Source organism: Salmo trutta, chromosome 36 (assembly GCF_901001165.1).
Source record: "Salmo trutta chromosome 36, fSalTru1.1, whole genome shotgun sequence".
NCBI classification, from domain to species: domain Eukaryota; kingdom Metazoa; phylum Chordata; class Actinopteri; order Salmoniformes; family Salmonidae; genus Salmo; species Salmo trutta.
Genome location: NC_042992.1, coordinates 37,653,105 through 37,770,252, shown reverse-complemented (window position 1 = coordinate 37,770,252; position 117,148 = coordinate 37,653,105). Strand labels below are relative to the sequence as shown.

At 42.9% G+C, this 117,148-nt stretch overlaps 1 protein-coding gene across 1 annotated transcript; it reads left to right on the top strand.

Annotated features, from left to right (window-relative positions):
* The first annotated feature begins 24,167 nt into the window (after window positions 1-24,167).
* LOC115176036 (dolichyl-diphosphooligosaccharide--protein glycosyltransferase subunit STT3B) lies at window positions 24,168-116,857 on the top strand. Its single transcript, XM_029735768.1, has 16 exons — window positions 24,168-24,687; window positions 70,617-70,725; window positions 77,360-77,647; window positions 90,658-90,723; window positions 95,841-95,940; window positions 99,227-99,325; window positions 102,931-103,077; window positions 106,795-106,843; window positions 107,130-107,284; window positions 108,003-108,214; window positions 110,637-110,824; window positions 112,710-112,881; window positions 113,232-113,405; window positions 113,874-113,987; window positions 114,533-114,739; window positions 114,977-116,857. Exons 1-16 carry the CDS (start codon window positions 24,428-24,430, stop codon window positions 115,049-115,051), a joined length of 2,415 nt encoding a protein of 804 aa, XP_029591628.1. The 5' UTR covers window positions 24,168-24,427; the 3' UTR covers window positions 115,052-116,857.
* The last annotated feature ends 291 nt before the right edge of the window (window positions 116,858-117,148 follow it).

Sequence of the window (117,148 nt, the reverse complement as noted above, 5' to 3'; positions counted from 1 at the left end):
ATATTCATTCAAACTGCATTACAGTAATATGTTAGTTCATTTCACTGCCACTCTGAAGTGGAGTTCTATTTCCTCTCGTCAGAGTTTCCAATGCTGTCACTGGTTTAGTAGACTGGAACACAAGGCTCACTTAGTTTGGCTCAACCTTTAGGTCATATCAGGACATGTTTTGGAGGCTGTATGCTGGTACTTGAATATTGCCAAATCACATTTCAACAGCAGTAAACATGAAAAACAGGTGACCTCCAATTCATGATTTATCCCCTGCCTGTTTAAACTACATTGCCTTTCACTTAATATAAAATGACATGTCTGCACCTCTGTAGAACCACACTGTGAATGTGTGACAGACAGTTCCTTATCCTCACCCACGACTCCTTGGTGTTTGTGAGCTGTTTGTTAGGTTAGAGCAGGTTTAGAGCACTGAAACCTTCCTAGCGTTGACAGACCTTTGACCTTTGATCCCATTCCCAGCCGATAGACTCCGTCAGACAGTGCAGGTCTGTCTCTGCCTGGGCCTCCGCAGCAACTGCCCTGGTTTAACCTAACCTATGTCTGCTGTTCCCCGCGTCCCCTAGCAACGCGGTTGAAAACAAGCTCCCCTGCCAAGACACGAATCGCCAACAAGGAGCTCGCTGCCCGGACTCCGCTACAAATCATCTCTAATTGGGGAATGCACGTGAATTATCTGCTGTAGCACCAACGAAGAGGCGGCGGGTGGGGTTTGTTCGCAGCCGCCGCCTTGCTAAATTCAAGGTTAGAAGCCTCTGCTCTCAAGCTATCAATTAGACATTGGCAAGTGAGAACTAGCTTTGAAGTGCAGTCATATTATATTTAAGCTATATAAATGGAGGCCAGGCTAAATTCTCCCTCCAAAATACATTTACATACAGGCTGAGTAAAAGGCCTACTGAAAAATGTATGGAGCTGGGAAATGAACTGACTGGGCACACACTGGTTGAGTCAACGTTGTATCCACTTCATTTCAACGACAAAACATTGAACCAATGTGGAATAGACGTTGAATTGACGTCTGTGCTCATTGGGAATGCAGTTTGAGGGTCTCAGAAGAGCATTTCTATTCCTAGACCCTCTGTTTATTGGGTGTGTTTCTGTGAATGCTATATAGCACCTCTGGCACTGTCACAGTGTGGGCTAAACTACAGACATTACAAATTGGAGTCTGGACTAAGCCTGAGGCTATACACAGATGACAAATGATGAACTGTTTTTCATTACGAATGGGCCAGATGGTTCCCAAACGTAAGTTTAGCATGCATTTTTCAATATCAAAATAATGTACGCTATGCTAAATATGCTGAGGCACTGAGGCAGGTGAACACAATCCTCTCTGGTGCTTAAAAATACAGTCTGAGCCACTAAGAGACTAAAGAGGATGTTTTTCCCACTGACAAAAACATTTGTTTATCTTACCAAAGAGAAAAAAAGGAACCTCTTTGATTTAGTGCCAGGTCCAAATAAGCTTTTACCCTTTACCTCATGAGCCACAGAGTATTGGCATGGATCCCCAGAACAATTCTGTTCGGCTGCGGAGAAAAACAGCCATAACATCTGGAATGGTACACTCCCTCACTGTCTGGTTCTGGGCAAGTTGCTAAGCATCTCCTTCGGACAGTGTGCATCCCAAATAGCATCATATTCCCTATATAGTGCACTACTGTTGACCAGAGCTCTTTGGGATGCCGACTATTTCTGAAGTAAATCCTCTCACCCGTGTGTGTTGGTTGGTCCATCAACATGAAGACTTCTTTGAGTCAGTGAAACCTGTTGCGTGTGTCTGCCTTGTTACTGACTACATCTCAAAGTTGGCATGCTGCCCTGAGAATAGGATCTATTGATGATACTATGTTGATTGATGCTTTATGGGAAACTGTCTTAACTTTACTGCAGCAAAGCTGTTTGATGCCGTTTTTTTTATAGGGCTTTGTATTCTTTTTAGTATGGAACTGGCTGACAGACTAAATAAGAGTTACAGTTAAGGAGATGCTTGGACTTAAATAGCTTGCACTTAATTATGAATGGATGAACGAATGAATGAATGAACGAATGAATGAACACTTCATTGGCCCATAGGGACATTTGAATGCCTGTGTTGTTGCCAGACACATTTCCCTATGGGACAATAAAGTATTAATTCATTCATTCACTTGTTCATTTATCAAAAATGAAGTGCAAGCTATTTATGTCCAAGCTTCCCCTTAACCGTAACCATAACCCTTATTTAGTCCATCAGCCAGTTCCATACTTAAAGAATGCAAAAAGTGTCCGTGAAGAGTGAAATAAAGTGCTGAACAAAATTGAGTGTTCTCTTTTTGTTTTGCACTTTACACTGGCAAAAAAAAGTTTCATTCATATTTTATCATTTCGGCCTCCTTGGTTTGTTTGCAAGTAACTGTTGTTGAACCCTATAACTTACCTATCTATATCTATCTATTTCTCATGTTAACTAATGTAAAATAAACACATGCGAGGTAATACAAATGTGTGTGTGTATATATATATATATATATATATATTTTTTTTTTTATATACTATGTCAATCTATATTCTTTTGCTAAATAGTCTGAATAGCTGCCAGTAAGGCAGGCAAGCAGTTTTGAGTTATAAGTAACAAAACCATAGAGATCCTATTAAATTATTCTAATAACTAATTCTATGAACAAAAAAATACCTTTTCAATAGCGTGACGTCATATGCCAAAATGAATGACTCAAAAATACATGAGTATTTTTTTTCAAGAAACACATGTGCCGGAATGAGGAATGCTGAAATAATACGGCATAAACCATTGATACATGCAAGGGGCATTGTTTTGACATATCAGACCAGCTTTATTTAGCTCCCGGGACCTTGTTTTGAGAGCGTTCACAAACTTTGCTGTCTGTAGTCTGGCCAGCAGACAAAAGCAATGGTCATTTTAGGCTAAATAGGCCTACAGCTAGTCGATCTGTATCAGGGTAATATTGGGTTGACGAAATGGATGACCCACGAACGCGCAAATAGTTCTGTGCGCCAGTGTGTGCCACAAACCTAACCAAACTATAAAAGATAGCAACCCGAGCAATGAAGGAAAACATTTGGATGCGATGATTCAGCAAGAATTTGAATACTCTTTGCACCCTACGCTTTATCATATGAATATTACTTTATGTGTCACTTTATCAATCAGCATCACACATTTTTCTGCACCACATTCACGAAACATGTTGAAGTAGCTCAAAGCCTTCACTGACTGAGGGATTTCATAGTGAGAATAATGAAACATTTAAATGTGCTTATATATAATTCAATAATCGATGCAGGACATTAATCAATGCAATATTCATAGCAAATATGATTATTTCATTATGTTGAAATTTGATTGAGGATATTCTTCTTGTAAGGTGTATTTCACCCAGTAGAGGGCACAGTTGTCCTATTAGGCGTTCCCAAATAACTAAAGCATCAGCAGATGATGTCAGAGATGTTGTTTAAACACAGTAGTACATGCCTCATTAATTGGCAGAAAAATGAAATAACTGCATCCTGTTTGTATAGGGCATTGTGTGCATTTTCATGACTTGCATATGTCTCATGAATTAGTATTAACCCTAGGGGCTGTGGTAGAGAGAAATGAAAGACGTTTCCAATTCTAAATGTCTTATTCATAGCCACTGACCAACCAAACAAACACTGGAGTCATTCTGTGTCCTGGTGAGTCATAATTGGAATGGCACCCTTTGGCACTTACTGAGGTGTACACACACACACGCACACGCGCACGCACACACACACACGCACACGCACACGCACACACGCACACACACACACACACACACACACACACACACACACACACACACACACACACACACACACACACACACACACACACACACACACACACAGACACACACACACACACACATACATCACACACACAGAGAGAGACATTGTTTTTTTTTGGTATTACATCACCATGCAATTCCACTTACCCTTTAACATTGCTGCCGGGCACAGTATAATATTTCACATAAACGCGTGATAACTCTTTGCATAAGAGTTGCTGAAGTACGAAACCCATCACTCTATACTCCCAGCCCTCCAATCACAGTGTTCACTAACCCGATTAACCCTTTGAGTGGGTGGCAAGAGAGGGCATGGAAACAAACACTCGGCCAAAACACAATTTCTTCACATTTCTGCTGATGTAATGCCAAGCACAGCAGGAAACAAGCTGAGGCCAAATCTGCTATCATCCAGACAGGGGGTTACCATGGCAACCCATTGTACATCATCTGTCATAGCAAGCTGATGTACTGTATGTGTTGGTGAGAGTAACAAACAACCGCAGTGAAGCTCGAACAAGAGTGGGGAGGACAAGGTACACAAATAATTATAGCACAGCACAACTGAATATCAACTCAGCTTTCAGCTGCTCAGTCAATAAAACGAGTGAGACTGATATTTTATATATTTTACCTTTATTTTATCAGGTAGTCCTGCTGAGACTAAGGTCTATTTTATAGATGAGCCCTGAATAACATACATTACAGAAAATACACACATCAAAATAGAAATACAGGGAGGGAAAAAAGTATTTGATCCCCTGCTGATTTCGTACGTTTGCCCACTGACAAAGAAATGATCAGTCTATAATTTTAATGGTAGGTTTATTTGAACAGTGAGAGACAGAATAACAACAAAAAAATCCAGAAAAACGCATGTCAAAAATGTTATAAATTGATTTGCATTTTAATGAGGGAAATAAGTACTTGACCCCCTCTCAATCAGAAAGATTTCTGGCTCCCAGGTGTCTTTTATACAGGTAACGAGCAGAGATTAGGAGCACACTCTTAAAGGGAGTGCTCCTAATCTCAGTTTGTTACCTGTATAAAAGACACCTGTCCACGGAAGCAATCAATCAATCAGATTCCAAACTCTCCACCATGGCCAAGACCAAAGAGCTCTCCAAGGATGTCAGAGACAAGATTGTAGACCTACACAAGGCTGGAATGGGCTACAAGACCATTGCCAAGCAGCTTGGTGAGAAGGTGACAACAGTTGGTGCGATTAGCCGCAAATGGAAGAAACACAAAAGAACTGTCAATCTCCCTCGGCCTGGGGCTCCATGCAAGATCTCACCTCGTGGAGTTGCAATGATGATGAGAACGGTGAGGAATCAGCACAGAACTACACGGGAGGATCTTGTCAATAATCTCAAGGCAGTTGGGACCATAGTCACCAAGAAAACAATTGGTAACACACTACGCCGTGAAGGACTGAAATCCTGCAGCGCCCGCAAGGTTCGCCTGCTCAAGAAAGCACATACATGCCCGTCTGAAGTTTGCCAATGAACATCTGAATGATTCAGAGGACAACTGGGTGAAAGTCTTGTGGTCAGATTAGACCAAAATGGAACTCTTTGGCATCAACTCGCCGTGTTTGGAGGAGGAGGAATGCTGCTTATGACCCCAAGAACACCATCCCAACCGTCAAACATGGAGGTGGAAACATTATGCTTTGGGGGTGTTTTTCTGCTAAGGGGACAGGACAACTTCACTGCATCAAAGGGACGATGGACGGGGCCATGTACCGTCAAATCTTAGGTGAGAACCTCCTTCCCTCAGCCAGGTCATTGAAAATGGGTCATGGATGGGTATTCCAGCATGACAATGACCCAAAACACACGGCCAAGGCAACAAAGGAGTGGCTCAAGAAGAAGCACATTAAGGTGCTGGAGTGGCCTAGCCAGTCTTCAGCCCTTAATCCCATAGAGAACCTGTGGAGGGAGCTGAAGGTTCGAGTTGCCAAACGTCAGCCTCGAAACCTTAATGACTTGGAGAAGATCTGCAAAGAGGAGTGGGACAAAATCCCTCCTGAGATGTGTGCAAACCTGGTGGCCAACTACAAGAAACGTCTGACCTCTGTGATTGCCAACAAGTGTTTTACCACCAAGTACTAGGCCATGTTTTGCAGAGGGGTCAAATACTTATTTCCCTCATTAAAATGCAAATCATTTTATAACATTTTTGACATGCCTTTTTCTGGATTTTTTTGTTGTTATTCTGTCTCTCACTGTTCAAATAAACCTACCATTAAAATTATAGACTCATCATTTCTTTGTCAGTGGGCAAACGTACAAAATCAGCAGGGGATCAAATACTTTTTTCCCTCACTTTATAAAATGCAAGCAGAAACAAACACCTTCATCAGTAATAAAGTCCTCAATTAGCTTTCTGAATTTCCCTAAAGGCACCAAAACAACACATTTAAGAGCATGTTGAAGATTGTCCCACAAATAAGGTGCAAGAAAAGTAAAAGCGAATTTATCTAACTCAGGAGAGACCAAAGGAATTTCCAGAGTTAGCCATCCCTGAGACCGGGTGTGGTAACACGTATGTTTAGTAAAGATGTTAGGTACTTTTTTGTAAAAGGGCTGTATAAATGAAAACATAGCAATGTATCAACCTCCATGACATCAAAGAGGGCCAACCAACTTCCTGGTAGAGAATGCAGTGATGAGTACTAAAATTGACACCCGTTATCAAGCACGGTGCGCTATGATACACTGCATCTAACGGCTTTAATGAAGTGGCAGCTACGTTCATATAGAAGCTGTCGCCATAGTCTAGGACCGATAGGAACGTCGACCGAATCATCTGCTTTCTACTTTTTAGCAAGTGGCAGGACCTGTTTTCTAAAGAAGAAGCCCATTTTTAGTCAAACTTAACCAACCCATCATCTAAGATTTATAAAAGACAGCTTTTCATCTATCCAGATGCCCAGATATTTGGACACCATCCAAAGTATACAGTGCTTTCGGAAAGTATTCAGACCCCTTGACTTTTTCCACATTTTGTTGCGTTACAGCCATACCATAAAATGGATTAAATCGTGGTTTTTTTCACTCATCAATCTACACACAATATCCCATAATGACATAGCAAAAACGGGTTTTTAGAAATGTTTGCAAATTTATGAAAAGCAAAAAACTTTAATATCACATTTACATAAATATTCAGACCCTTTACTCAGTACTTTGTTGAAACACCTTTGGCAGCGATGACAGCCTCAAGTCTTCTTGGGTATGACGCTACAAGCTTGGCACACCTGTATTTGGGGAGTTTCTCCTATTCTTCTCTGCAAATCCTCTGAAGCTCTGTCAGGTTGGATGGGGAGCATCGCTGCACAGCTATTTTCAGGTCTCTCTAGAGATGTTAGATCGAGTTCAAGTCCGGGATCTGGCTGGGCCACTCAAGGACACTCAGAGACTTGTCCCGAAGCCACTCCTGCGTTGTCTTGGCTATGTGCTTAGGGTCATTGTCCTGTTGGAAGGTGAACTGTCGCCCCAGTCTGAGGTCCTGAGTGCTCTGGAGCAGGTTTTCATCAAAGATCTCTCTGCACCTTCCTCCGTTCATCTTTCCCTCGATCCTGACCAGTCTCCCAGTCCCTGCCACTGAATAACATACCCACAGTATGATGCTGCCACTACCATGATTCACCGTAGGGATGGTGCCAGGTTTCCTCCAAATGGGATGCTTGGCATTCAGGCCAAAGAGTTCAATCTTGGTTTCATCAGACGAGAGAATCTTGTTTCTCATTGTCTGAGAGTCCTTTAGGTGCCTTTTGGGAAACTCCAAGCGGGCTGTCATGTGCCCTTCACTGAGAAGTGGCTTCCTTCTGGCCACTCTACCATAAAGGCCTGATTGGTGGATTGCTGCAGAGATGGTTGTCCTTCTGGAAGGTTCTCCCATCTCCACAGAAGAACTCTGGAGCTCTATCAGAGTGACCATCAGGTTCTTGGTCACCTCCCTGACCAAGGCCCTTCTCCACAGATTGCTCAGTTTGGCAGGGTGGCCAGCTCTAGGAAGAGTCTTGGTGGTTCCAAACTGGAGGCCACTGTGTTCTTGGGGACTGTCAATGCTGCAGAAATGTTTTGGTACCATTCCTTTTGTAAATAAGGTATTTAGTTTTTTTTATTAGCAATGAATTTGCTAACATTTCTAAAAACCTGTTTTCGCTTTGTCATTACTGGGTATTGCATGTAGATTGATGAGGAACTTATTTTATTTTCTAAATTGTAGAATAATGCTGTAACGTAACAAAATGTGGAAAAAGGGAAGGGTTCTGAATACTTTCCGAATGCACTGTATATGCTTAAATCATCAGAGTTATTTTTATGTGCTCTCGAGAACAACATATACTTAGTTTTACTTGCATTCAATACTCATTTCAGGTCAATAAAGTTTTTCTGTAATACAATTAAGGCAGACTGTAGTTCAGATAGAGCCTGGTCAACCCTGGAGGCATTAGCACACAACAGTATTATCGGCATACAACTGCAAGATACAATTTGTCACAGACAAGTCGATATTGTTCATGTAAACAGTAAAATGTACAGGACGAATCGACCCCTGCGGGACACCTTTCGTAATATCCAGGGAACCTGATTTCACACCACCAGTAGATACACATTGAGTTTTATCTGTCAAGTAATTTTTAAAGTAGTTACATGCAGCCTGGTCTAGGCCAATTGAGTTAGCAGTGAGTGATCAACACTATCAAAATAATTTGACAGGTCAATGAAGAAGGCAGCACAATGTTGCCTTTTATCCATGCAGTTAAACACATAATTTACAACTAGCAGCAGAGATAGTGCTATGACCTGGTATAAAACCCGACTGATGTACAGTACATATCAAAAGTTTAGACACCATCTTATTCACGGGTTTTTCTTTATTTTTACTATTTTCTACATTGTATAATAATAGTGAAGACATCAAAACTATGAAATAAAACATATGGAATCATGTAGTAACCAAAAAAGTGTTAACCATGTAACGTTCGGCGTCAGGTAACGAGGAAGCGGACCAAAACGCAGCTGGGAGCGAACACATGTTTATTCTTTTACACCGAAATAAACACGTACACAAAAATCAAGAAAATACCGAAACGTTAGCTGCTCAAAATCAAAGAGACAACAACCCACAAACATCATGGGGGGAAAAGGAACTTAAATATGATTCCCCAATCAGAGGCAACTAGCGACAGCTGTCTCTGATTGGGAATCGACAGAACCCAACATAGAAATACGCCCCAAAGCAAGGCTATACCAAAAGATAGAAAATAAACTATAGAAATGCCACACCCTGACCAAAATAGAAGAGTTCACCTGGTCAGGGCGTGACAGTACCCCCCCTCCAACGGTGCGTACTCCCGGCGCACCAACCTAAAGTCTATTAGGGGGGGGACCCGGGTGGGCGCCTCACCCTCGGTGGAGGCTCTGGCCCCGGGCGTGTTTCTCCCCCTGCCTCCACCCTAGCCCTACCCCTCTGGCCCGGACTGGACCACGGTGGAGCGGCATGCTCAGGCTCCGGAGCGGAGCCGCCGACCGGAACAGGACAGGTCACCGGTGGAATGGACACAGGCCGTGCCGGACTGTGGACACGCGCCGTGGGCCTGGTGCGGGGAACAGGGACGGGCCGGACAGGACCGGGGACACGCACCACCAACCTGGTGCGGGGAGCAGGGACGGGCCGGACTGGCCTGGGGACACGCACCACCAACCTGGTGCGGGGAGCAGGGACGGGCCGGACTGGACTGGGGACACGCACCACCGGCTTGGTGCGGGGAGCCGGGATGGGCAGGACAGGACTGTGGACACGCACCACTAACCTGGTGCGGGGAGCAGGAATGGGCCGGACAGGACTGGGGACACGCACCATTAACCTGGTGCGGGGAACAGGGACGGGCCGGACAGGACCGGGGACACGCACCACCAACCTGGTGCGGGGAGCAGGGACGGGCCGGACTGGCCTGGGGACACGCACCACCAACCTGGTGCGGGGAGCAGGGACGGGCCGGACTGGACTGGGGACACGCACCACCGGCTTGGTGCGGGGAGCCGGGATGGGCCGGACAGGACTGTGGACACGCACCACTAACCTGGTGCGGGGAGCAGGAATGGGCCGGACAGGACTGGGGACACGCACCATTAACCTGGTGCGGGGAACAGGGACGGGCCGGACAGGACCGGGGACACGCACCACCAACCTGGTGCGGGGAGCAGGGACGGGCCGGACTGGCCTGGGGACACGCACCACCAACCTGGTGCGGGGAGCAGGGACGGGCCGGACTGGACTGGGGACACGCACCACCGGCTTGGTGCGGGGAGCCGGGATGGGCCGGACAGGACTGTGGACACGCACCACTAACCTGGTGCGGGGAGCAGGAATGGGCCGGACAGGACTGGGGACACGCACCATTAACCTGGTGCGGGGAGCAGGGACGGGCCGGACTGGACTGGGGACACGCACCACTGGCTTGGTGCGGGGAGCAGGGACGGGCCGGACTGGACTGGGGACACGCACCACTGGCTTGGTGCGGGGAGCAGGGATGGGCCGGACTGGACTGGGGACACGCACCACTGGCTTGGTGCGGGGAGCAGGAATGGGCCGGACAGGACTGGGGACATGCACCACTAACCTGGTGCGGGGAGCAGGGACGGGCCGGACTGGACTGGGGACGTCTGGCAGCTCGGGACAGTCTGGGCAGTCTGGCCACTCCGACAGTTCAGGGCAGTCTGGCCACTCCGGCAGTTCAGCACAGTCTGGCCACTCCGGCAGTTCAGCGCAGTCTGGCCACTCCGGCAGTTCAGCGCAGTCTGGCCACTCCGGCAGTTCAGCGCAGTCTGGCCACTCCGGCAGTTCAGCGCAGTCTGGCCACTCCGGCAGTTCAGCGCAGTCTGACCACTCCGGCGACTGTTGACTGGCGGGCAGCTCCGACGACTGTTGACTGGCGGGCAGCTCCGACGACTGTTGACTGGCGGGCAGCTCCGACGACTGTTGACTGGCGGGCAGCTCCGACGACTGTTGACTGGCGGGCAGCTCCGGTGACTGTTGACTGGCGGGCAGCTCCTGCCCCGTCAAACAGCCCTTGTGCCCCCCCTAAAAAATTATTGGGGATGCCTCTCGGTCTCCCTAAACTCTTCCATCGCCCTGGAAATGCTCCTCCTTAACTCGGCCCATGTCCATCCTTCCTCTTCGTTCCTCTGCTGCTTGGTCCTGGTTTGGTGGGTTGTTCTGTAACGTTCGGCGTCAGGTAACGAGGAAGCGGACCAAAACGCAGCTGGGAGCGAACACATGTTTATTCTTTTACACCGAAATAAACACGTACACAAAAATCAAGAAAATACCGAAACGTTAGCTGCTCAAAATCAAAGAGACAACAACCCACAAACATCGTGGGGGGAAAAGGAACTTAAATATGATTCCCCAATCAGAGGCAACTAGCGACAGCTGTCTCTGATTGGGAATCGACAGAACCCAACATAGAAATACGCCCCAAAGCAAGGCTATACCAAAACATAGAAAATAAACTATAGAAATGCCACACCCTGACCAAAATAGAAGAGTTCACCTGGTCAGGGCGTGACAAACCAAATCAAAATATATCTTATATTTGAGATTCTTCAAAGTAGCCACCCTTTGCCTTGATGACAGCTTTGCACACTCTTGGCATTCTCTCAACTAGCTTCACCTGGAATGCTTTTCCAACAGTCTTGAAGAAGTTCCCACATATGCTGAGCACTTGTTGGCTGCTTTTCCTTCACTCTGCAGTCCAACTCATCCCAAATCATCGCAATTGGGTTGAGGTCAGGTGATTATGGAGGCCAGGTCATCTGATGCAGCACTCCATCACTATCCTCATTGGTCAAATAGCCCTTACAAAACCTGGAGGTGTTTTGGGTCATTGTCCTATTGAAAAATAAATGATAGTCTCACTGCAAACCAGATGGGATAGCGTATCGCTGCAGAATGCTGTGGTAGCCATGCTGGTTAAGTGTGCCTTGAATTCTAAGTAAATCACACACAGTGTCACCAGCAAAGTGCCCCACACCATAACACCTCCTCCTCCATACTTCACGGTGGGAACCACACATGCAGAGATTATCCGTTCACCTACTGTGCATCTCACAAAGACCCGGAGGTTGGAATCATCAGACCAAAGGACAGATTTCCACCGGTCTAATGTCCATTGCTCGTGTTTCTTGGCCCAAGCAAGTCTCTTCTTATTATTGGTGTCCTTTAGTAGTGGTTTCTTTGCAACAATTCGACCATGAAGGCCTGATTCATGCAGTCTCCTTTGAACAGTTGATGTTGAGATGTGTCTGTTACTTGAACTCTGTGAAGCATTTATTTGGGCTGCAATTTCTGAGGCTGGTAACTCTAATGAACTTATCCTCTATGGCAGAGGTAATTCTGGGTCTTTCTTTCCTGTGACGGTTCTTGTGAGAGCCAGTTTCACCATAGCGCTTGATGGTTTTTGCGACTGCACTTGATATTCCACTATTTAACTTTTTACAAGGCACACCTGTTAATTGAAATGCATTCCAGGTGACTACCTCATGAAGCTGGTTGAGAGAATGCCAAGATTGGGCAAAGCTGTCATCAAGGAAAAGGGTGGCTACTTTGAAGAATTTCAAATATAAAATATATATTTTGATTTATTTAACCCTTTTACTACATGATTCCAGATGTATTATTTCATAGTTTTGATGTCTTCCCTATTATTATACAATGTAGACGGATACTCTACATTTAGAATACATTTAAAAGATAATCAAGATCTTAGCTGAGAATTAATCACTCTAATATTTTAACTAGGCAGGAAAGTTTAGAAATAAGGTGATCATTAATAATATGTTTATCTCCCCATAGCTATAGGATCATATGATGTTTAGTTGATGCTCTTCTCTAGGCATTGCCTCAGGCTTGTGCTGCTGTAGCAGTACACAGTAAGTTAAGTAGAAAAGCTCCAAATCGTAAGTTAGTTGATTTGCCATTTGGGTAAGACTCCCAGTCAGCCCGAACCCAGGAGAAACAGAGATGCTAAATAGATGATTCTACAGCATTAAGAGCCATAAGCCCAGTTCTTCGTTTCAGACATGTCTCTTTGTTTGAATGGGGTCAGAGGATGGAGGGACGAAGGAGAAGAAGAGAGAGAGTGCCGCCCCCACTTCCTCTGTCTGTGTGGATTATCAAGTTAATGTGGCTTGTCCAGTCACTTAGACTTGAATAGAGGAAGGACTTACCAAGAACACAGTCGTTGGATCATTAATTAAATGCACCCATGGTCTACAAGCAGGTGACACAGCAGCACTGCTGTGAGTGAATGGTATCATGTTATCACTCTCGGCCACTGCGTTCTCGTGTCACAGACGCATATTCACTGGTGAATTCACTGCCTAGCAGCCAGCCTTGTTGGCAGACAGCCTAACCCCCCCCCCCCCCCCGCCCTTCTTTCCATCTCTCCCGCCCTCATTTTCTCCATGAGGCCGGCTCAGTTTAACTTCATTTCAGAGATGTGAATGGTGCACTGTGAGACGACGGAGCTAGGGCAACGGGGGAAGAAATGATTAGACACAGCAAGGCCATTGTGGCACGGTCTGGGCCAAGGGCTGCTCGGTATTGAGTCTCAGTTGCTGCATGGCTTTTTGATAACCCTTTTTTTTTTTTTTTTTTACAGACCGGGCCTGCAGGTTATTCTGACTACAAATCGTTAGAAGACTGTTTTAATAGAAACCTGGAAGAGGAGTGGTCGTTTTCAAGAATGTATGGTGAATTTGAACCTTGAATTAACCTCTACAATCCTACATTTTGTATCGTTATGGGAAAGCACGACACATTCTTTCACCGTCAGCGAAGGAAAGGCAGAGGAAAGGTAGAGGAAAAGTAGGCTGAAGGGTTCATTCATGTATTGTGTCTTTGCTATGTTTGATTCTCTTTGACCTCTAGAATGGCCTGAAGGGGCCCCCTTGTGGCCACTTAAATATTATGCGTTCCTAATACAGGTGACGACCCCAATACAATACACTTGCACACAAATTGCTTATTGCTTTCTGGCTCCTGCAGTTATCTTTGTTTCATTACGGTCAATACACCTTCACTAACAACCTTGCTTCCACCTCTTGCTAACAATCTGGTTTGTGATATCCTACTGATTAAATGTCTGAGGTCAATTACATGTTAGCTGACAATGCTATCATTCATTCACATTCTTTTTCTATATCAGTGACATTGACTTTAGGGTGAAATTTGACCTTAACGTCCCCATGCAGTCTTTGTAATTTCATTTGTTATCATCACTATATGTCTAATAAATCACTGTATGTGTTAAATTAATGAGAATAACTATACAATCATTTATATCCCTGAGCCTCCTTTGGCCGTTGAAATGCTCATTCTGATCTTGTGGGCATTAGGAAACAAATGTGAATATATTTACAGTACCAGTCAAAAGTTTGGACACACCTACTCATTCAAGGGTTTTTCTTTATTTTTTACTGTTTTCTACATTGTAGAACAATAGTGAAGAAATGAAAACTGTTAAATAACACATATGGAACCATGCAGTAACCAAAAAAGTGTTAAACAAATCGAAATATATTTTATATTTGAGATTCTTCAAAGTGGCCACCCTTTGCCTTGATGACAGCTTTGCACACTCTTGGCATTCTCTCAACCATCTTTATGAAGAATGCTTTTCCAACAGTCTTGAAGGAGTTCCCACACATGCTGAGCACTTGTTGGCTGCTTTTCCTTCCAACTCATCTTAACCATCTCAATTGGGTTGAGATCGGGTGACTGTGGAGGCCAGGTCATCTGATGCAGCACCATCACTCTCCTTATTGGTCAAATAGCCCTTACACAGCCTGGAAGTGTGTTTGGGGTCATTGTCCTGTTGAAAAACAAATGATAGTCCCACTAAGTGCAAACCAGATGGGATGGCGTATCGCTGCAGAATTCTGTGGTAGCCATGCTGGTTCAGTGTGCCTTGAATTCTAAATAAATCAAGGACAGTGTCACCAGCAAAGCACCCCCACACCATCACACCTCCTCCTCCATGCTTCATGGTGGGAACCACACATGCAGAGATAATCCGTTCACCTACTGTGCGTCTCACAAAGACACGGCGGTTGGAACCAAAAATCTAAAATTCGGACTCATCAGACCAAAGGACAGATTTCCACCAGTCTAATGTCCATTGCTCGTGTTTCTTGGCCCAAGCAAGTCTCTTCTTCTTATTGGTGTCCTTTAGTAGTGTTTTTTCCCCAGCAATTAGACCATGAAGGCCTGATTCACGCAGTCTCCTTTGAATAGTTGATGTTGACATGTGTCTGTTACTTGAACTCTGTGAAGCATTTATATGGGCTGCAATCTGAGGTGCAGTTGACTCTAATGAAATTATCCTCTGCAGCAGAGGTAACTCTGGGTCTTCCTTTCCTGTGGCGGTCCTCATGAGAGCCAGTTTCATCATAGCGCTTGATGATTTTTGTGCACTTGAAGAAACTTTCAAAGTTCTTAAAATGTTCTGTATTGACAGACCTTCATGTCTTAAAGAAATGATGGACTGTCATTTATCTTTGCTTATTTGAGCTGTTCTTACCGTAATATGGATTTGGTATTTTACCAAATAGGGCTATATTCTGTATACCACCCATACCTTGTCACAACATAACTTATTGCCTGAAACACATTAAATTTACTTTTGACAAGGCACACCTGTTAATTTAAATCCTTTAAAGGTGACTACCTCATGAAGCTGGTTGAGAGAATGCCAAGAGTGTGCAGAGTTGTCATCAAGGCAAAAAGTGGCTACTTTGAAGAATCTCAAATATAAATTATATTTTGATTTGTTTATCACTTTTTTGGTTACTACATGATTCCATATGTGTTATTTTATAGTTTTGATGTCTTCAGTATTATTTGACAATGTAGAAAATAGTAAAAATAAAGATTTGACTGGTACATACACAGCCCTGATTGGCTGATAGGATGGTCTAGAGACCACCCCCTTACACAAATGAACAGTTATCGGTCTATTATAATCAGATCACATTGTTACATCATGATGTGGGCCAAAGGTTCCATCCCTATCAGACCTCAGGATAAGACCCAGATACAGACAGTTCGAAAGTCATAAACGTTTATTACAAAAACAGGGGGAAGGCAAATGACAGGTCAAGGGCAGGTAGAGGTCAGTAATCCAGAGCAGAGTTCAAAAGGTACAGAGCGGCAGGTAGGCTCAAGGTCAGGGCAGACAGAGGTCAGTAATCCAGGGCAGTGTCACAAGGTACAGAACGGCAGGCAGAATGGTCAAAACCGGGAAAACTAGAAAACAGGGACTAGAGAGAAAAACAGGAGTACGGGAAAAACGCTAGTAGGCTTGACGAGACAAGACCAACTGGCAACAGACAAACAGAAAACACAGGTATAAACGCACAGGGGATAATGGCGAAAATGGGCGACACCTGGAGGGGGGTGGACACAAGCACCAGACTGGTGAAACAGATCAGGGCGTGACAATCCCAACTGAACAGGTTGAAATTCCAGATATTTTTTCAAACAGCTCTTACACAAAAAGGACATTATCAGAATTTTGACATTTCGAACTAGGTTTCCATCCAATTGGAGACTTAGAAATCTGCAGAAAGAAATATGCGCATTTTCCCACCAGTGGTGTGTTTCCACCAAACTGACTTGTTGCAGATAAAAATCTGAGTGCACACAAAATGTACTTTTTCGCTTAAGTTTTCATGTACCGAATAGAAATCTAAAGTTCAATGTGTTTCCATCGCATTTTAAACTCTAGTTTTGTCCCAAAACCTTTGGCGTTAAATAGCAAATGTGCCTACTCTGGTCTTGATACATGCGCTACAGCCAACAGCTTGCAGATACAGTGCAGGTAGGCTGTGCAGGTAGGATAGTCTACATGATGAGATTATTATGGATAAGAGCGAGAATATTTGTATTTGTCAAACGGCAGTCAAGCATCAACCATCAATCATCAGAAGACCCTCGTTATTTATTGGAAAGGAGCATCAAGATCACTGTGCACTTTCACCACCCTGTGAAGTTCATCATAACTTATTTCAGCTGTTGCCTAGTAAACTGCATGGTTTCCCAAGTCGTAGTGGGAGGACCACACACTATGTCATCGACTCCAAGTTTACTTCGATATGATGGTGGTTATATCAATATTTGCTCATAAAGACGTTTCCACCGCCATTTCTCAGGTAATTAATTTTACAGACACAAAAAGTTCCCACTATGTCGAACGAACGAATGATCTGTAGGCATTTATAAAATTGTACCAAAACTTCCTGTTTCCATCACAGCTGTCATGATTTTTTTTATGTGGTATGACTTTACTCGCATAAAGCCTGTGGATGGAAACTTGGTTAGAGTGTGGAAATATCATGAAAAACAGGATAATCATGTTTTAATTGCACTGCCCCTTTAAAACTGACATGTAACCTGTTTGGATATTTTGTCATCATGATTGATGTAATTCAGTGGAGCAGTCTTCTGCTCTTCTTGTATAGAATATTGCTGCCAGAATATTGATGTCTAGTTTTGGGGGTGTCACCCAAGTAACCCCCCATAAATCTGTTGTTTTTCAAATTAAATGGCAAGCGTTGGAAGCTCAAGAATGTCAGAGCGAGGCTATTCGTCAGCTGGGGCAGCTTGGAAATTGGGAGGCACACTTGTTTTCAACATCTGAATCATATTTTGTCTGTGGAATGATGTCAGGCGAAGTTCAACTGTTTTTCACATGTAACATTTCTCATTCCTGAATTGCAGGCCATCAACCTCAGGAGGCATCATGGGAAGCAGCTAGGTCCTACAGACCTTTTAGAATAGGAAGGCTTTTTGTTAATAGCCGTGCTCTCTAGTGTCCTTGTTCTTTGAAGCGTCAGCTGTGTTTTTGTGTCAGTTGCGCAGACTAGCTGTGTCATTATTATTATAATTTGAAATGCAGTTACATGCTTGATCTTGACCAGAACAAATTGTTTAAAGTACATTACAATTTAAAAGTAAAGCTTCTCAGATCTTTTCAGACCTCAAAAGTGGTCTTTTGGAACCCTTTTTTCTAAGAGCGTATAGTCCTCCTAACTAACACAACCCATTTTGGGGATGATTGATATGATATTGCAAGTATGTCTTGGCATGTCGGGCAAGCCAGAGTCCGTAGTCTCACATTGTCTGCCTACTACTATGCAAAGTGCTGTAAATCTGTCCAAGTGAGACTATAGTCAATGTGACTCACTCTCAGACATACACACTTTCAGAGTAAATTTCCCCGCTTACGGTTGAGTGAATGAATGAAAGCTGCCAACCAGGGTTAAGTCGGTTGATACCCACATATTAACACCAGAGCTTCTTTGGCTTCCTGCCCCCTTTAACACCACTTTGCATAACCAAAGGCTATTTGTGTTAAAAGGAAATGAACAATGCTTTGGTGAAATTGAATTAGTATTATGTTGCCATAGAAACATGATTTAATTTGGGCAGGTTTAATAGAGCAATTATGCAGGTGCCTTTAATAACGCTTGTATTTATTTTTAACCTGTTCCTACCTTTGTAATACATGAGTAGAACCCAACTGTAGGTTGACTATGTGAGCGTGTTGAAAAGGACACAACAATGGCTTCCATTTTTTTTTGTGTCTGTCTCTATTTTATGCATTTTTACCTTGTAGAGTACTATAGGCTTTCCAGGTCTGTTTTCTGTTTTTTTATTTGTTTGCTTGATAAAATATGGTGTCTTTGGTCAGAATAAATAGAGACACTATTACAATTGCACCTTGTAGGCCTATTTTCCACTCGTGATTGCGATGCACAGCTGCGTATGCTGTGGCGTTCCAGAGGTTGCAGCACTGTTAGAATAGGGAGAGCTCAATAGAGTCAATGCGTGCAGGCTCTGGAGCAACGCATGCTGCTAAGCCCATTATATTGTTAAAAGTCCCTGCTTTCATACATAAACACATTGAAATAGTTTCTAACTCTATTTGGTAAATTGTTGAGCTTGTATAATAAGGGAAAGAAGCTGTTAAAAAGATTCTTAAGAACAGACTAAACATCTGGCTATGTTATAAACCAATGAGGACAAAACATCCTGCCTCTGTGTTTTTACATGCAAGTGATGTTAGTTCAATTATTATCCTTTTTATATTATAATTTGGTAAGTTGCTTGCCCTGGCTTTTAGGTAGCTTCTTTAGGTTATTGTGCAAGGCAAGTGGTTAATGCTGGAACTTGATGCGTTTGCTTTTCTGAATCCTCTTGATTTCCAACGAGTATAACAGATTGTGCCACCAGATAACACTCTGCACTACAATTCACACGCCATCTGCATGAAACTGGAGGCACCGTTAAAAAGCACATTGCAAAATACATATTTGTCAGAACTGTGGCAATGAGGGAGGTCATCCGCGACTTGCCCCAGCTTACATAACGAGAAGAAGCACAATTTTGAGTGATTTGAGATGATCGGAGGCCTACTGTGTGAAACCCCGACAAATTGCTTGAGCCGATCGATAGATGTATAGAATGGGACTTCTACGCCAAAGCTCTCAGACAGACTATGTCTGTTTGAAATACCCATTAATTTGGATGGTATTGTGGTACCACCAGCAGGCCTCTTTATCTTCTCAACCTCAGAGCAGATACTGCTTATCCCTTATAAGCCAACAGACAGAGGATCATGTCTATAAATGTAAATCTTTGTGCTTTGCTTGAGAACCAAGAGCAAAGGGGGCCTTTTTGCCCCCTTTTTTGCCTATTTGTGTACACTTGTGAGCCATGACAAGTAAGTTATGAACCTCAGATTGTTTACTCAATTTTAAGCCCCCAAACCCGCCATTTTGAACGAGAATGGCTTACCAAGAAAAGCTTCCAAAAGGAAGATGAAGAGTGAAGGCCCAGCTGAACTCCCGTCATCTTGAATCTTCGTATGCTAGGCCTTGGTTGAGTAAGCACCTGTCGACTGTCTTAAATATTCTCTCTTGCGGCATGCCTCTTTAAAGAACTAATGAAAGCCAGTAAATAAGAAACAATGAAAGACAGAGAGGAACAAACATACACCCAAGGCTCTCTCTCAGGAGACAGAAGCAAGCGAATCTGCCCTGTCCAGCATCTGGACCCAAAGCAGCTTGTTTTCATCTGTGCTGTGACAATGGATGCCATTGAAACTATCTTCACAGCATTGTATTTTTCATAGATTTTATGGAGGCTAATGTTACTGTTGTGGAATATGCAGGCATTTGTGATGAACGAGAGACACTTTGTCTAGCTGAATTCGACCCTTTGGCTCTGAGCTGCAATAATAGCACACTTATGCAGTGGTTTGTCTGTATTACGGAGCTAATCCGATTCTGGTCTACCTGCAAGGCATCACACTATCACTCTTTCTTTAATACTGTTCTCTTAGTCTATTATTCTTTATCCTGTCTCAGCCTATACGATCTTGCTGCTTTGTTCATTCCTTGAATTCCCCTCTTAAATCTGTGCCTTGTCTTTTCCTCCACCCTTCATCTGCTTCTCTTTATCCCCCCTCTTATCGCTCTCTATCCAGGCTCGCCGTTAAGCTGGCCCAAGCTTCAGTTACCCATCAATGTTCTACAATTAATATTCTTCCCCATTTTCTATGTGACCCAATGGTCACTTGTTCCGTACACTGACTGTGGAAGTTGATAGCCTCGTATGTGTCCATGGTGCTGGTGTTGTTATAAGGTATAACCCAACGGCACCAACGGGCTATCAACTTCTGCAGTCAGTAGCTTATACCACACTGAGGCAACACAGACGTTGCATTGCAGGGAAGTGAGTTGAATACAATTATTGTTAGATAGGCTATCTATTGAATTATGTTCATATCATATTCTTCTTTATATCTATTAATATTCAATGTTTCTCAAGATCACTGTTTTAAAAAATTATGTTCAATGGCCTTGTATTTCATAGAAAAGCCTACATCATTATTGTTCAAGGGGAAAATGCTGTGAAGAGATATTTTCAAGGGCAAGGACTGTGTATTTTCACTTGAATTATGAACCTAATATAAACATAGCAGCCAAGTATGCAACAAATACTCTATTCCAGCAACGTGTCAAGTTATACCTTTTTTAAATGTATTTATATCAGTTGAATACAAAGTGGTATGCATTATAGTAATAAGTACTGTTATAATACCCACATTAGTTTTCCCTCCAGGGATGTAAACTACCCATTGTTTCATGGAAAATATTGTGATGAATGTGTTTGATATTGCACAATATTATATCCAATATTATAGCCTTTAAATCAACCAATCATTAAATCTATTGATCTTCAATCAATCATATCACACTCGATTAAAAAAACTCACCCATTTTCTCTGTTGATGCCTCCTTATGTAAAAAGCGTAGAATAAAAGCTGTCAACTGTACTATCCAGAGAGCTACACTGCATTCAGAAAGTATTCAGATTTTTCCACGTTTTGTTACGTTACAGCCTTATTTTAAAATTGATTAAATACGTTTTGTTCCTCATCAATCTACACACAATACCCCATAACAGGTTTTTATAAATTTTGCAAATTTATAAAAATTAAAAACAGAAATACCTCATTTACATAAGTATTCAGACCCTTTGTATGAGACTCGAAATTGAGCTCAGGTGCATCCTGTTTCCATTGATCATCCTTGAGACGTGATTTGGAAAGGCACCTGTCTATATAAGGTCCCACAGTAGACAGTGCATGTCAGAGCAAAAACCAAGCTATGAGGTCGAAGGAATTGTCTGTAGAGCTCCGAGACAGGATTGTGTGGAGGCACAGATCTAGTGAACTGTACCAAAACATTTCTGCAGTATTGAAGGTCCCCAAGAACACAGTGGCCTCCGTCATTCTATAATGGAGAAGTTTGGAACCACCAAGACTCTTCCTAGAGCTGGCCGCCCAGCAAAACTGAGCAATCTGGGGAGAAGGGCCTTGGTCAGGGAGGTGACCAAGAACCTGATGGTCACTCTGATAGAGCTCCAGAGTTCTTCTGTGGAGATGGGAGAGCCTACCAGAAGGACAACCATCTCTGCAGCACTCCACCGATCAGGCCTTTATGGTAGAGCGGCCAGACGGAAGCGACTCCTCAGTAAAAGGCACATGACAGCCCGCTTGAGTTTGCCAAAAGGCACCTAAAGGACTCTCAGACCATTGGAAACAAGATTCTCTCGTCTGATGAAACCAAGATTGAACTCTTTGGCCTGAATGCCAAGCATCTCGTCTGGAGGAAACCTGGCACCATCCATACGGTGAAGCATGATGGTGGCAGTATCATGCGGCAGGGACTGGGAGGGATCAAGGGAAAGATGAACAGAGCAAAGTACAGAGAGATCCTTGATGAAAACCTGCTCCAAAGCACTCAGCATCTCAGACTAGGTCGAAGGTTCCCCTTCCAACAGGACAACGAGAATGCCCCTCTCCCCACCGATGTGATTACTACTTCTGAGGGTTTAGAGCTTGAGGCTCATACAAGTACTTGGGAGTATGGCTAGACAGTACACTGTCCTTCACTGAGCACATATCAAAGCTACAGGCTAAAGTTAAATCTAGACTTGGCTTCTTCTATCATAGTCGCTCCTCTTTCTCCCCATCTGCCAAATTAGCCCTGATTCAGATGACCATCCTACACATGCTAGATTACGGAGATGTAATTTATAGATTGGAAGGTAAGGGTGCTCTCGAGCAGCTAGATGGACATTACCATTCGGCCATCAGATTTGCCATCAATGCTCCTTATAGGACACATCAGTGCACTCTATACTCCTCTGTAAACTGGTCATCTCTGTATACCTGTCGCAAGACCCACTGGTTGTTGCTTATTTATAAAACCCTCTTAGGCCTCACTCTCCCCCTATCTGAGATATCTACTGCAGCCCTCATCCTCCACACACAAAACCCCTTCTGCCAGTCACATTCTGTTAAAGGTCCCCAAAGCACACACATCCCTGGCTCGCTCGTCTTTTCAATTCGCTTCAGCTAGTGACTAGAATGTGCTGCAAAAAACACTCAAACTGGACAATTTTATCTCCATCTCTTCATTCAAAGACTCAATCATGGAAACTCTTACTGACAGTTGTGGCTGCTTCGCTTGATGTATTCTTGTTTCTACCTTTTTGCCCTTTGCTGTTGTCTGTGCCCAATAATGTTTGTACCATGTTGTGCTGCTGCCATGTGGTGCTGCTACCATGTTGTTGTCATGTTGTGTTGCTAGCATGCTGTGTTGTTATGTGTTGCTGCCATGCTTTGTTGTTGTCTTAGGTCTCTCTTTATGTAGTGTTGTGGTGTCTCTCTTGTCGTGATGTGTGTTTTGTCCTATATTTTCTATTTTTAATCCCAGCCCCCGTCCACACAGGAGGCCTTTTGCCTTTTGGTAGGCCATCATTGTAAATAAGAATTTGGTCTTAACTGACTTGCCTAGTTAAATAAATAAAATGACAAAGCAGGAGTGGCTTCGGGACAAGTCTCTGAACGTCCTTGAGTGGCCCAGCTGGAGCCCGGACTTGAACCCAATCGAACATCTTTGGGGAGACCTGGAAATAGCTGTGCAGCAACGCTCCCCATCCAACCTGACAGAGCTTGAGAGGATCTGCAGAGAGGAAATCAAGAAGCTCCCCAAATACAGGTGTGCCAAGCTTGTAGCGTCATACCCAAAAAGACTCAAGGTTGTAATTGCTGGGTCTGAATACTTATGTAAATGTGATATTTCAGTTTATTAATTTTAATATATTTGCAAAAATGTCTAAAAACCTGTTTTTGCTTTGTCATTATGGTGTGTAGATTGATGAGGAAAAAAAACTATTCAATCAATTTTAGAATAAGGCTGGAACGTAACAAAACTTGGAAAAAGTCAAGGGGTCTGAATACTTTCCGAATGCACTGTATTCCTAAGTTACACAATGATGTATAGTGTACTTTTGTCTTTGCTGGGGGACAGATAGTGATGAGAACACATGGCCAGTGACTTGAAATCACTGGCCACTTTAATAATGGAACACAAGTCACTTTAATAATTTTTACATATTATGCATTACTCATCTCATATGTATATACTGTGTTCTATTCTATCGTATTTTAGTCTATGCCGCTCTGACTTTAGATTTGTATGTATTGTGTGTATTGTGAAATTGAAACCATTTCCACGGTTTTCAACGTTCTTGTGTAGGTTCTGATATTCCATTGGTAATCAAATCGGTCTGTCATCATCGTACTTGCGCGGGATTGGTTTTGAATATCCAACCGCTCAGCGGTCTTTGGCTCCGCCTTGTTGTACCTGTCGTTCTGTGAGAGGCTGTCGAGATTTTCTACTGTCCCGCCCATTCCCTCCCATCTGATTACGTTTCACAAGAGCGTGTGCGATGTAATGGTGGTTGTCACTGACGAATGTGAATAAAAAGCCGGTGGACACAGTGAAGATAAGGAGATAAAACCACGTCAAAAAAAATAAAAAATAGCGGGAATAGCGGGAGATAGTGGGAGATAGTGGAGCGTGGCAGGAGGGTGCTCACTACTCTTTCAAACGCGACCGACGCCGCAAACCACGCAGAATATGGCGGAGCAGCACACAGCCACGGACGGCAAGCACAAAGCGTCTCCGAATGCCGGGGGATCGCTGCATGGTAACAGCCGACCCAACGCCGTGGGTGGAGGAGGGGGCAAAGGAGGCCTCTCTGGCGGACTGGCACAGCCAGCGGGGTGGCAGTCCTTACTCTCGTTTACTATTCTTTTTCTGGCCTGGTTGGCAGGCTTCAGTTCTAGACTTTTTGCAGTGATCCGGTTCGAGAGCATCATCCACGAGTTCGATCCATGGTAAGTAACGTTAGCTAATTAGCGAACTACAGTATTAGCTAGCGAGCCAAAGCTAACGTTTGTTGCGTTAGTCAATAGGATTGCTGGCCAGAAGCGGAGTCATGTTTGCTGCTGTTCTAGATGGGTTGGTGCCTAGCTTCATTGACTGTATGGTAATATCTCGTGATCTGTCTCCCTGACCGCATAATGCAGTTTTTGTAGCCAACTTTCATGGCGCACAACTTCCCGGTTGCAAAACTTTCCCTGCATTCCCCGGACGGTTTTTGAAAAATGATGAGCTGGCTAATAGCGAACTAGCTGACGTTTATATAGGTAGCACAGGACAACCTGCAAATCAACAATTTTCTCAGTATTGTGAATAGGCTGACAGATTGTTAGCCAGCTAAATTAGCTAGGCAAGCAATGTCCTGAAGTCAGAACACCTTGGACATTTCCTCGTGAGGAATAGGCCTAGAACTTTTATATTTCTTGTCACTCATTTACTTTATTCACTCGTCAAAGTTGGGTATCCTAGTCAAAGTCGAGGTTATCGTGGCTCCAAGAGGACAGTCAGTGCCACTTCTCACTTTGGGTACAACATTGCCAACTATGTTGATCTGCGTCTCAGGTTTTAGAGTTTTATTTATAGCCTCAAAAACATCCGACGGTTGTGGTAATTATCGATACTTTAGCATAGACATGCAAGTACAGCTCTTTACAATTTTATTGGCCTCCTAACATGAATATATGGCCACTGGCCAGCTTGAATATGTGGGCACTGCCAATTTATAATACAAATCAAGTTAACGTGACACTTTATGACAGCAAGATTAAAACCCGGAAGCCAGGGGGTGTCTCCCCTCGGTTTATTCTTGGCATCTCTACACACTGTACTCGGGATTATTCTGCTATTGTCTATCTGTCCAAACGGCTGCCTGCCCTGCCATTCATTTATTTATTTATTTATTTTTTGATCAGCATTGCAGTGTCCCATTCTCAAATCACAGCTGATTGTGCTTTTATTTCATGTGGGCTATTAGCCAACACTCAAGACTGTTGTTACTGTAGTGGCACCATTAAGTATTGGTTAGTAGTGTACATGATTGCACAAGGTGCCATAATGCCCCTACTGAAGTGAAACATCTGAATGAAAGCTTTACCTTAGATAAAGTGCATGTTACTCTGCCTAGGCAGTGTTAGTGTGCATTCCTCTTTTAAAGGGATTTTGGCAATGAGCCCTGTATCTACTTCCCCAGAGTCAGATACACTTGTGGATACCATTTTTGTCTGTGTCCAGTATGAAGGAAGTTGGAGGTAGTTTTGCAAGCCAATGCTAGCTAATGTTAGGACAATGACTTGGAGCCTATGGGTATTTGCCTGCATGCTATGTTAACAAGCAAGGATAATTGGTAGACCCTGGGCTAATGTTGCACTTTTCACACAACTACCATTATTCCTCTCCCACACTAAGTACCAGGCTTTGCCTAGACCTATGTGTGTTGTCTGTATAAAGTACCTTCAAGTAGAGCTCCAGAGGACTTCCTCAGCAAAATTGCAAGGAGACTCAATGCAGAATTGTGGTAAGCCCCAAATGACACCCAAGGGTGCCATTTGCGACAGAATTGCATTGTTTTGGCATATGTCTGATATGCTGCCTAACGGACGACCTTGGGTGGTCACATGGTTCCCCAGCCTCTCTATAAGGTAAATGGTTAGCTAGCAGTGTGGTTTACTAGGTAACCTGAGGACGGTTAACCCATCTATCAAGCTCTTCCGGATGCGTCTTATTTGAAGCCGCAGATTTTTGTAACGCTCTTGCTATTCTGAGAGGGTTCATTCAGAGCTTTCCTCAAGTCAATTCTCTTTCATGACATCAAGTTTGTGTTGAGCCTAGTTATGTGTTCTCTTTTAGCATCCAAATGCTTGTGATCAATTAAATCAAGAACATTTTACTCGACAGTGAGAACGGAATGCGAGGTTGGATTTATCAGCAGTATGCCAAGCTAATATTGAACTATGCAAACATTGTTTGTGATGGAATAGTGAGTGGCATGACAATGTTATCTTCAGCCCTGCTCTCTAAGACCCAGTTATAATATAGTATAGTCAATTCTATTTGCCTTATCTGGGCCATAGGCTACCTGTTTCAAACACCAGGCTACGTCAATCAGTGTCATGTTTCGTCTAGAAGCTTGTGTCAAATGTTTTTATTGATTGCACCTGCCAAAGCATCCCTTGGATCATTTAAACCAGTACAGCTCATCTCATTTGTCAAGATGCTGCATTGACTGACTGAGGGAATTGCAAGCGCGTCATTGAGCTTACTGAAACTCAAACCACAAGGTTGGAAGTGCAAGCGATGGCCTACACACCCTTTTTGGGGAAATGACACCTCTTGCCTCCCACATTTCTCTCACTTTGTCCAACATTTGCCAGGCTTCTGATGGAGCCGTTCAATATCACTCACAGGGTTGATTTCCTCCCAACTCTGCGGTAACATCTCTGATTCTATTCAGACAGTGCACATGTAGGGAACTTGGAATCAGTCTATCCTCCTGTTATCCCACCCCTGGGGATTCAGAAAACAGGGCCTATTCTGTCAGAGGAGCAATGAGAAGGAAGAGTTTCCATCAGAGATAATGAGCTGGATGTTCAGGAAAGGTTTAAGCGCTGGGTTTCATCTGTGGCCAAACACGCACACCAACAAACCCACCTCGATGGTGCCATAGGTTCGTCTCCTCGCCAAGGCTGGAGCTTGGAGCCTGAGCCCTAGATTCACGCTCGCTGTGCATCTCAATCACCTTTTGATCTTGCAAACTGCCGCTTTGCTCAAGGTGAGGGGGGGGGGGGGAGAGAAAGAAAGAGAGCCTGGTGGATTCTTTGCCAGGCAACCATGTCCATCTCTCTGCGATCTGAGACTTAAGTTGATTCGGCTAACCCTTTATTGATCGGTAAAACAATAGGCGGCAATCTCTCTTCTGCCAGGACAGATGAGCCCAGGTTATACGGGTGACTCACTCGGGCCTTAGGCCACTGCTATACCCTTTCATTGTCCTCCAGAATGAAGATCTCATAGGTGGATTAAACTGAAGCAATGCTTGCTGAACTCTCTAGCTTCTCATGTTGGTGTATAGGCCAGCTGCAGTGAGAGCGGCAGAAGTCATCAGGGATAATTGGTATTACAAAGAGTAGCCTTTAGATCACCCTTCTATCTACCTTTCTCTTTGAAATATGCAATAAAGGCCATCAACAATGCTACTTTTCTATTCAGATGTCTTCTAAATCACTCCTTCGAAGGTGTTTAGTTATACCCTATTGCATCATCATTCATAAATAAAGATGCATCCCAATGCTCATGTATTTCTTATATGACATAGCCTAACGCACAAGGTTTTCTTTATACAAATGTATCATGCACATTTAATGGCCTCTGAGCTGTCTACGAGAACCTGTTTTCAAGGTCCCCTTCGGCAGCAGACAGTATGCCAAATGGAGTTGTTTCGTCAAGCTATTTGATCTCATTATTGGCTTAGTCATCAATGTCCCCCCCCCCCCCCCCCCCCATCGAACATGTATCTTGAACATGTATCAAAGCAAATCGCTTGAAGCAGGGCGAGTGCAACTCACTGAACAGTTACTCTAATGCGTTATCTGGTAAGGATCTAATTCTAATAGATGTCCCCTAATAGAGGCTTGGCTGAAGAGTATCCCAAAACCAACGTTTATTCCCTGCAGCATCTCCGCCGCAGCCATCTGTCCAACAGACACTGAAATATGCAGTGCCCGATTAACTGCAGTGGGTGGCAAACTTTGTAAAAACAAATTTTCGGAGTCCCTATAATGCATTGTTTGGAGCACAGGGCAGAAGGCTTGATTTGATGCCCAGCAATGAATTTGGGCCTACCAGAGCTGTGGCTCTTCAGTTGCGTTTAGCCTACATCCATCAAATGAGGCCAGAATTGCATGTACCTCAAGAAATGGGTAATTAACCAAAACGAACAAAAGCGTCATTTAAACAATACTCTGGATAGTGAGTACTCATGTTGAAAGAATCTTTACCGCTTCAGAATCCTTCGTGTTCTTCGCATTGGATCAATCTACCCACCCTGTTGGAAGTGACGCATCGAATAAAAATCACAGATTTATCCTGATGATCATTGAATTGACATGTAAAAAGGAACCTTGTGTTGGGCTTGTATCGACACTCCTGTAGATGAAGACAGGCAGCTTTGTGAGATCACTGTGTTTCTTTGAAGCACATTTTTCAATGCCAAAGATGCTGTTCTGGCTTCCGTTAGACTCCAGTCCCAGGCATAACCACATTCATATCACACCCAATCCAGAGGTAATGACCAAATACACCACTTTATTCTCCTATTGTCTTCAATCATGACCCTTGATGCTAAGCTCATGATGAACTTCCATTTCCCATGTGCCCAGGGGGCAGGGGTGGTGGGTGAGGAGTTATGGCTGACGTGTGCGGTTGTGGCCGCACGCGTAGGAGCTGAGCTGGCAGGAAGGAGCTTAGAGCTCAGGGGAGCCATCGGGGAACACAAAATGCTCTGCTGGCATATAAACAATTGTTTGTTTTGGGGTTATTCCATTCACATATACACTGCGGAATCTGGCAACCCACTACAAAGCACATGCATTCCCGTTTTGTTGATTTCTACCTCAACTTCTGTCTCATTGAGTAAGCCTCTTGCTGTTTTTATTTTTACTGAACCAGTGCAACGGGATAAAACATATCGCTTGCGAAACATGTATGGTAGTATTCTGCCAAGAAATCCCCAGGCTTGTTTTTCTTTTACATCTTCTCCCTCTGACTACACACACTTGCTGGACTTTTAACTGCCATTTTAAACGGCTCACAATTGCTGTGCTCCCCCGTCAGTTTTTTTTCTCCCGCGCTCTCTCTGTATAGTCTTCCTACCCACAGGTGACGTAATTGAGTAACAGTGTAGCTGACGGTTGTGGTTGAAGACCATAATGAAAATGTTAAATTGCTTCCAAAACCATTTTAAATAGGCCTACAGTCATTTTCAGATTTGTATTTTTATGTAGATACACTTTACCTAATAGCTGGAGTGTTTGCTAATGATTAGGCTGGGTTTCTGTACAGCACTTTGTGACATCTGCTGATGTAAAAATGGCTTTATAAATACATTTGATTATAAGCAATTGTTTTGCTAACTTTGTCTATTTAAATGTTCTACATCTGTCCTTTTTTGATGCTTGAGCAGCTCATTGCTAGATGCGCGGGGTGCTTCAGCAAAACAATCTATACAATGCACGTTTTCATTGCTTGCTTAAAAAAAACTATCTTTAAAGGTTGGATGTGTCTGACTTCATTAATTATTCAACAGCAGTCGACCAAGGTTCTGGCTCTGAGGCCTACGTTCTAATGTTGTGTCAAATGGACAATGGGCCAATCCTCTCCAACCTGGCATGGTATCATTTTGATATGGAATCTCTTCTGATTAGTCTATAAATTAAGATCAGGTCCTGGCCGATATGCCGCCCTGGGTGAGATCCTCTCAGAATGATTGCTTAGTTTTGGTAGTGTGAGGGCACGCCTGGCTTGTCAATGTTATGCTTCAACTTTCGCCTCCACCTCGCTTTGGCCTTACATCCCAGTGAAGAGAAACTGCAAGAATCTAGGGCATGAATGATGGTCAGAATCTAAGGGACCTAATCTGCTGATGTACAAAAAAAAGTCCCTCGTTGCCAGGTGATACGATTTCATTCTCACGTTGCTCCCTGAGAGGATGGTTAGTATTCGCGCAGTGCTGAAAAATTAACCTAGCAGTGGATTTGACAGCCACAACAGCTTCAAAATAAAAGTGTCAACTGCGTTTGCGGTTATCCGGGATATTGCCCCTCTCTCTGGGGATGGACTTGATGGGCGGAGGCCGGATTGTGCTAGAAGTTCTGACAGCCATCGGTCGGTGGGGGCAGAAGGGCACCTTCACTCACTGACAAAAGTCAGCAGTTTCGCTGTGGGAGAGCGCGCCTTCATGGAGCGAGGGGGAAGGAAGCAGAGAGAAAAAAAGTAGTCTACAGCCATTCAACCAGGCTGGAGGAGGTAGTGGAGGGGTCAAAGAAAATCAATTGTCCAAAAAACTAATTGGCATATCTTTTTAATTTGTACTTTTTTCCTCCATTGGGCAGGGAATCTAGTGGGAGTTATTTTCCAAAGTTATAAGATTAATATTGAATTTCTTGCAAGGCCGATGGGGTTGCCTAGTTGGAGTAGAACTGCTTTTAATAAGATCAACTCTTTAATCTATTTTGGCTGAGAAGTTAAAATAGCTGAGCGCTTAAGTGTGTTTTGTTTCCGTCTTTCATCTATTTCCATATTAGCCTACAACTATTCTGTAACTTCTTACAAACTTGCTAGTGGAAGGCCTTAGACTGCTGTTTGAGTTTTAAGGTAGCGTAACTGCAAGTAATCGAAGGACTGAATGCAAGGATTATTGTGAAGATTAGCCCATGGTTTCTCTTCGAAATACCGACGGTGTGATTTTCAATACCGTTTTGGGGGCGGGGTTAAAAAAACGGCACTGCTTATAACTATAAAAAATCTAAGATGTGTCAAATGATATCCAGCTCAGGGCTATAGCTTTGCATTTGGTTTGCTAACTTGCTAGCTTAGTGGCTAGATGTCAAGCTTCTTGGTTACAGCAAAGACATTCTAGCCTAAGTACCAGTATCTTTAGCTATCATTCCACTCCTTGTCATTGCAAAGTGATTGGCCTTCCTGCCATCTTCAAATATGAACATTTCTATCATTAATGAGCTTGAGGAGTTGATCCTGGTTTGATAGCTGTGAGGGTTATCTTTCAATCACAAAGATTATGCAAATATTGCTAAGCAACCATTTATTTTTTTTGTTTGTCCAGACTAAACCAGTCTGTCAAAAGTTACCAAGTTACATCTAAATACTGCAATTCCATCCACAACATCTTTTGCTTTGATTTTAAGCCTCAGAATAAAACTTGCCATGCTAACAGCTAAATGTTTTTTGGCTTTGTTCTAATTCTATTTGAGGCTTTGCGTGTCAAACATTGAAGTCTAACTATATAGCTAGGTGTCATCTAAAATAACCCTAATTTATAAGACAGTTATTATTTGAATAATGGTGGTTGGACCCATCTATGTGAAGCTAGCCACAATAGTGGAATTTGCGGTTAGCCTTCAATATAAGTGTGGCAATTCTACTATTTGCATCAGTCAATTACATACTTTTATTTTGAAGGCAACCGCAAATTCCACTACTGTGCCTAATCCTTATTGTGGCTAGCTTCACAACCCAGTCCGATCGATCCTCACTGGCCAGATAACGCTAGCTGGCTGTTTATAACGTTAGCTTTGGGCAACAGGGTTAAGTAGCTAGCTAGCCATTTATTTTCATGAACTGAAGTTAAATTTCACTAGGCAAACAAGTGGTAACCTAGCTGATACTTTCTCACAAGGATTCCTAAATCATTGCTAAGAATAATGAAAATGACTGCAGTTTCTACTGGTCATTGTTTTCAGGCTGGTTGTATTGGTGCTAGCTAGGTATCAAGCTAAAGCTAGCTACCCCAGAAGTTGCAGTCGAACAAGTGATGCTTTATTACCAACGCGGTATTGTAAACGCATCGTTCGTGTCCGGGGTTTGCTTGTTTGCAGAATTTGTTTGTATAGCATTGACAGTGCTACTATATCTTTTGACACGCAGAGACCCAAACGGTGTTCCGTAGTATGTATGTCGTGAAGCTAATACCAGTGACGCTATTACTGTGTAACTCCGGTAGGGCAACATCTCAAAAAATGGCGCACTTGGTAGTGTGTACAGTTGCTCGACCAGTCGGCGAAAGCCAACATCACTCACGACAGAACGGTTGCTTGTCAAGGGCAATGAAGTCCATTATCTTGGCTTTAATGGATTTTGCCTTTTGAATTGTCTCGCTGAAATTTTCTTACCCTTTCAAATGACTGCTTGACTTTTGACTGCTCGATCCACACAGCAGACATTGTGTGGGCTAGGTTAGGAATGCTGTGTTGCACGTTTAGCGCAAAATTTTACGTGGCGTCATTACATCATGTACCTACATTTTATATAGGTATGCACAGTATCTTTGACCTCAGTTTTTAACATCAGCGTTAACCTAGGCATTTTTATCTAATGTCGGCCGATACCGATATATTGTGCATCCCTAGTTATCTGTCATCCTTTGAATCACCAGGTCCATTGTGCCTGGATCCGCAATGATGTTAGCTTTGCTAACGTTAGTTAGCTCCTCCTGAACATCTACAGGGGTGGTGGTTTTGGTCGAGTTCTTAGTAGTTCTGCTGTTGGAAATTTGAGAAATAGCCGTCCAGACTCGTTGTAGGGTAACTTATTTGAGCAAATTCTACCACTTTATCAAGCAAGAAAATGAATATAAATAGAAATTAACGAATGCCACGGGAGCTCGCTGAAAGTTCTCTACAGCGCCATTTTGTCCCACCTCCACTTTTTTTTTGTTACAGTTCTATTATTCAGTGCATTTGGAAAGTATACAGACCCCTTCCCCTTTTCCACATTTTATGCTACAGCCTTATTGTAAGATGGATTCAATTATTTTTCCTCATCAATCTATACACAATACTCTATAATGATGAAGTGAAAACAGGTTTTTAGAAATTCTAGCAAATTTCAGAAAAATTTAAGAGCTTTTTTATTTACGTACAGTATTCAGACTCTTTGCTATGAGACCAGAAATTGAGCTCTGACGCATCCTGTTTCCATTGATCAGCCTTGATGTTTCTACCACTTGATTGGAGTCCACCTGTGGCAAATTCAATTGTTTGGACATGATTTGGAAAGGCACAAACCTGTCTATATAAGGTCCCAGCTAGTAGTGTCGCACCCAAGAAAACTTGGCTGTAATCACTGCCAAAGGTGCTTCGATAAAGTACTGACTAAAGGGTCTGAGTACTTATTTAATACATTTGCATAACATTTATTTTTCTTGTCATTCTGGGGTATTGTGTGTAGATTGAGGGGGAGGGCGGGCAATTCCATCTATTTTAGAATAAGGCTGTAACATAACAATGGGGAAGAAGTCAAGGGGTCTGAATACGTTCCAAATGCACTGTTTCTTTGAAATAGCGTCCCTCGTGTGCACTTCTAGTAATACCATATACCCTGGTATGGTACAGAAATGGTATGACCGTATGAAAATCTGGATTCCGCCCTAGTGACTGGTGGATTTTTCTAGCAGATTTAGCTCACTGATTCTCTCGGGTTGTTGGTAGGCCCTTTGGCTGGTTCCGTGACAAGCTGATTGGCCAGCTGGCTGCTTGGCATATCTGGTCCTGCCGCCCGAGGTACGGCAGAGGCAGGGAGATTTTTTTATGGGGGCTGATGTACTGTGTTCTCTGGAGATGGGTACCGTCTCAGTTTCTGCTGTCTGTATGCACACAGTATCCTCTTGGCACGGCTATAGAGGCGCCTTGCCCATTTTAGCTCTGCCACTGCCTCGTGTTCAGTCCTACTGCCGCTACTGTTCAAGTAGTGTGTTCAAGTAGTGTGTTCAAGTAGTGTGTTCCGGTTCATTCCCAAATGCATTGAAAAGAGATGGCTTCATTGCAACCCACGACGTTATAGAATGTCGCTCTCAGGTCACGTCTTTGTTTCAGGTTGACAAAACATTGACACACTCAAGGACATGGTTACCCAGGATGGTCATCAGCCCTCATAGGACATCCAGCTGGAAGGAAAGGTGGAGGGCAGTGGGTAAAGGATGATGGGGATGGGAACAGGAGGTGGGAGTGTGCTTCACATTCGCCTTCCAGACTTCAGAGGTGAAAGGAAATGGGAGTCCGAGCAAAACAATTATCGCTAGCAACGAATTAACAATGAAGACGAGCCCCTCAAATCCATAAGGGGCGATTTAATATCCAATTTGAATGTTTTGTTTGATTTTAATAGCCTTCCCTCAATGATCACTTTTTTTTAATGCTGTTCAATACATTTTACAATAGGTTAGTTCAGACTGCTGTATAAAATGTATTTCTCCTTTTTGATTTTCACCAGCTGCTTTCTTGGTGTTTGCAATTGTGTAGGTTTAATCAGTGCCCTGAACTGCCATATTTTTCTCTTCTCATCCTGTCCTTTGAAAAGTAAACGGAAAGTAAATGTTGTGTAATGTGACTTGCTCCTAATGACTGTCAGTGCCACAGATCTTCTATAGCAGTGGTTCCCAAACATTTTGTTGTTGTTGTCCTGTACCCCTTCAAATGTTCAACCTCCATTTGTGTACCCCCTCTAGCACCAGGGTCAGCGTGCTCTAAATGTTTGTTTTTTTGACGTCATTGTAAGCCTGCAACACACACACACACACACACACACTAGACAATACATTTATTAAACATAAGATTGAGTGAGTTTGTCACAACCCGGCTCGTGGGAAGTGACGGCTCTTATAGGACCAGGGCACAAATAATAATAATCAATCATTTTGCTATTTATTTAACCATCTTACATATAAAATCTTATTTGTTCATCAAAAAATGGTGAGTAACTCACCACAGGTTAATAAGAAGGTTGTGCTTGAAAGGATGCACATAACTGCAATGTTGTATTGGAGAGTCTTCGTCTTAAATCTTTTTCCACAGTCTGTGCCTGGTATTTAGTTTTCATGCTCGTGAGGACTGAGAATCCACGCAATTTGCCAAGGCAGGATATTCTGAGCGCAGCCCAATCCAGAAATTTGGCAGTGGCTTCTGATTTAAATTAACTTTTCACAGAACCGCTTGTTGCAATTTGGATGAGGTTCTCTTGTTCAGATATCGGTAAGTGGACTGGAGGCCAGGCATGAAAGGGATAACGAATCTAGCTGTTTGTTATCCGTTTCAGGAAAGTACCTGCGTAGTTGCGCACCCAACTCACTCAGGTGCTTCGCTATATCACATTTGACGTTGTCCGTAAGCTTGAGTTCATTTGCACACAAATCAAACAATGATGGAAAGACCTGTGTATTGTCCTTGTTAATGCAGACATATTAGCTGTAATCTTAGATTCAGGTGAGGGGGAAAAAAACATCATCCAGATAGGCCAGTCGTGTGAGAAACTCGTCATCATGAAAGCGGTCAGACAAGTGAAAATGATGGTCAGTAAAAACTTTAAGCTCGTCTCTCAATTCCCAAAAATGTGTCAATACTTTGCCCCTTGATAACCAGCGCACTTCTGTATGTTGTAAAAGCGTTACATGGTCGCTGCCCATATCATTGCATAGTGCAGAAAATACACGACAGTTCAGGAACCTTGTTTTATCAAAGTTAACCATTTTCACTGTAGTGTCCAAAACGTCTTTCAAGCTGTCAGGCATTTCCTTGGCAGCAAGAGCCTCTCGATGGATGTTGCAGTGTACCCAAGTGGCGTCGGGAGCAACCGCTCGAGTTACCACTCCACTATGTCTCCCTGTCATGACTTTTGCGCCATCAGTACAGATACCAACACATCTTGACCACAAGTCCATTTGATGTCACAAAGCTGTCCAGTACTTTTAAAAATATCCTCTCCTGTTGTCCAGGTTTCCAGTGGTTTGCAGAAGAGGATGTCTTCCTTAATTAACCTCCCCTAAACATAATATATGCATGCATGCATACATACATGCATGCATACATACATACATACATACATACATACATACATACATACATACATACATACATACATACATACATACATACATACATACATACAGTTGAAGTTTACATACACTTAGGTTGGCGTCATTAAAACTCATTTTTCAACCACAAACTATGGATTTGGCAAGTCGGTTAGGACATCTACTTTGTGCATGACACAAGTAATTTTTCCAACAATTGATTACAGACAGATTATTTCACTGTATCACAATTCCAGTGTGTCAGAAGTTTACATACACTAAGTTGACTGTGCCTTTAAACAGCTTGGAAAATTCCAGAAAATTATGTCATGGCTTTAGAAGCTTCTGATAGGCAAATTGGCATCATTTGAGTCAATTGGAGGTGTACCTGTGGATATATTTCAAGGCTTACCTTCAAACTCAGTGCCTCCTTGCTTGACATGGGAAAATCAAAAGAAATCAGCCAAGACCTCAGCCAGCTGTCAGTGTCCATGCTAGTTGGGCTAACAACAGATGTATAATTACTGATGCTAGCATTGGATGTGCTTGTGGAAGCAGAACTTGTGTAGTACTGCTGGTAGTTGGTGTAGTACTGCTGGTAGTAGGTGTCTCTGAATGCGGGCCTTTTTAAAAACCATTTATCAGTTTTCGAGCAAACGGAATGGGCAGGAGCTACTTTTGGCTACAAATACCAACATGAGCAGCAGCTACGTTTGGCTACATACGGACCATTAGTGGAATTCCCGCGAGAGAGTAACAGTTAATGTGATTGGATGTTAATTATTTGACTAGGCTATCTGTATTTGACATTAGTGTTATTTCACTGAACACTAGATGGTTTTATTGTTGGCACTGAAATGAGGCTACTCAGGCGAGGGAGGGGGGGCATACGGCATTGAGCATACCCCCTGGGGTACGCGCAAATATGGCCACAAATCAGCAAGTTCTAGCTTTGAGCTTTCAATAAACATATTTGTTCTATTTTTCTCTGTTTATTTATCATAATTAGTTTCACCATGCTGAAATCTCTTTGATTTTTAAACAGTTCTATCTTTCAGACGGTCTTAGTTTTGATATCTCCTTTACAAGCAGAAACGCCTACATAATGTCCATTTTTATTTTGCCCCTTTCTCCGCAGCCTCAAATAGATTTTCTGAAATGAATAAATAAAATGAATGTTCAGCCAGTTCAATTTCATTTGTCTTTGAGATGTGAATTTATTTGCTTTCCAAATGCTAATCAAGTTTCATAATCCTCCGTGTCTGCAATGATCCCTCTACGGTTTCTATCCTAACCATAGGATGGACTGACCCTTTGGGTTGGCAGCTTGTGTGTGTGTGTGGTTTCAAGCCAAGCGAGCCTCCATCTTTAGTGTGAGTGAAGTGAGTTTGTTAAGACTGAAACGTATGCGTCTTTTGAAACAGTTTTCACACAAATTTAGGTTACTCACAATAACAAACATTTTTTATGTTCCTTTAACTCCGCCTTCTAGTGAGTTTATACACTGTCATCGCCTACCATTCTGATAGATTGGAGATGGTCAGAAATGTGGTTGTAACGTTAATCATTTAGTTGTTATTCCGTTGGTTACCTTGAGGCAGATGCTCCAGAGGCAGTGGCTTTAACTCTGCCTTCTAGTGAGTTTATACACTGTCATCGCCTACCATTCTGATAGATTTGAGATGGTCAGAAATGTGGTTGTAACGTTAATCATTTAGTTGTTATTCCGTTGGTTACCTTGAGGCAGATGCTCCAGAGGCAGTGGCCCACACATTGAATATGCCACTTTTTTTTTTAACATTTGAATGACCTCATTACCGAGCGCAAAGTTGCTTGCATGTTTCTCACCAAAACATGGCTGTCATCAGACTGTAACGCCACTCCTACTGATGTTGCTTTATCTTTTTTTTTTACGATCTTGTTGCCCATAGCAGTGTTTCATGATAATGCGTTCAGTATTACCTATCTTACCTCTGAAGTTACTACAGGTTTTATTGAGTGTATGAACAATACTCCACCACTTCTGCCTTCCTCTTGTGTTGATTTTGTTCACTTTAATACCAAATTAAGGGCAACCACTGATGCCGTAGTTGAGCCCCTTGGCTTTGTGAAGAAACGAATACATTTAAAGGGAAATTGCAGAAAGGCAGAGCGGAAGTAGAGAAAGTCAGTTGCAGGTCCATTATGATATTCAGAGAGCAAGCTGGCAGACCGTGTATTCAGACCCTTTGACTTTTTCCAGATTTTGTCACATTACAGCCTTATTCTAAAATGGATTAAATTGTTTTTCCCTCAATCTACACGCAATATCCCATAATGACAAAGCAAAAACAGTTTTTTTACACGTAAAAAAAAAATCAAATACCTTATTTACATAAGTATTCAGATCCTTTGCTATGAGACTTGAAATTGAGCTCGCATCCTGCTTCCATTGATCATCCTTGATGTTTCTATAACTTGATTGGAAGCCATTGGTGAACTGCAAAACATATAGAATGTTGCAGCATGGGTACTGACCGAAACCAGATGGAGAACACACATTACACTGGTTTTAATGTTTTTGCACTGGCTGGCTGTTTTTTTTAGAATTCATTTTAAGTCTTCTATTGGTATTTAAATCAATCCACAGTTGTGCTTCCCAATACATGTCAGACATGCTTTTAATTATGTACCCAGTAGGTCCCTCAGGTCCTCTGGCACTGGCCTTTTAACTGTCCCAAAGCCTAGGATGGAGAGGCAACATTTTAGTTATGCCCCCAGCCTCTGGAATAGCCTGCCAGAGAACCTGAGGGGGGGTCCGACACTGTGGTCGGACCCCCCCCTTTAAAAGCGATCGTAAAACATATTTTTAGCTATGCTTTTCCTTTAGGGTGTTTGTTTTCTTCTTTTTTTTTCTTACGTTTAAGTATTTCAGCTTTTATTTTCATTCATTTTATTTTTCCTGTAAAGCACATCGAACTCAATCAAATATGCTTCCCAAAAATTGTTTTATTTCGATTGGGGTTTCCTGCAATTATCAAAGAGCCACCAGGTAGCCTGATTTCAGATGTGTCCATGTAAACAGGATTATTAGTGAAATCGTTCTTCTTGCAAAGCATGTAAACATTTTAATCTGTTATATTATTCTGACTATCCACAATCGCATGTAACCGTATTCACTGTCGTAAGAATCTATTCCCCACTGACAAAGGACTTGAGTGCTGCAAAAGTGTTATTTTGTTAAGCTAATCAACACAGGACGTTTGTATTTAACTCAGCCAAAACGGGTTGTGTAGCACCATTGCAACATGTCATCCCCTGTATTTCTGCCTAACTAGAATGGTTTCAAAATCAAATCTCCCGACTCCCTTGGTATAAAACCCCATTGAAACGTTAGTCATTACTCATTGTATGTTACTTGATTACATAATCTCATGGCATGTTTTCAAATGCAACATTTTTCCCTGGTTTCCTTTTGCTGTTTGTGCCCCCCCACACCACCCCCAGCCCTTATATAAAAAAGGCACTGCAATCAAAGGCTGTTAAAGCCCTTGTGGCAGTATTATCATCTCATCCCAAAGTTTTCATCCCATGTGAAGCTGCGATCTTCAAAGCACATTTTCCTGAGCCACTGTTGTGGCACTTGTTAGAGATCAAGGGATATGTTAGACACTTTGGCATGAACTCCTCTCAGATCAAGCCGGACCCCTTTCATTAAAAATAACTCCTCGGCTTCATTGGAATATATGAAGTAGCCTAAATCATTTTCTTTGACAGGGATGAGTGACTTCAGACTCCACATTTCCCTTTCGAAAGAACAGAATGGTCTTTACAATTACCATTGTCATTAGGCTGTAATTTACTATTACTACTTATAGTGACCTTGAAATATACTCTGCTCCTATATGGCAGTGAAGTTAACTTTCTTCAGTCGTGTTTGCTTTCGCGTGTTTCAGTCTTTCAACATTCTCGCCTTTCAAAAAAGGCTTTAACTCTCCCTCACTTGGTTTCATTCGTTTTTAAAAGGCAGCGTAAGTGTAAAGCCACTTTATTGCTTTAATATCCCTCTGTGCCTTGTTACATGCTGAGGTGTGTGTGTGAGCTTGGCACCTACAGTCAGTGACTGCCAACGGGATCCCCCAAAAAGGGGGCAATGAACTGTTACACGCTGGTGTAAATCCAATTGCTCAGTCTTCCTCTGCCATTTGTAAGACCCCCAATAAAATTTCATTTTTCATAACTCAAATGGTGAGTTTTAGTTATACTAAATTCTCTTTTTGAAAATGGAAAGAGGGAGGAAAAGCTATTTGACGGCCTGACATTTTGGCCTTTATTAGAGGAAAAGGAAGACAGGAATGACACTGACATGAATGTCAATCTGTGAATGCCTAAATGGCATCTTGGTGCTATTTTCCCTTTGTATGGGGCTGTGTGGAGCAGCATTCAATTTGGCACTTTTTTTTTTTTTTAGTCTTAGTCCATTTCACTAAAATCATTACGGCTTAGTCAAATTTGTCAGTTGAATAATGATTTGGTCTATTGTAAAATTCACAACACTGGGCCGTTTTCGTCAACTAAATGCCCTTTTTCCATTTTAGTAATCACATTTGTATTGCCTGATTTTAACCTATAATAAACACATCACTGACTTCCATGTGCACAAACACACACAGCCTTGTCCTACCAAAATAGTTTTCTGAGTAACATATTCTCTTCCCAACAGCAGAAAAATGACAAAACATACTGTGTATATAATCATTTGCTAGCAATGTAAATTCCTAATTCAGACTATATAGAGAGCACATTTGCATACAAAACCAACATACACACCCAAGTGCAGAGAGGGGGAGTAGCACGATCACCAAATGATGCCGTAAAGTGGTATGGTTTGCATCACTCGGAAGGCCGATGCCATTTGTTATCAACGTTCCACAGATGCCGCAGCCACATTGGTGTCCAAGTATACTGAACAAAAAATATAAATGCAACATGTAACGTTGGAGCTTTCTGTTTCTTAGCTCCCCTTTTGCCCGGGTTAACTAGAAGTCTCACTTTAATCCATTGTAGAATACGGCTGTAACAAAATGTGGAAAGTCAAGGGGTCTGAATACCCTCCGAAGGCGCTATAGTGGGTTCTCCTTCATTGAGCACATAGTGGAACCTCCTGCAGCACAGAGCAATGGCACAGTCTCATTTCTGCAGTGATGACACTGGGCTGCGGATGCTGAAGTATGTCTGGGGTGATATTTAATTTGAGGGGAAACGTTAAGGCCCATTGTCTTCCTTCTCCTGGAAATTAGAGCAGCAATTTAAGCCCAAATCTTACTAACTATTCATGCACAGTCCCATCCAGTAAAACAGATTGTATTTTACAGTCCACTACCCCCTGTAGTAATGTTTGTATCCTGCATTGGTGTCTCATTAAATTGGTTGTCTCATTTAAGAAGAGCCTGTACATCAAACAAATTCTACTCGACATAGCGCGTAGGTTTTCTTATCCATGTCTAAGCGGAGGCAGACCCCTTTTCGAGCCCAGTCAGAACAGTCACGATCACCTAGCTTGTGCAAATGGGGCCCAAAATGGCGGTTGGTTGTTGCCTATGTCTTTTTGTTGAAGAGTTTGAGCGTCAGACTTTATTTGGGAGAGGAAAGGGAGTTGTGCTAGTGGAGCCAAATCCATTGAGCAATTTGTGAGCGTTTTCTCGTTCGATTTAGCCTAATTTCCTTCCATCCGTATTCAAACTCGGAGTCGTCCTCACTCAAGTTTGTGCACTCGTTTCCCACAGAGCTCTAAATGGCTTTTAATTGCTGAGCCGTTTACTTTGTCAGTTGCACGGTAAGATCTATAGTCGGGTGAACTTTTGAGGGAGGGAATAATGTACTCAATTGGGAGCACTCAGTCAAATTAGGTTTATGTAGCAGCTCTGTATTCAGTGAGCATTTGCGCTGTCTGCCAATTATAAATGACTCAGTCCTCACTGTATTCTAAACAAAATATTTGCTTCCATAACAATCGCCAAGGTCACTCCGTTATTTCCCTAGTCTTTTATTGCTTGTTAAATATGGCACTGATGGATGTGGCTAGGAACAATTTGAGTATTGTGGAGAGCTGTTGATCATTAACATTGAGAATGCTAAGGATCTCAAGTGTCACTATCTGGTCAAGATTGGATAATAAAGGTATAATCCCACACATTACCATGCGGAGTTTCACTCCCTCTTAACCGTCAAGGACGCTTTGTGACGTGAAGAAAAATAATGGCTACTTTCAACCTGTTGACTGAAACCAGTCAGTGTTATAGGATGATAATAATGGTATCGAGTAGCTACTGTATGTACCGCTAGGTAAGTCTTAGGCTACAATTTAGGCTCGTTTGCCGTCTGCAAGAAGATCAGGCAGAGTAGACTCCAAAATTGCCTCGAACTTTACCTTCTTTTAAGTTTGCACACTCTTGACAACTGAACATTTTTATGCTTTGCTCTTTCCAGTCCCCCTGGACTATCTTGTCATCTTAATCCTTAGCCTCATTTATTAGTAGGCACATTGTCGCAGGGAGAAATTTGAGCCTCACAGATGGCCCGTGCCCCGCTTGACTCATTCACGGAGATACAGTCAAGGGAAAATGGTGCCGGGGCTAGTAAAGATGTGGATTTATGCCTGTGAAGTCTCCCCTCAGAAGGATGAATCACCTCCCTTCAGCACAGTGGCGACACCCCTCCATTTGCCCATTTATCTCACAGCTATAGAATATGTAGTAGCAGCCATGTGTTTGGAAATAATGACGGGTTAAGGGTGTACAGTGTAATTACTGGGGCCCTGGCTGTAAATTCTCTGACCCCAGGATTGTGGAATTTGTGGTGCTCCTCTCATCTGGATATGGTCTCACTGGGCCAATGGTAACTTAACTGTCTCTGATAAGCAAGTTTGCCAGGGAGCGAGCGCTCCGCTTGCTGTAATGTGTGTACTATCTTGACTGGCGCTTTATTGACCGCCTCGCCTGGTTGATGTTTGAGCCAATGAGGCGTGCATGTCTTAGTCTTTGCTATCGGTCTCAGTGACTCCAGAACCCCAAGGGTAGGATAGTAATTCTGATGTACGGCAGTATGATAATGATGTTTTGTCTATGGGGAAATAATTGCGTTTTGAGAGACTAGCCTAATTGTGCACAGCTGTTTCTAACATCCTATTTGAAGTTTTTACTCCACATATTGGGCCTACAGGTTTTGAAATGAAGCTCTTTCTCCGAACACCCACTTTATTTTATTTTGTATTACACTGAACAAAAATATAAACTCAACATGTAAAGTGCTGAAATAAAACATCCCAGAAATGTTCCATACACATAAAAAGCGTATTTCGCTCCAATTTTGTGCACAAATCTGTTAACATCCCTGTTGGTGAGCAGTTCTCCTTAGCCAAAATAATCCATCCACCTGACAGGTGTGGCATATCAAGAATTTGATTAAACAGTGATTTTTACACAGGTGCACTTTGTGCTGGGGATAAAAGGCCACTCCAAAATGTGCCGTTTTGTCACACAACACAATGCTAGCACGCTGACTGCAGTAATGACCAGCAGAGCTGTTGCCATAGAATGAAATGTTAATTTCTCTACCACAAGCCGACCTCCGTTTTAGAATATGGTAGTATGTCCAACCGGCCTCACAACTGCAGACTGTGTAACCACGCAAGCCCAGAACCTCCCCATCCGGCTTCTTCACCTGCAGGATTGTTTGAGACCAGCCACCTTGACAGCTAATGAATCTGTGATCTGAACTGAATAATTTCTGTCAGAAACCATCTCGGGGAAGCGCATAAGCATGCTCGTCGTCCTCACCAGGGTCTTGACCTGACAGTAGTTCAGTGTTGTAGCTGACTGAAGTCGGAAAATGCTCACCTTCCCAGTTTCAACTGTGCTGGGCAGACTGCCTGTATGGCGTTGTGTGGGCGAGTGGTTTGCTGAACAGAGTGCCCCATGGTGGCTGTGGGGTTATTGTATGGGCAGGCATAAGCTACGAACAAAATAGAATTTTATCGATGGCAATATGCGTAAAGATAACGTGACGCAATCCTGAGGCACAATGTCATGCCATTCATCCGCCGCCATCACCGCATGACCTCCCTTGTCGGAAGGATCTGAACACAATTCCTGAAGCTGAAAATGTCCCAATTCTTCCATGGCCAGCATACTCACCAGACAATGTCACACATTGAGCATGTTTGGGATGCTCTGGATTGATGTGTACGACAGCGTGTTCCAGTTCCCGCCAATATCTAGAAATTTCGCACAGCCATTGCAGAGGAGTCGGTCAACATTCCACAGGCCACAATCAACAGCCTGATCAACTCTATGCGAAGGAGATGTCACGCTGCATGAGGCAAATTGTGGTCACACCAGATACTGACTGGTTTTCTGATCCACGCCCCTACTTATTATTAAAAGCTGTCTGTGACCAACCGATGCATATCTGTAATCCCAGTCATGTGAGATTCATAAATTAGGCCTTATTTGAAATTATTTAAATTGACTGATTTCCTTATGAACTATAACTCTTAAGGATTTTACATTGTTGCATGTGGCGTTTACATTTTTTGGGGGGTTCAGTATAGATACACATCTTAGCTACCTTTCCCACCTTAGACATTTGATTATTTGTGTAGTTTAACTTTTTTTTTACCGATCAACATTGAATTGACCATTTCAGCATTAGAAAGGTGAGTAAGAGGTGAAACCGGTCTGCTTTAAAAGCTTTAGGTATGTGGGTAGTTGCCCTCAGTTCAGCCACAACGCTGGTAGTTCTGCCAGAAGCGTCAGAATGTAAGATTGTGTGGTGGGGGTTCAGCAGCTCCAAGCTGTGCCAGGATGCTCTTGAAAGCTTAAGGCCTTTTCTACTGACTTGCACCTTAAGACCGAGCAGACCTGGTCAAGTTCTGATTAAACTGCCACATCAGGAGAAGAGTGAACGAGGAGGAATTTCATGCATAATTGTGTTTTGGATGGTAGAACCAGAAAAGTCGGCGATATGAAGTCATCATGAGCAGGCAGCTTTTTTTAAGGCAATAAATAGGCCATGGTGGCGACATAATTACAATATAGCAATTAAACACTGGAATGGTAGATGGTAGACGTTGCCGTCTTTGGGTACAGTGAGCACTATTCCCCCTCCCTCTGCACCCCCCCCCCCCCCCCTCTCTCCTACACCCAGGCTGCTGCGACCTCGGGTCGTAAATTCCCGGAGGAGAATCCTGCCTCATGGCCAGACAGTATAGAGAGTGAGTTTTCATAGAGAGAACAGAGGAATTTCTTCCTCACAGAACTTGAGGTCCGAACAATATTCAGGTTCTGAAGGTGTGAAGAATCCAGCTACGAACTGGTCCGTTTGGTACAATTTTGTGAAACTCATGAGACAATACAGACACATTACCATAACCATGTTCATACAAGAGTCTCCGTTATGAGGCTTACATCTAATGGTTGTACAAAATGAATGAGTAAAGATGAAACGATTTGTGAAATGATGTGATAATGTGAGAATTGTATTTATGTTTAAAGTTTCACTAAGTAATTGGCACGCCTCCAGGGGCACAGACAGGACCCGGCCTCATGAGACAGCCCTTTTTCTATGTTCCGAATAAAACCCCCACCTGGGTCTTCTATCACCAGACCAGCTTACCTCGATAACGAGAGGGCCAAGGTTTGAGACCAGACCAGTACCTCTATCACAGAGGGAAATAAGGTTTAAGTAGATTGCTGAATCTTTTAACCATCCTACGTGTTTAAACTCTTAGACTATCGATATCGACAGAATAACAACAAGTCTTTGATATTAATTACTAGTCTGCAGCTAGGAATTCGGTATCATTGAACGCAAAGACCGACAACCGCCAAAACATATATTCTATAAAGACATGAATGAATGTCACTCTGAACTAACCATTCTGAGAGAGAGAGAGAGAGAGAGAGAGAGAGAGCAAACAAACTCTCCAACAGAGATCCCGACGACACACTGAGTGTGTGTGTATTTATTTATATGTGTATATATATATATATATATATATATATATAGCAATTATTCCCGAATGAGTGAGCGTTCATGTGCAAAGGATTAGCATTTCAATTGTTATAATTATCAACTTGGTATTGTCTCTTATCTTTCGCGCCCTTCTCAGTCCCTCTGTCTAACAAGCCGCCATGCCGGTTTAGCCCACTAGGGCACATTCCCCTATCAATTCTTTGTAACCATATCTACTGTTATGCATTTCTGTGAATTACTTAGTTAGTAAATAAAGGATTTAAGACAATTGATGTATGGATGACTCATAGTGAAGACTGGGTTTGTGCAGATGACCAACAATTTACGACGTTTGGTATGAGACTAATGTGAGGTAAATAATAATTCATTAATTCGAAGACGAATTGATCAGATATTAAAATATCTGAAAGTTCTATTAGGAAAAATTATAACTTTAATCTGAATATTTTCCTTGGTGCCCCGACTTCCTAGTAAATTACAGTTACATGTTTAATCGCGTAATAATAAGTCTTCAGTTTTAATGATGCCAAAGACACGACACCTTACTGTTTGTTGATATCTCGCATTGATGCTCTTTGTCAGAAGGTAATTCCACATCTGAGCATTCACTTTACGATCGGGACGATACCAGTATTGCGACGCTCGTTAGTATCGCGGCAAGGAAGTAAAACCATAAGCGGATTTGTCTTTAGGAAAACAGCCCTAATGTCGGAAAACAAACATTACATTATCCAAAGTCAGATATATTTGTTTTCCAAGTACACGATTTACATACAGCAGGTTTTTAAAGGACCAAATAGTTTTGACACAGCCATCAGACTGCTAAACAGCCGCCACTAGCAGATCAGAGCTGGCTGCCTATAGACATAGATTAGGAATCACTGGCCTCTTTTTAGAAATAGATCACTGGCCACTTTAATGTTTCCATTTCTAGCATTACTCATCTCATATGTGTAAACTGCACTCCACACTATTCTACGGTATCTTAGTCACTTTAATTGTGTGTAAAATATTGCGTCACCAGTCTCGTATGTATATACCGTATTCTATACTACACCAATGACTGTTAAACAGCCATCTCCAGCACGTCAGAGGCTGCTGCCTATGGACATAAATTAGGAATTACTGGACACTGTAAGGAAATGAAGCACTGTCTCCGTAATGTCTCCGTATCTTGCATTACTCATCTCATATGTATAAACTGTACTCTATACTATTCTACTGTATCTTAGTCACTGTTAGATATTACTGCACTGTCGGAGCTAGAAGCATAAGCATTTCACTACACCCGCAATAACATCTGCTAAACACATGTATGTGACCAACAAATTTGTTTTGTGACTTTTTTTTCCCCCATTGCTGTCCTCAATGCCAAATAAGTAATAGAAACAGGAGCCCAGTATTCTTCCCTCTGGACTCCTTGGGTGTATATCAAATCACCATCTCTTTTTATGCACTTGCTGTGACTCGAACTACTGCAATTCAACGGATGCATGCTTTTGGGAACAGTTCAAGTTATTTTCTTTTATCGCCACAACAGGCTCGCTCTTATGATTTTGGTTTTGTTGTGTAGTCCAATTATCGAGGGCAAACAGCACCCCTGTCTAACACTTGGTCATACACTGACATAGCTTACAAGTGTTGCTTCAACAGTCTTTGAGGATGTCGCGGCAGGTATTACCCTGTCCTTCAGCGTAATGTTAAAAATGATCCTTTCATCAAGATTAATTTGGCCACCCGTGGAGCTGTATGCTAAAGAAAGAAGGGGGAGTTGTAGGGATGAACATTTAGTCATACAAAACTATAAGATGGCGAGGCCTCATTCAGCTTTTTATCATTATCAGTGTGTCAACTCCAAAAATATCAAATTTGTTGACTTTGTCGTTTCCCTGCAATATGTGCACTTCACTGTTTGCAGATGAGCGTCAATCCCGAATTTCTTAAGGCGTCTCAATTTTAGGTTGGGTATTATGGGCTCAATTTGTCTTAGGATTTATATAGTATCTGGCAGGTTGTTGTGATGTGTAAAAAGGCTTTTGGAGTCCATTGGACATAGTTTTAAAACCCAGCTCCATTTCACTGGCCAAGTGTGGTGCGTTTTCCTGCAGTGCTGCTGCTGTAAAGCCATGTTCCCACACAGATTTATCCCACAAACACCCATAACCACTATTTGTTTCCTTTCTGCCCCCTCAAGTCTAACACTCCCTCTTCTGGGAGACGAAGAATGCCTCTGGTGTACTCCTTAAAAGAAGCAGCTGAAGTCTGAAGATTTGACTGGCAGGAGACCTATTTTGTAATGGGGTTGGTTCCTTTGCCAAACTGGAAGTTGTCCTTCTGGTTGGTTGGGTTTGTTCACTGGCTCCGTCAGCATAGTGCTGTAGGTGTTTTCTATTTGATTGTTTACAATCCACGGGGAGGTATCGCCGTTTTAATCACCTCTGGTTTTGTTCAAATGTCATGTCTGCTTAGATGGGGAGATGGAGGCTAACACCATGCCCAAACCAGAGGCTCGCGCAAATTGATTTTGTCCCACCACACCAAATGCGATCACGACACGTAGGTTGGAATATCAAAAACTCTGACCCAATTATATTAATTTGGGGACCGGTCGAAAAGCATTTATGGCAGGCTAGCTAGCTTGCAGTTGCTAGCTTGCTGTTGCTAGCTAATTTGTCCTGGGATATAAACGTTGTTGTTAGTTTACCTGAAATGCAAAAGGTCCTCTACTCGTCTCTAGTCATCTCTCCTCCTTCCAGGCTTTTTCTTCATTGGACTTTATATGTCGATTGGCATCTAACTTTCATAATAAGGTGTGTTACCACAACCGACAGACCTCAGTTCATCTTTCAATCACCTACGTGGGTATAACCAATGAGGAGATGGCACGTGGGTACAGTTGAAGTCGGAAGTTTTCATGCGCTTAGGTTGGAGTCAATAAAACTCATTTTTAAACCACTCCACAAATTTCTTGTTAAACTATAGCTTTGGCAAGTCGGTTCTACTTTGTGAATGACACGTCATTTTTCCAACAATTGTTTACAGATTATTTCACTTATTCACTGTATCACAATTCCAGTGGGTCAGAAGTTTACAAACACTAAGTTGACTGTGCCTTTAACTTCTTGCCAATTAGTGGGACGCTACCGTCCCATTTCGACAATTTCCAGTGAAATTGTAGAGCGCCAAATTCAAATTTAATTACTATAAATATTAAACTTTCATAAAATCACAAATGCAATACATCAAAATAAAGCTTCACTTGTTAATCGAGCCAAAATTTCTAAAAGGCTTTACAGCGAAACCATGCGACTATCTGAGGACAGCGCCCAGCACACAAATGCATAACAAATCATTTTCAACCAGGGAGTTGCGACACGAAAGACAGAAATGGCGATATAAAAAATGCCTTACCTTTGAAGATCTTCTTCTTTTGGGACTCCAAAAGGTCTGTTACATTACAAATGGTCCTTTTGTTCGATAATGTCCTTCATATCCATAAAACTCAGTTTAGTTGGCGCGCTTCAGTCAATAATCCACTCGGTTTCCTTCCTTCAAAATGCATACAAAATCAATCCCAAATGTTACCAATAAACTTATCCAAACAAGTCAATCAACATTTATAATCAATCCTTAGGTACCCTAATACGCAAATAAACTATAAAATTTAAGACGGAGAATCGTTATTGCCTTTACCGGACTAAAATACCAAAGAACGAGCTCTGTCACGCGCTTGGAAACACTACAGCCAAAATGGGAGCCACCTAGAAAAACTACAAATTCTGGCTCATTTTTCCAAAAACCAGCCTGAAACTCTAAAGACTGACATCTAGTGGAAGCCCTTGGAACTGCAATCGGGCACGATTTTGCCCTATTATAAAAGTGCCAGCCATTGAAATCAGTGGTAGGATGACATTTTTCTTTTTTGGGATGGTTTGTCCTCGGGGTTTCGCCTGCCATTTCAGTTCTGTTATACTCACAGACACTATTTTAACAGTTTTAGAAATTTTAGAGTTTTCTATCCAAATCTACAAATTATATGCATATCCTAGCTTTTGGGCCTGAGTAGCAGGCAGTTGACTTTGGGCACCCTTTTCATCCGGATGTCAAAATACCGCCCCCTATCCCAATGAAGTTAAACAGTTAGCCTATCGGAAGCTTCTAAAGCCATGACATCATTTGAGTCAATTGGAGGTGTACCTGTGAATGTATTTCAAGGCCTACCTTCAAACTCTGCCTCTTTGCTTGACATCATGGGAAAATCAAAATAAATCAGCCAAGACCTCAGAAGAAAATTGTAGTCCTCCAAGTCTGGTTCATCCTTGGGAGGAATTTCCAAACGCCTGAAGGTACCACTTTCATCTGTACAAACAATAGTATGCAAGTATAAACACCATGGGAACATGCAGATATCATACCGCTCAGGAAGGAGACGCGTTCTGTCTCCTAGAGATGAACGTACTTTGCTGCCAAAAGTGCAAATCAATCCCAGAACAACAGCAAAGGAACTTGTGAAGATGCTGGAGGAAACGGGTACAAAAGTGTCTATATCCACAGTAAAACGAGTCCTATATCGACATAACCTGAAAGGCCGCTCAGCAAGGAAGACGCCACTGCTCCAAAACCACCATAAAAAAGCCCAACGACGGTTTGCAACTGCACATGGTGACAAAGATTGTACTTTTTGGAGAAATTTCCTCTGGTCTGATGAAACAACAATTGAACTGTTTGGCATAATGACCATCGTTATGTTTGGAGGATGAAAGGGGGAGGCTTGCAAGCTGAAGAACACCATCCCAACCGTGAAGCACGGGGGTGGCAGCATCATGTTGTGGGGGTGCTTTGCTGCAGGAGGGACTGGTGCACTTCACAAAATAGATGGCATCATGGGGAAAGAAAATTATATGGATATATTGAAGCAACATCTCAAGATATCAGTCAGGAACTTAAAGCTTAGCCGCAAATGGGTCTTCCAAATGGACAATGACCCCAAGCATACTTCCAAAGTTGTGGCAAAATGACTAAAGAACAAAGTCAAGGTATTTGAGTGGCCATCACAAAGCCCTGACCTCAATCCTATAGAAAATGTGTGGGCAGAACTGAAAGTGGCTGCGATCAAGGATGCCTACGTACCTGACTCAGTTACACCAGCTCTGTCAGGAGGAATGGGACAAAATTCAACCAAGTTATTGTGGGAAGCTTGTGGAAGGCTACCTGAAACGTTTGACCCAAGTTAACAATGTAAAGGCAATGCTACCAAATACTAATTGAGTGTATGTAAACTTCTGACCCACTGGGAATGTCATGAAAGAAATTAAAACCTGAAATAAATAATTCTCTACAATTCTGACATTTCACATTCTTAAAATAAAGTGGTGATCCAAACTGACCTAAGATTGGGAATTTTTACTAGGATTAAATGTCAGGATTTGTGAAACTAAGTTTAAATGTATTTGGCTAAGGTGTATGTAAACTTCCGACTTCAACTGTATATGCTTCTATAAACCAATAAGGAGATGGGAGGCAGGACTTGCACCACGTTCAGTGTCACAAATAGAACTGACTTCTATTTTAGCGCTTAGCAACGCAGACGCTCGTTGGCGCGCGTGAGCAGTGTTGGTGCAATGATTTAATAACATGTATGTGTAAATGTATTTTGCAGTGCACGCAACGCGAGCGGTGTGGTCAGCATGTGAGCTCTACGGGATTGGTCTAGTTCTGCAGCCCCACTGTGATAAGAAACCTGCTCTTAAGAAAAGAGCATAGCAGTTTGGTTTGAACTGTAATTGCTAGAGAATTTTGCAATATCTGCCTCTACTTTCATTGTTTATAGGTTGGTAAGCCTGGATGATTATAGCGTCCATATAATGGTTGGTATTTTCTAATACCTTTTACCAGAATAATTATGTAAATAGTTTGATAAATAAATAGTGCTAACAGGTCTGCATGCAAAAGGTTGAAGTGAGACATTGGCATATGTGTGTCTGGATCAGAGCATGTGAGCCGAGTTGAGCGGTAGCAAGTCCTGCTCATGGAGTGGCTCTGCTAAAAACCGGTCCTCGCTCACAGGGGGGGAAAAAACTGTAGCTCCAAATTTGCGCCATTCATTAAAATCACAATTTAACCAACGCCCATCAATTTTTGAGTACCTGAACCTACCATTTGGTTTTCAATTATTGAAACCAAACCTTATGATTTGAATGGAAAGTATTTTAATAAAGAGGAAAAGGTGACTGATCTAGCACTCATCATTTCAAATAGGCTACATGTCTTATTAAACAGCATATAAACACACTAAGTAAAGAGCCAGATAGGGAGCCTAAGAAGGAACGGAAATTAATTATTTAGGTTATATTATTTCAAGACCTATAGCCTACAAAGAGATGGATTTGCAAGTGTAACACACTAGGCTGTCAGGGACATTGAGGGTCAGCATGTAAACAACATCTTAGTTGTATTTAATCGTCTATAAATTGTGCATATAGGCTGTGACTTACTTAAAATGAAATACAAATTAAACAAAGGCCTTTAGTAGGCTCAGTCGGCACTGTCTTTGAATTCATTTTTTGAACCACTAGTTTGGCCAGAGTGTCTTCAGGCTCATGTGACGGTGCCTGGAGAGCAGGCCAGCAGCGAAAGAATACCCTCTCCACGCTTGCGGAGGCACTAGAGATGCAGAACACCCTTTGGGCCACTCTTGGCTGGCTGGGCAGGATGGGTTTATTTTATTTCTGTAAGTAGGCATGAAGGATTTTAGGTCAAATAAGCCTATCAAAATGGAAAGCTCCTTGACAGAGGTAATATGCCAGGCCTATTGGGGCGAAAAATCAATGATGGCCAATTGTATAAATAATAGAACAAAAATGAACAACTTAAAATCTGATTTTTTTTAAAATAAATACTTTGCTACAATGACACACTTAGCTAGCTACCCATCTTATTCCTTTCTGTTAGCATGTGCACGTAGTAAGTGCACCATGCTTTTTTAGTAGTGGGCACTACATCACCGCGCTCTTGGTCATCCTCATATTTGTAAGTCAGCTTCAGTTTGATTTTTTTAATTTCACCTGTTTTTTTTTATCAGTTTCTTTATGAAAATATTTAGCATACTTGATGACAGCAGCATACTTGATGACAGTAGCTAAAGCAATGGGCTATAGCTGCACACAAGTAGATTACAAATGCATACTGGGCCTGGCATGCCCTGAGCTTGTGAGGGGAGTGGCGAGAAGGCCGACCCCTCCAGCCTTTGGCAAACTTGCTCCAGTCAAATTGGGCACGCTCCGCTCCTCGCGCCGCTCACATACTCTTGTCTGGATGTTATTTAAAGACTGTTTTTAGTCTTTGACTTAGCGTCTCAGACAACCTCTTCCCACTCTCCCCCATGTTTCATGCTCATTTCAAAACGGCTCCTTGAAGTCTAGGGTGAGGTTTGCCAAGGAGGCTCCATTATGTGATTTAACAGTCTTACTGAGGATTTCGCAACAAAGGTTATAACATGAATGAGCGAGGGCATTTCAAAATAGCTGCAAGCAAGCTGCTTGTTTACCCTGTGGTTAAACCCTTTTCTTCTGCAGGGATCTAAGTAGAAAGGTTTGTTATTAAACTGAATTATTCAATCTGACAATGAATTGGTCATTGCCTCCAATTAAATGTTTTTCAATCTGCATAAACCTTACCATAGGTCACACATTTAATAACCCGACTGACGAATGGTAAAGCAGCTTTTATCGCAGAGCAGTCTGCTGGCTGCTTTTTCCCTGATATTGTGCATGTGTAATAAATACCTCTAAGTGGAAATGCTTTATTTTTGTCCACTGACTGATTTCTGGTTTCCTTGAGTGTAAGTAAGGAGTCTAGATGAGCTGGCGTCATTAAGCGGGACTGGCTGCTCACTTTGCTTTCCTTCACCCTATCAAAGGAAGGGCCACAACACACTTGGCAACTGCTTTATTCATATCCCAATTTCCGTTTTTGTTCTGAAAAACCGCAATCTATCGAGTGTGAAATGGACTTCTGCACCTCACACCCTCTTTAAAGTGTTTTAAATAGAGCTCACCAGCTGCGCTCGCTCCACTGCCAGCCGCTGACGCCTGTACCACGAGGCTAAACAACCACCGTTTTCTTTGTCAGAAGCTGTGTACACATTTGTTTAAAGTTTGGTCATGCGGTGTGGAGACTTGCTGAGCAGTATTCGGAACTCTTGTAAGGCTTTACGTTTCTTTGTTTTAGAACCAGCCTGACCTCTAGAGGTCCTGTACATGGTAAGCAAGCACTCTCCTACCCCCCCTCCCCCGTCTGTCTCATTGGGCCAGGCTGCTGCTGAACTGTTCTTTGTGTGCGTTGTCCATGACTGATCTCATCGTTCTGTTTCTGCTGAGAGACAGAAGTAAAACCATGCAGGGCGTGATAACGCACTGATTCGATGGCATACTCAAGTCAGGCAGCTGGTGGATGTCTGGCGTTGGCTTTCGAAGTCTGCCTCCTGAGTACATTTCTGAGAATTGTGCATATGTTAAAGTCCTCCTTTGATCATTAAAGCGTTTAGTATTAGCATAACTGTGCCTTCAAAATAGCAATAACACTGAATTGAAAGTAAAGCGTAATCTAGTGTCTAATTTGTCTTTTCAAGGAAAGGTTTGAAACAGTCAACTACTACGCCGTGCTCCTGTCCATTACTTCCTTTACTTGCCTTGGGGCTACAGCAATAAGAATCGAGGGAAGTCTATCAGACTGTGCCCCACTTTAAAATTGCCCTAGCAGCCTTTTACAGGCACACTGTTTTATTTGCTCTTTGTCTTCATTCTGTCAATCTGGAGCTGTGTCGAGCAAATAAATGTTGAACAGCTCTTTTCTGTTGTCTTTTTGTTGGGTAGAAAGTTGAAAATCTGGTATTGAGGGAGCTCCGTTCAAAGGACAATTTGCAAGCACAAAAGATTTGGGGAAACATGACAGTTGGGATGCAGACATTTCTCAATGCCATTTCAAACGGCTTTCAAACAGCTTTCATTCAACGTGTCTATTTCTGTCATAGTTACGTCTGTGCTCAGCAGACTGCTTTACATAGCTTGTCATTTGTCATGTATTGATTTGAATAGACTGTTAAGTTACTTGCTTATTGACATGATGGCAGTGTGCCCCGACTAGGAACTGAAGCAGCAGCCATCTGTTAGTTTTCAACAACTCAGCCAGCTGGCTTGTTTTGAAAAGTAAAAAATGGTGACATTAGAGTTAGGCTTTAATGTGAGGAAATTAATGTGTTTCGTTGATAAATTGATAGGTTTTTCATGGTATTAAAGGGAAGGTTCACCTATTTTGAATGTTATATTGGTTTTGTGCATCTTGAGTGATGTTCCATCGATTCCCTGTTTTATTTCATGTTTCTGAGTTATTGGCGTTCAAGCAGGCAGAAATCCGTCCGGTATGACGTAGCACTGTGATAGTCAATCTCACTACACTGGAAGTTAATAGGAAGACATTTTTCACAATCTAAAAGTTGTATATCATACATATCAGATTTCAATGCTGGCCGATGTCATAACTTGGGCGGATGTCTTCTCTCGAATGAGCCATTGATCATATTTTTGCGACATACCTACCTCGAACTTTATTTAACTAGGCAAGTCGGGTTAAGAACAAATTTCTATTTTACAATGATGACCTACGCAAGCCAAACCTTCCCCCTAACCCGGAAGACGCTGGGCCAATTGTGCGCCACCCTATGGGACTCCTGATCACGGCCGGTTGTGATGCAGTCCGGGATCGAACCAGGGTCTGTAGTGACGCCTCTAGCACTGAGATGCAGTGCCTTAGACCGCTGCGCCACTCGGTGGGGGGTCTACCACATTTACCCTATTTGTCTGCCTCTTTAGTCTAGGGTGCATTGCATGGTGCTGTTGCCAGAGATATTATAGAAAGGAGATGGGAATTCAATAAATTAAGGAACATATAACGCCCCACCCAGCAGACTATCAACCAATTACATTCACGTTGTCATGCTGCGTCACGCGTTTGCTAAGCTAATTGTCACGCAATCCCTTAGTCGGTGTATATGTCCACTTGCCTATTTTCCTCAAGTATGTAATGCCACGATTCCAAAGCTATACGATAGTAGATAGCATTGACTTTGTTCTTGATGTTTTCGACAACAAGAGTAATATTCTCACATATGAACAATTTATAACATTGAAAGAGTTTCCAATACCTTTCAGAGTTTATTTCTGTGATCAAAGCAGTTCCCAGAGGTCTAACTACACTAATGAAAACTCATCTTAGCTTTGGTAACGATCACAAAGTTTATCCAGAACTCAGATTGGAAGGCGCGGGCTTACTCCATGTGTAACTCTGTGTTTTTGTATGTTGTCGAACTGCTTTGCTTTATCTTGGCCAGGTCGCAATTGTAAATGAGAACTTGTTCTCAACTTGCCTACCTGGTTAAATAAAGGTGAAAAAAAATAAAACCTGAGAAATCTTGTTGTAATAAATATATAAGACAAGTTCTTCATTCACAAAACCAACTTACACCGAGAAATGTTTCTGGAACATGCTTATTCCTGACATTGTCTGGAAAAATGCATGGTTAAGGCCTTACAAATATTGTATACCAAACAAAGTTAAGGAAGTGCACTTTAAAAATTTACATAAGATATATCCATGTAATTCTATGATATCCAAATTTGTGCCTATTGATGATATGTGTTTTCTGTGAAAAAAGGTCAATCTGTCTCACTTGTTCTTTGAATGTAAATTTGTGTCAATTTTGGGAAAACATTGCAAAATACTTATTTACCATTATGAACACTACCCATGTTTTTGACATGAAGGTTATAATATGTTACTATTGCAATGATAACCAGACCATTGAAATGATTGTGAATTCTTTTATTCTTGTGGCCAAATACTTTATAAACAAATGTTTTTTTCATTGAATTTAACTGTTTTAAAACATTAACCCTAGTGAATAACATTTAACTGATTCATTAAGATTTTTTCAGTGATTACAAATGCACCAGAATTGTTTATTTGTATGTTTTAGTATTTTCTCGTTAATACCTGCGTTCTGTTTTGTATGATGTAACAATGTAAATTGTTGATATCTATTTTGAATTTAAAAAGATGGTAGCTAGCAAGTTAAGTCTCACATTTCGGGAAAGACTTCTAATGTACTTGACAAAATGAGTGTAAATGTTGGCTTTTTGAGCTAGTGCCCAATAGACTCACATTCAACATGTCAGACTCTACTCTAAGGCACATCTATCAGCAGGTTGAACATGGTGAGGTTGTAGACGCCTAAATTGACAGTGCAGTTAGTTTTGTATGATTTTTACAGTTAACTAGCTACTTTACGTCAGTGGCGTTTTGAGGGAGGACGATTTTTCTTCCCATGAGCATGGCCTTATTTCTATTGTTGGATGACTCATTCATATTCCATTCACCCAGTTCAATGTAACATCGATTGGTTTAGGCTAGCTGATCTAGGGTGTAATCATTAGTCCAACAGTTGCAAACGAGAGTTTCTATTGGACACATTCAGGATTTTTTTTTAATCCCTGTTTCGTTTGCTTCCGTTTTAAATGTTTTTCAACAGAACTGGCCCCTGATCACGCATAAACACAGTTCACTTTCATAGCCACGTTGTATTCCTTCTCGCCTCTATGCACTCAAACGTTTCCAAGCCAAACCATGTCATAACCGCTACACAGCCTAGGTCGTTGTCCCCATATTAGTTAAAGTAACGTCCTAGTCAACATAGATAATAGAACTAATGCTTTAGTAAACCCGCTACAATCATGCAGTAACCGGTGGGCCCCGGTGGCAATAAAACCAAAAGCTTACCTTGACTTGGAAGAATTCCGTTGTTGTGTTGGCTAGTCATAACCAGCTAGCTAACATAGCATCCCTCTGTTTGAGTAACCAACGTAGCCAGCTGCATTTCCTAGCTAAGTGAAAACAATGAGTCTCTCTTGCTTCTCCTTAAATTTTTCACCACATTTTATTCACAAAGTGCTAGCTAGCTGTGGCTTAGGATTTCTGTACTAGACGCATTCTCTTATCCTTTGATTGGGTGGACAACATGTCAGTTCATGCTGCAAGACCTCTGATAGGTTGGAGGAAGTTGTCATAATTACAGAAGGCGGTGAGAACCAAGAGCCTCCTAGGTTTTTTATTGAAGTCAATGTACCAAGAGGAGGACGGTAGCTAGCTGTCCTCCGGCTACACCATGGTGCTACCCTACAGATTGCTGTTGAGGCTACTGTAGACCTTCATTGCAAAACAGTGTGTTTTAATAAATTATTTGCTGACGTGAATATATTTACTGTAGTTTTATCTAAATGAACTTTTTCAATGTTCTCTTTTTTTTTAATGAAATTCATTGATGATTGTCTTCCCTATCCTCCACTGCTTTACATGCTGATATTGTCTCTGGTATTCTTGCTTGTAAGTGTTTGCTTGACAGTCCATAGAGCCAGAATCTATTGTGGATTTTGTAGTCTACTTGAGCTGCAACAAATTTCCACAACGATTTTCCATGTTGCTTCCAACCTTATTATAACACCAATGAAACACTTTTTTTTTTTCACAAATATTTTTTCTCACATATTAGTGTTATTTAACACCTGTAAATTAAAGGGTTGAGTGGTTTTGGGTGGATTTTTCCTTTAATATTTAATGATGTTCCACAGATGGCTGGTTTATCTCAAAGTGAGAAGTCATTCACATGATCAGATACAAGTTACTTGCTGAAACCGCAAATAACCTGTTTACACTCAAATTATGATCTATTTTTTATTTTTATTGCTCATTCTGTAATCCCTGAAATGTTTGAATCATTAGCTCCATTTGATATTCATCACTAGGGCTGTGGTGGTCTCACAATAATTGGACCGTTAATTAACAAACAAGTTTAACATCTCCAGGCCTCCATGGAGTCCACGCATGCAAGCTGCATACAAACCGCAGATGGACGCCTTTGGAACATCTACATAAATAACAAAAAAATAGTCTAAAACATTACGCAGAAGAACAGAGTATGGGTTCGCCTACTGTATGTTATCTGGCCATGCGCCATGCCATAGGCTGTAGGATTGTTCATTTAGCGGACAGGATATGCCTATTGTAAAATCCGATATAAAGTAAAAAGAATATAATTGACCGTGGCTGAATAAAATAGGAAGGATATGTTTCCCATTCTTGAGCGAGGGCGCATATGAAATGGCTGTTGAGCTTAATATTTCATTTAAAATATGCCCTATATGCTAGATTTTAAAGGGGGGGAAAAGCCATGACATCTGTATTCAGTTGGATGGCGTGCTCTTCCCCACTGCTCCGTTTTTCAATAATGCCAGGTAGGCTACCTAGGTGTTGTAGTGGGGCTGTGGTTAATATGAGCAGCAGAGGAATAGAAGTACACTTTCACTCCATGCATTAACTACTGTTTGAGGAGCACGCTCTCGCTGTGCGACAGGTGATATTCTGCCCAAGCTCTGTATGCCATGGGCTCTCCAACCCTGTTCATGCTGCTACCCAGTTCTTCATTTGGGAAACCAAGTGAAATTTGTTCTGCAACATTGATAGTAATATGCTTTCGCAACAAAACATATTTCACTAAATGTTGACATCCCCTCTGCGTGCTCGAGAAAGGAATAAAGGGAAGAGAGGAGGAGATGAAAACACACATTGGTGGGATTCTGTATAGCCAAAGGTAGTCACCCAATTATGAAAATTAAAAAAATTCCCTATTACTAGGCAGTTCAAAATCGAATAGAAATTCACTAATGATAGGCTAACTGTAAGTCGCCCTGCACAATCAATGAACTAAAAGCATCGCCCAGACTTGTGGATAGAAATTTTAGAGCCTAGCATAAGGTAACCAGTCTATCAAATATGCATAATAATAGTCCACATTCAAAGGCGATTACTCAAATGTATTTAATTTTAGTGTATAGGCTAGACCAATTATGTAGCAAAGATATCTTAAATCAGTTTTTTTTTCTGTCATGCCTAATATTTGGTAGGCTATGCATTGTATAACAGCACAATCATTTTAATACAGCTTTTTTTTTTTTTCTCGGGCCTGGGCTCCTAAGCCTGTGCATAAGCTCTAATATGCTTTTGGTGTGGAATTAATCATCCCCTTAGAAAGCGCTGTCCGTTTTGTTAGGCTTTGAAACATCCACAAGGACTTTTTTTTTACTGTTTCAACCTGCTGTTGAACTTTCTTCAAATTGATCATCACATTTAAGGTGAGTTTTAAAAGCATAATACTGTTTTGATAAGTGTTCGTGGTTTTCGAAAGCATTTGCATACAGTGCATTCGGAAAGTATTCAGAACCCCCCCCCACACACATTTTGTTACGTTAAAGCTTTCTCAAATTGATTTTTTTAAATGACCAATCTACACAACATACCCCATAATGGCAAAGCGAATACAGGTTTTTAGAAATATTTGCAAATGTATAAAAAAAAAAACAATGCCTTATTTATATAAGTGTTCAGACCCTTTGCTAGGAGACTCAAAATTGAGCTCGGGTGCATCCTATTTCCATTTATCGTCCTTGATGTTTCTACAACTTGATTGGAGTCCACTTGTGGTAAGTTTAATTGATTGGACATTATTTGGAAAGGCACACACCTGTCTATATAAGGTCCCACAGTTGACAGTGCATGTCAGAGCAAAAACCAAGCCATGAGGTTGAAGGAATTGTCTGTAGAACTCCGAGACAGGATTGTGTCGAGGCACAGATGTGGGGGAGGGTATCTCAACATTTCTGTAGCATTGAAGGTCCCCAAGAACAGTGGCCTCATCGTTCTTAAATGGAAGATGTTTGGAACCACCTAGACTCTTCCTAGAGCTAGCCACCTGGCAATCGGGGCAGAAGAGCCTTGGTCAGGGAGGTGACCAAGAACCCGACGGTCACTCTGACAGAGCTCCGGAGTTCCTTTGTTGAGATAGGAGAACCATCTCTGCAGCACTCCACCAATCAGGCCTTTATGATAGTGGCCAGGCGTAAGTAACTCCTCAGTTAATCACATGACCACTCTCTTGGCGTTTGCCAAAAGGCACCTAAAGACTCTCAGACCATGAAACAAGATTCTGGTCTGATGAAACCAAGATTGAACTCTTTGGCCTGAATTCCAAGTGTCACGTCTGGAGGAAACCTGGCACCATCCATACGGTGAAACATGGTGGCTTGAACCCGATTTGAACATCTCTGGAGAGACCTGAAAATAGCTGTGCAGTGAAGCTCCCCATCCAACCTGACAGAGCTTGAGAGGATCTGCAGAGAAGAATTGGAGAAACTCCATCCAACCTGACAGAGCTTGAGAGGATCTGCAGAGAAGAATTGGAGAAACTCCCCAAATACAGGTGTGCCACGCTTGTAGCATCATACCCAAGATTCAAGGCTGTAATCCCTGCCAAAGGTGCTTCAAAAGAGTGAGTAATAATGTAAATGTGATTTTTGTCCGTGTTTTATTTAATAAATTAGCAAACATTTCTAAAAACCTGTTTTTGCTTTGTCATTATGGGGTATTGTGTGTAGATGAGGAGGGGTGGAACAATTTAGTCTGTTACATTACAGCCTTATTCTAAAAATGTGTAAAGTCAAGCGGTATGAATGCTTTCCAAATATACTCTGTTAGAGGGACAATAGAGCCCGGAGTACCAGCCCATTAGGACCTGATGGTCGATAACAGGTTGGGTACTACCAAAGCATGTCCAGAATGCATAAAACCAGATTGCGTGACTCAGTCACAATTGTACTGCACTCATGACTGCCAGTGTGTTGGAAATACAAACAACGCAACAGCCCTATTCATCACATACTGATCATATGAGCCACTTATCCTTTTTTTTTACCTGTCTGAAAGTTCAAGGCACTTGTCGTTGTATGCATTATACAGTAGCTCTCCTGGGAGATGGTTGGCCACCCTGCAACATTACAAGTACAACCAATTTACTTTGAATGAGGGAATTATTTTATAAAGACAGTGAACCAGGAATCAAAATGCTACGGTGGGCAAGGTAGCTAAGATTATCTATACTGAACAAAAATATAAACGCAACAATTTCCAAGATTTTACTGAGTTAGTTCATGTAAGGAAATCATTCAAATTCATTAGGCCCTAATCTATGGATATCACATTACTGGGAATACAGATATGCATCTGTTAGTCACAGATTTTAAAAATAGGTAAATGCGTGGATCAGAAACCCTGATGTGACCACCATTTGCCTCATGCGTTGCGATATATCCTCTGCATAGATTTGATCAGGCTGTTGATTGTGGCCTGTGGAACGTTGTAACACTCCTCTTCAATGGCTTTGCGAAGTTGCTGGATATTGGCGGGAACTGGAACACCCTGTCGTATACGTCGATCCAAAGCATCCCAAACATGCTCAGTGGGTTATCCTTCCGACATGGGGCCTTGCATTATCATGCTGAAACATGAGGTGATGGCGGTGGCGGATGAATGGCACAACAATGGGCCTCAGGATCGCGTCATGCTTACCTCGGTGTTCAAATTGCCATCCAGTAAAATGCAATTTTGGTGTTCGTAGCTTATGCCGGCCCATACCATAACCCCACCTCTACCATGGGCCGCTATTTTCACATAGTTGACATCAGAAAACCGCTTGCCCACACGATGCCATACACATGGTTGTGAGGCTGGTTGAATGTACTGCCAAATTCGCAACAAAGATGTTGGGAGGCGACTTGTGGTTGAGAAATGAACATTACGTTTTTTGGTCATTTCTGCACACATTACACGTAGAGTTTATATTTTTGATCAGTTTATTTGTAGGGTTAAAGTGTTCAGGGGAGATCTTGACAACATAGGAGTTACTTGTCAATTAGGCTATTCTAGGAATATTTTACATGGCCAGTATATGATAGAGGAGAAGCCTAACCAATTCTGAGCGCTTGAGATGTATGGTTTTACAACCGGCATATGCAGCGTTGGTTTCATCAACTGTGCACCTGTATCAACTGCGTGTCAGCCATTTGCGGTTATACACGAGTGCTGGTGGAAAATGTATTTCAGGACATCGGAAACGACAACATTAATGCATGCTATTACCTAAAACGTTAACTAGCGAGAACCAGCCAAACTGCACAATATGTTTTGAATTTTCAATCTACTTAGACTGTTGCGGAAACGTCTCCCCCTGGCAACAGCCCATTGGCACACGCAGGTGACGCATACACAATGACTTTTCCAGGATTTTCATTGTTGACCAAAAATAAGCTATAACTGGGCAAATGACTCACTAACTAGCAATGAATGTCAACAAATGTGCACAAGTAGATAGCCGCTTTGGTCACAAAAACGTATCTTGCAACTGCATGATTGAAAGACCGCTTGGGCCTGTCTATGCAGGCCTACAATTATACTCCGATGAGCTCTGCAGAGATTGGGGAGACGGTGTACAACACATTATACCCGGGGGACACTGATTGGCCAAGTAATTTAAAATAAAATTCAAAAAGCCACATTCTGACAACTTAAACCTATATTCTTGTCTGACTAATGTCGAGCCCTCGTCTATTTTTTTTCTTTCCTGCTCGTTCATGTAAACACCACTAGATCGGCAGCGACTTAACTTACTCGCCAGTGTACAGACTTGATTAAGTAATTACAGCTAACATTTTAAATCCAGAGTGAACTCCTTTCTTGTAGCGTCTGCACAATATTGCCATCAAACTTCCATGCAATTATTTAATGGGTCAAAGAGCACAGAGCTCAGTAATTGAACCATTGTCATGTGAAACAATAGGAATAACCCTCATTCGCCAAAACATCTTCTCGTCCTGCTTCTGTCGTATCTGTTGGACACTACAGTATTATAATAGTTTTGACTCTTGTCCAGTAAACCAGTTCCGCCCTCTTCCACCAGCATGGTCATGTGAGCATGCGGTCAGAAGGGGAACAGGCTGTATGTGCGCAGTCCTGACTAGCGGGCGGGGCATCCCCCTGAGTGCCATTGAGTCGGATGGAAAGTAGCCAGGACTGGGTCCACTGCACGACCCTTGCCTGACGGTCCTTTAATCATCTATGGGTCTCTTAGAGCCTACTCTAAGGATTCAACTCAAAGTAATCCAATTGGAACATCCCATAATTAACCATTAGCAAGCTAGTTCTGGTGTATGTACAGTTGACGTCGGAAGTTTACATACACTTAGGTTGGAGTCATTAACTCGTTTTTCAACCACTCCACAAAGTTCTTGTTAACGAACTATAGTTTTGGCAAGTCGGCTAGGACATCTACTTTGCATGACACAAGTCATTTTTCCAACAATTGTTCTGACTGATTTTCACTTTTCAGTCAATGTATCACAATTCCAGTGGGTCAGAAGTTTACATGCACTAAGTTGACTGTGCCTTTAAACAGCTTTGAAAATTCCAGAAAATGATGTCATGGCTTTAGAAGCTTCTGATGATAGGCTAATTGACATAATTTGAGTCAATTGGAGGTGTACATGTGGATGTATTTCAAGGCCTACCTTCAAACTCAGTGCCTCTGCTTGACATGGGGAAATCAGCCAAGACCTCAGAAAAAAGATGTTGACCTCCAAGTCTGGTTCATCCTTGGGAGCAATTTCCAAACGCCTGAAGGCACCACATTCATCTGTACAAACAAGGGTACGCAAGTATATACACCATGGGACCACGCAGCCGTCATACCGCTCAGGAAGGAGATGCGCTCTGTCTCCTAGAGATGAACGTACTTTGGTGTGAAAAGTGCAAATCAATCCCAGAACAGCAAAGGACCTTGTGAAAATGCTGGAGGAAACGGGTACAAAAGTATCTATATCCACAGTAAAACGAGTCCTATTTCGACATACACTGAAAAGCTGCTCAGCAAGGAAGAAGCCACTGCTCCAAAACCACCATAAAAAAGCCAGACTACGGTTTGCAACTGCACATGGGGACTAAGATTGTGCCTTTTGGAGAAATGTCCTCTGGTCTGATGAAACACAAATAGAACTGGCCGTAATGACCATCGTTATGTTTAAAGGAAAAAGGGGAGGCTTGCAAGCCAAAGAACACCATCCCAACCGTGAAGCATGGGTTGGCAGCATCATGTTGTGGGGGTGCTTTGCTGCAGGAGGGACTGGTGCACAAAATAGCTGGCATCATGTGGAAGAAAAATCATTGGGACGCTTGTGTCCCATCTGGCCAACATCCGGTGAAATTGCAGAGCGCGAAATTCAAATTAAATTACTATAAATATTTAACTTTGATGAAATCACAAGTGCAATAGATCAAAATAAAGCTTAACTTGTTGTTAATCCAGCCGCCATGTCAGATTTCAAAAAAGCTTTACGGCGAAAGCAAACCATGCGATTATCTGAGGACAGTGTCCAGCACACAAATGCATAACAAATCATTTTCAACCAGGGAGTTGCAACACGTAAGTCAGAAATAGCGATATAGCATATGCCTTACCTTTGAAGATCTTCTGTTGGCACTCCAAAAGGTCCCAGTCACATTAAAAATGGTCCTTTTGTTCAATACAGTTTTTTTATCTATAAAAACTGAGTTTAGCTGGCGCGCTTCAGTCAATAATCCACTCGGTTTCCCTCCTTCAAAATGCATACAAAATTAATCCCAAACGTTACCAATAAACTTATCGAAACAAGTCAATCAACATTTATAATCAAACCTTATGTACCCTAATAGGCAAATAAACGATAACATTTAAAATGGAGAATCGTTATTGTCTTTATCGGAGATAAACAAAAAGAACGTGCTCTCTCGGCCATGCGCTTGGAAACGCTACAGCCAAAATGGGAGCCACTTACAAAAACTACAACTTCTCACTAATTTTTCCAGAAACCATTCTGAAACTTTTTCTAAAGACTGACATCTAGTGGAAGCCCTTGGAACTGCAATTGGGGACGATTTCTCCCTATTATAAAAGTGCCAGCCATTGAAATCAGTGGTAGGATGAATTGTTTTTGACTTTTTTTTAATGGTTTGTCCTTGGTTTCGCCTGCTATTTCAGTTCTGTTATACTCACAGACATAATTTTAACAGGTTTCCATCCAAATCTACCAATTTATATGCATATCCTAGCTTCTGGACCTGAGTAGCAGGCAGTTTACTTTGGGCACGCTTTTCATCCGGACGTCAAAATACCGCCCCTTATCCCAAAGAAGTTAAAGCTTGGTCGCAAATAGCTCTTCCAAATGGACAATGACCACAAGCATACTTCCAAAGTTGTAGCAAAATGGCTTAAGGACAACAAAGTCAAGGTATTGGCGTGGCCATCACAAAGCCCTGACCTCAATCCCATAGAACATTTGTGGGCAGAACTGAAAAAGTGTGTGCGAGCAAAGAGGCCTACAAACCTGACTCAATTACACCAGGTCAGGAGGAATGGGCCAAAATTCCCCCAACTTATTGTGGAAGGCTACCAAAACGTTTGACCCAAGTAAAACAATTTAAAGGCAATGCTACCAAATATTGAGTGTATGTAAACTTCTGACCCACTGGGAATGTGATGAAAGAAATAAAAGCTGAAATCATTCTCTCTACTATTATTCTGACATTTCACATTCTTAAAATAGTGATGATTCTAACTGACCTAAGAGGGAATTTTTACTAGGATTATATGTCAGGAATTGTGATAAACTGAGTTTAAATGTATTTGGCTAAGCTGTATGTAAACTTCTGACTTGAACTGTACATAGTTGTAATCCTGTTATTCAAATGATGGTGGGCCAGGCACCCTGGCTACTTTAGGTGGCAACTCAGAATATTACTAGCTTTTTGAAACTGTCACCACTAGATAGGTCTGCTCCCAACCTGTGTTGGTTTGTTTGACTTTTGTGTGACTTTGTGTGGCATAAATATGGCTTCTGCGTGCAAATTGTACGACATCACCAAAGGCCTGTGTTAAACATTGTTAAACATTGAGCTGTTGTTTCAGGCAGCCCCAGCTTAATATTTGGTACCACTGTGTGGTTAATTCCCTAAATGTACAGGTAATCTATCTATTGTGTGAGCTGAGCAGGCAGTTAGGCCTAGTCAAGGTGGCAAGTGGACTCCTGGAACAAAAGTCAGTTTGGTCATTTACCCAGGAGCAGGGCAGGAAAACCAATGATGCATTTGATTGTGGTTACCAAAGTGCGAGGCATTACCGGGTCATAAATCACAAAGGAATCTTTTTTTTTTTTTTTTTCTTGCAGTGAATGGGGGCTTTGTAACAATGGGTAACTTGTAACGGGCATCCTCGAAATTTAGTTTTGACCCTTGAGGGCATCCTCAAATGCACAAGATGCTGTGAGTAATTTTCATTTTGCAATGAAATTTGCTCCAGAGTTGACGCGTTGGCCAAATTCTTTCATTTCCATTCTTCCCGAGGCCAGAAGGAATTTAAATGGTGGGTGTTTTGTTTTTACGCTCACCTGCTCACTAGTTTGTGGTGCAGTGATGTTCTGTCAGCCGGGACCAACTAGGCAGTTATGCATTAAATTGCTAATGTGCTTGGCCGGCCACATTATCCTCATCAAAGTGACAAGCTCAGGAATTAAACACTCGGATCTGCTGTCAATGAGATCATTGGAAAATGTGTTTTTGTGAATATGGCGAGGCAGCGTGTGAAGTATTTTAAGTGCTTTCTGTGGTTCTCTTTATTTCCGCCTCTGTGCTTTGACAGTTGACAAACAATGGCTTTCCTGAGTGGGGTATGAGTGAATAACTTGCGGCGATAAGGGCTCTCTGCTGGGTTGCTCTTTATACCTGGCTGCATTTGACCCATTCTGGTCTCCATGCGCCAAAGTTGGAGAAAGAAACACTGGTTTTGCTGGCTCATGCTCAGTGTTGTGATTTTGTTGGAGCTGGACAAACTTGTGAAATGTCTGGTCTCAGACCTCACGCTGACTCCAGGTTATAGAGTAATGTGATCTGAATGCTTTAGCCACAAAAAAGGTTGCATGGAAACCTGGTTATTGACTATAATTTGGCCACCAGGCACTTTATCAAAGGATTTTGGCACCACCTTTCCCCATCTGCAGATATGAGTCCTTCAGGTGAATTGTGTAGAAGAAAAAGCACCATGGAGTGATTGAGCTCCTCCACATGCCAGCCATTTTGGGATGTTTGTGTGAGCTGCTCGTGTCGGGTCTTAGACCTCATGAGTCCGGGTTATAGAGTAATGTGATTGGAATGTTTATCCCTGTGGCTCAAGCAGTCTTAGTTCCTCACTGTGAATGAGCCAGCTTGTCAATGCTCATTACATTCACTGCAATAGAAGTGTGTGTGTGTGTGTGTGTGTGTGTGTGTGTGTGTGTGTGTTTGTGTGTGTGTACCAGTAGCTTGGTCTCCTCACCAAACTTGTCAGTCAGTGAGTGATGAATGAGCCATAGCAAGGGCATGTCATATTCTACTTGAAAGCGAAACTGCGACAGGGAGTGCACCAGCCCTGCGAGTATGAATAGTGCAAGTGTTCGTTTACATCCTTTTCTTCTTTGTTCCTCACTGGCTTTTGTCATACTGTTCAAAGCCTCTTTCCTCAACACCAGAAATCCTTTAAGAAGCGCCAAAACTTTAAATCTCCCATGTGTCCAAACAGAGATAATGATAAACATTTTTTTTAAGTAACATAAACCTAGAAAATACCATCACTAGCTATGTTTCCATCAATTTGACTTGACGTGATGACGTAGTGCACAACAATACCTTTTGCAGTTACAGTTCCATGTACCGAAATATGATTTAAGTTAAATGGGTTTCAATTGCATTTTCAACTCTACTGAAAGTTCTCTCACATTTATTGCGTTATGTAGCGAGTGTGCCCACTTTGCTGTTGGCATGTACAGTCTCTAGCCAACAGCGCTACCTGCGTGCTGTTGGCTACAGCGCATGTGTAGCCTACATGAGATTGTTATGGACATCATGTCACCAGAATAAGACCCTCAATATTTATTGGAAAGGAGCATCAAGCTCATAACCTTGCACTTTCACCACCCTGTAAAGTTCATCATTTGATTTAATCGGTAGCCTAACAAACTGCATGCTTTCCTGACAAGTCATAGTGGGAGGACTACACGTCATTGTGACTCCAAGTTTACTTTGATAGGATGGTTATTATATAAATATTTGCTCATTAAAAGCATTACCACTGTAATTTCTGCATAATTCATTTTACCAAAACAAAATCCCACCCTGTCTAGTGTATTGTTTTGTCGACATTTTGTAAATTGCTCTGTTTCCATCAGGCCTGTAATGACATTTATGTCCGATTTATTTACTTGCGTTAAAAAGGTTGCATGGGAACCTAGTTAGGCCACCAAGTGCTTTATCAAAGGATTTTGGCCTTCTCCTTTCCTCACCTGCAGATACATGTCCTTCATGTGAGTTGTGTAAAAGGAAAAAGCACCTTGCCGTGATTAATGAGCTTCTTCACACGCCAGCCATTTTGGTGTGTGTGTGTGTGAGCTGCTCATGTCTCCCAACAGTTCAGTGACTGTGTGCCGGCCACCCCCCCCACTCAAATCTCTCGCCTCCTGAATCATCTGCTATGGAGACAAAGTATTAGGGAATGATGCTGGTATTTATTGTGCTTGGGGATTGCTGACATACCAGTGTCAGGGCTGTTTCTGCAGACAAGTGGGATCTATCACAGCGATTGATGTCCTTATTTCAGAGCCACGGGTGCATCACATTGATTGCACAACAATGACTCAGGAAGTGTATTTCACTCTGGTTACATCAACTGTCCCCTACATATAAACTGTTCATTTGTTTTTTTCACTTAATATAAAACCACTGCCTTGCACTGTCACGCTGAGCCGTATGAAGATATCGGATGTTATCCTAACTCGTGGCCTAGCATGGAATCGAAGCAAAGCAACCGCGTATTAATCGGTATGCACGAAATGTGGTTTTCGAGCAGACATTTCACCGTCTTCAGAGAATTATATGTAAACTTGATGTTTTAGAGCGGAGATGTCGAGCAAACCAAGCCAACTCTGTTCTGGTTGGATGTTTTGGGATGTCTCCGTAGTGTCAGATAGTTGGTAATTGTCCAAACTTGCGCTAGCAGTGGACTCTTCAAGGATGTCTTACCAGGTAGGTCTAGGCCTACCTGTCTTCTGTTGTCACTTAGCTGTATGGGCTGGGACATTGGCTGCCTTTTGTAGAATATGGAAATAAGGCTATTCTCTCAAAATGTAATATTTGTTTGCACATTCAACAAATGTCTGAGATACTTGTATTAGTTGCCTGCTTTGTGTGCCAATGTTATTTGCCTTGTACCAACTTAAGCCATATTCTCTCCCCCCACAGGTTCAACTACAGATCAACACATCACCTGACCACAAATGGGTTTTACGAGTTCCTCAACTGGTTTGACGAGAGGTCATGGTACCCCTTGGGGAGGATCGTGGGGGGCACAGTAAGTTTAACATGTTCCCTGCTGTGATCAAGCTTAAATCATCCCAATTTGAAAACAAACCAGTGGGAAGAACACATTGCATATACAGTGCTTTGGGAAAGTATCCAGACCCCTTGACTTTTTACACATTTTGTTACATTACAGCCTTATTCTACAATGGATTAAATCGTTTCCCCCCCCCCTCATCAATCTACACACAATACCCCATAAAGCAAAAACAGGTTTTTAGACACTTAAGCAAATGTATAAAAAAAAAATTGGAAATATCAGATTTACGTAAGTATTCTGACCCATTACTTAGTACTTTGTTGAAGCACCTTTGGCAGTGATTACAGCCTCAAGTATTCTTGGGTATGACACCACAAGCTTGGCACACCTGTATTTGGGGAGTTTCTCCCATTCTTGTCTGCAGATCCTCTCAAAATTGGTCAGGTTGGATGTGGGGTGTCGCTGCACAGCTATTTTCAGGTCTCTCCAGAGATGTTCGTTCGGGTTCAAGTCTGGGCTCTGGCTGGGCCACTCAAGGACATTCAGACCTGTCCCGAAGCCACTCCTGTGTCTTGGCTGTGCTTAGGGTCATTGTCCTGTTGGAAGGTGAACCTTCACCCCAGTCTGAGGTCCTAAGCGCTCTGGAGCAGGTTTCCATCAAGGATCTCTCTGTACTTTGCTTTGTTCATCTTTCCCTCGATCCTGACTTGTCTCCCAATCCCTACCGCTAAAAAACATCCCCACAGCATGATGCTGCCACCACCAAGCTTCACCGTAGGGATGGTGCCAGGTTTCCTCCAGATGTGACGCTTGGCATTCAGACCAAAGAGTTCAATCTTGGTTTCATCAGACCAGATAATCTTGTATCTCATGAGTCCTTTCAGTGACTTTTGGCAAACTCCAGTCGGGCTGTGTTGTGCCTTTTACTGTGAGTGGCTTCCGTCTGGCCACTCTACCAAGAAGGCCTAATTGGTGGAGTTCCGCAGAGATGGTTGTTCTTCTGGAAGGTTCTCCATGTCCACAGAGGAACTCTGGAGCTCTGTCAGAGTGACCATTGGGTCCTTGGCTAGCTCCCTGACCAAGGCCCTTCTCCCCGGATGGCCAGCACTAGGAAGAGTCTTGGTGGTTCCAAACTTTTTCAGTTTAAATATAATGGAGGCCACTGTGTTCTTGGGGACCTTCAATGCTGTAGACACTTCATGGTACCCTTCCCCAGATCTCTGCCTCGACGCAATCCTGTCTTGGAGCTCTACGGACAATTCCTTCGACCTCATTGCTTGTCTTCATTTTATTTAATCCGTTGTAGAATAAGGCTGTAACGAAATGTGGAAAAGGGGAAGGTCTGAATACTTTCCGAATGCACTGTAGATATAGGCCTAGACTCTGGTGTTCTAGTGGTTGGGGGGTTAGATGAGAAAGCACCATGGACCGTACCGTTTCATAAGCCTCCCCCAGCGCTCTCCGGTCTGTCACGCTTCGGCAGCAGCCAGTGAGCTTTTAACTTGAGGGATTCTACATGACTGCCAATGATCATGCGGTTTACCAACAGGACCTGCTGTTGAAATCACAACCTCTTTCACCGTGAGTTACTACCTGCCGATTCTATAAGATTTATCGGCCACACTCCTCTCTCGGCGGAGTCTCTTTTTTGGGGGGGGGCTGCCCTGTAAACTGTGCACTGAAGCGCTGTGAATAAAATACTGCCCTGCTCTTCCTCACAGCTCCCGACATGTCTCTCTGTACTGTAATCAGATGCTTAATGGGGTGACATTTTTTACCAGCCTTGTTACGGCAAACCTTTTAAAATGGTTCCCTGTGTCATCTCGTCACTTTCTCCACCTAGGTTGGCACCTGAAGTTTCACTCTGTTCCCTGTTGTGTACCGTGTACTTACTCCAGGGTGGTGGGAGAGAAGCACCAAGCATTTAAGACAGCCCGACATGCCTGCACTCAGTACTGTTGTCAGTCGTTTTAGCAGCAGCAGATATTGTAGCTTTGGAATATAGGCTAGTAGCAGTTGCAGGTGTTGCTGTTTAGCAGCAACGGATTCAGTCAATCTGCACAAGGGATCCGAACTTCCTAACCTACGTCCTAACATGTCTATATCTGTAGGCAGTGGACAGTGCTGCTGCTCAGTGTGCCAGGGTTTAGACAGCAGGTGTGTCAGATGCTGGGTACACAGAATGCAAATGCCCAGCAACATGCAAAGTGAGGGAAGATAGATCGAGGTTCGGTACCTCTGGGTGAACTCTGCTGCTGCTAAACTTTTGCCATGTGTCAGCTACCTGGCTCCAATAAGTTCTGTTTTTATCTCTAGTTCCCCCCCCCCCCCCCCGCCCCACCATATGATTACGCATAGAAGGCGAAGTGCATCCCTCAGCTATCCTGATAATACTTACAGGCTATGGGGTATGAAGGGCCTTTTGAATTTTATCAGGCAGCCTTAATGGTGCACAAACCTGGATCGCTAATGGAATGTCACAAATCACATCTTCTGAACACACTGGTTCTATGAAGTCCTTGTCGGAAATCACACCAGTTGTGGGAATACTGTAAGAGTGGAAGCAAATTAGCTCGTACTCTTTGTCTATGACAGTTAAGCGATCTATAGAGAATGCATGGCTAGGGCTTTTGCGGTGACCGTATTACAGCCATACCAGCAGTCATGAGTCATGACTGCTGGTAGTCAAATTGTACGTGAACGATGGGTCACGGTAATCTCCTTTTTTTTAATGCACTCTGGACAAGCGTTGGCAGTACCCAACTCGCTAATGACCGTTAGGTCGCTAATGTCCTTTGTACTCAGCACTCTATTGTCCCGCAACACTGACAGCAATGCAAATGCGAGAGAGTATCATGCTTTTAAAACTCAGCTCACTGTGATCGATCAATTTGAACAGGTTGAAACTGAGTGGGAAAACATGGTCGTTGTGGAGGTTTCAAAGCCAAACAATGAAATGGACAGCGCTTTCTAAGGTGATTTTTAATTCAAAACACCCATACACATATTAGAGCTTATGCATGGGCCTATACAGTTAATTCGGAAAGTATTCAGACCCCCCACAGTTGACAGTGCATGCCAGAGCAAACACTAAGCAATGAGGTCGAAGGAATTGTCCGTAGAGATCTGAGACAGGGTTGTGTCGAGGCACAGATCTGGGGAAGGGTAGCAAAACATTTCTGCAGCATTGACGGTCCCCAAGAACAGTGGCATCCATCGTTCTTAAATAGACGTTTGGAACCAAGACTCTTCCTAGAGCTGGCCGCCCGGCCAAACTGAGCATTCGGGGGAGAAGGGCCTTGGTCAGGGAAGTGACCAAGAACCCGACGGTCACTCTGACAGAGGTCCAGACTTCCTCTGCTGAGATGGTTGTGGTGGCAGCATCATGCTGTGTGGATGTTTTTCAGAGGCAGGAACTGGGAGACTAGTCAGGTTCGACGTAAAGATGAGCAGAGAAAAATAGATCCTGCTCCAGAGCGCTCAGGACCTCCGACTGGGGGGGAAGGTTCCCCTTCCAACAGGACAGCGACCCTAAGCACACAGCCAAGACAACGCTGGAGTGGCTTCGGGACAAGTCTCAATGTCCTTAATTGGCCAAGCCAGAGCCCGGACTTGAATCTGATCAAACGTCTCTGGATAGACTTCAAAGTACTGAGAAAAGGTCTAAATACTTATGTCAATGTGATTATTTATATATAAAAGTCTCTATTTTTTTTAATGTGCAAACATTTCTAGCCCTATTTTTGCTTTGTCATTTTGGGGTATTGTGTGTAGATTGAGGGGGGGAACATTTAATAAATTTTAGATAAGGCTGTAACGTAACAAAGTGGAAAAAGTCAAGGGGTCTGAATACTTTCCGAATTCACTGTATATGAGCCCAAAAATCACAACCCCCCCCCCCCCCCCCCCACAGAATTTAAATGTTTGTCGATATACAATACATAGCTAGTAGGCTATTCATTAAAATAAAAGTTATTTAATTGGTCTAGCCTAAATTCTACGAATTTCCTTTGCATGTGGCCTGTATAATTTTACATGCTGGATGGACTAGTTACCTTACGCTATGCTCCAAAATGTATATTCATGGGTCTGGGAGAGAACATAGACTTAGGCGATGCTGTCGGTTCGCTGATTGTGCAGGGCGGCTTACAGAATTAGCCTACAAATATAGTGAACAGTTTGAGTGCCGTGGCATAGTGAGTTTGGGTGGAATATCACCCGTTACGCAGCGAAAGGTTGCATGCTCCTCAGACAGTGGTTGATGCGCGAGTTAAAATAAGTGTTCTTACAAGTCCAGACATTTCCATATGCAATCCTGTGTGAAAGCAGAGTTTTGATGGTTGCCACTAAAAAGAGGGTCCCAGCTGCTACTATATTTCTCTGCTGCTGATATTAAGAACATGCTTGGCTATAAAACCGGAGTAGCCTACCTGGCTTGGTTGACAAACGACTCAAACAACTCATTTTGACCCTGTTCCTGCACATTTGATAATAGGCCATTCAAAATCCTAAACAAATGTTACATATTAGTAAAGGCAAGAAAATGTAGACTCGTTTGATGGGTGAAAACATGATCACTTGAGGAGAGAACGTGTGCAACCTGAGGCAAGGAACAGACCACGAACTTTAGCTACTTTCTCAAATAATCAATCGCCTATAGTCGCACCATGCAGCCCATGTGTTTTGATTTCTAAGACATTCTATCATTCCTAACTAAAGTTGCCAAATAACTCGAAATCTAGCATATAGGATCTGTTTCAAATAATCACTTTTGCGCTCAACATAGCCACTTCATATTCACACTCTCGCCGAAATGGGAAAAAATATCCTTTCTGTTTTATTCCGCCAAGTTAAATCATATTCTTCTTACTATAAAATAATAGCACTGGACTTAAGCATATCCTACCAGCTAAATGAACAAGCATATGGCATGGAGCATAGCCAGAGAACATCGTTGGTCGACTCATACTCTGTTCTTCTGTGGACCTGCCTAAAATAAATAATCGATGTATTGTTATGGTGTATGTTAAATAGGTTTATTAGACTTTTTCAAATGTATATGTTCCACATGCCTTGTGTGGTCGGCCTGGAGATGCTAAACGTGTTTTAACTAACGGCCAGTTACCGTGAGACTGGAAGTCAATTGCATGACAATAACCGGCTGATTAAAGTTTCATGACTGCCACAGCCCTATGCGTGACAAATCCCTGAGTTACAGTACATCTCCTAATGATTTGCATCATGTAGTACCTCTTGACTATACCAAATGTCATCCATTCCATGCAGTGTGTGAAATACACCCAAGGGTTTGCTGACTTTCTCAGGCGTTCCAGAACTACTTCAACACCTGAATGGTGTGTCACTCTGCCTTTTTTACTTCAGTGGTATTCACCAAAAAAACCTATTGCTAGTCTGCGTTAATTGTAGCACCTCTCCCGTCTCCGAACAGGGACCTAAAGCAGTGTGCCGCACCCCACCTCTTCCTCTTTTATCCCGCCCCGCCATCAGCTCTCCTTCTCTCCCCTCTATTCAGTCTGCTTCAAATGAGTCTGACAGCCCTCATTAATTGTGTAGGATAACACAAGTCCCTTTGCACGTGATGGGTCACACCGCTTGTAGAGGGAGGAGCCGATATCAGTTAATGTGTCAGCGAGTGCCTCTCTGCGGATCCCTCGTCTTTTCTCTCCCACTCTCAAGGGGGATATCTGCCAGCCGCTCCCTCTCCAGAATCGTAGATAAGATTTGAGGGCTGAATAAATGTGACACTGTTTAACCATAGGGCTCTGTCAAGCCAATAAACCACCCTTTGTTACTGTAGAGAAATGGACCGGGCACATTTTTAAGCTGACGGGACAAAATGTGAAGCTATGTGGGGGGAAATGCAGACTACAGAGAGCCCAGTATCTGTTCTGGGGGGCAACCAAACAGTGAATACTTCAGCATTTGTTTTAACCGAAGTAGCGTTAGCCTAGGCTCTAGCTCAATCCCCAGGTCTGGGGAAACTGGGTTGGATAATTTGAGAGAGAGAGAGAGGTGCAATAAGACTGTGGTTGATAAAGTTTAGCACGCCTAGGCTACGACTAGCTAATTAAAAATGAGAAGCACGGAAGGCAGAGACGAGCCAAAGTCCGCTGGACTTGTCTCTGCCTGGCGTATAGCATACATCGGGGCATCACTCACACTTAAACACAGCCCCTCTGACTTCAGAAAGGTTTCACACAAGCCTAATTAGGCCCGGTCTCATGTGTTATAGGCAGAGAGCTGTAAGGTTTGGCTGTTTTTGAGGCCTCCGCTTTGAACTGGGCAATTAGTCAGTATTTCGGTGGAGAAGATCGCCTTACCTGGTTTTCCCAATTGTAAATCCAGAGCAGATTCAATTAACTTGACTCACTCTTGCGATATGTCAAGCATGTGGATGCAGCAAGCCAACACTTACTTGACGTATCACTCTCCTGCCTGACCTGTGGAGTTCCAACTAACTGCTCGATGGATAAGTTACAGTACATTATGGTTGGTTTTTAAAAGTTTATTCCCATTCACCAGTGTTGCATTTTATATCCAGGATAAGACAAGTATCCCATCCATATGCATGAAGGTGCCATAAATGTTCTATTACAGTCCCTCTATCTTGTCTCTCTCTCTCCAGGTATATCCAGGTTTGATGGTCACCGCAGGCCTTATCCACTACGTGCTGAACCTGCTCCACTTGACGGTGCACATCCGGGACGTGTGCGTTTTCCTGGCGCCCGTGTTCAGTGGCCTGACGTCCATCTCCACCTTCCTGCTGACGCGGGAACTGTGGAACCAGGGGGCGGGGCTTCTGGCTGCCTGCTTTATCGCCATTGTGCCCGGGTACATCTCCCGCTCAGTGGCCGGCTCCTTCGACAACGAGGGCATCGCCATCTTTGCCCTCCAGTTCACCTACTACCTTTGGGTAAGCCTGCCTCTTCCAGTCTGAACGTCATCCTTTAGAAATCCCTTTTTTTTAATTTTTTTTAGATCCTTTATGGCTACGGGTGTTTCTCAATATGGGTACTACCGTGTGCCACACTCTCATGCTCTCTGAGGATGTACTCTTGAGTACGTTCTTGTGAGGACAACAGTGTGGAGAATGCGTAAAACCGTTGCATTTGAGATGCACTCCCCATACTGTATTACCTCACGTTGCTCCTCCCCATTCACTGAGCCTTGTTTCCAGCCAGGGCATTGGCAATAGAGACCAGATATACACAATGCAAACGTTTTACTTCAAAACTATCAACTAGCTATATGTGAATCGTAATAATGTAACTAACCAGATTAACAGGCAAAAAATGTCCTAAAACGAATTATGCAAGGTAGATTCTTTGTGGGTAACTAGCTAGTTATTGACTTGCTAGGGCTTGCAATCTACACACACTACAGTAGGTATTGTAGACAGGTAAGCATCCCAAAATTAACACAGCATGTATTAACGTATCAAGATAAAATATTGTAGTCCGGCATCATATGAGATGCGAATAGGCTACATTTCATTCATTTCCAAAAATGTTGCGTTATTTTTGACGTGGTTACGTCATATTTTTTTCAAAATATGTACAAACGGAGTAGGCATTCGTGAAGCGTGCTCCGTTTTACCTACTTTGATTTGGACTTGTACTCTGACCAAATTTGCGTGCTCGGAGAACGGTAGTATCCATTTTGAGAAACACCCTACATTTAGGGGTGGTTTCCCAGACACAGATTAAGACTAGTCCTGGACTAAAAAGCAAGTTCAATGGAGAATCTCCATTAAAAAAAAATATGCTTTTAGTCCAGAACTAGGCTAAATCTATGTCCGGGAAACCGCCTCTTGATGTTTTCAGTGTGTTTTTCGATTTGTATACTCATGGCCCATTGTGAAGAGGGATGTTCTATTTGACAAAATTTGCAGTCAATGCGCTAATGGCTGCTTTGGTGTGGTTAAATTATTGCTACACTGTGAACCTTCACTCAGTCTCCAGACTGTCTGGTTTCAGTCGCTGCTGGTGATCTTAAAAAAGAAAGACATATCTAAGGTTGGAGGTGAAATGGATTTCTTTATTTACCACACTTGAACAGTCCATTCAATAGTAACCCTTTTTTTCCCTTCTCATCACCAAAAAAACTGCCCTGATGGGCTTAGCGGAATGTCGGAGAATATGACCAGACATTGGATAAGCTAACGTAGACAAGGTGAAAGGATTATGAGCACATTGGCTTATGACACCATGGAAATGGGCCATCTGCTGTAGGAGGATTCTAGGCAAAAGAAACTCCCATATTCACATTATTTGCCCTCAGTGCATGTCCTCTCCCTTCAATCACAATAGTCACAGCCTCGCACACACCGCTCTACTCCCTCCCACATTTTGTACATTATGCTCCCTGATGACTTGAGGCCGAGGCAAGTGCATGCAACTTATACACACAGATTAAGTTGAAGTGCATTGTAAATGGGCAAATTTGGCATTAATCAGCATTCGTTTCCCCCCCTTATCAAAGTCGACCTTGGCAGGGGGTGCCTGGTTCCCCATCAGTTCCCTCGATTCATTTCATTTAGGTGGCATTTAAGCCCCTCAAGACAAGCTGAGAATCGTAAGGATCCCTCCACACCAAGTCATCCTCAAGGATTTTTCAGGAGTAAAACTGAACAGCACTCTTAACAAACGGGGAGCGAGTTTTTTTTCTTTCTTTATTTTCTTCTCTCCTCTCAAGGACACACCGGCATTCACACAGGTAAATGTGGCGCAGGCTCTCTCCCACCATGCTTCACTTGGTTTTTGTCATCAGTGGCAAGCTCTGCAGGACTCTGTGTTTGTGCGTTGTTCCTGAACTTTTTTTGTCTCTGCATTTATCAGTCAGTAGATTTCTTTCAGCTTGACACTTAACCAACTAAGTACGCACACATTGAACTCCTGAGGGGGACTTGAGACCCCAACGGTTGCTTCCATAGCTTGAATACCCATGTCATGGCTCTGGAGTGCCACGTTAACTCAAGCGAGTGTGACTGAGCTGATAACGCCGCTTGGTTTGAAGAGCCTCGGCTTTCATCAACCAGCCACACACCCTGGAGTTGTGTGACAGGGCGTTTAACCTCCCGCCTAGAGTGCCACAAGAGAACCTCCCACATTATGGGTGTGATTGTCAGCCATGACTAACTCCTGGCCCAGGGGGGCTCCACCACTGTTGTCATATGAAACGCAGACAGCAAATGTGTAGTTTGCTCAATACGTTGCATTATGCATTTCCTCGCATGCCGCTAAAGCGCTACCTGGGGACATTGTCTGTAATGCTAGTATGATAACTTGGGATCCTGCAGTGTCTGATTGTGATGAAGTGTTTTCCTTGTCCTAAGCCGCCTTCTCTGTCATAATAATTTCACAATGATTTGATACGGATCACTTTTATATTTGGTTTAGGCAGAGCTGTTGCATCTGCAGCGTCATGAGAGCTTTTAATTGTCATTCCACATGGACCATGTCCGTCTTAAAACGAACCAACACGACGAGTGCATCCCAAATGGCACCGTACTTTCTATATAGTGCACTTCTGTTAACCTGAGCCCTATGGGCCCTGGGCAAAAGTAGTGCATTATAGGTAATAGGGTGCCAAGATTTGGAATGCAGACAATGAGTGTTCCAGGTGACCCCCACCGGCAAGAGCCCCAAAAAAACTATCATCCTGGCTACGCATCACTGCTTTCCATTAAGTCTCATTTACCCACTTTTATCTTAGCGCTTTCACCCTCTCTCTTTAGCCGATCCCTCCTTGCATGCTGAAATGGGAGCCTCTCCCAGGCTTCTCCAATCTTCATTATCCCTCTCCTTCATTTTATCTGCTAATAACCCATTCAACTCCAGCCGCTTAATCTGCCTGGGTCGCCCCCCCCCCCCCCCTCCCCTCCCTAATCTATAATTGAATCCTCTCGCACCCCAGAGACCTGCCCCTTTTAACACTAGCACTCCCTGCTACCCTCCCCTAACCCCTCTCCACTGTGCTTACATTGTTGTCACACTAATTTCACAGTTTCTCCAGGCTCACATTTAATTAGCCCGGCTTGTATCGCTGTGTGAGGGAAGTAAACGAGAGATGTATTTGAACATGAGCGATCACATGACCGTGTGAGGAGTAGAGACGTATTTCAACATGACCATGCAAATGCTCTGCGTAGTAGCCTCGGGCCCTGGTAGGCTCTATGCTAGCTCCCGTTTAATTGTCTGTGGCACTGAGAAGGCTTCTGGTGTTCCTCAGTTGCCTACATCTTTGTCAGGTCCCTCAGTATTACCTGTGAGGAGATGTGTAGTTTCACACTTGGGTCAAAACCAGATGGAGCTTCATCGGTGCAAACGAGCATGACATGGTAACTGTTTTGGGTTGGTTTTAAAAATCGATGGGAGGATGGAGGTTTTCGCTGCTCAGCTGAGGCTCTGGTGGGTATTCGGACCATGCCTGCTTTCCCCCCCGCTGATCAATCAATCCTCGTCAGCAGATCAAGTGACTGTAATGTGCGTCTCAGACGGCGTTCGATAAAACAGTCTGTGCCCCCACCTGCCCTGCACCCTGCCATCAGTTTCCCACAGTGTCATGAAAGGTAAAATGGGCTATCTGTCAGACATGGTCCCTTTTTAATGTGTTGACTCAGACTGTGGGGTGAGACCAGGTAACCAGAAGTCCCAGCTAGTGGGTCAGGAGCAGACTAATATGCTAGGCAGCCCTCTCTTTAAACACTAGCAAGGCCATTTGGCTTGAGCCAATAACAGGGTGCGTTCTCAGAGCATGGGCAGACCAGATGGCAAGTGTCTAAACGGACATTTTCAATCTCTCCTTGTCCCAGTCTGTAATCCCAACATGTTTCAAACTGGCCACCATTGGCCATGTTCCCAAGAACTCCAAAATGCCTAAATGGGCCCCTCAGGGGTGTGCACTTAGTTCCCTCCTGTACTCTCTAGTCACCATAGCGGTGTGGCTACGCACGACTCCAACACCATCGTCAAGTTTGCTGACGACACAATGGTGGTAGGCCTGATCTCCGACAGTGATGAGCCTACAGGGAGGTGGTCAGAGACTTGGCAGTGTGATGCCAGGACAACAGCCTCTCCCTCATCGTCAGTAAGATCAAGGAACTGATCGTGGACTACAAGAAAAAGGATGGAGAACATGCCCTCATACACATCGACAGGGCTGTAGTAGAGTGACTTTTCCCCTTCAGGAGGCTGAAAAGATTTGGCATGGGCCTTCAGATCCTCTCTTATACAGCTGCACCATCGAGAGCATCTTAACTGGCCGAATCATTGCTTGATATGGCAAATGCACCGCCCTCTACCGCAAAGCACTGCAGAGGGTGTTACGCATGGACCAGTACATCACTCCCTGTCATCCAGTACCTCTATCAGGCGGTATCAGAGGAAGGTCTGATAAATTGCCAAAGACTTCAGCCATCCAAGCCATAGGACTGTTCACTCTGCTACTGTCTGGCAAACGGTACTGGTGCATCAACTCTTGGACCAACAGGCTCCGAGACTGCTTCTTACTCCAAGCCAGAAGACCGCTAAATAGTTAATTACAGTGCCTTCAGAAAGTATTCACACCCTGTGATGTTTTTGGGGGGTTGCACATTTTGTTAGCCTGAATTTGAAATTGAATAAATCTTGATTATTTTTTGGGGGGTCCACTGGTCTACACACACTACCTGCTGTTAGTGACATTTTTACAAATTTTAATTAAATTTGACTAGCTGAAATGTCTTGAGTCAATTAGTATTCAATCCCTTTATGGCAAGCCTAAATAAGTTCAGGAGTAAGAATTTGCTTAACAAGTCACAAGTTGCATGGACTTTTCAATGACTACCATTGTACCCTTCACATACAATTGGTCCCTCAAATAGGCAGTGCGTTTCAAACAGATTCAACCACAAAGACCAGGGAGGTTTTCCAATGCCTCGCAAAGAAGGGTACCTATTAGTAGATGGTTAAAAAAAAAACAGCAGACATGGAATATCCCTTTGAGCACAGCAAAGTTATTAATTACGCTTTGGATGGTGTATCAATGCACCTAGTCACTACAAAGATGCAGGCGTCATTCCTAACTCCGTTGCCAGAGAGGGAAGGCAACCGCTCAGGGATTTCATTATGGTGATTTAGAACAGAGTTTAATAATGGCTGTGATAGGACAAAACCGAGGATGGATCAACATTGTAGTTACTCCACAATACTAACCTAATTGACAGAGTGGAAAGAATGACGCCTGTACACAATAAAATATTCCAAAACATGCATCCTGTTTGCAACAAGGCACTGAAGTAATACTACAAAAAAATGTGGCAAAGCAATTCACTTTGTCTTGAATACAAAGTGTTCTTTTTTTGGACAAATCCATTACAACACATGACTGAGTACCACTCTCCATATGTGACTGACCGCCTTAATTCGGTCTTATGTAGCAAAATTTGAAATTGTGTTAGTTACATTTGATAAAAGCAGAGACGGAGCTACAAAATTGTATATTATACACTGCATTTGAGCAACAATGGGAAAGTTATTTTGCTTTGAAAGTTGATCAACTTGTAACCTCACTTTTGAGAAAATGGTCTTTTGTATGTTTTGGTACCTACTGGAGAGCTCTTCTGTCTACACCCATTTAGCATCGTTCACACCCTCTTAAGCTTTAACCCCACCCATCTCTTTAAGGATTGATCTGAGTGTTCTGCCCTAACAACAATCAAGCACCCAACTTAACTGGGTACCTTGCTAGCTACTTCGACACAAATGAGAGAACAGCTCACTGACCATTTCCTCACCCTAGTTAGGCTGTTTTTTTATGTTATCCAGAGTGTTGGTGACTTTAACTGTGCAGTTGGGAACAATTTGCTATTTTTTGCCAGCGTTTACTGACACTGGCCGTATTCAACGGGTGTTGAGCATTTGTTAATTCGTCAGTTATTCTGCGCTCTGGTACACTGACGACAATGCTCTGAAATTGGAGTGGATAGCCAGAGCTGCGTCTATCAACAGTTGTCGAAGTAACATTCTATTGAAATGGTTACTTGCATAATCTTTTAAGACATGTAGCTAACTAGCTAGCTAGGTAAACAATTAACCATATTCCCAACTCATGACGTTACTACCCTACATGAATCTGCAGGTAGCTAACCAACCAGGTTCAATGTTAGGTAGCTAACATTAGGCTATAACTAGCAAAGCAAATGACTCTGAGATACGAATAATAAGATCATACACGTAATGTTAGCTAGTCAGCCAGCCAACGCTAGCTAGCTAACAGTACACTTTAACGTGAAATGAAAACGACTTTCTGTCATGGATGGATCTTCTATCATGGAAGCCATGGTTGCCCTTATTTTGAAGATGTATTCTGGAGGTGGGTGTTTTCTCCAACTCCTTAGCTATCATACTCGAATTCCGCTGATTTTCAAAACTCTGTCCTCCAGAGTGGAGAGCAACATTTATACAGATCTACAAGGCGATATATTTTCCAATAAAGCTGCGTTAGACAGGATTACCAATACATACTGACCAGCTCAAATGGACAGAAGTGTGGTATATGGCAGACTAATCCGAACTCATCTCTCGGCATGTCCAGCCCACTCATTATCACAGCCAATCCTGGCTAGAGGGAAGGTTGCTGTTTCTTTGTGGCTAAAGCAACTAGGCTCGTAATTTAACAATTTGGTTCGTGTTTACAGATGGCATGAAAGTTCACATGTTCCAGGAGGCTTTTCCGACAAACACATTTTGATTAAAAAAAAGGTCACGTTCAAATGGCTCTCCTGTGAAGTAGTGACCTACGACATACTCCTAGTTTCCTGAAAGAAGTCACATTTTTAAGCATAGTGGTGGCTGCATCATGTTATGGGTATGCTCGTAAACATTAAGAACTTGGGAAACAGAATGGAGCTAAGCACAGGCAAAACCTGGTTTTCTGTTTTCCACCAGACACTGGGAGATCAATTCACCTTTCAGCAGGACAATAACCTAAACCACTAGGCTTCCCAAGAAGACGGTGAATGTTCCTGAGTGGCCGGGTTAGTTTTGACTTAAATCTACGGCGAGACCTGAAAAATGGTTGTCTAGCAGTGAACAACTACGAATTTGACAGAGTTTGACGAATTTAGAAAATAATAATTTGCAAACGCTGCACAATCCAGGTGTGGAAAGCTCTTACCCAGAAAGCTGTAATTGCTACCATAGGGTGCTGCTTTAAAGTATTGACTTGGGTGTGAATAGTTAAGTAAATTTATATTTTTATGTATTTGGTTTTCAATAAATGTTCATTAAATAAAAATGTGTATTTACTTTGTCATTATGGGGTATTGTGTGTAGATGGGTGAGGGGGGGGAAATCTATTTAATCAATTTTGACTTCGGGCTGAAACAACGGAATATGTCAAGGGGTATGAATACCTTCTGAAGGCACTGTAATTGGTTACTCAGACGATCTGCGTTGTGACCCAATCTTGAACTGACTCTATGCACACTCGCAAGAACATTTACACTATGCAGTATAACACTCACACAATACACTGACGCGCTCACAAACTCTCACACACTACATACACACACTTTCACACTCATATGCTGCTGCTACTCTGTGTATTTTACTCGTATTATCTATCCTGATGCCTAGTCATTTTACCCTGCCTTTATGTAGATATCTACTGCAAATACCTTGTACCCGTACACAGTGATATGGTACTGGGACTCCCTGTGTGTGTGTGTGTGTGTGTGTGTGTGTGTGTGTGTGTGTGTGTACAGTTGAAGTCGGAAGTTTACATACACCTTAACCAAATACATTTAAACTGTTTTTTTTCTCACAATTCCTGACATTTAATCCTAGTAAAAATTCCCTGTCTTAGGTCAGGTAGGATCACCGCTTTTATTTTAAGCATGTGAAATGTCAGAATAATATTAGAATCATTTTATTTCAGCTTTTATTTATTTCATCACATTCCCAGTGGGCCAGACATTTACATACACTCAATTAGTATTTGGTAAATTGTTTAACTTGGGTAAAATGTTTTGGATAGCCTTCCACAAGCTTCCCACAATAAGTTGGGTGAATTTTGGCCCATTTCCTCCTGACAGAGCTGGTGCAACTGAGTCAGGTTTGTAGGCCTCCTTGCTCGCACATGCTTTTTCAGTTCTGCCCACAAATTTTCTATAGGACTGAGGTCAGGGCTTTGATGGCCACTCCAATACCTTGACTTTGTTGTCCTTAAGCCATTTTGCCACAACTTTGGAAGTATGCTTGGGGTCATTGTCCATTTGGAAGACCTGTTTTTGACCAAGTTTTAACATCCTGACTGATGTCTTAAGATGTTGCTTCAATATATCCACATAATTATCCTTTCTCATGATGCCCTCTATTTTGAAGTGCACCAGTCCCTCCTGCAGCAAAGCACCCCCACAACATGATGCTGCCACCCCCGTGCTTCACGGTTGGGATTGTGTTCTTTGGCTTACAAGCCTCCCCCTTTTTCCTCCAAACATAACGATGATGGTCATTATCGCCAAACATTTCAATTTTTGTTTCATCAGACCAGAGGACATTTCTCCAAAAAGTACGGTCTTTGTCCCCATGTGCAGTTGCAAACTGTAGTCTAGCTTTTTTATGGAGGTTTTGGAGCAGTGGCTTCTTTCTTGCTGAGCGGCCTTTCAGGTTATGTCGATATAGGACTCGTTTTACTGTGGATATAGACACTTTTGTACCTGTTTCCTTCACAAGGTCCTTTGCTGTTGTTCTGGGATTGATTTGCACTTTTCACACCAAAGTACATTCTTTTTGTTCATATAATTTAAAAAGCAGGTCTCTAGGTGTAGGCAAAACCATAAGCAAATAGGTCAACAGTGATATTACTAAGGAGTTAATCAGGGGGATTTTTCCACATAGACAGGTATTTTCCTTTCCATGGTAGCAAGATCTTATCTATTTTTGCTAACTTTCTATAAAAATGTATTGGAGTGAGATCATTTCTTTCTTTTGGGATTTGTATACTGAGTATGTCCACATCTCCATCAGATCATTTAATTGGTAAAGTACACGGTTATATAAAATGTGCTTTTTTTTTGTGATCCAATATGATATAGTACACTTATCATAATTTGGTTTTAATCCAGAGGTTAGAAAAGTATCTAGATCCTCTATGAAGCTGTGGAGGGATTCTAATTGTGGTTTTAAAAGAAAACGAATCATCAGCGTACAATGACACCTTAGTTTAAGTCACGGATTTCTAATCCCTTAATATTATTGTTGGATCTAATCTAACATTTCGATTGCAATAATAAGTAGATATGCCGATAGTGGACAAGCTTGTTTTACTCCTCTAGATAGTTTAATACTTTCTGAGATGTAGCCATTATTTACTATTTTACACCTAGGTTTACTATATGTAACTTTAACCCATTTTATAAGCGATTCCCCAAATTTGAAATATTCTAGGTGTGTGTGTAATATATATATATTGCTCAAAAAAATAAGGGGAACACTTAAACAACACATCCTAGATCTGAATGAAAGAAATAATCTTATTAAATACTTTTTTCTTTACATAGTTGAATGTGCTGACAACAAAATCACACAAAAATAATCAATGGAAATCCAATGTATCAACCCATGGAGGTCTGGATTTGGAGTCACACTCAAAATTAAAGTGGAAAACCACACTACAGGCTGATCCAACTTTGATGTAATGTCCTTAAAACAAGTCAAAATGAGGCTCAGTAGTATGTGTGGCCTCCACGTGCCTGTATGACCTCCCTACAACGCCTGGGCATGCTCCTGATGAGGTGGCGGATGGTCTCCTGAGGGATCTCCTCCCAGACCTGGACTAAAGCATGCCCCAACTCCTGGACAGTCTGTGGTGCAACGTGGCGTTGGTGGATGGAGCAAGACATGATGTCCCAGATGTGCTCAATTGGATTCAGGTCTGGGGAACGGGCGGGCCAGTCCATAGCATCAATGCCTTACTCTTGCAGGAACTGCTGACACACTCCAGCCACATGAGGTCTAACATTGTCTTGCATTAGGAGGAACCCAGGGCCAACCGCACCAGCATATGGTCTCACAAGGGTCTGAGGATCTCATCTCGGTACCGAATGGCAGTCAGGCTACCTCTGGCGAGCACATGGAGGGCTGTGCGGCCCCCCAAAGAAATGCCACCCCACACCATGACTGACCCACCGCCAAACCGGTCATGCTGGAGGATGTTGCAGGCAGCAGAACGTTCTCCACGGTGTCTCCAGACTCTGTCACGTGCTCAGTGTGAACCTGCTTTCATCTGTGAAGAGCACAGGGCGCCAGTGGCGAATTTGCCAATCTTGGTGTTCTCTGGCAAATGCCAAACGTCCTGCACGGTGTTGGGCTGTAAGCACAACCCCCACCTGTGGATGTTGGGCCCTCATACCACCCTCATGGAGTCTGTTTCTGACCGTTTGAGCAGACACATGCACATTTGTGGCCTGCTGGAGGTCATTTTGCAGGGCTCTGGCAGTGCTCCTCCTTGCACAAAGGCGGAGGTAGCGGTCCTGCTGCTGGGTTGTTGCCCTCCACGTCTCCTGATGTACTGGCCTGTCTCCTGGTAGCGCCTCCAGGCTCTGGACGCTACGCTGACAGACACAGCAAACCTTCTTGCCACAGCTCGCATTGATGTGCCATCCTGGATGAGCTGCACTACCTGAGCCACTTGTGTGGGTTGTAGACTCCGTCTCATGCTACCACTAGAGTGAAGGCACCGCCAGCATTCAAAAGTGACCAAAACATCAGCCAGGAAGCATAGGAACTGAGAAGTGGTCTGTGGTCCCCACCTGCAGAACCACTCCTTTATTGGGGGTGTCTTGCTAATTGCCTATAATTTCCACCTGTTGTCTATTCCATTTGCACAACAGCATGTGCAATTTATTGTCAATCAGTGTTGCTTCCTAAGTGGACAGTTTGATTTCACAGAAGTGTGATTGACTTGGTTACATTGTGTTGTTTAAGTGTTCCCTTTATTTTTTATATATATATATTTTATAGATATAGTCGTACTTTATCAAAAGCCTTTTCAAAATCAGCTGTGAAAGCCAGGCTTGGTGTCCCCGATATTTCATAGTATTCTATTGTTTCCATTTACTTGTCTTATATTATCTCCAATGTATCGTCCATGTAAAAAAAAAAAATGTCTTATTAGGATGAATAATATCTGACAATACTTTTTTTATTTCTATGCACGAAGCATTTTGCTAGGATTTTTGCATCACAACAAAAATCACAATTTTAAGAGGCCTCCAATTTTTGAAAATGGACTGGATCTTTATATATACCACTTGGGTCCTGTTTCAGTGAGAAGGAACTTCTTGTGTGTTAAATCATCTACCATTTTATATAGGAGTGGTTAAAACATAATGGTCCTCTGAGTATATCAAAAAAAGTTTGGTATACTTACACTGGTATGCCATCCAGCCCTGGAGTTTTCCCTGCCGTAAAGGCTTTAATTGCATCAAGAAGTTCCTCTGTAATTTGGCCTTCACATGAGTCTTTCTGTACAATGTTAATTTTACATTATTATTATTAGGGAAAAAATCCATACAATTAGCTTGGGTTAGTGGAGATGGAGACACATATATTCTTAAAGTACTTTCTCTTTCAAAATATCATTCAGTGACTCATGCGTGGCTCCATTTGTAACAAGTTTCAATAAAAAAAATGTTGGTAGCTTTTCAGTAATGAAGATTGTAAATCTTCAATTAAGACTTAATGAAAATACTGTTTGGATTCACTGGGATTAGTATGCTGTTCCACTAACACTTTTTCTTTCACAGCCTTATTCTAAAATGGATAAAATCTACATACAATAGCCCATAATGACAAAGTGAATTTAAAAAAAAAATTTTTTTTACCAATGTATTACAAATGAACAGGAACCTTATTTACATAGGTATTCAGACCCTTTCTGAGACTCAAAATTGAGCTCAGGTGCATCCTGTTTCCATTGAGCATCCCTGATGTATCTACAACTTGATTGGAAGCCACCTGTGGTCAATTCAATTGATTGGACATGATTTGAAAAGGCACACACCTGACTATATAAGATCCAACAGTTGACCTTGCATATTAGAGCAAAAACCAAGCCATGAGGTTGAAGGAATTGTCTATAGAGCTCTGAGACAGGATTGTGTTGAGGCACAGATCTGAGGAAGGGTACCAAAATATTTCTGCAGCATTGCAGGTCCTAAAGAACACAGTGGCCTCTGTCATTCTTAAATGGAAGACGTTTGGAACCACCAAGACTATTCCTAGACTTGGCTGCCCAGCCAAACTGAGCAATCGGGGTAGAAGGGCCTTGGACAGGGAGTTAACTGAAAACCCAATGGTCACTGAGTTCCTTTTGTGGAGATGGGAGAACCTTCCAGAAGGACAACCATCTCTGCAGCCCTCCACAAATCAGGCATATGACAACCCGCTTGGAGTTTGCCACATGGCACCTAAAGACTCTGACCATGAGAAACAAGATTCTCTGGTCTGACGAAACCAAGATTCAACTCTTTGGCCTGAATGCACACAGCCAAGATAAAGTAGAGGCTTCGGGACAAGTCTTAATGTCCTTGAGTGGCTCAGCCAGAGCCCGGACTTGAATCTGATCGAACATCTCTGGAGAGACCTGAAAATGGCAGCGACACACCCATCCAACCTGACAGTGCTTGAGCGGATCTGCAGAGAAGAATGGGAGAAACTCCCCAAATACAGGTGTGCCAAGCGTGTAGCGTCATACCAAGAAGACTCCAGGCTGTAATTGCTGCATAAGGTGCTTCAACAAAGTACTGAATAAAGGATCTGAATACTTATGTAAATGTAACTTTTCAGTTTTTTTGAGACATTTGCAAACATTTCTAAACTGGTTTTTACTTTGTCAGTTTACTGGTCCTTAACCATTTGTCTGTTCTCTCCCTCATAGGTGAAGTCGATCAAAACCGGCTCGGTGTTCTGGTCCATTGGCTGCTGCCTCTCCTACTTCTACATGGTGAGTGTCAAAGAGCCTTAATTGTTAGTCGGAAACACATAAACAGTGTCATTGATTTACACCAACGTAGTATCCCATCTCTGGGAATTGGAAGTCATGATTACATTAAGATAGCGTTGAGTGCGATCATAGACATCAAAAGCGGAAATGAGCGGCGTGAAAATGGCGTCTGCACCGGCGCGTTAAACGTTATTTATGAACCCCCTCCCGACCTTTTGGTCGATGGAGAGATAAGAGAAACAGCGCCAACTGCCTCCCAGACAGGTCTCTTTTGTGTACGATTGGTGATGTTGAGTGCCTGCAATTATCATCTGCTTCCAGCATCTTCAGTTAAATCTCCCCTCAGCTCGGGAAGAGACAGTTGTCAAATGAAACGGATTATAGACATCCAGCTCCCATCGATCATGTCGGGGCCCAGCATCCAAGCTCCGCAGGAAGAGAGAAGGGGAACGCCACAAGACACTAATGACCACGTTTGAAAAGAGATGAGAGCGGGGAGAATTTCTTCTGCGAGAAACCACACCAATTTTATTATCCCCTCTCGTTCTCTCTCGCTCCTCAAAGATCCGGAGTGAGACTATTTCGACCTTCCCCTCCACACGGTTCTGAGTAGAGGGAGTACAGCTACGATCGGAGGTTACTTTTTTTTGGAGCTTGTTAGAATCATTAACATGGCAGGTTAGGAAAGGTTTACGGTTACGGTAAGCTAAAATGATATCATAACCTTTACAAAAAGGCACTTCCGGTCGAAGGTGTACTCCCTCTAGTCACAACCCAGCTCTACCCATCCTCCCACCAGCAGGGTTTGTTGGCGACACGACAAGCCCGGATCACCTTTGTCACACTCTCACTACCCTCTAGGGCCCCCATACTCAACTAGCGAACCGGATCCGGACCCAGAACAGGGCCAATAGGGACCGGGGTTTCAACACCTGGTATCATATAAACACAAGACATGGAACAATACGTAGAATTGCAAAAAATGAGCTTTAAAACAGCAAATTGTCTGCTAAATGTGTTCAACTGTGTGAAATTTGGCTTTAAACCTAACATTTTCTCTCCGCCAACAAGACGGGTGTGAACCGTTTCGGGGGTGGGGGTTTGTTACTACGCCAATTTTGAAATTACATTATCCATCTGGACCTCTGCCACCTTGGATATTTGTGTGACCGGACCTTCTCAAATAATACTTGATAGTAGTACCAAGCTGCAATATCTACCCCCTCCATTGTTTCTCCCCTCCCACTGTTGATTTTAAGGATACTCACTCACCCATGAGGCTTAATTGAACATGACACATTTGCAATGCCCAGTGAGAAATTCCGTGCTCAGCTCTGTCATCAGGCCAGTGAGGGAGAAAAGAAGCTCAGATGAGACGTCATGATGGACAAGACCTGTGAAAACCCCTACTGTGAGAGCTGCGTGACGTTCTATCTCATGTCTCCCGGGAGAGATCGTGTTTTCCCTAAGTTCCTGTGACGACTGCCCCCTACCCTGCCAGAACCTCCCCTTCTCCCTCCCCCAACCACGAGCATCATGGGAGCACTTCTGAAGTTCTTTTCACTCATAAAGTATTGATGAGGCATTCTCAGCAGCACAACTCAGCTCTTCAGGTGATTGTAAGACGTTCTGCTTTCTGGAGGTTATTATTTAGAAGTCGAGCGATAAAATCACAACTCCAAGCCCTTTTTTTCTTTACAGTGAAAAAACCTATCCAGAGCTTTGCACCGATGCAGTGTTTCATCTACCTCCCCGGGCCCCACCTGACTTTCAACAAAACAACTTTCTCCCGCAAATAACGTTCTTTCTCAGTCAAGGCGCCAGCCCCAGCTTATATCCTTCACTCATGTCATCTGATACCCCCTTAGGTGACCGACAGCATCTCAGGTTATTCTGTTTCCCGCATCCTACCCACCCGCAGAGGTCCCTGAGCCTCTTTTAGCCACCTTCTGAGGCAATCAAATCTAGCCCCGTAGCAAGACCCCTATGCCCTTTTATCACTGCAATACCCTCCGTCCCCCTATGCTGCTTCACAGAAATAAGACTAGTGGAGCGTGAGTAAAGGATAATGGCTAAAGTCTAATGGTGTCTGGTTCTTTGCTGACCCCATTATGACTGCAGTAAGACCTGTCCATTAGGGTCACAGGGCCAAATGCTAACTTGAGATGCACTTGTTAGTGTGTGTACTAACAGGTTAGCGTTGGGCCCATAGGAAGCCCTAACATAGTGTAACAGCCCTTCCTCCTCGTTGTATTGTAACAAACTGCTCGTCCTCCTGGTTTAATTGTAACATAGAGAAAGTTATTCCTCACTGTATTGTAAGGGAATCTTCTCGAAGGACAACTGCCCTTCTCAGAAATACTGTCAGAACATGGCATGAAAGCCTTACAGGGATGTCACTCAGATGTTTCAATACACCCAGATGATATGAGGATGTGGCTTATTTAATTAGGGAATCTACTAACCACATTATCTCCAGCTTATAACATTCCTGATAGTTACTATTGCCAGAAATAAATATTCTTAACTCAAAGCCAGAGTAAGAAGGGGATTTCTTGAAATACATTAAGCAGGATGCATAGGGGCCTAACCAGATAAAATATATATTTTTTCATCGATTGAGGCCTTTTTTGTAATAAGCTTTGTACCAGCTAAAACTTTTAGCACTGAACTATATCGATAAGTACATTATAAACTCAGAAAAAAGAAACGTTCCTTTTTCAGGACCCTGTCTTTCAAAGATAATTTGTAAAAATCCAAATAACTTCACAGATCTTCATTGTAAGGGGTTTGAACACTGTTTCCCATGCTTGTTCAATGAACCATAAACAATTAATGAACATGCACCTGTGGAACGGTCGTTAAGACACTAACAGCTTACAGACGGTAGGCAATTATGGTCACAGTTATGAAACGTTAGGACCCTAAAGAGGCCTTTCTACTGACTCTGAAAAACACAAAGAAAGATGCCCAGGTCCCTGCTCATCTGTGTGAACATGCCTTAGGCATGCTGCAAGGAGGCATGAGGACTGCAGATGTGGCCAGGGCAATAAATTGCAAAGTCCGTACTGTGAGACGCCTAAGACAGGACTACAGGGAGACAGGACGGACAGCTGATGGTCCTCGCAGTGGCAGACCACGTGTAACAACACCTGCACGGGACAGGTACAGGATGGCAACAACTGCCCGAGTTACACTAGGATCGCACAATCCCTCCATCAGTGCTCAGACTGTCTGCAATAGGCTGGACTGAGGGCTTGTAGGCCTGTTGTAAGGCAGGTCCTCACCAGACATCACCTTTCAACAACGTTGCCTATGGGCGCAAACCCGCTCTCGCTGGACCAGACAGGACTGGCAAAAAGTGCTCTTCACTGACGAGTCACGTTTTTTTCTCACCAGGGGTGATGGTCGGATTTGCGTTTATCGTCGAAGGAATGAGCGTTATATCGAGGCCTGTACTCTGGACGGGATCGATTTGGAGGTGGAGGGTCCGTCATGGTCTGGGGCAGCATCATCGGATTGAGCTTGTCATTGCAGTCAATTTCAACGCTGTGCATTACAGGGAAGACATCATCCTCCCTCATGTGGTACCCTTCCTGCAGGCTCATCCTGACATGACCCTCCAGCATGACAATGCCACCAGCCATACTGCTCATTCTGTGTGTGATTTCCTGCAAGACAGGAATGTCAGTGTTCTGCCATGGTCAGCGAAGAGCCCGGATCTCAATCCCATTGAGCACATCTGGGACCTGTTGGATCGGAGGGTGAGGGCTAGGGCCATTCCTCCCAGAAATGTCCGGGAACTTGCAGGTGCCTTGGTGGAAGTCTGGGTCATCTCACAGCAAGAACTGGCAAATCTGGTGCAGTCCATGAGGAGGAGATGCACTGCAGTACTTAATGCAGCTGTTGGCCACACCAGATACTGACTGTTACTTTTGATTTTGACCCCCCCCTTGTCCAGGGACACACTATTACATTTCTGTTAGTCACATGTCTGTGGAACTTGTTCAGTTTGTCTGTTGAACCTTATGTTCATACAAATATTTACACATTTTTGTTTGCTGAAAATAAATGCACTTGACAGTGCGGAAGTTTCTTTTTTTGCTGAGTTTATTTACTCTAACAGGCATATTGATAGTGTATGCACCAGCTCTTTCAGCTTCCTCAGTCTCTTAACAGACTTTTTTTTTGGTAGTAAACAAGATATTTTGTGCTTGGTGGTGCAGAGATCTCAGTCTGAGTAAAGAGTTCGTTCAAGCTTTGTGTTAAATATGGCTCGGTGACTCCAGAAGATTGCTGGTTGCTTATTCAACCCTCACTGCCCCCACATGGTTTTAACACACACACACACACACACACACACACACACACACACACACACACACACACACACAACGGTGAGGTCATTAGCAGTACATGTGTGAGATGTTTGGTCAAATTACACTTCGTGGCTGGGAGGCTGCGTCAAGCGACCCCTCAGCGCAAGATACTCACCTCACTCTCTCCTCACTGCAGTCCCTCTGGGTCGGCGTTGTTTTCAATTAACAACCTCTTCTCTCACAGAGAACCACTGCGGCTGTGTCAACACAGAAAATTTGCTCAAAATGGGAGTCGTCTCTATTCATTCAAGTTACGCTTCAACTGCACCTAATTTAGCTCACACCATCTGAAGCTAAAGATGCAAATGGCTGAAAAGATCATTTCGCTTAACCACTCCTGAACAAACTTGAGGAGTTTTTTTCCCCCGCAATTAGAAGTAATTGCGAAACGTGTATTTTTTTTATCATAGATGAGTGATTTGTGAATGAAATGTGTCCTTGTGTGGCTAAGCAGGTGCGCGCGAGTATTATCCCTCTCCGACTGCTCTGCACATCCTACGTACTGCAGCTGATGTTTTTGTAGAGTATTTTATAGGCCCCTCGTTTCACGCTCCAAGTCAGACAAAGCGTCGATGCATAATTTCATGGAGCTTTTTAAAGTTCTTGATGCATTTTTTTACTTTGCGGTCATAGTGTTTAAACACGATTGCGTTGGTTTTTATATGGGTCCCACTGCGTATTCCCATGCGTTCCTGGTGGCGCGTGTTTTTTGCTGATGGCTGTGTGTTTGTGTTGCAGGTGTCAGCGTGGGGAGGATATGTCTTCATCATCAACCTGATCCCTCTGCATGTGTTTGTGCTGCTGCTCATGCAGCGCTACAGCAGGAGGGTCTATATCGGTGAGTGACCACAAAACACTCATCTGCCAAAGAGATGTGATCATAAACCCTCTCCTACACCGAGTGTACAAAACATTTAAGAACCTGACATGGACTGACCAGGTGAATCCAGGTTAAAGCGGAAGTTCCCTTATTGATGTCTCTTGTTAAATCCACTTTGGTTCCTAAACTTTTTTATAGTCCCGTACCCCTTCAAACGTTCAACCTCCAGCTGCGTACCCCCTCTAGCATCAGGGTCAGCGCACTCTCAGATGTTTTTGTTGTTGTTGCCGTCATTGGAAGCCTGCCACACACACTATACAATACATTTATGAAACAGAAGAATGAGTGAGTTTGTCACATCCCGGCTCGTGGGAAGTGACAAAGACCTCTTATAGGACCAGGGCACATAATAATAATCATAATCATAATAATCAATAATTTTGCTCTTAACCATCTTACATATAAAACCTTATTTGTTCATCGAAAATGGTGAGTAACTCACCACAGGTTAATAAGAAGGTTGTGCTTGAAAGGATGCACACAACTGCAATGTTGTATTGGAGAGTCTCTGTCTTAAATCATTTTCCACAGTCTGTGCCTGGTATTTAGTATTCATGCTAGTGAGGGCCGAGAATCCACTCTCACATAGGTATGTGGTTGCAGAGGGCATCAGTGTCTTAACAGTGCGATTTGCCAAGGCAGGATAGTCTGAGCGCAGCCCAATGCAGAAATTTGGCAGTGGCTTCTGATTCTAAATTCAATTTTCACAGAACCGCTTGTTGCAATTTGGATGAGGCTCTCTTGTTCAGATATCGGTAAGTAGACTGGAGGTAGGACATGAAAGGGATAACGAATCCAACTGTTTGTTATCCGTTTCGGGAAAGTACCTGCATAATTGTGCACCCAACTCAAGCTTACGAACATTTGACATTGTCCGTAAGCTTGAGTTCATTTGCACACAAATCATACAATGATGGAAAGTCCTGTGTTGTCCTTGCTAATGCAGACACAGAGCTCCAACTTTTTAATCATAGCCTCAATTTTGTCCTGCACATTGAATACAGTTGAGGAGAGTGCCTGTAATCCTAGATTCAGATCACCCAGATAGGCCAGTCGTGTGAGAAACTCATCATCATGAAAGCGGTCAGACAACTTCTGTCTGATAGTTACTATTAACAAAGTTAACCATTTTCACTGTAGTGTCCAAAACGTCTTTCAAGCTGTCAGGCATTTCCTTGGCAGCAAGAGCCTCTCGGTGGATGCTGCAGTGTACACAAGTGGCGTCGGGAGCAACTGCTTGCACGCGCATTACCACTCCACTATGTCTCGGTCTTTTGCGCCATCAGTACAAATAGAAACATGAGCAGCAGCTACGTTTGGCTACATACAGACCGTTAGTGGAATTCCCGCAAGTGTAACGGTTAATGTGATTGGATGTCAATTATTTGACTAGTCTACCTGTATTTGACATTGTTTCATTGAACACTAGATGGTTTAATTGTTTTTGGCAGTGAAACGAGGCTACTCGGACGAGAAAAAATGTATAGCCCTTTTGGAAAATATAAATGGACTGTTTGGAAATGTGAATCACGTTTGTTTTGTGTACCCCCGAAGGCATTGCGTGTATCCCGGTTTGGGAATACCTGGTGTAGATGGAGAGGGGTTAAAGGATTTTTAAGCCTTGATACAATTGAGACATGGATTGTGTATGTGTGCCATTCAGAGGGTGAATGGGCAAGATAAACGATTTGAGTCCCTTTGAACGGGGTATGGTAGTGGGTGCCAGGCGAACCGGTTTGAGTTTGTAAAGAACTGCAACGCTCTTGGGTTTTTCATGCTCGTGTCAAGGATTGTCCATCACCCAACGGACATCCAGCCAACTTGACACCACTGTGGGAAGCATTGGAGTCGACATGGGCCAGCATACCTGTGGAACGCTTTCAACACCTTGTCAAGTTCATGGCCTGAAGAATTGAGGCTGTTCTGAGGGCAAAGGGGGGTGCAAATCAATATTAGGAAGGTGTTCCTGATGTTTTGTACACTCAGGTTTGCGGTCAGAAACGATCTGCTAAAGAGATGTGATCGCACACATCTGTTTTCCTCAAAATAACCACACATACTTGTTTGCTCTCCTGAATGTGACTGAGAACTGAGTTGAATTATGAATTTGACTGTGTATATCTTACTGTAAATTGCTTCTATTTCTGAGTAAACCAATGATCAAAGAACCAGACTTATTTTCATCCTTGAGGCTCACAGAACACATCACATCATTGTCAGACAGGCAGAAATGCTGCAGCGTCGTAGGCAGTACATATTTAGCTAAGCTGAAGGAACAGCAGACTAGCTGGGTCAAGATAAATGGTTTAGCATCAAGCGTCATTTACACTTGATTATACATATTACTCAAGGTAAACAGTACCCTGTTCTTGGGCGCTTTGAAAATAACTGACGTCCCTAATTAAAATTTAGGGTATTGACCCCCGCTATACTCAATCTCTTTGCATTTTCCTCAAAAAAGCATATTGTCAGTGCCTTTGTACCCTTCCACAAGAACCGTTTGTTAATGCAGAACATTTTCTCCATTAAATTGTTCTGAAATATTTATGCTTCGAACGCAGGAGCTGTCAACTTCAAGCACCCTTTAATATATTAGGTCTTTGCGTAGTTTTTCAAGCAGCCATCTTGTGTAAGTCCTTGTTTCACAACCATCTCGTTTTGATCTAGTTTTAACCTTTCTCGCTCGTAGACCATAGAGAAAGCTCTTCTAAAAACTAGATGCCTCATTGGCATCGGCGCTGGCACAATGAGTCCTCCTTGAACAGAAGTGCATTGTCAGTGTTACTCACAATTCTATTTCACACAGTTCATCTCTTACCTCCATCAGTCAACAGGCAAAAATGAATCAGTCGAGTGCTCAGGGCTAGTCAGTCACTTCAAAAAGCCCCAGTGTTCAGAAAAGTATGAAATCTTAATTAGGGCACATGCCTTAGGATCAGATCAGCTACAAAGGTGGGAGTTGTACAGTTTTACTGCCCCGTCGGCTCATGTTAGGCCCGACGCGACACTTTTCTTTGCCCACTTCAATGTTCTCAGTAAATTTCTCCAGATGAGGCGTTATTGTATTTACTCCCACTCAGTCTCAATGCAACTCCTATCAATGCACATTGAATACCTCTAAAGAGAGAAGGCGCTTTTCCCTAACAACCCAAACTGAAGTGAGATTGGGTTTTTGAATGGGACCGTATGTGTGTTCAACTTGTTTGTTTGATCTCATCTCGCTCTTTCTGTTTCTCCCTTTCAGCTTATAGCACTTTCTACATCGTGGGCCTGGTGCTATCCATGCAGATCCCCTTTGTGGGCTTCCAGCCAATCCGAACCAGCGAGCACATGGCTGCAGCAGGTAAGCCCCACCTTTTAGTCTACTGCGCGCTCTTCACAACTCGATATGACGCAAACCGCTCTATTACATTTTTTACTGTATGAGACGCAAACCGCTCTATTACATTTTTTACTGTATGAGACGCAAACCGCTCTATTACATTTTTTACTGTATGAGACGCAAACCGCTCTATTACATTTTTTACTGTATGAGACGCAAACCGCTCTATTACATTTTTTACTGTATGAGACGCAAACCGCTCTATTACATTTTTTACTGTATGAGACGCAAACCGCTCTATTACATTTTTTACTGTATGAGACGCAAATCGCTCTTACATTTTTTACTGTATGAGACGCAAACCGCTCTATTACATTTTTTACTGTATGAGACGCAAACCGCTCTATTACATTTTTTATTGTATGAGACGCAAATCGCTCTTACATTTTTTACTGTATGAGACGCAAACCGCTCTTACATTTTTTACTGTATGAGACGCAAACCGCTCTATTACATTTTTTACTGTATGAGACGCAAACCGCTCCTGTTACATTTTTTACTGTATGAGACGCAAATCGCTCTGTTACATTTTTTACTGTATGAGACGCAAACCGCTCTGTTACATTTTTTACTGTATGAGACGCAAACCGCTCTATTACATTTTTTTACTGTATGAGACGCAAACCGCTCTTACATTTTTTACTGTATGAGACGCAAACCGCTCTATTACATTTTTTTACTGTATGAGACGCAAACCGCTCTTACTTTTTTTACTGTATGAGACGCAAACCGCTCTGTTAAATTTTTACTGTATGAGACACAAACCGCTCTATTACTTTTTTTACTGTATGAGACGCAAACCGCTCTATTACTTTTTTTAGTGTATGAGCGGCAAACCGCTCTATTACATTTTTTACTGTATGAGACGCAAACCGCTATTACATTTTTTTACTGTATGAGACGCAAACCGCTCTTACATTTTTTACTGTATGAGACGCAAACCGCTCTGTTACATTTTTACTGTATGAGACGCAAACCGCTCTATTACTTTTTTTACTGTATGAGACGCAAACCGCTCTATTACTTTTTTTACTGTATGAGACGCAAACCGCTCTATTACTTTTTTTACTGTATGAGACGCAAACCGCTCTGTTACAGTAAAAAATGTATGAGACGCAAACCGCTCTGTTACATTTTTTACTGTATGAGACGCAAACCGCTCTTACTTTTTTTACTGTATGAGACGCAAACCGCTCTGTTACTTTTTTTACTGTATGAGACGCAAACCGCTCTGTTACATTTTTTACTGTATGAGACGCAAACCGCTCTATTACATTTTTTACTGTGAGACTCAAACCGCTCTATTACATTTTTTATTTAACCAGGTATGTCTCGTTGAGATAAAAATCTATTTTTCAACAGAGACCTTGGGCCATGACCAAGCAGTTGTTCTCTTGTATTGGCAGTGCCTTTGTACCATTTCGTTGATGCAGTTTGTGTTCCCATCTCGCCAACGGTCCCACTCCACTATTATCGCAAATTCACCAAAGCAGCAAGACCTGTCTATACTGATAGATAGACCTAGTGCACGGTTCTGACTGTCTGGTGGCTGACCTGTCTATACTGATAGATAGACCTAGTGCACGGTTCTGACTGTCTGGTGGCCGACCTGCCTATACTGATAGATAGACCTAGTGCACGGTTCTGACTGTCTGGTGGCCGACCTGCCTATACTGATAGGCCTAGTGCACGGTTCTGACTGTCTGCCTGGTGGCCGACCTGCCTATACTGATAGATAGACCTAGTGCACGGTTCTGACTGTCTGGTGGCCGACCTGCCTATACTGATAGACCTAGTACACGGTTCTGACTGTCTGTCTGGTGGCCGACCTGCCTATACTGATAGACCTAGTACACGGTTCTGACTGTGCCTGGTGGCCGACCTGCCTATACTGATAGATAGGCCTAGTGCACGGTTCTGACTGTCTGTCTGGTGGCTGACCTGCCTATACTGATAGATAGACCTAGTGCACGGTTCTGACTGTTTGCCTGGTGGCCGACCTGCCTATACTGATAGATAGACCTAGTGCACGGTTCTGACTGTCTGCCTGGTGGCCGACCTGCCTATACTGATAGATAGGCCTAGTGCACGGTTCTGACTGTCTGTCTGGTGGCTGACCTGCCTATACTGATAGATAGACCTAGTGCACGGTTCTGACTGTCTGTCTGGTGGCTGACCTGCCTATACTGATAGATAGACCTAGTGCACGGTTCTGACTGTCTGTCTGGTGGCTGACCTGCCTATACTGATAGATAGACCTAGTGCACGGTTCTGACTGTCTGTCTGGTGGCTGACCTGCCTATACTGATAGATAGGCCTAGTGCACGGTTCTGACTGTCTGTCTGGTGGCTGACCTGCCTATACTGATAGATAGACCTAGTGCACGGTTCTGACTGTTTGTCTGGTGGCTGACCTGCCTATACTGATAGATAGGCCTAGTGCACGGTTCTGACTGTCTGTCTGGTGGCTGACCTGCCTATACTGATAGATAGACCTAGTGCACGGTTCTGACTGTCTGTCTGGTGGCTGACCTGCCTATACTGTGCCCCTCCTCTCTTGGTCCCTCACTAGCTCGCTATGAAAGATGCAAGTGTTTGTTCTCGGAGTTACGGCAACTAATCAGTCTCTTCCGTTAAATACTGAATCTTAGGAGTTGAGGAGTCGATTCTGCGTACTTTTAGAAATGGGAGTCGAGAAATCAGTTATTTTGGAACAAAGTTTTGGAAAATTGGCAGAGAAAGTCAAGCGACAGCAGCGAAGTCCTGTATGGAAGTTATGTGATTAGGTGGTGAAATGCAAACTTTGTGAGGTGGAATTTAAGTACAACATTGGTAGTACAGGTGCAATGCTTAATCATCTGAAAGGGACGCACCATGCGACCCAAACTGTTGCTGGCAGCAGTGCAACAGAATTGTGAATTAATGTGTCATTTTATGCATTTTTCTTATCGTTTCATTTGTCACATCAGTAGTAACAAGATTATGTAGCTCTAAAGCATACATTTATGCTTTAATGTAGCTTCAGTCTGATAATGTAGCTTCAGTCTGATTTCTGAAGTGGTGTTTGTTATGCGCGTGACCGGGGCAGCACAGCAGCGACGTGGGCTTTGAGGAATGGAAAGCTCTGTCACTCTCTCAAAGGTCTGGGCGTGTTTAGCTCGGGCAGCAGCTGCTCGCAACATCTGGCGGCGTGTCTACAGCGACAGCCAGAATGACGGGGACAGGAAAGGAAAGAATAAAGTGTCAGAGTGATGGGCATTTTTACCTTGTTGCCCCACTCTCTGGGTTCTGGTGGAGTTGTGATCTTGGAATGCTGCTGGGGGGGGGGGGGTTTCGTACATCGGAAGTGGACCTCAGTTTTGCCTGTGAAACTGGCTTTGCTCAATTAGCATGAAGTTCCACAAGAGAGCGACATCAGATAACAGAACAGAGATTCAAATATGTTATTTGCAGCATCAGTGTGCAAGCACGTCTATAGTAAGACGACCATCAAAACCTGCTCGCATGAGACCCAAATTGTTAAGGTTGTTGTAGTAATGCGCTAACGCCGACATTCTGTGATTGCAGGCGTGTTTGCACTGCTCCAGGCATATGCATTGCTGCAGTACCTGAAGGACAGGCTCACCAAGCAGGAATTCCAGACCCTGTTCTTCCTGGGGGTGTCGCTAGCTGCTGGGGTGGTGTTCCTCACCGTCATCTATCTCACATACACTGGTGAGTTTCTATACCATGCCATTACACATACACGTGACTTACAGAGCAGCATGTCCTCCTATACCACATACATTGCCTTCAGAAAGTATTCAGACTTATTCCACTTTTTGTTGTTACAGCCTAAATTCAAAATGAATTAAATCGTTTTTTTCCCTCACCCATCTACACACAATAACCCATAATGACAAAGTGAAAACATGTTTTTAGAAATATTTGCAAATGTATTAAATTATATACAGATATCTAAATTACATAAGTTATCACACCCCTGTGTCAATACATGTTAGACTCACCTTTTGGCAGCGATTACAGCTGTGAGTCTTTCTGGGTAAGTCTCTAAGAGCTTTGCACACCTGGATTGTACTATATTTGTACATTATTCTTTATAAAATTCTTCAAGCTCTGTCAAGTTGGTTGTTGATCATTGCTTGACAGCCATTTTCAAGTCTTGCCATAGATGTTCAAGCTGATTTTTAAGTCAAAACTAACTAGCCCACTCGAACATTCAATGTAGTTTTGGTAAGCAACTCCAGTGTAGATTTGGCCTTGTGTTTTAGGTTATTGTCCTGCTGAAAAGTGAATTTGTCTGCCGGTGTCTTTTGGAAACGGGCTGAACCAGGTTTTCATGTAGTATTTTGCCTGTGCTTAGCTCTGTTTCTTTTTATAAAAAAAAAAAAAATCCTTGGTCCTTGCAGATGACTAGCATACCCATAACATGATGCAGCCACCACCATGCTTGAAAATATGAAGCGTTGGTACTCAATGTTGTTGGATTTGTCTAAAACATAACGCTTTGTATTCAGGACATAAAGTACATTTCTTAGAATTTTTGGGAATTTTACTTTAGTGCCTTATTGCAAAAAGGATACCTTTATTTAACTAGGCAAGTCATACATGATTTGGAATATTTGTATTATCACTCTGTCATTTAGGTTAGTATTGTGAAGTAACTACAATGTTGTTGATCCATCCTCAGTTAATCTCCTATAGCCATTATTAAACTCTGTTTTAAATTCATCATTGGCCTCGTGATGAAATCCCTGAGCGGTTTTCTTCCTTTCCGACAACTGAGTTAGGAAGGACGCTTGTATCTTTGTAGTGACTGGGTGTATTGATACACCATCCAAAGTGTAATTAATAACTTCACCATGCTCAAAGGGATATTCTATGTCAGCTTAAAAAAAAAAAAGTAATACCCATCTACTAATAGGTACCCTTTGCGAGGCATTGGAAAGCCTCCCTGGTCTTTGTGGTTGAATCTGTGTTTGAAATTCACTGCTCGACTGAGGGACTTTATAATTAATTGTATGTGTGGGGTACAGAGATGAGGTAGTCATTCAAAGCCTGTTAAACACTTGTTACACACAAAATGAGTCCATGCAATTTATTTGACTTAAGCACATTTTTACACCTGAACTTTAGGCTTGCTATAACAAAGGGGTTGAATACTTATTGACCCCAGGCATTTCAGCGTTTCATTTTTAAACATAATTCCACTTTGAAAGGAAGAGGTATTGTGTGTAGGCCAGTGACACTAAATTTGAAATGTAATCCATTTTAAATTCAGGCTGTAACACAACAAAATGTGGAAAAAGTCAAGGGGCTATAAATACTTTCTGAAGGCACTGTAGTAGTTACACGTACACCGGACATACAGAAGCATGACGTCATATACCTTATAGTTAGTTACACATACACCTGACTTCCTCAATATATATATACTGTAGTATCAGCTATATACAGGTGAGTCCCTATACCCCAACATTGCACATACACCTTGCTTTCAAAACCAAATCCTCATATACCATAAAATTACACATACACCTGACCTACAAGTTCCAGTCCTTGTATGCCATATAGTAACATACACTACATGACCAAAAGTATGTGGACACATGCTCGTCAAACATCTCATTCCAAAATCATGGGCATTAACATGAAGTTGCTCCCACTCTTCTGGGAAGGCTTTCCACTAGATATTGGAACATTTGATGTGGAGACTTGCTTCCATTCAGCCACAAGAGCATTAGTGAGGTCAGGCACTGATGTTGGGTGATTAGACCTGGCTTGCAGGTGTTCCAATTCATCCCGACAGTGTTCGATGGGGTTGAGGTCAGGGCTCTGTGCAGGCCAGTCAAGTTCTTCCACACTGATCTCAACAAACCATTCCTGTATGGACCTCGCTTTGTGCACTGGGGCATTTTCATGCTGACAGGAAAGGGCCTGCACCAAAGTTGGAAGCACAGAATCATCTAGAATGTCATTGTATGCTATAGCGTTAAGATTTCCCTTCACTGGAACTAAGGGGCCTAGCCCGAACCATGAAACACAGCCCCAGACCATTATTCCTCCTCTACCAATCTTTACAGTTGGCACTATGCAGTCAGGCAGGTAGCGTTCTCCTGGCATCCGCCAAACCCAGATTCATTCGTCAGACTGCCAGATGGTGAAGCGTGATTCATCACTCCAGAGAAAGAGTTTCTACTGCTCCAGTCCAATGGCAGCGATGTAGCTTTACACCACTCCATGGCATTGCGCATGGTGACCTTAGGCTTGTGTGCGGCTGTTCTGCCGTGGAAACCCATTTCATGAAGCTCCAGATGAACAGTTCTTGTGCTGACGTTGCTTCCAGTAGCAGTTTGGAACTCTAGTGAGTGTTGCAACCGAGATCAGACTATTTTTATACCCTATGCGCTTCAGCACTCGGCAGTCTCGTTCTGTGAGCTTGTGGCCTACCACTTCGCGGATGAGCCGTTATTTCGCCTAGACGTTTCCACTTCACAATAACAGCACTTACAGTTAACCGGGGCAGCTCTAGCAGGGCAGAAATTTGACGAACTGACTTGTTGGAAAGGTGGCATCCTGACTGCCACGTTGAAAGTCACTGAGCGCTTCAGTAAGGCCATTCTACTGACAATTTTTTCTGTGGAGATTGCATGGCTGTGTGCTTGATTTTATACATCCGACCGCAACGGGTGTGGCTGAAATAGCCAAATCCACAAATTTGAAAGGGTCCCACATACTTTTGTATATGGTGTACATGTAGATCAGGTGTACCACAGGTGAGTCTATATTCCTCACTGTTACTCATACACCTAACACAAACAGGTCCTCGTATACTATATAGTTGCACATGCCTGTGTACATGTAGATCAGGTATAAACAACTAAACACAACTACACAAGCTAGTCCTCATACCATAATAGTTAAGTGTTTTTATCCCTTACACATTTAGCTTGTACTGTTGAGAGCCTTTGTTACTCACGTACCTTGCCCAATAAACATGTTTCTAACCTCCACTGGTCAACATTCCTCTCGAGTCCCGACCCACATATGCCCTACTACTGAACAGATACCTGACCCACTAAAACAGGGCTATTTAATTCCTGTCCTGAGGAGCTAAAATAATTTATTTTTTCTACCTCGTAGGTAATTGCACTTATCTAGTGTCCCAGGTTTTAATCGGTCCCTGGTTAGAATGGATGATGGTGAAAACCTGAAGCGTTTCGGGAACTTGAGGACCATAATTGTATGGCCCTGCACCAAAGGGCCTCTGTTCACTTCGTCATTATATTTGTACACTACCCAAACGGTCTTATACTGTCAGACACACCAGTTTCAACCATACGCCAAAAAGTCTGCATCCTAACCACTAATGAAATGAGACTAGTGTGTTCCAGGTTCCCAGTCCTGTGTATTGATTGTTTGTTCATTTAGGTTACATCGCTCCGTGGAGTGGGCGATTCTACTCGCTGTGGGACACCGGGTAAGCACTCCTAACCTTTCCTATCGATGAAACGGTTGTTGAATTGAATGTGTGTGTCTGTGAAAGGGCTTACGCCATCCATAGTCCCAAAGGAAATGCTAGCATTGTCTTTTTCTTCCCAAACACGCTTAGGCTACATTCTGTACATGAACTGCAGCGTGTCTGGTTTGTTTGCTGATAGCAGTGCTCTCGCTCTCCGTTTACATTCCCTTTTTTGAGGTGGTTTCTTGAATCTTCATATTCCCTGAAGTACCAGATGTTTGTCTCTTCTATCTCCCCCCTCCAGCTACGCTAAGATCCATATCCCCATCATCGCGTCGGTGTCGGAGCACCAGCCCACCACCTGGGTGTCGTTCTTCTTCGACCTCCACATCCTGGTCTGCACCTTCCCAGCGGGCCTCTGGTTCTGCATCAAGAATGTCAACGACGAGCGCGTCTTCGGTAAACTGGGGCTCGTTAAAACACACTGATACTCAACATGCATACACACCCTTTGAATACATCTGAATATTTGGAGGGGAACATGGTGATTTGAGAGGAATATGCATTAAAGCAAGGACGTCCTCATGTTATTGATATACTGTACACACCTGTTCCTAGGAGTTGTACTGGAAGAGGGAATTCACAACAGAATCCCACTGCTCCAGTGCATTAGGGGCTATGCTTGAGCTTGTTTCTGTTTTTCCCTTGAACTGGAAGGAAAACTCCACCCAAAAACCATCTATTGGGATTTGTTTTATTAGTCAATTGTTGTCATGGTCCCAAAATGTTTTGCTTGTCAGCAATCAACTTTTCAAATGATGTAACTTTGAAAATACAGAAATCATCCCCGTGTGACGCAATTAGCATATGATGCTGCGTTTCGCATCATGATTGCTGCCAGTCCCAAAATGTTTTGCTTGTGCCAACAAATGGACTAATGAAACAAATGCACAAATTTAGTTTTCCTTTAATTGATCAATTGTCATTGATTGTCCCGAGAGCCAGCACAACTGATAACCTAGCTCTAAATCAGTCAGTCTCGGATAAATAAATAAAAAAACACCCCTGAAGACCTGAGTTGTGCACCGTGTACTTTTGACATGGGTTAAACGCTGGTTAATTTTAATTCATCTTTCTTGCCTCTCTGCCCCCCCCCCCCCCCCCCCCCCCCCCCCAGTGGCTCTCTATGCCATCAGCGCGGTCTACTTTGCCGGGGTGATGGTGCGCCTGATGCTGACCTTGACGCCGGTGGTGTGCATGCTGTCGGCCATCGCCTTCTCCAGTGTGTTCGAGCACTACCTGGGGGACGACATGAAGAGGGAGAACCCTCCCATAGAGGACAGCAGTGACGAGGATGACAAAAGGAGCTCAGGGAACCTCTATGACAAGGTCAGGAGGAGTCACAGTCCAGGGCCCGTATTCATTAATAGGCTTGGGCGATACCCCGGTATATGGTATAAACGGTATATTTTGAAATACCGACGGGTATGCTTTTCAATACTGTTAAAAAAGGGGGGGGGGGGTTGCGGGCACCCTTTCCTCACAGGGGTGCGTGCTACGCCGATGCTTATAAGTTAAGTATAACTATAAGAAATGGAAGATGTGGCAAATTATATCCAGCTCCAGCTATGTATGTACAAAATGTGTGTGGGGCAATTTTATCAAAACTGAACTTGACGTGAAAATGTCCTTTCCTCCATGCAAACTTTAGACCATGCATATGCACATCTTCTAGTGACTGAAGTACCCTAAAACTTCAATTAATAGCCCAGGCATTTATTTGCTTAAATCACTGAACATAATAGGTGCTTATTAGGGACAGGCTTCTATTCGAGTCAGGCGTCTATTTCCTTAATGCACACAGTTTTTGCTGATGTGCATAGTTAATTGTTTAATTCCAGCATTCAAGTTCAGTATTTTAATCAATTTCCTGCACTGTGTTTACACACCTTTGCCATAGTATGCCTCTAGAAATAAATATAATAAATTCCTCGGACTGCATTTTCAGCAGTTCTTACTTTTGCCACTAGAGGGCGATTTCTGGGGTCTGTGTCAAGGGTTAGTGTCTAATTTTTATCTCTATTTCTGCTTTTTGTGACTCCTCTCTTTGGCTGGAAAATTGCTGTGTTTTTTTGTGACTAGGCGCTGACCTAACATAATCGTATGGTATGCTTTTGCCGTAAAGCCTTTTTGAAATCAGACACTGGCTGGATTAACAAGAAGTTGATCTTTAAAATGGTGTATAATACTTGTATGTTTGAGGAATTTTAATTGTGAGATTTCTGTTTTGAATTTGGCGCCCTGCAATTTCACTGGCTGTTGTCGAGAATTAAAGGCACAGTCAACGTAGTGTATGTAAACTTCTGGCCCACTGGAATTGTGATACAGTGAAATAATCCATAAACAATTGTTGTAAAAATTACATGTCATGCACAAAGTAGATGTCCTAACCGACTTGCCAAAACTAGAGTTTGTTAACAAGAAATGTGTGGAGTGGTTGAAAACTGAGTTTTAATGACTCCAACCTAAGTGTAGGTCAACTTCCGACATCAACTGAACTTAAATACATTTAATTTTGTCCTTGAAACATTCACCTAAGTGTATGTAAATAGGTTATGTATTTCAAGTTTTGCTGTATGTGATCCAATAGGCAGTGTGGTTTATAGCCTACAGGTGAACATCAAGACAGTTGATATTTTACTTTGAAGTATTTATGATACTACTGTATTGTAGCCTACTGTAATTTCAATTTGTTTTGAGTAGCTTAGGCAATGTTTCAGAATTCACAGGTAGTCCAGTATGCTGTATTTAAGTTGTCGGTGGGTGGGGGAATCAATGCATAACATTGTTGAATTCAAACGTTTTGCTGACAGGTCCAAAACTATTTTCACATTAAGCGAATGGCGGGTGATTACCGGGCAGAGTTTAAGTGCTCGTTCACGTTTTACAGCCGATCTGATACGCAGTATAACGGAAACATGCGTATGTACGTGAAGTTTATAAACCTCCGTATTTGACGTATTCTTTTCAGAAATGGAGTACGCGGATATTTTGTGTGACATTTACGCAATGGTTATAAATGAGGACTTGGGCAAAAGTCAGTCAATTCGTTAAATCAAAACAGTTTAGCAGATGTTATAGCGGATGCAGTGAAATGCTTGCGTTACTCGCTCTAAACAATGCAGTAAAATGTCAATCAAGAAAACGTGGGAACAAATATAACGAACAACCCGTTAGTAGGGGAACTGAGGAGTATGCTTGCTTGCCTCGATTACCTACCGAGGCAGTGGATGCACCAGGGTAAATCCTCCCGGCAGCTAACGCGGAAGTGTTTCTAAACCCCCTCCTTTTTTAATTCAGTCGTTTTCTCAGAGGGAAAACATGCACGAGTGGTCATTGACTAGTTTGATGTAAACCATATGCCGTGGCTGGCTGTCTCACCAGATCTCAAACCAATACGAACACTTATTGGAGATTCTGGAGCGACGCCTGAGTGTTTTCCACCACCGACAACAAAAAAAACAAATGATGGATTTGTCATGGGAGACTGGTGTCTCATCCCTCTACTAAAGTTCCAGACACTTGTAGAATCTATTTGAAGCTGTTCTGGCTCCTGGTGGCCCAACGCCCTATTAAGACACACTATGTTGGTGTTTCCTTTTATTTTGGCAGTTACCTGTGTTTAGCCAATATACATATTCCTGTAAGGAGTTACAAAATAATGTCCAATTTCACTCTGTTTGTATTGCAACTCCGATATGTCTGTTTTTAGTGGGCCAGTGTGTTGATGTGCGTTTGTCTCCCTCTGCAGGCAGGAAAGGTGCGTAAGCATGTGTCTGAGCAGGAGAAGGCAGAGGAGGGCCTGGGCCCCAACATCAAGAGTATAGTGACCATGCTGATGTTGATGCTGCTCATGATGTTCGCAGTCCACTGCACTTGGGTCACCAGCAACGCCTATTCCAGTCCTAGTGTGGTGCTGGCCTCCTACAACAACGATGGGTAAGGACAAACAATGTAATGATATATGGCAGACGCTGTTATCCAAAGCGTCTCAGTCATGGGCGACCCCCAATGGGAATCGAACCCACAACCTTTGGCGTCGCAAGCGCCATCGCCCTACCGATTTTTGAGCCACACATGGACAAACTACCATGCAGCTATGTAACATTTACTTGTAGAATGTAGACTAAGACACACATTACACTCCGCGTACAAGCGCAGCTCCACATATTTCTGACAGCAGCGTACATTTACACGCATTGGGAACACAAATGCGCAGACACACACTTTTCTCACTCACATACACCCACAAAAATGCACGGTCGTATTTCACCAGGTGAACGTTGGGATGTTGATGAGCTCTTAGTGTTGGCCTGATTTGTTGTAACTCTGCGTTGTTTTATTGCGTCTTGTCCCATAACGCTTAACAGAGTGGTCTTCAATAATTGACCGAGTGTGATGTACTATTCTTTCAATGTGAGGATGACGTTTGCGAGACTTGGTGTGCTGTTTATTTTCCAATTAGAGATTTAGACATTGAAGTGACACGCAAGTAGGAGAAAGTCTAACTGTTCGACTCTTAAGTCCTCCATACATATATTTATTTGGGTACCAATGTTCCCTCTAAGCTGCGCGCAGGGCGCAAAGTATCCCCGAGACTGCCACACAGCTCCCCAGGACCTCTGCGCAGAGTGCAGAAATATCAGCCCACAGAGAGACTGAACTTCACTCAACTTTCTAGACTTTTCTCTGTTAACACTATCAATGTTTCCCTTTACTGTGGCAATTGTGATCAAATCATTGCAATATTAGTCCCTTTCAATGCAACTTACCGAAAACAAAACTAACTATGCGAGATATTTTGTTGTAGGCAGAACGCTTCGGAGTAGGATTCTATTGAGCATGACTCAGCCCGTACTCTACACAGATCAGTGTGGCATAGCCAATTGGAGATGCAGTAGGCCTGTATGCAAATACAACATTGCCAAATATGGATCTGTGCCATTTACTTTGAACTGGACTGTTTACAGCTGGGTTTGTGATCAAAACAAGAGCTGCATATAGCAACATGTGCACATTTTGTTCATATCTTTTGCTAGTTAGTGAGTTATTAGCTCAGTTATAAATCATTTGTAGTCACCAATGGGGGAGTGATTGCTTCATACAAGAACACAAAACGTGTACATTTCTAGACGTCTTTGAAAAGAAAGTCAGGTAAATAGCTTTTTTTTGTCTTAAAGGGGCAGTGTGTATTTTGAGACAGGCTTGAATAAGCGAAGTAGCCAATAGGCAGAGGGTAGCATAATTTGTCTGATTCTCTGTAATAATGATATGGGAATAATGCATTTTATTTTGTGAAATGGTTTCTTACATGAAACATTTCCAGTCACCACCTTGTCTGAAGGACAAGTGGATAAACAGGTTAATGTCAAACCCTGCATGTTTTTCAAAAGTCTCATGGAATGTAAGCCTACATTGAGCACAACACATTGGCTGCTACTGTAGACTGAATGATAGAAATGTTATAGGATGCATTTTCTCCATTGTTTTTGATGGTAGGCCACTCTGGTAGGTCTACATTATGATCAGATGGCCAGAATAGCCTACTTGGCCACTGTTAAAACTGTAACTAAAAGCAGGTACAGCCTCAGTGTTCACAGTAAACACATGCTGGACGTTGCACAGAATTTTCACAATGTTCAAGTTCTCTCAGCAGACCTGAAATTTGCTCAGCGCTGAAAAAATTAGAGGGAACATTGGTGGATACAGCTTGCGTCATCCCCGTCTCATAGATCACATAATAAGTTACCAAACCTATGTTTGCCTGGCTGTCCTTCCCGTTACTGTCCTTTCCGTAACTCCTCAACTCTGTCACTCCCCATAGGACGAGGAACATCCTGGATGACTTCAGGGAGGCCTACTATTGGCTGAGGCAGAACACAGACGAGCACGCGAGGGTTATGTCTTGGTGGGACTATGGCTACCAGATAGCAGGCATGGCTAATCGAACCACCCTAGTGGACAATAACACATGGAATAACAGTCATATAGCTCTGGTGAGTCACACAACATCAAAAGGGGGCATTGGGGAGGTTTGAAGATTTGAGGGTTTCGAGTCAACGCAGACCTCATGCTCCAAAGTAGATAAGCTTCTTGGCTCTAACCTTTATCAATGAATTCAATACATTCACTTGTAGGAGCTGCAGTAATGTGTGGGATTATTTTTGCTCTTATGGCTTGATTGATTTTCCCAGAGCCAGCACGACTTTGAAAAGCGACTACTTGCTTTTTTGGAGTCTTATACCGCCCTCTCATTTACCTCCCTCTCCTTTTCCCACCATCTCTATCTACCTGCATCTCTTCTTCCCTCTGTACGAACTCCCGTTCTTCCCTCTCTCTTCTGTAGGTGGGCAAAGCCATGTCGTCCAATGAGAGTGCAGCGTACGAGATCATGAGGAGTCTGGACGTGGACTACGTGCTGATCATCTTCGGGGGCGTGATTGGTTACTCAGGCGACGACATCAACAAGTTCCTGTGGATGGTCAGGATAGCGGAGGGAGAGCATCCCAAGGACATTCGGGTGAGTGCCTGGTTTCTTGAGACTGCCTCGCGATACAGAAGGGCCTTCATTCACTCCTATTTATGATCCTTTTGTTATGCTGAGGAACCTGGGTAAACACTTCAGTTACTGGATTGCGCAAATCTATCAGTCTGGGCAAACCCAAGGACATTGCTGTTCCTAGCAATGTTTATTTTATTCAATGACACTTGGTCGTTGGACAAAGTATCCGATATCCAATGCAGATTTGTAAATGTATTTATTTTCCATGTGATTTTGAATATCAAAGATGAACTGAGCTATTGAGGGTTGTAAGACTGCGTCATATCTGCGTCATATCATAGATGGCAGTTTGGCAAAGTATTTCCGTTTTTATTCCCCCAGTCTCTATTTGATGAGATCAGTAAGTATCCTTGAAGAAATGTGGGATTTTGTCTGAACCCCCCCAAGTGTCTCACGCTCACTGCCTTCCCTCCTTGTGCCCTTCAGGAGAGTGACTACTTCACCCCTCAGGGAGAGTTCCGCGTGGACAAGGCCGGCTCGCCTGTCCTGCTCAACTGCCTTATGTACAAGATGTCCTACTACCGCTTCGGCGAGATGCAGGTGAGCAGTGGGGAAATACTTGAAGCTAAAGTATGCTACAGTAAGCACTGACGGACAAGAGAGGGGCTTAAGGACGTGCTGACAGAAGCGTGGGAGGGGAAGCGCTCAAATGCACAGGCTTTGGCAGGTACAGGCACGATATGAGCGAGAAGAGCTGCCAGGTACTTAAAGGGAGCTGCGTGTTGCCTGGCCAGCAGCTCAGTGAAGAGGAAGAAGGATCAGTGGGCTGCTTCAGTAGTGTCCAGAGACAGCCAGCCAAGCAAAGTTCTCTCATGGCTTAACCCATAGAGGAGATGGAGAAGACGGGTTTAGAGCAGGATAAAGGCAAGGGAACAGAGATTGGTTTTGAGGAAGTGACAAGACTGGAAAGACAGAATTAGTTATCAGAAGGAGGGTGGCGTGATGTACAGATTTAAAAGAGCAGGGAAAGAGCCTGATAAAGATGAAAAACAACACTTGTTTGACGGTAGAATCAACCTTTACACAGTCAGTAGCTGACCTCGTCATCACCCTCAACCCCACCTACTGCTATCCTTATCTCTCAGCTGGACTTCCGGACACCGCCTGGGTTTGACCGCACCCGCAACGCCGAGATCGGCAACAAGGACATCAAGTTCAAGCACCTTGAGGAGGCGTTCACCTCGGAGCACTGGCTGGTGCGCATCTACAAGGTGAAGAAGCTGGAGAACAGGGAGCCGCTGGAGCACAAGCTCCGCAGCATTGTGCCCAGGCAGAAGTACACCTCCAAAAAGGTACGAGCTTTCAATGTCTCTCATGAATGTAAGACATCTGATCCTGGCGGAGTGAGTTTACATATGATTATTTGTTCTCAAATTTTTAGTCACCGAAAGGAAATGTTCATAAAATGTGAGCCAACTCACTTTTATTTCATACTGTTAATGTGTGCTTCAATTCAGATGAGTCAATATGTAGGAAACAAGTTGCACATTGAAAATTGATTTGTAAATCAAGTTTGTTTTATTGCACAGACTGCTAAGAGGAAGCGAGGACACATCAGGAATAAGCTGGTCCTGAAGAAAGGCAAGAAACTAAACAAGAAATAATGAAGACGGACACAACACAAAAATACAAAAAAAAATTATCTAGCTAAGAAAACTACCAATGAAAAAGAATGCCCGTTGTATGGAATGTGAGCGCTTAGCCTCGAGGGCTAGTCCTCTGAGCGCAGCACCCCGTGGCGGAGAGGGTGAAGTGTCACGTCTGGCTAGCCCCAGAACCTTTGTCCGTTTTATCCAGAGGATCTTTTGTCATGCTCTTTTTTTTTTTTTTTTTTCTTTGTACTTGAATGTGTGGCAAGGCACAGAGCTGCTGAGACCGGGGTGAGAGTACTTTCTGTGGTACATTTAACTGTTATTCTAGAGAGGGGGACAAAACAAAGAAAGGAAACTGAGGAGGCTGGGAGCAATTGCACCAAAGAGCCCTTGATTTAGCTCCTTGGCACATGTAAACGTGTTTCTGTTGTGAGAGCGAGGAAGCATTGGAATATGTTCCTGACGCGCGTACGGAGGAATTCCACTGTCTAGGCCCAGCTGATTTACTTCTCATGGTTACCTTTTTATCATTATTTTTGGCTCTAATTTGTCGTTACCGAGACAATTCTTTAGGAAATAAAAGGCCTAATATGTAAATATGTTATGTAAAGAAAATGTCTGCTAGGGTTGTAATATATTGGATTATTGTGGTGATTTTTAAATACGCAGATGATTACTTCTCTTTACTTTGTTGTGATGTTTTTTTATGGCAGCAGCTAGAACAGTGAATGCAATAATTCTCGTTAGGAGGGACTTGAGATTTTGTTTAAAATGAATGTGAATTTATGAACCCCCCCCCGAAAAATTGCTTAGATTGTATATTCTGCTGCTAGGTTTAAAAATGTAAGCAATTCTATATAAAAAAAAAATTGTGATTAATAAAGAGGCCTCCACCCCACAAGGGGCGTGTTCTAGTCCGTGAGCCTATCGCCTCATTGCTGGTCTCTTCATCACCACGTTAGTATGTCCATCTGTCTTCTCATAGTCATTTTTGCCTGTCCACATACACATGTTTATGCTGTTGAGTTTATGTAGCCAAGAGTAGGGTAATGCAGGGAAGAGCTGAAGATGGCTGCCAGTGAGTGGACAAAGGGGTGGTGCCCTCTTTAACACTACTGGGCCTGTTGTGAATTCAAAATCTGTGTTGAACACTGAAGGATCGTATGCGTGTACGCAAGTGTGGATGTTTGGGGGGGAGGAAAGGTGACGCGTCAGACAGTCTACACATAAACTTTCTAGGAATACCGAGTTTATTTTTATCGTTAAATTGACATCTTCAATCACTCAACAGTTTACCTCTCATTTGTTTACCTCTTTTGTTTGCATTTCCTTTTAAACACAGAAGTGATGTTATTTCACCTTTCCTTGGATATACAAATTGCTTTGTTCTGTCCCTTGAGCTTCTCTGAGAAAGACTGCATTCACTTAATGGCCCTCCATACAAATGCCATATCGACCTTGCTCAAACACACACTCGAGGAACTCCTATTTATTATGTTAAACTGCTTATATCTGAGATTTTCTCAGACAATGTCAATGTGTGTGAGGAGACAAAGGGTTTGAATTAAGCCTTAATATGATATAGAAAGTGTACAGGTTGTTCGCCCTCTTGTTACCTTGTTTATTTTGTCTGTTTTTATTGGGGATGGTGGACTAGTTCCTTTCTCCTCTTCTGGGTTCTCAACGCCTTCTCTTCCTCGCTCTGCCACACCACTACATTGATGTTATTTTTTTTTGTATCTAACAACCCTGGTCCCCCTCACCTTCCAAGTTAACATGTTTAAATGTAGAGTAAATAAAAGGTTCAACTTTGTGTAAGAAGTGGTCCTCAAATTATTCACTTTCCCAAGTGTGTCACTATCAATTTATCGTTGTAAGGTGTTTGCCTGAAGTATCTTAGCAACATCGTTTTATGTTTGGAGGCAGGCTGCTTTCACTAAGTTGATCAGAGGCTTCAGGCAATTCCAGGAAACGCATGTATTCAGTGAGACGGGAATACAAGGCCACTTTTTAAAGTGCAATATGATAGAAATGCATTCTAAAGCACAAACACCTTTTTATATGGAAATATCTCTCATCTATAACAGTCAAAGGCCTGGGTATACAGTG

Excerpts from the sequence above, each read along its gene's own strand:
- LOC115176036 (XM_029735768.1), top strand. The coding sequence starts at position 24,428 with ATGGCGGAGCAGCACACAGCCACGGACGGCAAGCACAAAGCGTCTCCG. Across the intron at positions 106,844-107,129 it reads TACTCGCTGTGGGACACCGG|CTACGCTAAGATCCATATCC; the intron begins GTAAGCACTCCT and ends TCCCCCCTCCAG. Across the intron at positions 107,285-108,002 it reads CAACGACGAGCGCGTCTTCG|TGGCTCTCTATGCCATCAGC; the intron begins GTAAACTGGGGC and ends CCCCCCCCCCAG.